Source organism: Sminthopsis crassicaudata, chromosome 5, assembly GCF_048593235.1.
Source record: "Sminthopsis crassicaudata isolate SCR6 chromosome 5, ASM4859323v1, whole genome shotgun sequence".
Lineage (NCBI taxonomy): Eukaryota > Metazoa > Chordata > Mammalia > Dasyuromorphia > Dasyuridae > Sminthopsis > Sminthopsis crassicaudata.
The window spans coordinates 62258122-62402300 of NC_133621.1; the positions used below are offsets into that span (position 1 = coordinate 62258122).

Consider the following 144179-nt stretch of genomic DNA (forward strand, 5'->3'; position numbering starts at 1 on the left):
TCTTTTTTTCCTCCTGAAAGGACTTCTGTTATTGCCAGCATTTTTTCCTTCTATATTGCTTTAAATCATAAATATTGACTGAAGGGAGAATGCAGGGAGACATTAAGTTCCCACCCTATATTGACAGGAATCTCAAAACGTGGAGGTTAGATTTTGTTTCCCTTTCTCCAAACAATTTCTACTACCTTTATAGGATCTTTAGGTTTTCTTTAAAGCAATCGTCTGAGAGCAGCATTAGGATTTAGGGCTGGCTCAGTCTGTTGTTCCATATGCTTCTTTTGGCCTTCTTTATTTGTTAAGTGAAACTAGTCGAAGAAAATGCGATCCATTCTAGCTCTAAAATTTTATGGATCTGACATAAGGATAGATGGGTTTTATTAGTGACATTTGTCTTTGCCTTCATCACATTAACCTTTGAACACCTCCTTATAGACACATATAAACACACATGAAATCCTAAAAGAATAGGCAAAAACAATCAATACAGTGACTTCCTTAGATAAGATTTATGTTTATATATGGATGTGTGTTTATATGCCCAAATATATAAATATATAACATTGTGTATATATGTATCGTGTATATACATATATTTATATATCACATTTTGCCTTTGTGGTTCAATGAGCAATCAATCCATGAGCACCTACCATATATAAAGCACTGTTCAAATGCTTCAGAAACAATTGAGAAAATGACAGTACCTGCCTTGAAGGAAATCGGCACTCTACTTGAAGATACAACATTCTCAAAACAGGTAAGTACAGGACATATGCAAAGTACCTATTGATGAGGGGGAATTAATGACTTAGAGAATCAGAAAAGGGTCTTAAAGGAATTTATATTTGAAGTTTCCAAGAGGGGGAGACAAAGAGAAAGAGCATTGAGCAAAAGCTGGAATCAAAAGATAGATTGTTGTGTCCAGGCAGCAGCAAGTTGGGTAGTCTGGCTGGAACACAGAGTGTGTGAGCAGAAAATAATATATAATCAGACTAGAAAGATACACTAATAAGTAATTATGAGGACCAGGAATCTTGACCCTGAAGAAGAGTTAAGAAAATGTCTTTCCCTCCTCCTTTACAAAGATTAGGGATATGGGTGTATAATATTGCTTATGTCAGAATGGAATATTGTTTTTTTGCAAAACTGTTTTTTTTTTTCACCTTGTCTTCTTTTTTTTTTTAATTCTTCGTCTCGAAGGTGGTTTATTGGGTAGGGGAAAGTAGAAGGATGGATACAAGGGAGATGCAAAAACCAAAGACATTAATATATATTTTTAACCAAAAGGAAAAATGGGCTAGAAGCAAATTCTGAATGGTTTTAAATACAAAAGAAAGAAGTCTGTATTTGATTCTAAAGGTGAAATAAGAACCACTGAGGCTTCTGAAACAGAAATGACATGATCACATCTTTGCTTTAGGGATATCAATTAGGAATATCATTTAAAATCTGTGTAAAAATGGATAAAAAAGACAGAAAAAGGAGAGAGAGAGAGAGAGAGAGAGAGAGAGAGAGAGAGAGAGAGAGAGAGAGAGAGAGAGAGAGAGAGAGAGAGAGAGAGAGAGAGAGAGAGAGAGGGGGGGGGGGGGGGGGGAGGGAGGGAGAGGGGGAGAGGGGGAGAGAGAGAAGGAGGGAGGGAAGGAGAGGGGGAGAGGGGGAGAGAGAGAAGGAGGGAGGGAGGGAGAGGGGGAGAGGGGGAAAGGGGGAGAGAGGGAGAGAGGGGGAGGCAGAGGCAGAAGGAAAGGGAGATTTGAGATAGGGAGACTTAATTAAGAGGGGATTACAGTAATCTCAGCAAGAAGTGAAAAAGGCCTGGACTAGGGCATTCTGGTATAAATAGAGAAAAGCGAATGTGAGGGATGCTGAAGAGGCAGAGTAGAAAGTTTGACTACTGATTGTATAGTCATAGAGGGTTCAGATGTAGAAGTGAATCATATAAAACTTCTAGTTTGAGAATTGTATGTGACTATAAGAATAGTGTTGCCTTTGACAGATAGAGGAAGATCAGGAGATAGGAGTGAAATTAATGAGAATTATAATGAGCTCTTTTTTATGTATACTGAGTTTGAAATACCTAAAGGACATTTCAATACAGATGCCAAGAAAGCAGTTATGGGTTCAGGGCTAGAATTCAGGATTGAGGTATACACTGAAGATGTAGATGTTGGTTTCCCCTGCCATAAAGAGGAAATTTTATTTCATTGTTAGTTCTCTAGATTCACTGCTTCTTTCTGAATGTTATATTAGTATTTACACTCTTTCTGAATGTTATATTAGTATTTACACTCTTTCATTTATCATCGATCATATATAGGTATGCTAGCTTATTTTACATACACATCTTTTAGAGCTGATATCCAATTTGTGGAGGGTGATCTAATTTAGAACTGGAATTCCAGTCTGTGGAGGGTGATTTTGGAAATCAGGAGGAGAAAGATTTCTTAAGAGGTATAAGGTCATGAAACATATTCAGTAATAAATCCCTCCCATTTTCTTTTCATTATGGGATGAAATAAAGACAAGAAGGGTATAATTAAAAGAACCCTAGATTAGCAATGAGAGAATATTACTTCAGAGACTATTTCTGCAACTCTTAACCTGGGATCATTGTACTGAACTTACTGAGTCATTTTTCAAATTCCAGTTATTAAGTATATATGGAATGATTTTACATATATGTGTGTGTATATAATACAAATATTTGTGTGCTATGGTGGCTATCTTTAGGGCAAAAATAAGAAAATAAAAAAGGTATATAATTGTATTATATATTTAAAAGGAATACCAAGTTGTACACAAAAGAGTTGCCATTTCATATGCAATCTTTTTTTTTATGTTCTGGAAATTCTTGTTTAATTTCTTAAATTCAAATTAAAATAATTTTACAAAGAATAAAATTAATAGTCACAGGTATCTGGGTTCCAAACCAAAAGCAAATCCAACTTATTGTTCTCAACCAATTAGAAAATCCCTTGATAGTATGGCAACCTTGTGGTATTCCCTTGGCACCTAGGTGGTATAGTGGATAGACCCTAGAGTTGGAATCAGGAAGAACTGTGTTCAAATCTAGTCTCTGACATTTATTAGCTGTGTGACCCTGGGTAAGTCACTCAAGAATAAAATACAGTAATAATTATAAAAATAACAGCAATCAGCATTTATACACCACTGATTTGCAATGTGCTTTATGTGTGTTATTTCATTTGATCCTCATAACAACTTTGTGAGATAGATGCTATTTCCATTTTACAGATAATAAAAGTGAGGCTGAAAGAGAACAAGTGACTAACTCGGAGTCATCCAACTAGTAACTTTCTAAGGAAGGTTTCCAACTCAAGTTTTCCTGATTCCAAGATGAACATAATTCATTTTGCCATATAGCTGTCACCTAAATGTCCAGCTATTGATTAAGGACCTACTATATGCCAAGGAATAAACTAGAACATGGGAGTACAAAGACCATAAACCAAAAAAAAAAAAGTCCCCCGAGTTAAAAAAAAACAAAAAACAAAATATTATTGTCATTTGTAGATATGAGCTATAAAGAAATATAATTCAAAAAGTATAGGAGCATGAATTAGAGACTCCTAATGTACAGTGCATAGTGCATTGGACTTGGAATCATGAATTTAAATGTGGACTTGGACATTTATTAACTGTCTGATCCTGGGCAAGTCACTTAATCCTGGTTACCTCAGTTTTCTCATACATAAAATGAGTTGGGGAAGGAAATAGGAAACCAATCTATTAATGTTGCTAAGAAAATCCCAAACAGGGTCATCAAGAGTTGGAAATGACTGAAACAATTGAATAACACCAACAATTGTAAAAACTACTCCTTCATTATGAGTAAAGAAGATTGGTATGGATATTCTATAATGAATGAAAATCCTTTCCTACTAAGATCAGAATACTCATGGGATAATAGAGCTCAACCAAGAGGAGATCATAAAGAGGCTCCATAGAAGTCATTTAGTATAACCCCTTCATTTTATTTATGAAAAAACTGAGTCCAACAGAAGTTAAGTGATTTGCCCAAAATTATACAAGCAATAGCAGAGCTCAAAATAGAATTTAGGTCCTGTATTTCCAAATGCCTTATTCTTTTCATTTTACCAAACTGCTTTTGTGATGAATTTACAATATTATAATTCTGTTATATAATTCCATTATATTGTGCTTCTGGGTCCTTCAAATAAATGATCTGCTATATCTGTTTTCCTTTAGAATTAATATCTTGGGAAGAAAAAAAAGAGAAAAAAAGAGAGAAAAAAAATATCTTGGGAAGAGAATTTTCTGTTTTCTTTAGAAGAGAAAGAAAAAAGAATTTCGGTAGCTTCTCAACCTTTCCAGAAATCTCACCTTCTTCACAACAACAATAAATACCAATGAATCACCCACTGTGTCAATGATATACTATTAAGAAATTTGAGCAAGATTTTACTTTTTTTTTTTTTTTTTTTATTACCACAGATAAAGAGGCAGCTGGTTGGCACAGTATATAAAATGCCAGTCCTGGAGTCAGGAAGGCTTCTCTTTCTGAGGTCAAATTTGGCCTTAGGTACTTTTTAGCTGTGTGATCCTAGGCAAGTCATTTAATCCTATTTGACTCAGTTTTCCCATTTGTAAAATGAGCCAGAGAAGGAAGTGGTAAAGCACTTCATTATCTTTTCCAAGAAAATCCCAAATCGGGTCATAAAGAGTTGGACATGACTGAAATAACAGAAAAACCAGCACGACACATGGTAGATGATTTCATGAGTGTAGGTATCTCCTCCACCAGGGCATTTTTCAACTTCTCTGCCCCTTTGGCAATCTGATGAAACTGGTATACTCCTTCAGAATAATGTACAAAATAAAATATTCAAGATGGCAAAGGAAACCAAGTATGTTTAAATACAATTAACAAAATGCTAAATTAAATTAACAGACCTCAGTTTAAGAAAGCTTATAAGTTTTTATAAATGGCCATTGTGAGTTACTATAGTGTTAAGTCCTACCCCCTTAGTGTGGCCCCCATCATGGTGAGGAACTCCATACTTAGCTAAGTGGCCCTGTGAAAAACAATATATAAGCCTTCTCTGGGCACACCTTTAAAAGTCTTTCCAGTCTGGTTGGAACTTTTGTATCTTATTTGTTCTCTGCTGGGATAACCTTGAGTCAGTTCCAAGCATGGTACTAGAGACTGATTTTAGTGAGAGTTCCTAAGTGTTTGAAAGATTTAGTTTATACATTTGGGCTCATTATACGTTCCACCTTTAGATAAGGTAGCCATTTAATAAGCACATTATAAATACTTGATTCCAAGTTTTCTTTAAATAATACATATGTTGAGACTTGTTTCTATAATAATAACAAATGTGCTTGGATTTCCCAAGTCTTGCATTACCCTAAGGACCCAGTCTCAGCCTGTATTTTTTCATGTACTAACAGATTACATCACATAATAAATCTTTGTCTAAACTATCAACCTAGGGAATATAAAACTAACAAAAGAAATTAATCTCTCAACTATTCTTCAGTCACATAGCATAATTATAATTACCAAGCTTGGCTCTAAGAAGAAATGAGAACACTTTCTGTTCCTTTGCAGAATTGGGGATGAGAAAAATGATTATTCTTCATTTATATTAATAACCAATTATTAGTTTAGGATCAAAGTTTTCCCTTTCTTTTTCTCATTCAGGAACAAGTCTCTATAGCCAGTCTCTGAAGGACAATGCTGATGATACTTGAGATCACCTAAATCTTTTTGGTACATGCTTCTTGATCTTGTGTGGGATCCCATCCAATAAGAACTTAAAAATAGAATCCACTCTAGGGAAGTTCTTGCCCTTAGGACATAAGCCCCCATCCTTGGAATTTTCCATTATAATTTGGGGTAGTCTAGTTTATAAAGGAGAAAATCAGCCAGAGTAGTCTGGGTAGAGATGTATTCTTTCCCCCAAATTGCTAGAGGCAGCTGAGTCTCGTGATTGGGTCATATTTTCCATTAGAGGAGCTGAAGACTTTTTGTTTATCTCCTCATTAATATGTCTACCACCTCATTGATTGTTAATCAGTATGATTTGATTTCCATCCTCATGTACACACCCTTTTCCAGAGGCTTTCTAAGCATTGAATAGTCTCCAGAAAATGTCTTTGGCTTACAAGAGAAAGCTACAGACTTCAATCTATTAATTATTTACTAGGCATAATTAATAAATTGATTATTAATTATCCAGAAACTATGTATGTCAGACATTTCCATTCATTACAGATGAACTATAGCTCTGGAATGTTGCATATAATGTCAAATTCAATGAGTTGATCAGTTGACATTTTATTTCCTCTTTTCTTCCATTTTTTTTTTTTTTATAAAGAATAAGCCTTTGTGGAAGGGAGGGGAAAAAAGGGATACCTGAGTAAATGAAAGTGCTCTAGCAATATGAAATATCATTAAAAAGTTAAATATTTTTATAGTACAAAGCTACTTGATACATTTAGTACTGACACATGCACATTCATAGTTCCCTAATAGTTAAGTAAAATGGACCCCTAAAAGTCTTATAGCTAAGTCTTTAATGATTAAAGACACAGAGTCCTGAGTGCCATTTCTTCCTCAAATACACTGGTCACATTTGCTCTCTCATTTCTTTTTCACCATACAGATAGAAATAGATGTTTCTATATAAATATAGGTGTGTGTGTGTGTGTGTGTGTGTGTATGTATGTATGTGTATGTTCTGCCTGTATGACTTCTCTCATTTTTCTATGTATAATCCCATTTAGCCAACTGGCAAGAACCATCATCTAAAGGAGGGAAGCCTATGGTGCTGAAAAATATGTTATGTTGATAGAAATACTCACTGCACATCTCCAAAATGCTTTCCAGCCTTCTGTGGCATTGCCTGGACTGGAAAAGAATGATTTTTAAGTTCCTTAGAATTACTCCTTAATGGTATTTTTTTTTTATACACTTGAAGTGAAATGACCTATTCTAGCAGGGAAAAATCTATTGCACAGGAAGATGACAGTTTTAGTGAATGTTATTTACTGTAGAATATCACTGGCACCTAGACTCCTCTGCTGTGGTCAATGGGAAAGTTCCATCACTAGATATATAAATGAAGCAGATCAGATGAGACATTTCCCACTGAGAGGTATTAAGCCTGCTATAATGGGGAAAAAAGCACCCGACCAAAATCCAGGAGACCAGGGTCTATTCTTGGCACAGTCAATAACTATCTGTGTGAATGTAGGCAAGTCACTTTATTCTTCTTAGACTCAGATTTCTCATCCACTAAATAGAGGCATTGGACTGTGACACTCCATCTTCTGACTCTAAGCATTCTCATTGGCCATCCCCCACACTTGGAATACTCTTTCTTCATCTTCCCATCTTGGCTTCTTTGATTTCCTTCAAGTATCAGTTGAAGTCCTACCTTCCACAAAAAATCTTTTTTAGTCTTTCTCAATCTTCATGCTTTTCTTCCCTTGAAATTACCCTCAAATATTTTGCATATAATTTATTTGTACATAGTTGTTTGTATGTTGTTTCCTCCTTTGAAATACGTACGGGCTCCTTGAGAAAAGAGGCCATCCCTTCTCCTTTTTTTTGTAACACTTTAGCATTATGCACATAGTAGATGTATATGTACATAGTAGGTGCTTAATAAATGCCAGTTGATCTATGATCCTCTAAGATTCAATGACAGGAATTCAATTTGAGAACCGCAGTCCCCCATATACTCAATTTAATAAAACTAGAATTACAAAACAAAGATTCAACTTGACCATTTCTCTCATTAGCTTCTGTAATTGTTTTATTTACTGACATTTCTGAGGTAGGTCAAGGATTCTAAGAATGTCCTTCATGGATGGTTGCATAAATCCATGAATAAAATGTGTAGGTGGGAGCAGAGAGGATAATGGATAAGTTGGTGGTTTCTCATTACTGAAGCCTAATTGATTATTTCAGAACCTGACTCTGCCTTGTATTATTTGATATAATAAGTGATGATGATGAAAAGCAGTATAGAAAAGTAGGCATGGTAGATTGAGAAATGGGTTAAAGGACAGCTCCTGACACTAACTGTCTATGTGACTTTGGCAAAGTCCCCTAAATTCTAAGTACCACAGAATTATAAGTTATACAAGGATGCCCATCTGGGAACTTCTTATACTAGTTAACATTATATTTTAAAAGTACAAGTACTTCACATGTCTTTTTCTTCTGAGCCTTGCAAAAAGCTCAGAAGGTAGATACTATAAGCATTTTTATACTCATTGTATAGATAAGATTTTATAGATAAGATATAATTATAGATTAATTGGTTGATCTCCATGCTCCTCAAAGATTCAATCATTTGCATACACTGAGCAATGTCAGCCCTCTTCATGCTTAATTTCGTAAAAGTACATGGCCATGACTGAAAGATTAGCTACTCACCTATGGTCATTCAACTACAATGTAGTAGAGATATGATTTGAACCCAGGTTTTCCTAAGTGAATAATTGATACTTGCCATTGATTTTTCAGTGGGGGATTTCTCTGTTAGAATCTATCAACATCATCTTGAGATCAAAGTTTCTATTTATTAGTGAAGACTAACAGATGTTTATATAGTCCTTTGAAGTTTGCAAAGTGGTTTGCATGTAATCTCATTTGATCTTTACAACAACCTTTTGAGAATCTATTGTTATTTACATTTTACAGATTAGGAAAGACTTTGAGAGGGAATTATATACCTCATAAGTATCTGAAAAATGATTTGAATTCTAGTCTTCCTGATTCCTAGACCAGTTCAAAAAATATTGGGTGATTGCCCTTGTTTTCCCTCTTTGTGTCCAAATGTTAAAATCTATTACAAGAGTTTCCTTCTGTAGATTGCTTCCATGTTATCCCCTTCATTCAAGCTCAATCAAGCCTATCAAAAATGCCAGCTCCTCTATACTAGCACGAAAAGAACTAAAACTCTTTGGTTTTGGGGTGGTGTGAGTGGTAGATTTGTGGTTGAAACACAACCCACCGGCTTCACAAAAGTCTATCAGGCCCAGACAAATAGTGGGGAGCTCTTTATTCCCTCTAATTCTATGAAGGGAAAATAATGAAGTTCTTCAAGTCATATGAACAATCAATATTAACTTTTTTTAATATAAGATTTACTATAACTTGATGTGTAATAAAATAAAAAACACTATTCAAGTACTATATTTAAGTACTTCTTAATTCAGAAAATAATATTGTGTGTTTCTATTGGATTAGATGGCATATAGGTTTTCGAATCTAAATTTTATAATGAAACCAAAGGAAGAATGCAATTATTAAGTCTTTAATAAGTTAACCATCCATTTCATTACCACAGCTTCTATGTTTATATAATGCTTACAGTGATCTATGCATAGGGTGAAGAATTTTATAACTATTATCATACCCTTACAACTGTTACCCTTTTTCACAGATAAAGAAACTGAGGTAGGAAGAGGTTAAGCCTCTTGCCTATGGTCACCCAGCTACTAAATGTTTGAAACTGGATTTGAACTCAGATCTTCCTGACTCTAGGCTGGCATTCTATTTACTGCATATTCCAGTTGCTTTGATTCTTGTCAAAAATAAGTTTTGTAAATTAAGACAACTCTGATGTACCACTACACACCTCTCAGATTGGCTAAAATGACAAGAAAAGATATTGATAAATGTTGGAGGGAATGGAGGAAAACTGGAAGTTGTGAACTGATCCAACCATTCTGAAGAACAATTTGGAACTATGCCTAAAGGGTTAACAAACTGTTCATATTCTTTGATCCAGCAGTGTTTTTACTGGGGCTGTATCCAAAGAGATCATAAAATAGGAAAAGAGACATACATGTGCAAAAATGCTTGTGGCAGCTCATTTTATAGTGGCAAGAAACTGGAAATTGAGTGGATGGTCATCAGTTGGGGAATGGCTAAATAAATTATGATATATGAATGTTAGGGAATCCTACTGTTCTGTAAGAAATGACCAGAAGGATGATTTCGGAAAGGTGTGGAGAGGCTTGCATGAATTGATACTAAATGAAGTGAGTAGAACCTAGAGAACATTGTACATAGCAACAAAAAAAAAAAATTATATGATGATTAATTCTGATGGACATGTTTCTTTTCACTAAAGCGGTTACTCAGGCTAATTTCACTAGACTTGTGATGGAGAGAACCATGTGCATCCAGAAAGAGGACATTTTTGTTGTTTGCTTGCTTTTTTGTTTTATTTTTCAATGTTTCCCCTTTTTGATCAGATTTTTCTTGTGCCACATGGTATTATAGAAATATGTATAGAAGAATTGTACACATATATATTGGCTTACTTACTTGTCTAAGGAAGGGGAAAAAATTGGAACACATGGATTTGCAAAGGCGAAAGTTGGAAATGAGCTTTGCATATATTTTGAAAATAAAAAGCTATTGTTTAAAAAATAAAGCTTGTTTTGAGTTGGTTATAACCTTTCAACATTGGCATTAATGCTGTACAATTGACATTGTAATCTTAATAGGAAATATTCCTGGTTTTTAACCAATATGTAGCCAATATCCAGAAAAAAAAATCCATTTAGTAGGAAAAATAATTATGATATTGTGGAATATTAAAATATGTCTATGTGACCCTACCATATAATTATTGACTGGATGAATGATTTCTATTCAATTGGTCAGTTTTTTTTGTTTTGTTTTGTTTTGTTTTTTGTTTTGTTTTGTTTTGTTTTTAATTTAAGCAATTAGTTTGACTTTAAAAAAGAAGGTAGTTTGCATGTAGGTTGTGAAGGATTTTAAATGCCATACAGAGGAATTTGCATGTAATCCTAGGACTTGGGTTTATCAAGCTATGGGGGAGTGCTTGATCAGAGCTGTCTTTTAGAAAATAGCTTGTACTGCTGTGTGTGGGATAAATCTGGGATGGGAAAGACTTGAATTGAAGCAAGGGGACAAATTAAGAGTGTTACCATACTTTAGGCAACAGATGAAGGACTGCACCAGGATCATGGTTATTTGAATGGACAGAAGGGGATAGTTGTTGAGTAAGTAGAATCAACAAAATTTGTTAATTGTATGGATGAGAGGAAGGATGCTGAGGAATCAAAGATGTCTCTAAGACTGAGAATGTAGGTGACTCCAAAAATGAAGAAATTAGTTTCAAGAGAGGTAGAATTGCAGGAACAATGAGTTCTATTGTTGACAAGTTAAATTTTAGATCATATCATCTCCCTCTGTATTTCATGAGGACAAAAAGGGGTTTCAATTTTATTTTTATATTTTTGGTGTTTAGCAAAATATACTACTACTAATAATATAATTTTGTTTTGATTTTTGTTGTTTAACAAATGTAATATAATGTGTAATATATAATAATAAAACAACAATAACATACTATATTAATATATATTATATTATATACAGAATATTTTATTATATATAAATAAATAAAAGTACATACAATAAATAAAAGTAACTATATTTAATATCTAATATAATAATAACACAATTAAATAAAATAGTAATAAATAGATGATGGAGGAATTAATTGTCCAATTTCATCTGGATAAAATTTCAATCACTTTCTGTCCAAAACATTTTCATAATATATATTGTTATAATGTTTAAATTCAACATGATTTTCATAAATCTATGAAAATTCATCCTTGCCCAAACACATAGCAAAAAAATAAACAAACAAACAAAATTTGTTTATCATTCAGGCTTATTTTTTTTTTAGTTGTATCCAACTCTTCATGACCTCATTTGGGGTTTTCTTGACATAGACATTGGAATGTTTTGCCATTTCCTTTTCTAACTCATTTTATGGATGAGGAAACTGATGAAAATTAAGTTATTATTTTCCCAAGATCACACATATAGGAGGTGTCTGAGGTCAGATTTGAACTTAGGAAAAGAACTGAGTCTAAGCCTGGCCATCCACTGTACCACTTAGTGAATCACACATTCTTGTATCTCAGTTTAAATTTATAAAATACTTACAGACATTTCCTCCAAAAGTATGAAAGTTCTCTCTTATTTTGGTGACAAAATGATCAACTGTGACCTTGAACAAGAGAGAAGAACTGACTATAACGTACCCATGTTTCAACATTTAAATTGTAAACTATTAGAGATAATTAATAGCCATTCCATAATCTATATGTAGTTTGGCTTGAGATTTGGTTTATTAGTATTCATTTCTTAATCATTTCATTTCAAGTTGAGAGAATGTTAACAGAAATTTTAATTATGATGACAAAGGCAATAGATAAATGAATGGAGTTTACATAACCCAGAGAAACATCAGAAATTTTCTGCACATCTATCATGATGGTCTGAATTCCTGATTTTCTAATTAGATGCCATGAAAATTACATAAATGGCAAGTTGGTCCCAAAGTAAGCCAAGAAGGGGCAGATTCATGAGATGAGGAGTTTGGGAGCTTCAAGTTGGCATGAACTATGTGGTGATTTATGCCCTTCTCTGCAAACAGCTGAAATGCTTCTCAACATAGCAGCTCTCACCAACATTTCCTGAGAAGTGAAAATGCTTATATGTGCATCAACACAATAATCCTCATGTCTAAACCAAAGATGAATATATTGTTTTGCTTACTGAATGTACTTTACATAACCAAATGGGAAGTCTGAAAGGCTGGATTTATAATGTCCATCTCCTCTGTATTATCAACCATATTATTTATAGGAAAAGACAATCACATCATTTTTTCTATTTTTTTTTACATACAAGAAATAAATACTCAAGAATAAAGAAAACCAATTAGATTTCCATTTCTATAGATAGAACATTCTTTTGATTTCCATTATCAGTGCCTCTTTTACAATTTTTGGACTTGATTTAATTTTTAAATTCAAACCTCTGGTTCTTCCCTCTTTGTTCTAGTATCTTTCTGACTTCTCTCACTTCATTAAAATGACATTTTCATTGGTTTTAATTTTTCTTTATCAAACATAATCATTTCTCCTAAGTTTTTGGTGGACTTTCTTGAATCTTTCATTTTAGATACTTTTCTTAGTTGTCATTTTATAACTTTATGCTTTAACTATGGTATAACATGGAGACTATAGCTATAAAAAACAATCATCCCCTAGTCCATATTACTATCAGAAGGAAATATTCTATAAGATTCAATAGGATTATAATCTGTATGAAAGATTTCTCTATGAATAATTCTAAATTTATCTAGAATTGAAGAGTAAAGGATTCCAAAATAAATTTGTTTTGCTTTTCAGCCTGTTCAGTTTTTCTGAGTTTCAGCCTTTTGCTCCTAGTTCTATTATATACATTATGATATCTGATTTGACTTCAAATATATTTTCCTCACCCACTTTCTTCCTCATTTCTGACATTCCCCTTTGCTCTTCTCAAATCACATACTCACTTTTAGGTCTGCTTTTTGCTTCCAACTTGCTCATGTTCTCTTCACGTTTACTCCAGCTCTCTGCTCTTCTGAATGTTGTCAAAGGAAAAAAATCAACTGGTCCTTCGATCAGGTGACTGTAACCAGAGAGAAGAGAGCAGGAGAAAGGAAGGAATAGTTGCCTCTGTTTATGCCATTTCCTATCAGTTATATTGTAATTCTCTAACTCTTAAGGTAACATCACATAAAGAATTCATTTATATGTATATAATTCCTACATATTTTTAAATTCTGAGTTATAATTTTTAATATTATTTTTAATGAAATGAATTAAGAAAGCTTCTCTTGCTAATTAGATGTGTCTGGACACACACGATAGACATAATGAAAGGCAATTATATTAGCCTGGAAAAGTAGAGCGGATAACAATAGCTGCCATTGCCTTAACAATTCAGCCTCAGCTTATTATGAAGTGCTGCAACTAACAGCTCTTGAATCAGTTATCGTGCTCATTTGTGACATGATGGCTTACACACAACAATAGAATTAGTTAAGTGAAGTTGGCATTCGGCTCTGATGGCTAGCATTAAGGACGTCAATTTATTGATTGTATCTACTACTTTTTTCCTCACAACAATCTGCCTATTCTTTGAGGCATTTCATTTGAAAAGGAAATTTATGCTCATTAAAATGTTAATTTTTTTTTTTTTTTTTTGGTCCCAGACCTGTGATTTCAACAATAGAAGGCACTCCCCTTGTGACACTCTCTGCACTGATGCACATTGGCCACTCATCTGTAATTTAAAACTATGGAGAGTAGACTGAACAAAAGAGAGATTAAAAAGGATGTGCTGAGGAATAAGAGAGAATTTGAACACAGGCCTTTGTGACTACATAACTGACCTGCTAAGGACTGTGCCTTCTCAAAATGCGATATCTATTTGGGTGTGCAAAGAAGGGGGCTGAGTGGAACTGTGATTTCATTGGAATAAGGAACTACTGATGATAAACTATCTTTAGTCAGTGCAGATGAGTGCCTGCTTTGCAACTCTTGCTTTTAGGGAGTTCACTGGGGCTATTAGGCAGATGATGAAATAATGACTAATGGAGATAGGTGACACAGTAGAGTCAGGAAGATCTGAGTTCAAACTTAGAAATGTACTAGTTGTGTGACTTCATGCCAGTCACACAATTAACTCAAATTAATCTTATCTGTCTATGTATCCTTATCTGTAAAACTCCTGCAGTATCTTTGCCAAGAAAACCGGAGATGAGTTCATGAAGAGTCATGTATTACTGAAATGGACAAATAAGTTGACCAATGGCACACCGCTAGTTTTTATCACAGGCAAATTTCAAAACCATGTCTTCCTAAAACCAGTTCTTTCTCTGTAATGACATATGACATCTCAGTATATGTTATTCATACTAATAAACTTTTATTACAAATAAAAATCCTGCTAATGATTGTCTAAACTCACATGAACTTTGCAATTTTGAAAGCCAATTTAAATTGTCCAAACTGGAAAACTTCAAATTGCTGTTGCATATACCTGTCCATATTTTTTGTTCAAGAGTTTAATTTTTGCATCAGCAACTTTCTGGATAATCTTACATTTCCCTTTCTTAAGTGATAGAAAAAATGATATCAAAATATCTCCAGGAATATCTAGTTATCAATCACTGACTTAAATCTTTTTCATTTGGTCTCAGATTGGGCTTTGACTCATATTATTCTAAAGCCATCAGACCCTAATTGGCAAACAGCTGGGCCATGAAAAAGGGAATTTTCCTTGACAACTGTTTCAATCTTTCTGTTCTTTTGCAAAGGCAGGCCCACATTTCTGAACTGCAATCCTTCCATTCCTCTACCTTCTAGGAATCCTTAAATTTCTTCAAAGTTCCATTCACATGCCATGAGGAAGCACTTATTCATCCTCCTGGTTGTTAGTATTCTCTCCCTCTTCATAAGATCATATAGATCTGGAGTTAGAAGCCATCTCTCAGGTCATCTCATCCAATGGCCTCATTTTACAAATAAAAGAACTTAGGTTGACTTCTGGGGGTGGAATTAAGATGGTAGAGTAAAGTCAGGAAGTTACTTGAGCTCTCCCAGTTTCCCTCAAAAATCACATGAAACCAACCCTCTGAACAGAGTCTGATAGACTCTCCAGTTCAAGATAGACTGGAAAAACTTCAAGAAAGGTCAGTCCACTGGGGTGAAAAAGGTGTTCAACCAAGATCAGACTCTGGGAAAGGCAATGAGAGGTCTTAATCAAAGCAGATCAGCAACTAAGACCCTCAGTCCTAGCTCAGTAGAGCAGCAAATCAGTGGAACAGCTTCCAGTCCCAGCTCAGAAGGCAAATTCTGGGAAATCAGGCTGTTTCCTGAAAAGAGCTGGCACAGTTATCTCCTACAAATGCACAGAGCCCCTGTGTTCAAAACCAAGACTCAGAGCTGCACAGGAATCTTGGGACAGTGCCTCTTTACCCCAGAAACAGAGCTCAATCATAAAATTAAAAAAAAAAAAAAAAGAAGAGGAAATACCAAAGGAAAAGTAAAGAAAATGATCAAGAAACAGAAAAGAACTTGATCATAGAAAGCTGCTATGATGACAAGGCAGACCAAAACACTAACTCAGATGAGGACTGTATGTCCCCAGAAGAAATCTAAAAGAGTAATATTAATTTATATTAAGCCCAAAGAGGCCTCTTGGTAATGCTCACAAAAGAATTTAAAAGACAAATAAGAGAGGTAGAAGAAAAAATGAGTAAGGAAATGAGAGGTACACAAGAGAAAGTCAACAGCTTAGAAAAGGAAAAAAAAATTGTCTTAAGAAAACAACTCCTTAAAAAGTAAAATTAACCAAATGGAAAAAGAGATAGAAAAGCTAAATGAAGAAAATCATATATTTAAAACTAGAACAGGGCAAATGGAAACTAATGACTTTGTGAGACAGCAAGAATCAGTCAAACAAACTAAAAAGAATGAAAAATGGAAGAAAATATGAAATACCTCATTTGTAAAACAGCTGACCTAGAAAATAGATCCAGAAGAGACAATTTAAAAATTATTAGCCTACCTGAAGGCCATGACCAAAAAAAGAACCTGGATATGTTCTCCAAGAGATTATTAAGGAAAACTCCCCCAATATTCTGGAAACAAGGGAAAATACTTGTAAAAGAATCCATCGTTCTCCTTTGGAAAGAGATCCCACAAGGAAAACCCCAAGGAACATTGTTTTGAAACTCCAGAAACATAATCTCAGGGGGAAAAAAATCAAAAAGCTGCCAGACAAAAACAATTGAAATATCGAGGAGAAACAGTTAGGATAACCCAGCTTCTACAATAAAGGAAAAGAGCCTGGAATACCATATTCCAGATGGCAAAGGACCTAGGGTTACAAGAATCAATTACCCAGCAAAACTCAGCATCATCTTTCAGGGGAGTTGATGAATCTTCAAGGAAGTATAGATTCAATTATTTCTATTGAAAAAAAATAAAAAGAAAATTCAATCTTCAAACACAGTTCTTAAGAGAAGCATAGAAAGGTAAACAGGGGAAAATTAAATATACATATACACACACACACAATTATATAATTTAAAGGTTAAACTATTAATATCCCTAGAAGAGGGAAAGATATCTGTAATTCTTGAGAACTATATTTGTAACTGGGGCAGATAGAGGTGGGGTATTGCATGGACTGAGGATGTGGTTGTGAATTTGGTTCTAAAGAGGAATAACTTAATCATTCAGTTGGATTTAGAAATTTCTCTAACCTTATTAATAAGTTTAAGAGGAAATGTGTATGCACCAAGTGGTAGAGCAGCCAAATTCCTAGAGATTTTAAGCCAATTACATTAAGAAATAGACAGCAAAACTATTCTAATGGGGAACCCCAAATTTCCCCTCTGAGACAAATCTAACCACGAAATAAACAAGAATGAAACTATGGAGATTAACAGAATCCTAGAAAACCTAGATATGATAGACCTCTGGGGAAAATTGAATAGGCACAGAAAGGAATACATTTTTTTTTCAGAATTACATGCCACCAACATAAAAATTGACCATATAGTAGAGCATAAAAACCTCAAAATCAAATGCAAAAAGACAGAAATAATAAATACTTCCTTTACAGGACATAATGCAATAAAAATTATATTCAAAAAAGGGGCAAAGAAAGATAGATTAAAAACCAATTGGAAATTAAGTAATCTAATTCTAAAAATGAATGGGTCAAACAACAAATCACAGGAGCAATTCATAATTTCATCCAAGAGAAGACCAATAATAAGACAACATACCAAAATCTAAGGGATGCAGCCAAAGTAGTTCTTAGAGGAAATTTTATATCTCTAGATAGCTACCTGAACAAAATAGAGAAAGAAGAGATCAATGAATTGTGCATACAATAAAAAAGCTATAAAAAGAACAAATTTAAAACCCCCAATTAAATGCCAAATTAGAAATTCTGAAACTCAAAGGAGAGATTAATAAACTAGAAACTAAGAAAACTATTGAACTAATAAATAAATCTAAGAGTTGATTAAAAAAACCATCAAAATATAAAAACCTCTGATTAATTTTATTAGAAAAAAGAAAGAAAAGAACCAAATCACCAGTATCAAAAATGAAAAGGGTGAACTTACCACCAATGACAAAAAAATTAAAACAATAATTATGAACTATTTTGCCTAATTGTATGGCAATAAGTCTGACAATCTAACCAAAATGGATGAATGTTTACAAAATTATAAATTGCCCAGGTTAAAGAAGAGGAAATAAATTTTTAGAAAAAGAAATTGAACAAGCTTATTAATGAACTCCCTAAGACAAAATCCCCAGGGCCAGATGGATTCACCAATGAATTCTACCAAACATTTAAAAGAATAATTAATTCCAATACTATGTAAAGTATTTGGGAAAATGGGTAAAGGAGTCCTGCAAAATTCTTTTTATGACACAAATATGGTACTGATACCTAAGCCAGAAAGACTCAAAACAAAGAAAGAAAATTACAGACCAATCTCCCTAAGGAACATTGATGTAAAAATTTAAAAAACTATATTAACAAAGAGATTATAGCAAGCTATCATCAGGATAATACATTATGACCAAGTGGGATTTATAGCACCAATGCAGGGCTGGTTCAATGTCAGGAACACTACCACTGTAATTGACCATATCAATAACAAAATCAACAGAAATAATATTATCATCTCAATAGATTCAGAAAAAGCTTTTGACAAAACACAGCACACACTCTTATTTAAAACACTAGAGAGCATAGGGATAAAAGGAACTTTCCTTAAAATAATAAGCAGCAAGCATTATTTGTAATGGAGAGAAACTGGACTTATTCCCATTAAGATCAGGGTGAAAGAAGAATGCCTATTATCACTAGTTATTCAACATTGTACTAGAAAGGTTGGCCTTAGAAATAAGAAAATAAACAGAAATTAAAGGAATTAGAATAGGCAAAGAAGAAATAAAAGTATCACTCTTTGCAGGTGATATGATGGTATACTTATAAAATCCTAGAAAATCATCCAAAAACCTACTGGAAGCAATTCACAGCTTTAGCAAAGATGCAGGATATAAAATAAGCCCACGCAAATGATCAGTGTTTATTTAGATAGATAGATAGATAGATAGATAGATAGATAGATAGATAGATATGTATATACATATATGTGTGTGTGTGTGTATTGCTGACAAAGCCCATCAGCAAGAGATAAAATGATAAATTTCATTTAAAATTATCGTAGACAAAATAAAATACTTGAAGGTCTATCTATTTGCCAAGACAAATCCAATAACAATATGAACATAATTATAAAACAAATAAAATAAGAACTAAACAATTGGAAAAATATCAATTGCTCATGGGTAAGCCTAGCTAATATAATAAAAATTACAGCGCTGGAAAATGAATAGATGTCCAATCAATTGGGGAATGTCTGAACAAGTTGTGGAATGTGAAGGTAATTGATTGAATATTTTTGTTCTATAAAATATGATGAACAAGCTGATTTTAGAAAGATCTGGGAAAATTTACAGAAATTGATGCTGAGTGAAAAAAGCAAACCCAACAATATATTGTACACAATAACAACAAGAATGTGAAATGATCAACTATGAAAGAACTTAGGCCTAGGAAGGTTATGGGATTTTTCCAAGATCACAAAGTCAGCAAGCATCAGAAGTCACATTTGAATCCAGATCTCCTGAATCCAGAGCCAGTCTTGTTTCCAGTATTCTATGGTGGGTTTCATGTTTCCATGATATATCTCCTCAGTAGAATTTAATCTCCTTGAGGGAAAGGATTGTGTGTTTATTTTAATTATACTTTATTAGCAGCAGCAGCACCTAACACAATCCCCTACAAGTGGAAATCACTTAAATGCTTGTCAGATTGTATTTACATGTGAAGTCAAGAAGCATTTTTAGATCCAGATACATTCATAGTTTGTGGTCTTAAAGTCAGCAATATCTATCCTATTTATCTAACTATATTTATACATACTTATACATGTACATCATATATGCTCTTTGAACAGTAGACACCTGTGATCCAATTGTATTAGAATTCATGACATTTTCATTAGTTATCTCCAATCTATAGAATACTCCAGCCACTCATTTGTGGAACCCCGGCAAGCTATCGTCTGTCCAATATCCATTGTGCTTTTTAGCCTTCAATGAGGATGAACATAATGTCTTAAGGTAAGCTACCACTCAGGAGTGAAACAAGGTTGCCCACTATCACCATTACTATTCAATATAGTATTAGAAACGCTAGCCTCGGCAATAAGAGCCCAGAAAGAGATTCAAGGAATTAGAGTAGGAAATGAGGAAATCAAACTATTACTCTTTGCAGATGACATGATGATATACTTAGAGAACCCCAAAGACTCTGCTAAAAAACTCTTAGAAATAATTCAGAATTTTAGCAAAGTTGCAGGATACAAAATAAATCCATATAAATTCTCAGCATTTTTATACATTACCAACACAATCCAACAGCAAGAGATACAAAGAGAAATTCCATTCAAAATAACGGTCGATAGTATAAAATATTTGGGAATATATCTACCAAAGAAAGTCAGGAATTATATGAGCAAAATTACGAAACACTTGCCACAAAAATAAAGTCAGATTTAAATAATTGGAAAGACATTCCGTGCTTTTGAATAGGCCGAGCGAATATAATTAAGATGACAATACTCCCTAAACTAATCTATTTAGTGCTATACCAATCAGACTCCCAAGAAACTATTTTAATGACCTAGAAAAAATAACAACAGAATTCATATGGAACAACAAAAGGTTGAGAATTTCAAGGGAAGCAATGAAAAAAAAATTAAATGAAGGTGGTCTAGCTGTACCTGATCTAGAACTATATTATAAAGCAACAGTCACCAAAACCATTTGGTATTGGCTAAGAAACAGACTAGTTGATCAGTGGCATAGGTTAGGTTCACAGGGCAAGATAGTGAATAAAAATAGCAATCTAGTGTTTGACAAACCCAAAGATCCCAACTTTTGGAATAAGAATTCATTATTTGACAAAAACTGCTGGGAAAACTGGAAATTAGTATGGCAGAAACTAGGCATGGACCCACACTTAACACCACATACCAAGATAAGATCAAAATGGGTCCAAGATTTAGGCATAAAGAACGAAATCATAAATAAATTAGAGGAACATGGGATGGTTTACCTCTTGGACTTGTGGAGGAGGAAGGAGTTTGTGTCCAAGGGAGAATTAGAGACCATTATTGATCACAAAATAGAAAATTTTGATTACACCAAATTAAAAAGTTTCTGCACAAACAAAACTAATGCAAACAAGATTAGAAGGGAAGTAACAAATTGGGAAAACATTTTTACAGTTAAAGGTTCTGATAAAGGCCTCATCTCCAAAATATACAGAGAATTGACTTTAATTTATAAGAAATCAAGCCATTCTCCAATTGATAAATGGTCAAAGGATATGAACAGACAATTTTCAGCTGATGAAATTAAAACTATTTCCACTTATATGAAAGAGTGTTCCAAATCACTATTGATCATAGAAATGCAAATTAAGACAACTCTGAGATATCATTACACACCTGTCAGATTGGCTAAGATGACAGGAACAAATAATGATGAATGTTGGAGGGGCTGTGGGAAAACTGGGACACTGATGCATTGTTGGTGGAGTTGTGAAAGAATCCAATCACTCTGGAGAGCAATCTGGAATTATGCCCAAAAAGTTATCAAATGTGCATACCTTTTGACCCAGCTGTACTACTACTGGGCTTATATCCCAAGGAAATACTAAAGAAGGGAAAGGGACCTGTATGTGCCAAAATGTTTGTGGCGGCCGTTTTTGTAGTGGCCAGAAACTGGAAAATGAATGGATGTCCCTCAATTCGAGAATGATTGGGTAAATTATGGTATATGAATATTATGGAATATTATTGTTCTGTAAGAAATGACCAACAGGAGGAAAACAGAGAGGCTTGGAGAGACTTACATCAACTGATGCTGAGTGAAACGAGCAGAAGTAGGAGATCATTATACACTTCAACAATGATACTGTATGAGGATGTATTCTGATGGAAGTGGATATCTTCAACATAGAGAAGAGCTAATCCAATTCCAATTGATCAATGACGGACAGAATCAGCTACATCCAGAAAAGGAACACTGGGAAATGAGTGTAAACTGTTAGCATTTTTTTTTGTTTCTCTTCCCAGATTATTTTTACCTTCCGAATACAATTCTTCCTTTGCAACAACAACAACAACAACAAAATTCAGTTCTGCACATATATATTGTACCTAGGATATACTATAAGATATTTAATATGTATGGGAATGCCTGCCATCTAGGGGAGGGGATGGAGGGAAGGAGGGGAAAAACTCGGAACAGAAGGGAATACAAGGGATAATGTTGTAAAAAAAATTACCTATGCATATGTACTGTCAAAGAAAATGTTATAATTATAAAAATTAATAAAAAATAACCAAAAAAAAGGTAAGCTACCACACTGAAAGTAAATTTTTTAACTCGAAAAGGCTAAAAGCCAAGACAAAGGTGGAGCAGAGTTGATTCATGCTTGTTTTTTGGTTTGCAGATGATTCTGCATTTAATGTAGCTTCTGAGGCTGAGATGCACCAGAATATGAATCAATTCTCTGCTGCTTATGCTAAGTTCAGCCTGATAATTAATATTAAGAAAACAGATGTTCTCCACCAGCCATCATTGCACCGTCCATTTGTGGAACTATCACTTAAAAGCAAAGGAAGAAATGTTGAATGCTGTGGATAAGTTCATTTACCTTAGCAGTATACTTTCAAGGATATATACACAGATGTTGAGGTTGACACCTGCATTCCCAAAGTTAGCTAAGTGTTTGAGAGTCTCCAAAGAAAAGTGTGAGAAAGAGAAGAGATATTAGACTTCCTACCAAACTGAAGGTATACAGAGCTACTGTGTTGACCTCATTGTTGGGTGCCTGTGAAATCTTGATTATATCCTAGTGCTATTTTAGGAAACTGAATCACTTTCATTTGAATTGTCTTAGGAAGATAAGGAAGATCACCTGACAAGAAAAGGCACTAGAAAGGTACCTCTCTTTAGCTGAATTTCCAAGCATTCAAAATCTGTTGGAGAGAGTCCAACTCTGATGGACTGGTCAAGTTGATCAAATGCCAAATATATTGATCAAAAAGACTTTTTTTACGAAAACTCACATAAGGGAAGCACTCGTACAGATATCAGAAAAAGTAATATAAAGACCCTCTCAAGGTCTCTCTGAAGTATTTTGATTGATTGTAAGACCTAAAAGACACTGACACAGGATTGCTTAGCTTAAATGCCCATATCAAAAAAGGCCCTGTGCTCTGAACAAAGTAGGATTGAAGTACATCAAAAGAAACATGAGATATACAAATTAAGAGGTATCTCCCTTCCAATTGTTCATATGTTCTCCCTGTGCCCAACCTGTGAAGAGCATCTGAGCTCTTATTTATCTTAACAGCTATAGTCGGACACACTGTACCTTGACTCCAACAGTGATGTCATTTTTGTTCTTTTTGAGCAGGAAGGATAACAATTAACCAAAGCCCCACCACCAATGACTTAGATTTTTTTAAAAATCATCTGTCTTGAAAAGAATATATAAATTCATAACCTTGAGTCTCCAAAATGTGGTTTATAATCCAGAACATTATGAACTGAACTGTGGAATATCCTAAGAATTTTCAAAGGGAGAGGTAATTTTGCATCCTTCAATAGTAGACATGCCCAAATGAGAATTTGGAGGGTATAGTTTGCATACTCCAAGATGAATTGGTCTGCTCAGAGATGATCAAAAATGATTAAATAGAGCTACATAAAGTGCTAAGAAGAATTCTAACTAGGGCTAGGTGATGGAGACTTCATCTCTGGTGAATTTAGGATGTACTAACAGTTCTTGTAGTTCAATAGCAGGAAGAAAAATGAGAGCTTAGAACCTATTGGAACAAAGAAGAATGAGCACAGGTTTAGACAAGTTCCTCTCTTGTTCCCTGCTCTTTACTGCCCTGATTTCATGACATTTCATTCAGACATATTTTGGTGATAACTATATCAGGAGTGAAAATGACTTGTTCTAACTCTGAAAAACCTGAAACATAACTAAGCAGCTACATGGAGCAGTGGACAGAATGCTTTATCTAGACTTAGGAAGACCAGAGTTCAGATATAGTCTCAGATATTAACTAGCTATGATCCTGGGCAAGTCCTTTAATCATTTGCCTCATTTTCCTAATTTGTAAAATGTGGGTGATAATAACAGCATCTACCTCCCAAAATTATTGTGAGGAGAAAATGAGATTGAATTTGTAAAGTGTTTTACAAACCTCAAAGCATTATATAAATACTAGCTATTATCTGTTAGTTTTACTATAATAATATTATTACAACAACAGTTGTATGGTCCTTCACATAGTACCTCATTGGATCTTTATAACAACTCTATGGGATGTGTGCATTTGTAGAGGAGGAAATTGATGCTCCCCAGCTTCTAAGGCAGTTTTTGAATCCTGACTCTGAATCCAGCATTCTTTCTATTACACTACACTGTCTCTACAAAAGTGCTAAACTGTGACTAAGATATTTTTGAAAAATTCCCTTCTCTCTCAGAAGGATTTAATGGAAAAGGTTGAAGTCCAGATTCATTGGTAGATGGAACATCTATTAGAAACTAATGACTAGAATTGAATAAATGAGGACAAAGTAAAAAGTCTGCAATTAACAGATCTTGAGAATCAAGGTCCTGGAAATCTTGATGAGCATCAGGGCAGATATAGTGGTCATTGGACCCAGTGATCTCCATCTGCCTTGTAAGTCTGAGGTTGAAGTTCCAGGTGACCATAGCTTGTTGTATTCACACTGGTATGAAGCTATCATTCAACCCCTCAGCAATATGTCTTGAGGCAAATCCATGAAGAACCATGTCCCAGAGCAAAAAGCATAAAATAAGAAAAATGTAAATTGTGTGCATCTAGGCCCTTGACTTTTCCTCTTTCCCCTTTTCTTCTCTAATTGTCTATTGGACATCCCAAATTGCATTCGCCACAGACATCTTAAACTCAACATATCCCAGAATGAACTTATTATCTTTCTTCCTAAATTCCTTAGTACTGACAAGGATATCACCATTATCCCAGTTACCTATCATGCTTAACCTCTCACTCTCTCTCATTTTCAATATCAAATCTGTTTCTTAGACTTGTCAATATTATCTACAAAACATTTATCATATATGGCTTATTCTCTCTTCTAATCATTTATCTCCTTATACTTTGATTGTTGCAATACCCTACTGATTGGTCTTATTGGCACAAATCTCTGCCTACTCCAAACCATTCTCAGCTCAGCTAGCAAAGTGGTTCTTCTAAAGCTCAGGTCTGAACATGTCACTCCCACTCAGTAAAACCTTGTGACTTCCCATCAACTATAGAATACAATATAAAATATTCTGCTTAGCATTAAAATCCTTCATAACCTAGCTTCCTCTACCCCATCTTTCTGGTTTTCTTTATACCACCATATACCATACTCTGCAATACAATGACCACACACTGTTCTCCTTATGTTCCTTGAACTCAATATACTCCATCTTCTAATTGAACATTTGCTATCTTCTGTATCTTGGATGCTCTCTTTTAGCTTCTTTCAAGTCCTAGCTAAAATCCATAACCTTTTTTGATCCCCCCTTAATTCTACTCCTATTGATTTTATTCATCACTCTTAATTTCAATAAGTATCTGCTTCCTGTTATGTTATTTGTACATAGTTCTATGTTACTATTTGATTACTATTAACTTTTAACAGTAATTTTAAAAATTAATTTTAATTGATAGTAAGTTACTATTATTATATTACTACATTAGACTATGAGCTTCTTGAGAACAAGCCCATCTTCTAATTTCCTTTCTATCCTCATGCCTGGCACTTACCAGATGTCCAATAAATGTTTATTAACCGACCCTTTGTTCTTCTCATATGATACACAACATTGAAAGAATAACTTTATTGTGATAATATGCTCATGAAAAATTCCCTTCTATAGTTCATGAATTTTATTAATATTAAGTTGTAAATAGGTCTTAAAAATTATTCATATTCATTACTACTACATGCATCTGGTAAAGAGATACACAGTAGAAATATTCAGAAATATTAGTGAATTGACAGTTTTAATCATAGAAAATTATTAACATTCTAAGCATGCATTCGTAATGGATTGTCTTGTAATTATTGTATTGACCAAGTGTACTTGAGTAATTTGTTTGCCCTTAAATATAAAGGAATGTATTAGGTTTGTGGGAAGGAGGAAATGAAACATTTGGGTCCAGTCTGCATTCTTGTGCAAAGCTAGGCCATTTTTGGTTGAATCTCATATATACAGGATCAAATGTGAAAAATTCTACTAGTCACTTAAAGGAGTTCATGACCAACTCACTTCCATCTTTTCAGTCTTCTTACATCTTCTGCAACTGTCCCACATTTTCTCTTGGATCCTTTGTTATTGGCATCTTTCCTATTCCTCAGTGTTATTTCCCATGTCTGGAATGTCCTCTCTCTGCCAACTGGTTTTCCTGGTTTCCTTTAAATCTCATCTACAATCTCACCTTTTGGGAAGCTTATCCAATCCCTCTTTAATTCTAGATATTGATTATTTCCCATCAATCCTGTATATAGTGTGTTGGTACAGAACTGTTTATATTTTATCTCCTTCTGGAGATCATGAACTCTTCAAGGACAAGGACTGTCTTTTTCCTTTTCTCAATTTCCCCAGTGTTTAGACCAGCACAAGGCACATGGTAGATGTTTAATAAGTCTTATTGACTGAAAGATTGTGGGTTATCATCCTAAGATAAGAACACACAAAACCCTGGGGAATTAGTGTGGTTATATCATAGGCATCTTGACTTTATTTTTGGTTTTTGGTATTGATAAATTACAGTTAAGCAAATTACTCAACATGTCTCCTTCCCTTTAATTTATATTTGAATAACAAGACTACAGAAATGAACATTTGAAGAGGAACCAAAGCCCTAACTTAAACAAATGAAGCTCCCTGTGTAATTTCAGGTAACATCTCATTTTTAGGTCACTACTCAGGTACCTTTAGAAACCATAACACAAACATTAAGTCAGTCCTATTTAAATGATATCCTCAACAGCCACCTAGTATCTTCATTGTTTCTAGGAACCCCTTCAGAAATGCTATATACCCTTCCAGATTACATATAATTTTCCCCTGGTATTAGTGTTATTTCTACATAAGCAGCAGCACATTCTTTCCGAGCATATTCTGTCTCCTCCAAGGTGCACATTTACCCACTTTGGAACAGCAGGCTGTTGACTATTAAAATTACAAGTTATCAGAGCATGCAGAACCTCATTTCAGGTATTGATCTGCATGAGTCTGCTGTCTAGACTGCTGTTTGCATTGAGCCATCCCTTACTTAAGAATTATAAGGTGTTATTTACCAAATGTGACAGGCAGGTCCATATGTGCCTTCATCATATGTATTTTAAGAAAGAAAGAAAAGGTTTTTAGAGTTAAATGGTTCTCACTGTAATCATGGCAGCTTGATTCAAAGATGAACTTTGAGAAATGGTGCTAGGCTCAGAAATTGTCAGGGCTAGTCAATTAATGCTTAATAAATATTTGATATTGTGCTAAGCCAGAGGGCTCCACTGATAGATATAAAAACAAAGGCAAGTCTGTCCTCAAAGTACATGTATTCTATTAAGGTGAAGGGTAGCACATAGGAATATATACACAGGTATGTCTAATACAAAGTAGACTGTGATCCAAGCATAAGAAGATCAATATAGAAAGAAATCTCTATAAAACAGCTTAGCAAGGAAGGAAAATGGAAGGGTTAATAGAAGGAATGGTATGAAAAAAATGCTCAAAATGGATTAGAGAAATTCAAATAAAGACAACTCTGAGATACCACTTCACGCCTCTTAGATTACTTAAAATGACAGGAAGACATAATGGTCATTGTTGGAGGGGATATAGAAAAATGGGATACTACTGCCTTGTTGGTAGAGTTGTGAACTGATCCAACCATTGTGAAGAGCAATTTAGAACTAAGCCAAAAGGGCTATCAAACTGTGCATTCTCTTTGATCAAGATCCCAAAGAGAGCATAAAAAAGGTAAAAGTACCCACATGGGGAAAATGTTCATGGCAGCCCTTTTTGAAGTGGCAAGGAATTAATTGGAAATTGAATTGATGTCCATAAGCTGGGGGATGGCTGAATCAGTTATGGTATATTCATGTAATGGATTATTGTTCTATAAGAAATGGCAAGCAGGCTGATTTCAGAAAAGCCTGGAAAGACTTACATTTATTAAATCTCAGTGAAGTGACTAGAACCAAGTGAACATTGCACATAGCAACAAGAATATGTAATGACCAACTGTGATGGACTTGGCTTTTTTCAACAATGAGTTGATTCATGGTAATTCCAGCAGACTTGTGATGGAAAAAGCCATCCATATCCAAAGAGAAAATTATGGAGACTGAATGTGGATCAAATATAATATTTTCATTTTTTTGGTTGTTGTTCTTTGTTTGCTTTTTTTTTTCTTTCCCATTTTTTCCCTTTTGATTTGATTTTTCTCGTGCAGCATGACAAATATGGATATATATTTAGAAGAATTGCCTATGTTTATCCTATACTGGGTTGATTGTTGTTTATGGGAAAGCGTGCGGGGGTGGGGAGGAGAGGAATAAAATTTTGGAATACAAGATTTTGTAAAGGCAAGTGCTGACAACTATCTTTGTATGTATTTGGAAAAATAAAAAGCTATTTAAAATAAGATGTGATACCTTACTTGAACCCGGAGCAAATAGAGCTATAGGAATAGGGAGAAGAATTGAAGACACAGACTCTATTTTTAATAGCTTTTTATTGACAAAACATATGCATGGGTACTTTTTCAGCATTGACCCTTGCAAAAACTTCTGTTCAAACTTTTTCCCTCCTTCCTCCACCCCCTCCCCTAGATGGCAGGTAGTCCCATACATATTAAATATGTCAAAGTATATATTAAATGCAATATATATACATATTTATACAGTTATCTCTGCACAAGTTATTCTGCACAAGAAAAATCAGCTTTAAAAGAAAGAAAAAAACCTGAGAAGGAAAAAGAAAATGCAAACAAACAATAAAAGAAAGAATGTAAATGTTGTGTTGTGATCCATACTCATTTCCAGTGTTCTTTCTCTGGGCATAGCTGGTTCTGTTCATCACTGATCAATTGGAATTGATTTGGATCTTCTTATTGTTGAAGAGAGCCACGTCTAACAGAATTGATCATCATGTAGTATTGTTGTTAAAGTATATAATCTTCTATTTCTGCTCATTTCACTTAGCATCAGTTCATTTAGGCTGTATTCATCCTGTTGGTCATTTCTTACAGAAAAATAATATTCCATAACATTAATATACCACAATTTACTCAGCCATTCTCCAATTGATGAGCATCCAATCAATTTCCAGTTTCTAGTCACTAAAAAAAAGGGCTGCCACAAACAGTTTTGCACATACAGGTCCCTTTCTCTCCTTTATGATCTCTTTGGGATATAAGCCCAGTAGTAGCACTACTGGATCAAAGGGTATGCACAATTTGATAACTTTTTGAGCACAGTTCCAAATTGTTCTCCAGAATGGTTGGATCCATTCACAATTCCACCAACAATGCACCAGTGTCCCATTTTCCCCACATTCCTTCCAACATTTGTCATTATCTTTTCCTGTCATGTTAGCCAATCTGACAGGTATCTCAAGTGGTATCTCAAGTTGGAAGACACAGCTTCTTTTTTTTTTTTTTTTTTTTTTTTTTAATTTTTTTTATTATATATATATATATATATATATATATATTTTATAATATTATCCCTTGTATTCATTTTTCCAAATTACCCCCCCTCCCTTATTCCCTCCCCCCGACGACAGGCAATACCATACATTTTACATGTGTTACAATATAGTCTAAGTACAATACATGTGTGTGAATATCATTTTCTTGTTGCACAATAAACATTAGAATCCAAAGGTACATGCAACCTGGGCAGACAGATATTAGTGCTAACAATTTACATTCCCCTCCCAGTGTTTCTTCTCTGGGTGTATCTACCTCTGTCCATCATTGATCAACTGGAAGTGAGTTGGATCTTCTTTATGTTGAAGATTTCCACTTCCATCAGAATACATCCTCATACAGCATTGTTGTTGAAGTATACAGTGATCTTCTGGTTCTGCTCATTTCACTCAGCATCAGTTGATTTAAGTCTCTCCAACCCTCTCTGTATTCCTCCTGCTGGTCATTTCTTACTGAGCAATAATATTCCATAACCTTCATATACCACAATTTACCCAACCATTCTCCAACTGATGGACATCCATTCATCTTCCAGTTTCTAGCTACAACAAAAAGAGCTGCCACAAACATTTTGGCACATATATGTCTCTTTCCGCTCTTTAGTATTTCTTTGGGATATAATCCCAGTAGTAGCGCTGCTGGGTCAAAGGGTATGCACAGTTTGATAACTTTTTGGGCATAATTCCAGATTGCTCTCCAGAATGGCTGGATTCTTTCACAACTCCACCAGCAATGTATTAGTGTCCCAATTTCCCCACATCCCCTCCAACATTTGTCATTATTTGTTCCTGTCATCTTAGCCAATCTGACAGGTGTGTAGTGGTATCTCAGAGTGGTCTTAATTTGCATTTCTCTGATCAGTAGTGATTTGGAACACTCTTTCATGTGAGTGGATATAGTTTCAATTTCTTCCTCTGAGAATTGTCTGTTCATATCCTTTGACCATTTATCAATTGGAGAATGGTTTGGTTTCTTATAAATTATGGTCAGTTCTCTATATATTTTGGAAATGAGACCTTTGTCAGAACCTTTGTTTTTAAAAATATTTTCCCAATTTGTTACTTCCCTTCTAATCTTGTTTGCATTAGTATTATTTGTACAGAAACTTTTTAGTTTGATGTAATCAAAATCTTCTATTTTGTGATCAATAATGATCTCTAGTTCTCCTCTGGTCATAAATTCCTTCCTCCTCCACAAGTCTGAGAGGTAGATTATCCTCTGTTCCTCTAATCTATTTATTATCTCCCTCTTTATGTCTAAATCATGGACCCATTTTGATCTTATCTTGGTATATGGTGTTAAGTGTGGATCCATATCTAATTTCTGCCATACTAATTTCCAGTTTTCCCAACAATTTTTTCCGAATAATGAATTTTTATCCCTAATGTTGGAATCTTTGGGTTTGTCAAAGATTAGATTGCTATAGATGTACCCTTTTTTGGGAAGACACAGCTTCTTAAGGGTACTTACAGAACTTTTTTGAAGACTCTGTTGTCTTCCCTTTCTTGAAAGGGACAGGCCCTACCTAATAGCCCCTACTTTTATTCCAACTTTTCAAATTACTTTTATATGTTTATATACATATATGTGTGTATGTATGTATATATAATGTGTGTGCATATGCCTATCTTTCTCCATATATTTATCACTTGTAATGATTATATATTCCTGGCACAAAGTAAGCATTTAATATTTATGATTATGGTTATGGTAGAACAAGGTGCTCCCCCAACCAATGCAGTCAATCAACAAAGATTTATAAGATGCCTACTTTGTGCCAAGTACTGTACTGATGCCAGGGATACAAATACAAAAAATGAAGGGATTCCTATTCATAATGAACATATTCTAATGAGAAATAAAATACATGTAAATATAAAGGTTTTATATATATATATATATATATATATATATATATATATATATATATATATATATATATATATATATATATATATATATATATATATATATATATATATATATATATATATATATATATATATATATGTAAGGGCCCTTTAAATGGGCGGACACAGTGCTACGGGAGATTGAGTGCCCCAGGAAGTAATCTCTGTGGATATTAGGACTGCCCTGTAGGTGAGATCTTGGCCACATTGAGATAGCTTCATAATGGGTGACTCACTGATTGGCTGTGTGTGTGACTTCACAGGCCCTTTATAAGCCCACTGCAGACAGCAGTCGCTCTCTTTAACCTGGCTCCCTAGCCTGGGTGGCTAAGCCGAGATGGATAGCCCAGAGAGGTAAGGAGTTTGGTAGTAAACACGAGGGTCTTCTGACCAGGTGTTCACTAGGGAACCAACAAGTCAGGGCATTATGTGAGTAGGTATTATAAAGGCTTTTAAGATTACACGTGGCTGTTCTTGAGAGTGCTACTGGTTATTAAGCTATAGATTCAAGAGATCTTGGCCAGAGACCTTTGAAGGCCTCAGAGGAGGCGAGCCAGGTAGAGTTGACACTGCAAAGGTCAGTGGTCAAAGGTACTCTGTTGGGCCTAGGGAAGACTAGTAATTGTAACTGCCAAGGAGGGAATGTTACATATATATATATATATATATATATATATATATATATATATATATATATATATATATATATATATATATATATATTCATAAGATACAATGGGAGGAAGGATGTTAGAAGTTGAGGTGCACACAAATAAAGACCAAAAATAGAAAAAACATTAATTGCTCATAGATAGGCCTAGTCAATGTAATCAAAAGGACAACTTGACCTAAGTTATTTATTCAGTGCCAGATATATCAACCAAATAACTGCTTAAAAAAGCTAGAGGAAATTGTAATAAAATACATCTGGAAGAACAAAAGTTCAAGAATATCAAGGGAATCATTGAAAATAAATGTTAAGAAAGGTACCCTAATAGTTCCAGATTTCAAACAATATTACAAATAGTAATCATCAATACAATCTTATATTAGCTAAGAAATAGAATAGTGTATCAGCAGAGTAGATTAGATGCATAATACAGACAGTAAATAATCAAAATAATCTAATGTTTGACAAACCCAAAGACCCAAGTTTTTGGAACAAGCACTCATTATTTGACAAAAACTGCTGTGAAAACTTGGAAGCATTTTGACAGAAATTAGTTATAGATCAATACCTAATAAGGTATACCAAATAAGGTAAAAATGGATATTTGATTTACACATAAAGGTTGATATCATAAGTAAATTAGGGGAGCATGGAAAAATGTACCTATCAGACCTATGGATAAGGGAAGAATTTTTGACCAAACAGGAAATAAAGATTGTGGAAAATAAAACAGATTATTTTGATTACATGCAATTAAAAATATTTTGCACAAACAAAACCCATGCAGCCAAAATTAGAAGAAAAAGAGGTAAGCAGAGAAAAATTTATAAGAAGTTTTTTTTTTTCTGATTAAAGCCTCATTTCTCAATTACATAGGGAATTGAACCAAATTTACAAAATAGTGAGCCATTTTCCAGGTTATAAATAGACAAATGATATGACAAGTGATTTTCAGAAGAAAAAAAATTAAATCTAACAATAGTCACATGGAAAAAAATGCTCTAGATCATAACTTACAAGAGAAATGCAAATCAAAACAACTCTGAGATACCAACTGCCTCATGCCTATCAGCTTGGCTAATGTGAAAGAAAAAAATATGACAAATGCTATAGAGAAGGTGGAAATCATTCTGGATACAATTTAGAATTATGTCCAAAGGCTATAAAACTGTGCATACCCTTTCACTCAGATATACCATTACTAGGTCTGTATCTCAAAGAGTTCAATTAAAAGGGGAAAGGATCTATTTGTACAAAAAATATTAAGGGCAGCTCTTATTTTGTTGTAGCAAAGAATTGAATATTGAAGAGATTCCCATCAACTAGGGAATGAATGGCTAAACAAGTTGCAGAACATTGTTCTGATAGAATACTATTGTGCAATAAGAAGTGACAAACACGATGGTTTCAAAAAAAAAATAAGGAAGACTTATATGAACTTATGCAAAGTGAAATGAACAGAACCAGTACATAGTTATAGTAACAGCAACATTGTAAAGATGATCAATTGTGATTTTTAAAATCTGATTTTAAAAATGAGTGGTCCAAAAGATCTATGATGAAAAATGTTATTCTCCAGAGAAATGATAAATTCTGAATGCAGATTGAAGCATACTTTTTTTTTAAACTTTCTTTATTTTTATTAATTTATTGTTTTGTTTTGTTTTATAAGATGGCTAATATGTGTAATTTTTTAAAAAGAAGTTGCGGTGTGTGTTTTGGGAGAAATTAGGAAGTCAACTCTGGATCCTCAGGGAGGACTGAACTTGGAAGAATTTATAGTATTTAGAATTGGAAAAAAATGCTAGAGTTCATTTAATCTAATTCCTTCATTTTGAAAATGAGGAAATGGAGTCCCAGAAGGGTGAAGAGTCTGGTTTAAAGTCAGGCAGGTAGAAAATGGCATATGTAGATTTTCATTGGGAACCTCTTTTCTCAGTTGTTCAATCAGTTTCAGATCCACCTAATTGTGCCTTGTCTATGAGAACCCCATTGTCAAACAACATTTCCCCCCTTTAATTCTAGTGCTTTCCTTCAATTGATTATATCCAATTTATCCTGTTAATAGCTTTTTTGTATACAGTTGTTTGCATGTTTTCTCTCCAAGAAGATTATGATTTCTTTGAGAGTAGGGACTGTCTGTTGCCTTCTTTTGTATCCCTAGTGCTTAGAACAGTGCTAGCACAAGCAGATTTTTAAATATTTTTAATGACTAACAATAATAACCACCGCTACCACCAATACCACCACAACAATCCAAGTATAATGTATCAAAAGCATTTCTATTATCTACCAATTTGGTAACCCTGGGACAAAAAGAAATGAGGTCTGATGTGACTTCTTAATGAACCCATTAAGAACTCGTGGCTTGTAGTGAGCTCCATTTTTCTTCCTAAGTGCTCACAAACCATCTGTTTAATAATTTATTTTAGAATTTTTCCAGGAATCAGCATCAAACTCACTGACCTGTAGTCTAGAGAATCTTTTTTTCTCCCCATTTAAAAAAAATCAACACATTTGTCCAACTTCAGTCCTTTTCTGTGGCAATTCTCCCACTCTTCGTGATTGTTCAAAGCTCAGTTTACAGTTCAACTACCACATGCCCAAACTTCAAAGGCCTTGGAGATCACATAACCCAATTTCCTGCTTCATTGTACAGGAAAGGAAACTGAAAACTGGAGAGATTATATGCCTTGCCCAAGGTCATATGTCTAGTTAGTGGAAGAGTCAAGAATGGCACTTAGATCTCCTCCATCCTGGACTCTTTCCACTATATCTTCATGTCTTTACTAATGAATCCTTATCCATTCAAGATATCTTCTCCATTCTCATATCTTATTTTAATCTACGGCAACAGTCTACTCATTCTTCAAGGCCCAAAATAAGGGGCATGTTTTGTTGTTCACATGCTTCAGTCATATCTAACTCTTCATGACTCCATTTAGGGTTTTCCTGACAAGATAATGCCATGGTTTGCCATTTCCTTCTGTCTCAATTTACAATTAAGAAAACTGAAGAAAACAGGATTGAGTGACTTAACCAGAGTCACAAAGCTAGTAAGTACCTGAGACCAAATTTGAATTTTAAAAGTCAAGTCTTTTTGATTCCCCATCTAGTGCTCTATCTAGTGTACCATGTAACAACCTTTTAAGTGATTTGTCTTCCTTGAAACCTTTCATGAAAAGCAGTATGATATAATGGAAAGATTACTGGACTTGGAGAGAAGAAAGAAGTTCCTATGTTTATATTCTTTCCCTACCCCTCTATTTATTGCTATGTGACCATGGGAAAACCTCTTAAACATTTTGAGTCTTTTATTTTTCATTGTATAATGAGGACAGTAATATCTGTTAAACCTACCATACAAGGCTATTTTGAAGATCAAATGAGATTACAAATATGTGTGTGTGTGTATAATGTTTAAGCTTTAAAATATATACAGTCATATCTTCAACCTTTTAAATTCTTATAGTGTTTGTTGACTGTAACAATCTTAAGCAGTCTTTTTTTTTCCTTTATATAAGAGTTATCTGTGTATTATCTTATTCTGATTTTAATATTCTGAGCTTCTGGTGGCCAAAATAGGCATTTTAGATATCTTTTGTCTCCTACATGGTCTAGCAGTGCCTTGTTCATAGATACTTTAAATAAATAAATAAAACAAAAACATTTACTGAATGAATATACATCATAGCAAGGGGTAAATGGATTATGCTATTTACAATCCCTGCAAGTTGAAGTAGAAACAATTCTCAAATCTTATTGATAAACAGTATCATCATATCAACAGAGCAATCAGCAAGCATTTATTTATCTATTATGTGCTTAGTACTGTGCTATGCAATGCAGAGTCAAAGACAAAAACAAAAACAAAACAGATCCCATCCCTAAGGAATTTATAATCTACCAGGGAAAAAGATAATCTATCTTTCTTGGATGCAGGTGTAATCTTAATCTCGTTCAATCCAATAAGGGGCTTTTCTTCTTGTTGATTACTCTATCTTTCATCCCAAACTGAAGGTTAAAAAGAGGTGGTCTCTTTTCACATGCATCACCTTTTAGACCCAATTAGTTCATCGCATATTTTGAAGAGAGTACAAATTAAGACCTATAACACTGGACAAGCAAAGGCATTATAAATATGCATGAGATCACTATTTTTATGAGTTTACATGCTATTCACAATAAGGGATATTTTAACTCAATTCTAACTTTTTAAATCATTCCTGAACTTTTTATTCTCTAGATTTCATAGCATATTGGAATGGGAATATGCATGATAAAACTTTTTACCATTTTGGTCTAAAGCATGCAATTTCATTGGTATAAGAAGGTCTAAGTATAAAAATCCCTCGATTATTAAATATAGTTTTAGGAAGTTGACTGGGTCACTGAAACATTAAGTGACTGTCAGATAATATACATCAGAAGCAGAATTTGACCCCAGTACTTCCTGATTCCAAGTCTTAACATCTATCCACTATACTAAACCTCCTGTTTTAAAAGTGTGAACATATTAAATGCTGATTTTTGGTGTTTTTAACCTCTCTCTCCAGCTCTTTTATTCAAAATGTTATGGTAGAGAGGGTAAATTACTTGTGTTATAAAAGGAGTAGAGAATCACAAAAATATGAGTTCTTTGTAGGAAAAGATCCTTCTTTTCTATCTTTAACAAATAGGTCCCCTTGTTTGACATGATTTTTCAGAGGGAAGAGAATTCTAGAAATTATCATATCTCCTCACATTTCTAATTTTTCAACCTCACTTTACCTCACTAGAATTCTGAGAAATTGAGAGGTTAAATTTTTACCCAAGGTCATCCACTGATGCAACTGGGTATCCTGAAGCTGATCCTATGTAATTTCATTTAGATCAAGTTTTCCTTCGTTTAGGAAGGTTCTCTAATACAATCATACAGGGAATGGCAATGAATGATAATTTTCTTTGGCTGCTTCTTCTTGACTGATGAGTTGGATGGAATCATGGTCCACCACTTTAATGAAAAATATGAAATATTTTCTCTATGGAATTGGGCAACTGGAAGGAAATGACATACATCAATGAACAGTTCTCAAATGATCTCAGGAGGATACTTCAATCCTGTAGACATCACGACTCTAGGGCCCGGAAAAGCGGGCAGTTAAATTTGGAAGGAGCAAACCTTGCTTCTGACCAGTCTAATCATTGGCACATTAGAAAGTCAACTAGGAAACCTTTGCATAAAGATGAATAATAGGGGAAGCAACAATTTCCCCTCAGGTAAACTCTTTTAATTGGGAATTCTATGCCAGAAGTTCTAACAATGCCAGTGCTAGCTGACATTGGTATCTAGGGCATTTCTAGCAACTGGCACGATGAATTGCATCCCTCACCTTGCCGTCAGGCTATTCTAATAGGTTTCCAGGGAATTCTGATATTTAGTACTAATGTATGTTTTTACAATTCCAAACAAAATATGGCAAGAATGTTATTGCTCTTGTCACCAGCTTCTGGTGGAGAGAAAAATGAGAAAGCATTAGGCTTCCTTGGAAATGATAAATGAATACCTTGTTGGAACAAATTTCATACTGATTCCTCAGGCTTTAAGTGACACAGTCTTTGAAATGTAGTTTGTTTTTGTTATAAAAATAGTAATTTGAAATATCAGAATGTCCTTTGAAATAGTTTGTAATTATCATATTTAATAGCCACCTTCAGAAACTATTGTCCACCTTTATAATTTTGATTACATTTTTATCATTAAGTATATTAGTAACTCTGGAAAAGATCTGAATGAAAAGGACTTAATGTCTCAGAACTATAAGGCTACTTTAGATAATAACTTAGAATTTTGTTGGTGGTGCTCCCATGATGGTTTTTGTTTGTTTATTTTTGCCATTAAGTCTGAATAGATCTCAGTTTTGTTGTTATTGACTAGAGAAGTCTGTCTTTATTTATTAGTGATATTTATTAGTAATAAAATAGCTCTGAAAATAAGTATAAAAAATCAATGCAACTGACATCTATTAAAATCAACACCACAAATACTCCCACTTTGAATAATTTACTAATAAGGCAAGTAGGAAGTAACTTCAAGCTTTATATATGGCCTAAATGGTGAGGTCTCCATTCTTTCTTGAGACTTCAGAAAAGAATAATAAATTTGAAATGTATTAATCCAACTAATAGGAATGAATATCCTAGAAAATCTCTCCAGTAATGTGTTGTTGAGAATAAAGTAACTTGTTCAATCATGTCCTCAAGATCTCATTTGGGGTTTTCTTGGCAGAGATATTAGAGAGGTCTACCACTTCCTTCTCCAGATCATTTTACAGATGAGAAAACTGAGGCAAACAGAATTAAGTGACTTGCCCAGGGTCACACAATAAATGTCTAAGTTTGAATAGGAAATTAGGAAGATGAGTCAGTCAACCATTTTAGAATTGAAAGACGTTTTAAGAGGCTCCTTCAATAAGACATTTTAAAGAACTTACAGTTATAATTTTCCTTACAATTTACCCTACTAAACCTGTGTACCATTGACATAGGGAAAATACTAATTACTTGAGACTTACTTTATTTAAGAAGGAAATATTCAAAACCCTCCTTCCCTTTAGTTTATTATATATGTACTCTGTTTCTATCTTTCTTTTTACTCTCTTTTCTCTTAGTGTGTGTACATATACACACATACATTTATATGTGTATACATTTATATGTGTATACATATATACATGGGTATACATATACCCATGCATATATGTGTGTTATGTCTGTGTACATGCACATGGCATATTTGTTTATATAAATAGCTTTGTCTTCATTAGAATACAAGTTCCTTGAGGACAAAGACTGTTCTTGCTTCTTTATACTCCTAGGGCTTAGCACAATGCCTGGTACATAATAAACCCATAACAAATTGCTTTTGATTCATTGATATTGATTAAAATGAATCTACCTATTATGTCACATTGAAAACAAAATATAACACAGTATCAATGAGGTCCAATTTTCAAAAAATGAATAGACGTAAAAATTCCTCTTATATTTTTCTTGGATTAATTTGTCAAAACATATATTAATATTACATATAAGTGGGACTAAATAACTTGTGAGTTTCCTTAAAATTGGGATTCTTTTTTCTATCATTCTTTAAGGGAGTGTTTATGTCTGTGAAATTATGGATCATTTAAAATATTAAAGAAGAGAACTCTTGCAATGATTTAAGATTTCTTAGTCATAATGCCGATCTCTTAGAGAAACTTAATGGTGACAACTCAGCTTGTTGTAGAGGAATGGGAAGGAATGAAAGTTATTGTCTGCTGAATCTGTTATTGGCTACTTGATCCATATTGCCATTTTAATGATAGGTACATTTACTATACCCAATGCTCAATAGGAAAAAAAGAAGGGTATACAGTGGCTCATTATTCTGGTGGATAGCCTTTGCAGTTATATTCTCAAGAATGGGAAAAACAGGGATGGCTATGAAAAATTTCTGTATTCAACCCTGCAATGATTCTAAAAATATGATGGGAAATTTTTGGACAAAGGGAAATTAAAATATAGGAAAATAGTACATTCCTGATGAATGATACCAGAGTATTTCAGTACAGGTCAAAAAGAAAAAGAAAAATGTATATCCCAATTGAAGATTAAATAGTCTAGAAAATATGGATCCTACATTTTATGAATGTTAGGAATTTTCCCTGATCTCTGTAAAAGACAAGTTTGGGTTTGATTCCTAGTCTCTATTTCATGCTCCAAAAAACTGTGTTTTATACATGAGACCATGATGCATGAGTCTACAACGTAAATCTTTAGTCTGAAATCAACCAATGCATATACAATAATTTGTCTTCCTTTTAAGGACTTGTGGACTAAGTTCCAATTGTCATTGTAAGTGTATGGGAGTCAAGATTTATGACTCCTTCTAGCTTTAATTATGCTACGTTGATTATCTGCCTAGATTTATTATTAATGACTTAATAACAAAACTTACTTTAAATCCCCCTTGTCAAAAGCCAAACCATCCTTTATGTTAAAAGGTTAAGGCAAGAGACAAAGCTTCATCTTTGTATTTATGTCATAGAAAAAAGAGGCTATGTGAAATAATAAGGATTCCCTACTGTTATATTTGTCATGACACTACATATTGTCCATATCATTAGGTTACCAGACCATTTGTTTAGAGCTGTATATGATATGCAGCCTATGATCAAGAGAGGTCTGACCGTGGCAATAAATATTCCAGTGATCATCCTAGAAACTAAATTGTTCTCTTCCTTAAATTCTTCTAATCATGTTGAATTTGTTTCCTTCTTCAAGGGAGCTTCTATATATATGACAGGCAGTCACTCACCCCTTTAGACAATCTGACGCAGATCTGCAGGAGAAAAACAACTTGGTAAAACAGCTGCTGAAGGAGAAGTGGGTTCCACCTCATTGAAATTCCACTTAGTACTATAAATGATTTTGGGGAGAAACCAGTGAGCTGTGCACAAATGCGTCATCAAGCCCCAGGCAGGGACAGGCCCCACTGACCCCAATATGTCTGCATGAGTAACTCAGCCTCTTCCTCATCAGTTGAGAGAAAATGAACACCTCTGATGAAAGACTCAAACCCCTCTACTTCTAGAAAAAGATTTTCTGTGAACCAACATGTGGAGATGCTACAAAAATATGAACACATGCCAGTTGGTGTTGGTCTCCATGATTTTATTCATCTCACCAAATGATGGATCTGACTCTTTGCGATTATTCATGCAAAGAAAAATATTTGTCTTTGATATTTTCATCAGAAAGATAATTTGGTCATGTAGAACACCAGTATTGGAAAGAATAATTACCCTAAATTGTTTTTAAAACATTTGTCTTCCTAAAAGTAGAGCTATTTTTGTTTTGCTTGCAGAACATTAGCATAATTTCTTATACGTTTTTAATGATTTCATTGGTGTGGGAGCTGCCAATGAGGGAAGTCTTTCTACCAATGTAGGTTCACATGTACTAAAACTAAAGTAACTCTTTTGTTTTGCTTTAATTTTGTGAGCAGTAGGAGGCAGCTAGGTGCACAGTGGATAGAGCACCAGTCCTGAATTCAGGAGGACCAGAGTTCAAATCTGGTCTCAGACACTTAACATTTCCTAGCTGTGTGACCCTGGGCAAGTCGCTTAACCCCAGCCTCAGGGGGAAAAAAATTGTGAGCAGTATAGTACAGTGGAAAGAAAGTGTTATATTTATAGATAGACTCCCAATTTGGAATCCTTCTTCTGTCATTTATTTATTGTGTGACTTTAGATAGTGTATTGAGTACTCTGAGATTAACTTTACTCATCACCTGTAAAAATCAAGAGGCTAGACTAGATGATTTTTAATTTCTCATCTTATCTTGATTTAAATATGTGATCCTGCTGAGAAGTTAGAGGGAAAAAATTGAAGTACTTTGATTGACTGGATTTATTATTTAATTTTATATAATTTCCTTTCTAATTGTGAATCTCACAATTAACAATCATTTTAGCAGTTGATAATTTCTTTTTAGTTGAATATTGTAAACTGGATCATTATTTTTAACAGGAAGGACCATCCTTTACTGGTGATAACACAAACAAATTAGGAAAACAAGGGACAGTTTACCTATCAAATCTTTGGAGAAAGGAGAAATTTATGACCAAAGAAGAACTAAAAAACATTATGAAAGACAAAACAGACCACTTTGTTTACTTTAAATTTAAAAGTTTTTACACAAATAAAACTAACACAAACAAGACTAAAAAGAAAGTACAAACCTGGGAAAAAAATTTTACAGCCAATATTTCTGATCTAGACTTGATTTCTAAAATATATAAAGAACTGTGTCAAATTTATAAGAATACTAGTCATTCTGCAGTTGATAAATGATCAAAAGATATGAATAATTTTCAGGTGATAAAATGAAAGCCAACTACAGTCATATGAAAAAATGCTCTAAATCACTACTGATTAGAGAAATGCAAACTGAAATAATTCTGAGGCACCATCTCACACTTCTCAGATTGACTGAGATTGCGGGAAAAAATGTTGGAGGGAATGTGGGAAAACTGGGACAGTAAAACTTTGCTGGTAGAGTTGTGAAATGATTCAACTATTGTGAAGAGCAATCTGGAACTATGTCCACAGGACTATAAAATTGTGCATGCTCTTTGGCCCTCCAGTGCCATAACTGAGTCTGTATCCCAAGGAATTCTTAAAGGAGGGAAAAGGACCCACATGTGCAAAAATGTTTGTAGCAGCTCTTTTTAGTGTTGGCAAAGAATTGGAAAATGATAGATGCCCATCAATTGTGGAATGGCTGAATAAGTTATGTATGGTATATAAACATAATGGAATAAGCTGATTTTAGAAAGGCTTAGAAAGATTTACATGAACTGATGCTGAATAAAACAAGTAGAACCAGGAATGCATTGTATATAGTAATAACATGATTGTGTGATGATCAAGTGTGAAAGACTTAGTTCTTCTCAGCAGTTCAGTGATCCAAGGCAATCCAATAAACTTTTGATAGAAAATACCATCTGCATCCAGAGAAAGAACTATAGAGAAAATGTGCCATTTTCACTTTTTTTTCCTTTTTCTTCTGCTTATTTTTCTATTATGGTTTTTCTCTCCAAACATAATTCATAAAGAAATGTGTATTTAAAAAATCAATGTATATATATAGCCAGAAAAAAGAAAACAGTAAAAATTAAAATTAAAAAACAAAATATACAATCTTTTCCCCTTTTGGATAGTGTAGATTTTTGTTTCTTTTCCTTAATCTAGAAGACAGTTGGGGACTTCATCAATCAATGAAAAAATTTTTGCATGAATGCACTGTGCAAGGCCATTAATGGAGAAACAAAGATTTCTAACTCATAGCTTCTTCCTGTGAGGATCTTTCAGTTTAGATATAGAGATCATATGTATACATAAGATAACAAAAATGGAAAATAATAACAGATGTTTCAAATCAGTGGCATAGAACAGTGATGTTGAACTTAAATACAAATGAACAAAACTGTTCATAAGGATCCCCAAGTGCTGCATGTTGACTTTAAAAATCACATATTAATATTATGTTCTATTATATTTTTCCACTTTTAAAAATATTTCCTAATTACTTTTTAATCTGGTTCTGATCAGAAGTGTTACAATACTACTTTATATTTGGCATTATTGGCATTTACTGCTAGTACAAATATTCAGAGGAGAAAGAGCTTGACTATGAATTGATAGAGGAAGTAAAAGGGCCCTCCAGATAATTAGGTGGTATATGTACAGCTGTGAAGGAAAGAATGTGGAGATTATGTTTAGATAATGCTTAGAAAACAGTGACCAGACCTGTGTAGCTGACATTCTATATAAACAAGATAGGTGATAAAAAGCTGGAAAGAGAGATGGGAGCTCACTATTATAGCAACTATGAAAGATAGGCTAAAGAAGTTAAACTTAATTCAGTAAGTGAAGGGCTTGGACTAAGTGGTGGTCCTTGAAGTGCCTTCTGTCCCCACATCTACCAAATGATCTTTTGATTTGGTGAACCATATTTCAGAATCATTGGTTTCCTTCATAGTGCTAGTACTATATATGTCAATTTATGCATTTAAAATGTTATTTTGAAAAGGGATCTGCAGGATTCACTAGACTGCATAAAGGATCTAAAAAGCAGAACAAGATTAAGAAACTCTAGATGAGGAGTAAAGATGTCAAGAGTAAAGGCAGGAACACACTGAGATGTCCCACAAACTGCTCCAAATTATTTTAAATAATGTCTCTAAACACATTTAGAGAATCAGAATGCACAAAAAAAAGAGTAGAACAAATTTCCAGCCCAAGACAAGTCCAGTCCAGCACACAGTTCTAGTGCAGGCAGTACCAGCCCAGCCCTGGCCTCAGCTGCAGCCCCCGTCCCAGCATCAGCAAAGCAGGACCTGGCCTCTGGTCTTCTGAATCAGCAGCAATATTGGCGACTTCCAGGTCTCTCAGCCTAGAGACACCAAAGGGGACTTGAAAGGTCACCAGAAAAGGTTTGTTAGTAGAGTGAGAGGGCCTTGGGAAATAAGCATACCAAGAATAAGCATGAGCAATAGTGGCAGGGGCAGTTTCCAGAAGCCTCAACTCAGAGGAGGTCTCTTTATTAGCACTGAGGAAGAATTCTGTGTGCTAAAGCTTCCTCCATCTCCAGGGCAGAAAAGAGTACTTGTGGTCAGATTCCTAAGAAGCATTTCTGAAAACAGCTGCACAGAATGCCTGAAGCTTGGGACAATGCAATCTCTGGAAACAGAGTCCTACTTTAATAAACAGTAAAATCAGAGCTGTGAAAATGAGCAAAAAACAAAAAAAATGTTTCTGACCATTGAAAGTTATTATGGTAACAAGGAGGTTCAAAACATACACTCAGATGATGATGACAAAGTCAAAGCTCCTCCATCCAAAGCTTCAAGAAAAATGAGAATTGGCCTCAAGTCATGGAAGAGCTCAAAATGGACATTGAAAATCAAGTAAGAGATAGAGGAAAAATTAGGGAAAGAATTGAGAGAGGTGCCAAGGAAATACAAAAAGCTAATGAGGAAAAGAGTCCCTTAGAAAGCAAAATTGGCCAACTGTGAAAGGAGGTACAAAAGCTCACTGAGGAAAACGATTTCTTTAAAAATACATTTGAGCTGACAACATAACATTCTCACTCTTTTTGTTGTAGTTCACTTGTATTTAGTTTTCTTATTCATTTTCTTTCCTTTTTGATCTGATTTTTCTTGTGCAACAAGATAATTGTATAAATATGTTCATATATATTGGATTTAACATATATTTAACATGTATTAACATATATTTAATATTTAACATATATTTTAACATATATTGGATTGCTTGACATCTAGGGGAGGGAGTGGGGAGAAGGATGAGGAAAATTTGGAACACAAGGCTATACAAGGGTCAATGTTGAAAAATTATTCATGGGGGACAGCTAGGTGGCGCAATGGATAGAGCACCAGCCTTGAATTCAGGAGGACCTGAGTTCAAATTTGATCTCAGACACTTAAAACTTCCTAGCTGTGTGACCCTGGGCAAGTCATTTAACCCCAGCCTCAGGAAAAAAAAAAGAAAGAAAAGAAAAAGAAAAATTATTCATGCATATGGTTTGAAAATAAAAAGCTTTAAAAAAGTTTCTGATAAAGACCTCATCTCCAAAATATATAGAGAATTGACTCTAATTTATAAGAAATCAAGCCATTCTCCAATTGATAAATGGTCAAAGGATATGAACAGACAATTTTTGGATTAAGAAATTGTTCCAAATCACTATTGATCAGAGAAATGAAAATTAAGACAACTCTGAGATATCACTACACATCTATAAGATTGGCTAAGATGACAGGAAAAGATAATGATGAATGTTGGAGGGGATGTGGGAAAACAGAGACACTGATACATTGTTGGTGGAGTTGTGAAAGAATCCAGCCATTCTGGAGAGCAATTTGGACCTATGCCCAAAAAGTTATCAAACTGTGCATACCCTTTGATCCAGCAGTGTTACTACTGGGCTTATATCCCAAAGAGATTTTAAAGAAGGGAAAGGGACCTGTATGTGCAAAAATGTTTGTGGCAGCTCTTTTTGTAGTGTACTGGAAATTGAAATGGATGTCCACCAATTAAAGAATGGCTGAATAAATTGTGGTATATGAATGTTATGGAATATTACTGTTCTATAAGAAATGACCAGCAGGATGGTTCAGAAAGACCTGGAGAGACTTACATGAACTAGGAGATCATTAGACACTTCAACAGCAATACTGTATGATGATCAGTTCTGATGGACATGGTTCTCTTCAACAATGAGAGGATCCAGATCAGTTCCAATTGAGCTGTAATGAGTAGAACCAGCTACATCCAGAGAAAGTACACTGGGAAATGAGTACAGATCACAACATATCATTTCCATTCTTTCTATTATTGTTTGCTTGCATTTTTTGGTTTTTCTTCTCAGGTTATTTTTACCTTCTTTCTAAATCCAATCTTTCTTGTTCAACAAGATAACTGTATAAATATGCGTATATATGTATTATATATATATATATGTGTATATATATATATATATATATATATATATATATATATATATATATATATATATATATATATATATATATATATATATATATATATATAAAATTTAACATATACTTTAACATATTTAACATGTTTGGGACTACCTGCCATCTGGGGAAAGGGTAGAGGGAAGAAAGGGAAAAGTTGAAACATAAGTTTCTGCAAGGGTCAATGTTGAAAAATTACCCTTACATATGTTTTGCATACAAAAATCTATAATAAAAAAAAATTAAAAAGGTTTAATAAAAAAATTTTGAACAAAAAATAGAATTGAGCAAATGGAAGCTAATGACTTTATGAGAAACAAAGATACAATAAAACAAAACAAAAAAGAAAAAGTAGAAAAATGTGAAATATTTCATTGAAAAAATAACTGACCTAGAAAATAGATCCAGGAGAGATAATTTAAAAATTATTGGTCTACCTGAAAGTCATGATCAAAAAAGAGCCTGCACATCATCTTTTAAGAAATTATCAAGGAAAACTGACATTATAGAAGACAAAATAGAAATAGAAAGAAGTCATTGATCACCTCCAGAACAAGATCCCAAAATAAAAACTCCCAAGAATATTATAGTTAAATTCCAGAACTCCCAGGTCAAGAAGAAAGAGCATCCAGAAAGAAACAGTCCATGTAGAAGAAGCCACAGTCAGGATAACACAAGATTTAGCAGCTTCTACATTTAATATAAACTGGAAGGTTTGGAATATGATATTCTGGAGAGCAATGGATCTAGGATTGCAACCAAGAATCATCTGACCAGCAAAACTGAGTATAATTCTGCAGAGTAAAAAGGTAGTCATTCAATGAAACAGGATTTTCAAGCATTTGTGATGAAAAGACCAAAACTGTATGGAAAATTTGATTTTCAAATAAAGGACTCTTAAGCAGTATAAGGAAAATTATATCATAAAGGATGAAATAAAGTTTATCTGTTTTCATTCCTACATGGGAGGATGATACTTGCAACTCATTAAAACAGTCTCATTATTATGTCAGAATGAGCATATATAGACAGAGGACAAGATTATTCTTTGAATATGAATGAATAATATTTTAAATGATGAAATTAAGGTGTGAAAGAGGAATGTAGTAAGATAAAGGGAAAGGGTGAAGTGGAATGGTGCAAATTATCTGCCATGAAAAAAAGGAGGCAAGAAAAAGCTTTTACAGTGGAGGGGAAGAGGGAAAGGAAAGGGTCAATAAGTGAACCTTACTTTCATAAGAATTGGCTCAAATAGTAAATAACATACATACTCAATGTGGTATAGAAATTAATCTCACACTGCAGGAAAATAAGAGAGGAATGGGATATTGGAAGAGGGAATGGGTAATAAAAGAGAGCGCATATTAGGGGATGAAGTGGTCAGTAGTAAAACACTTTTGAGGATGGTCAGGGTGAAAGGAGAAAGAATAAATTGGGGAAATACAATTAGCAATAGAATTGTAAAAAAAAATTTTGAAGCAAGTTTTTCTGATGGGATATTATTGTTCTTTGGGAAATGATGAGAAAGAGGCTCTCGGGGGAAAAAAAAATCTTAAAAGTCCTCCATGTACAAAGTGAATTATATGGTATACAAAGTGAAATATATGGTATACAAAGTAATAGCAATGTTCTGGGATGACCAGCTGTAAATTACATTATTATTCTCAGTAATACAATCACCCACAACTACTTTGAAGGACTTATGATGAAAATTCCTGCCCATACTCCAAGAAGGAACTGATAAGAGTCTGAATACAGATCAAAGCATTCTCTATTTCTCTCTTCATCTCTTTATTTTAACTTAATTTTTCTTGAGTTTTTATTTTCATCAGAGGGTGAAGAGCTATGTTTTCATTTACAACTTGAATTTTATGGAAATATTTTACATAATTTCACATGTGCCATTTTAATTGTGTGTGGGGATAAGGGAGAGAATCTAAAACCCCAAAATCTTAAAAGCAAATTAAGAAATGTTTTGAATGTAACTGGGTAAAAATATTAAATAAATAAAAATAGAATTGAAAAAAGTGCACAGAATAGAACAAAAGAAAATCTACAAGGAAGCAAAGAGAGGATGGACAGCTCTAAACACATTGTGTATTAGTTATTATATAGTCTTTCTTGAAATTGAAATGTATTGCTTTATATTTTAAATCCTCTCATGTTCTGTTGTGAAGGTGGCAATTTTTTCTTTTCCTATTTTGCATTGAAGTTTAAAATAAAATTTTAAATGTAAAATATTTTTTAAAAAAGAAAACTCCAAATGAAGCCTTAGAAACTTATTAGCTGGATCACTCTGGGTAAATCAGTTACATCTCTTTGTCTCTGTGTCCTCATTTGTAAGATGAACTAGAAAAAGAAATGGAAAATGAGCTAGAAAAGGGAACCACTCTAGTATGCATGCCAAAAACAAAAACAAAAAACAGCCAAATGGGTCACAAACAGGCAAACACAACAGAAAAAGATCTAGAAGAATTTTAAGAGGTAGAAGAATGTGGCATTTGAATACACTGGAGGCAGATTTGGAGGTCATTGGAGCTGACTATGCTTAAGGCATTAGATGCTGAAGTAGCACTGGAAAATGACAGAAAGGATTGTTTCAAGAGAAAATGCAAAGAATCAATGGTATTTAGAAACTGAATTAATATGCCCTACCAGAAAAATAAAGGAGTCTAAATATGACTGGAAGGTCTTAATAACTGCTGTTATTATATAAATAGAGAACTCGAGTCAATTTTGATAGTGACTTAGTGTTCAGACATCTTAAGTTGGAAGTAACTGCAGAAGATCTAGAGGAAATGCCTAGAAAAAATTGATAGTATGAAAACTCAGGGTTAGGAATAAGCTTGGGGCTAGAGGCAAAGGTTTAAGCGTCACCTATACCTGAGTGATGTTCATGATATTTAAATCACCCACTAAATGTTAAGAGTTGTGTCAATTCTGGTAATGCAAAGAAAAACACCCCATTCTATCCTTGTGTTAATATTCTCTTATATGTAAACAAAAAATACAACATATAAAAATGGAAATAGAAAGATATTTCAAGTGTGAGATGTTACTCATACCTGTGAGATCAAGAAGGATTATATATAAAAGGTAGCATTTGATATTACCCTTAAAGAGAGGAATATATTTAAAAATATAGGTGAGAAGATCAACATTCCAACAATGGTTTGTTCAAAGACATGGACACAGGAAACAGAATATAATATATCAAGAACTTGAGCATATCAAAGCATATGACAGTTGAGAGAGCCAATTAGAGGACCTAGTTTATATTCTATCTATTTATATTACCACCTGTGTGACTTGACGCAAATCACTTAACCTCACTGATTCTTAGTTTCCTCATCTATAAAGTGAGGGAGTGGACTAGATAGTCTCCAAAATCTCTTCTTGCTCTAGATTTCATGGTCTTATGATAGATGCATCAACCAGTTTGACTGGGACATACTGTGTAAAGAAGAGTAAAATAAATCTTCATGACAAGATAATCTTTAGCAGCTTCCTTAGAGTACTCTTCTATTTTAAAATTCTTATTACATTATTCAATTAATAAACATTTATTAATTGCTTACTACATGTTGGATGTTGCACCAAGCAATGGGATACAAACAAAAGACAATCCCTGCCCAATGAAAAAGATTGGGAGACATCATGTACTGACAAGCTAAATAAAGATAACCTGATAAGCCTATATCCTTGAGTCAATATTCTATTCTATATGAACAAAAAAATTACAACATAATGGAAAGAAAGCTGTTTCAAGTTTGAAATGACACGCACACCAAGGAGAAGAAAATCTGTCTATATAAAAAATACAGATAAAGGATACTTTCCAGATTAATCCTAATGATTCTTATTAGCTTTAACTTCTGCACATGTGCCAAATGGACAAAAAGGAAAATAGTGAGAATACTCTATGTACCTCCTATGTCAGATGCCCGAAAGGCCAATGCTATAAAAGCTTATCTTTTTCATACCAATGATACTATATGTCTGTGGATCTCAGAAGAATAAAATTTGCAGATAACTCCAAGAGCATTGAAAGTACTATATTTTATTCAGGGAAGAATATTTATTAAGTACTAGGCACTGTGATAAATACAGAAGATTAAAAATATAAATGTAAAAAATTTAAATTAAATTAAAATTATTATTAATTATATTATGTATTATAATTTTAAAAATTAAATTTAAATTAAATAAATTAAAATAACAACAACAACAAAAACAAAACATAAAGTCCCTGTCCTAGAGAAAAGGTGACATTCTCTTCAGGGAGACAGCATGCAAATATGTACATACAAAATATATGCAGTGTAAATGGAAGGCAATCTCAGAGGAAAGGTGCTAGCAGTGGGGTAGTCCTGAAAAGGATACCTGTAAGCTTTTTAACTGCCTTGACAGAAGTCATCTCTCAGGGGGAGAAGGGAGAGTCTTCTAGGTATTGGAAGAAAAAAGAAACTATGGAGTCAGGAGATGGCGTATCCTGTGAGAAGAATAGCAAGAAGGTCAATAAAACTTTATTTTAGAGTGTACAGAAGGAAATAAAGTATAAGAAAACTGGAAAGGCAGAGAAGACTCAGGTTCTGAAAAACTTAAGCGAAGGATTTTAATATTTGATTCTCAAAGTAATAGGGAATCACTGGAATGTATTGATTGGAGGGTGGGGTCAAGATAGATTTGCACAATAGGAAAAATTATTTGCCAAGTGAATAGAGCTTGGTGGGCTGAATTAGGCTGAATTAAGCTACCAATAGTGATTTTTACTATCAGATAAATGTGGGTTTCTGTTTCCTAGAAGACTGTGCCTGAATATAGCCTAATAAATGGGCAAAAGCCCAGTCTTCACGTGTGGCTTGCTGCTGGCCATATTAATGACTAGCCTGAATCGCCTTATATTGTTTGGGCTGCTGTGTACCCAGATCAATTCAGAGTACTTGCCAGGGCAGCCCACACAGACCCACTCTATTCAGCTACAGCTGGCTTATTTCACATGGGCAGGATGGCCCACATTTCCATGTTTTTAATGTACTACTGCTTCATTTGATGTCAAGATGCTTTGATAGAAAATGACTCCCAGGATTCTTTGTGGCCCCTGCCTTTTTTTGTTGTGGACCCTTTTGCAGTGGCTAGTAAAATACAAAAGCAGGGTCAGTGCCACTGAGCACTGACGGGAGGAAATGCAGCAAAACCTCCCTAGAGGTCTGTCTCACACCCATAGGAGATCGGGAGGATCCATGCTTTGGGTTTACTTTACAATCATTTATTAGTCTCAAAAGCAGACAGACAGAAATATCTAAATTAAAAAGCAGAGCCTTCAGAAAACCTGCAAAAGAGACCCAGAATCTGAAAACATAGATGTGCTTTCTAGTTTCTCTCCAGATCCCGCGACCCTCCAATGGACGCTGTCAGAATACCCCCACCCCCTGCCCCCAATAGCACACATGATACAGCAGGTGAAAAACAGGAGACACAATCATGGAAAACAAATCACAAGCATTGGACCCATTTTCATGTAAAATATTTTGGCGTTCATCAGGCTTCCTAATGGCAGGGCATTATTCTCCACAAAATGAAAATGTCGGAAATGCAGTAGCCAAGTACACACATATTGGAGGAAGGCATTTCGTATTCCAGTCACGGATTGAGAGCAGTTTATTCTGGAGTTCATTCTGGGGAGGTAATGACTAGGAAAATGACAAAGAAAACTGTTACTGACCATTAGTGAGCAATCACTCTGTCATATTACTGAGATAATTTAGATAAATGGGAGGTTTTGCTCTCTCCTGGGGAGACGAGCTGCAGATATCTTAGATGGTGGCAGACTATTTAAAGCTTGCTTTTGACAAATATACATACATACATATATATATTCACAATTGTGCATATATGTGTGTATATACATGTATGTGCATAGAAACTGAATTTTTTTTCATACACACATCCATTTTCCTTGATGGACAGAATTAATAGCTCTCATTAAATCTTTTAGGAAAAAAAAATCTATCAATATCCTTCTGGTCAGTGCCCAGAGAGGGCATGCCGAAATGCCCCACTGAAGGATTTTTAGCAAGTGTGGAAAGCAGTGTTGGGAAACATAAGATATTTGATAAATGAATGTCAGGCAGACCATGTTTTTCTTCAATTGACTTCTATTATTTTAGCAGCTGCTAATTATGCAGTGTTGATATTTGGAGGAATAGTAACAGATTTCTCTGTTCCATCTGGGTAATCAGGCCTTTAGAGGCTGTCCTTCTCCCAGGCTTCACTTTGGTAGGGTTCTGGCCTCTGGTTATCTGGGCAGTGATCAGATAGAATCTGAACAAAATGGGAAACATCATGAAGAGGTTTCATGCATATTCCTTTTGTGTTCTTTGATGATTCTTTTTTTGTTCCTGTGGCAGTCTTAAATGCCATTGAAAGCTATCAGATAATTTATAGTATTTTATGACAATGGAAGCCACAGATAATGATTGTTCTTTAAAAGAGTATATCTAAGGACATTAATTGATAGTGACTCATAATGGCGATACATAGGATTTCCCAAACGTTTTAGTTTAGTTTATATTATAAAAAATTGAAATTATACAAATGCATTCTAAAATCTAAATGCTGTCTTCTATAACTTCCCTAGCAGAGAGAAAATTAGCCAGCCTCCCAGCAATTCTGCTCAATAGATTTGATTTTTCCCTGACAAGACATAAAGACCTCAGATCTGTATTTTTAGTGTAGTGTAGGCTACAATTCTAACCAGCCAGATTTATTTGCTGTAACCTGAATTCAAAAGGCTGTTCTCTATACTTTTGTACAGGCTACCTCTAATGCCTGAAAACCAGCTCCTCCTCTCTTCTGTTTCTAATACAGTTGCTCTACAATAGCTCAAGGTAAGTGCCACTTTGATATGGGATATCTTTCCTAATCCCTTTTGTGGTCAGTGCTTTACCTTTTTCCTATATTCATAGAGAGAATGAGACATAGATAGAGACAGAGAGACAGACAGAGAGACAAAGACAGACAGACAAAGACAGAGAGAGAGAGAGAGAGAGAGAGAGAGAGAGAGAGAGCAACAGAGAAAGCCACAGAAATAGAGACAGACAGACAGACAGACAGAGACAGAGCCAGAGAGATGAGACGGAATAGAATCTAAAGTCTGATGACAGAAACTGTTTTTTGTTGTTGTTGCTGTTTTGATTGTCTTTTCATTCTCAGAATCTAGCACAATTTCTTATATACTTGAAATATTTTATAAAAGTTAGTTGAATTGTCCTGGATTGTCACTCTCTTGGCAGATTCAGTGTATGTATATGGCAGCTAGATGTATCTATGTATGGTAGATATTTTGCTAGACACATAATCTACCTCATTGTTATTCCATAACCATCTCTCATAGTATTAATCACATTCCACAATCTTCTGAGTTGTGTTTGAATTTTCCTTTTCTTACTAGATTATTAGCATTCTAAATATCAGTGGATCTCCTAGATCTTGCTCAAAGTAACCTAATCTACTGATCTTTGGAATTAATACCTTGGGGATATTGATTGGTATATTGGTATTCTATGAGTCTTATAGGACACAAATACATGGTCCATTATAGTTATCTGTCCCAAGACAGATACTTTACATATCATTTTACTGCCTTTATCGTTGTCACTTATTCCCCATCTTCCTTCAACCCTACTTTTCACTTCTGAAAAATATTTATTTATGAAAAGCTCTTTGCAAACTTTAAATAGCTATATAAATGCTGGCTATTGTTATTACTCTGGGAAATCAACAAAATGATATTTCTATTGTTTCTGAAAAGGTCTTTTCAACATACCTCTTTCTGGCTCTGTTTATAACTTGGGTGACTTCTCAAAATAAAATGCCCTTGTCTGGATACATCTCTCTTATATGTGATATCTCCATCCCCCTGTTCCATTGGAAACTAACTTACTCAAAGGCAGAGATCATCTTGCTTTCATATTTGTTTTTTTTTTAATTTTTATTGTTTTATTTTTTCTGGTTATGCATGTATACTAACTTTTAAAATACACATTTCTTTATAAATCATGCTGGGAGAGAAAAACCAGAACAAAAGGGAAAACCAAAAGAGAGGGGAAAAAAAGCAAAAAAGAAGTGAACATAGCATGTGTTGATTTATGTTTAATCTCCATAATTCTCTTTCTGGATGCAGATGGTATTTTCTATTCAAAATTTATTGGGATTGCATTGGATCACTGAACCACTGAGAAGAATCAAGTCTTTCATAATTGATCATCAAACAATTTTGCTGTGACTGTGCATAATGTGTTCCTGGTTCTGCTTGTTTTGCTCAGCATGAGGTTGTGCAGACCTTTCCAGGCTTTTCTAAAATCAGCTTGTTCATCAATTTTTATAGAACTAATAATAATCCAGTACTTCCACAAACTACAACTTATTCAGCCATTCCCCAATTGATGGGCATCTCAATGCTTTGCTTTGCTACCACAAAAAGAGCTGCTACAAATACTTTTGCTCATGTGGGTCCTTTTCCCTCCTTTATGATGTCATCAGGATACAGACCCAGTAGTGGCATTGCTAGGAAAAGAGTATACAGAGTTTGGTAGCCCTTTGATTATAATTCCAAAGTGCTCTCCAGAATGGTTGGATCAGCTCACAACTCCACCAACAATACATTTCTGTCCTAGTTTTCCCACATCCGCTCCAATATTTATCATTATTTTTTCCTGTTATTTTAGCTAATCTAAGAAGTGTGAGGTAGTGCCTCAAAATTATTTTAATCTGCCTTTCTTTAATAAATAGGGCATTATAGATGGCTTTAATTTCATCATCTGAAAACTGTTCATATCATTTGACCATTTATGAATTGGGGAATGACTTGTATTCTTATAAATTTGATATAGTTCTTTATATATTTTAGTAATTTGATACAGTTTATATATATTTAGAAATTAATCATGTAATTTAGAAATTTTCTTTATCAGCAACACTGGCTGTAAAAATGTTTCCCCAGTTTTGTAATTCCTTTTTAATCTTTAATCTTTATTCTTTAATCTTATTTCTGTTGGTTTTGTTCCCTTTTTTATGATCTCTTTGGATACAACCCTAGTAGTGGTAGTAGTAGTATTGCTGGACTATAGATAGAGTTTACTCTTTGGGTGTAGTTCCAAGTTATTCTCTGGAATGGTTTGATCAGGCCACAACTCTACCAGCAGTACATTAGTATTCCAATTTTCCAACATTTTCTCCAACATTTATCATTTTACTTTTTTGTTATATTAGCTTTATTAGCTATATTAATGTGAGGTGATACCTCAAAGTTGTTTTAATCTGCATTTCTCTAATCAATAGTGAATCAGAGCATTTTTTTCATATGAATATAGAAAGCTTTAATTTCTTCATCTGAAAAATGACTGTATGATGCTTTGACAATTTAGCACTTGGAGAATGATTTGTATTCTTATAAATTTGACTCATTTCTCTGTATATATTTAAGAAATGAGGTCTTTAAGAGAAACACTTAGTAAAATTGTTTCCAATCTTTCAGCTTTCCTTTGAATCTTTGTTGTGTTGGTTTTGTTTGAACAAAAGCTTTTCATTTTAATATATTCAAGCTTTTTATTTCACATTTCATAGGTTCTATCTCTTTCTTGGTCATAAAATTTTTCCTCCTCATAGATTTGACAGGTAGACTATTCCTTGCTTTTCTAATTTGCCTATGGCATCACTCTTTATGTCTAAATTATACATCCATTTCGACCTTATCTTGGTATACATTGTGAGATGTTGGCCTATACTTAATTTGTATCCTATTGTTTTCCAGTTTTTCCACGAGTTTTGTTAAATGGTGAGTTTTTTATCTTGAAGACTAAGGATTTATCAAACACTAGATTACCGTGGTCATTGACTATCTTGTTTTCTCTACCTATTCTTTTCCAATTATTTGCCACTCCATTTTTAGCCAGTACTAAAGATTATTATGTCTTTATAGAATAGTTTGAGATCTGTATTGTTAGGCCACCTTTCTTTTTACTTATTTTTCACTAATCCCTTTACCTTTTTGACCTTTTGATCCTCTATGAATTAGGTTGTGGTTTTTTTCTAGTTTTATAAAATAATTTTTGGTAGATTGATATGACACTGAATAAGTAAATTAGCTTAGGAATAATTGTCATTTTTATTATATTGTCTTGGCCTACCCATGAATAATCATTATTTTCCAATTATTTAGATCTGACTATTTGTATGAAAAGTGTTTTGTAATTGTGTTCATATAGGTCCTGGGTTTCTTTTGGCAGCTAAACATCCAAGTACTTTATATTGTTCATAGTTTTTTTTTAAAGTGAATTTCTCTTTCTATATCTTCCTGTTGTAGTCTGTTGGTCATATAAAGAAATGCTGATGATTTTTGTGGGGTTTTGATATTCCCAACACTTTGCTCAGTTGTTAATTATTTCAATTTTAGTTGATTCTCTGGGTTTTCATAAGTAAAAAGTTTTGTTTCCTCATTATCTGTTTTAATTTCTTTGATTTATTTTTCTTCTTTTATTGCTATAACTAACATTTCTAGTACTATATTAAATAATAGAGGTGATGATAGGTCTCCTTACTTGACCCTTGATGCTACTGAGAAAGCTTCTGGCTTATCCACATTATATATAATGTTTGCTGATGGTTGTAGATAGATACTAGTCCTTTTAAGGAAAACTTAATTTATTACTATGTTCTCTAGTGTTTTTATTTTTATTTTTTTATTATAGCTTTTTATTTACAAAACATATGCATGGGTAATTTTTCAACATTGACCCTTGCAAAACCTTGGGTACCAATTTATCCCCTCATTCCCCTCACTCCCACCCCTAGATGACAGGTAGTACAATACATGTTAAATATGTTAAAGTATATGTTAAATCCAATATATGTATATATATATATATATATATATATATATATATATATATATATATATATATATATATATTTATTTATACAGTTATCTTGCTACACAAGAAAAATTAGATCTACAAAGAAAGAAAAAAAACCTGAGAAGGAAAACAAAAATACAAGCAAATAATAACAGAAAGAGTGGAAATACTAAATGCACACTCGTTTCCCATAGTTCTCTCTCTGGGTGTAGCTGATTCTCTTCATTATTGAACAATTGGAACTTGTTTGAATCATCTCATTGTTGAAGAACGCTACATCCATCAGAGTTGATCATCGTATAATCTTGTTGTTGCCATGTACAATGATCTCCTGGTTCTGCTCATTTCACTTAGCATCAATTCATGTAATCATCATCCTGGTCATTTCTTACAGAACAATAATATTCCATAACATTCATATACCACAATGTATTCAGCCATTCTCCAATTGATAACCATTCACTCAATTTCCAGTTTCTAGCCACTACAAACAGGACTGCCACAAACATTTTTGCACATGTGGGTCCCTTTCCCTTCTTTAAGATTTCTTTGAGATATAAGTCCAGTAGTAACGCTGCTGTATAAAAGGGTTTGCACAATTTGATAACTTTTTGAGCATAGTTCCAAATTGCTATCCAGAATGGTTGGATGCATTCACAATTCCACCAACAATGTATCAGTGTCCCAGTTTTCCGACATCCTCTCCAACATTCATCATAATATTTTCCTGTCATCTTAGCCAATCTGAGAGGTGTGTAGTGTTATCTCAGAATTGTCTTAATTTACATTTCTCTGATCAATAATGATTTGGAGTGCCTTTTTATATGACTAGAAATAGTTTCAATTTGTTCATCTGAAAATTGTTCATATCCTTTGACCATCTATCAATTAGAGAATGGCTTGATTTCTTATAAATTTGAGTTAATTCTCTCTATATATAAAGGGAAATGAGGTTTTTATCAGAATCTTTGAATCTAAAAATGTTTTCCCAGTTTATTGCTTCCCTTCTAATTTTGTCTGGGTTACTTTTGTTTGTACAAAACATTTTATTATTAACTTAATATAATCAAAATCTTCTATTTTGTGATCATTAATGATATCTAGTTCTTCTTTGATCACAAATTCCTTCTTCCACAGGTCTGAGAGGTAAACTATCCTATGTTCTTCTGATTTATTTATAATCTCATTCTTTGTGTCTAGATCATGAACCCATTTTGACCTTATCTTGGTATCTGGTATTAGATGTGGGTCATTGCCTACTTTCTGCCATACTAGTTTCCAATTTTCCCAGCAGTTGTTAAATCCCAAAAAGCTTATCCTAAAAAGGTGGGTCTTTGGGTTTGTCAAACACTAGATTGCTATAGTTATTGACTATTTTGTCACCTATTCCACTGATCAACTAGTTTATTTCTTAATCAGTACCAAATGGTTTGGATGACTGCTGCAATATAATATAGTTTTAGATCTGATACACCTAGGTCGCCTTCATTTGATATTTTTTTCATTAGTTCTCTTGAAATTATTGACCTTTTGTTCTTTCAGATGAATTTTTTAAAATTTTTTCTAGGTCAATAAAATAATTTCTTGGGAGTTTGATTGGTATAGCACTAAATAAATAGATTAGTTTAAATAGTATTGTCATCTTTATTATATTCGCTCAACCTATCCAAAAGTATTTAATATTTTTTCTAATTGTTTAGATCTGACTTTATTTGTGTGAAAAGTGTTTTGTAGTTTTGTTCATATAGTTCCTAACTTTCCCTTGGAAGATAGATTCCCAAATATTTTATACTATCAGCAGTTATTTTAAATGAAATTTCTTTTTGTATCTCTTGCTGTTGGATTTTGTTAGTGATGTATAAAAGTTGATGATTTATGTGGATTTATTTTGTATCCTGCAACTTTGATAAAGTTGTGGCTTATTTCTAATAGCTTTTTAATAGATTCTCTGGGGTTCTCTAAGTATACTATCATATCATCTGCAAAGAGTGATCATTTGGTTTCCTCATTACCTACTCTCATTCCTTTAATCGCTTTTTCATCTCTTATTGCCAAAGCTAGCATTTCTAATACAATATTGAATAGTAATGGTAATAATAGACAACCTACCTGATCTTATTGGGAATGGTTCCAGTTTATCCTCATTACATATGATCCTCACTGATGGTTTTAAATACATGCTACTGACTATTATAAGGAAAAGTCCATTTATTCCTATAATCTCTATTGTTTTTAATAGGAATGGGTTTTGGATTTTATCAAATGCTTTTTCTGTGTCTATTGAGATGATCTTATGTTTTTTGGTAATTTGGTTATTGATATGTGTCATAAAAGGAATGACAAGGAGGAGACAACATGCCAAATTTTGTGGGATGCAGCCAAAGTGGTAATAAGGGGAAATTTTATGTCTCTAGATGCTTACTTGCATAAAATAGAGAAAGATACGATCAATGAATTGGGCTTGCAACTAAAAAAGCTAGAAAAAGAGCAAATTAAAAAACCCCAATCAAGTATTAAACTTGAAATTCTAAAAATCAAAGGAAAGATTAATAAAATTAAAAGTAAAAAAAAAACTATTGAATTAATAAATAAAACTAAGAGTTGGTTTTACAGGATAAAAAAACCCCAACAAAGTAGATAGATCTTTGATAAATTTGATTAGAAAAAGAAAAGAGGAAAATCAAATTGTTAGTTTTAAAAATGAAAAGGGAGAACTTTCCACTAATGAAGAGGAAATTAGAGCAATAGTTTATCAAGGTAGTTACTTTGCCCAAATTTATGCCAATAAATTTAATAACCTAAGTGAAATGGATGACTACCTACAAAAATATAGGTTGCCCATATTAACAGAGGAGGAAGTAAATTGCTTAAATAGTCCTATTTCAAAAAAAGAAATAGAAAAAGCTATAACTACCTAAGAAAAAATCCCCAGGACCATATGAATTTACATGTCAATTCTCCCAAAACATTTAAAGAACAATTGACCCCAATACTATATAATTAATTGTATCTATGATTTGCTGTTTCACCCATTATTCTTTAGGATGAAATTATTTAGTTTCCAATTACTTTTTGTTCTATTTTTCCCTGGATTTTTATGGAATGTAGTTTTATTGCATCATGATCTGAAAAGAATGCATTTATTATTTCTGCCTTCCTGCAATTGATTTTGAGGTCTTTATGTCCTAATATATGGTCAATTTTTGTATAAGTTCTATGAACTACTGAAAAGAAAGTGTACTCCTTTCTGTCTCCATTCAGTTTTCTCCAAAAATCTATCATACCTAAGTTTTTCTAGTAATCTGTTTACTTCTTTAACTTCTTTCTTATTTATTTTGTGGTTTGGTTTACCTACTTCTGAGAGTACAAGGTTGAGATTTCCCACCATTATAGTCTTGCAAATCTCTTAACTTCTTAAGGAATTTAGATGTTATACCACTTGGTGCATATTATGTATAGCACCGATATTGTTTCCTTACCTATGATATCCTTTAGTAAGTTATAGTTTCCCTCCTTATCTCTTTTAATTAAATCAATTTTTGCTTTTGCTTGATCTGAGATCAGGATGAATACCCCTGTTTTTTTTTTCACCTGAAGCATGATAGATTCTGCTCTAGCCTTTTACCTTTACTCTGTATGTATCACCCTGCTTTAAATGTGTTTCATGTAAACACCATATTGTAGGATTCTTGCTTTTAATCCAGTATGCTATCCACTTATGTGTTATGGGAGAGTTCACCTCATTCACATTTATGGTTAAAACTACTAATTCTGTATTTCTTGCCATTTTATTATCCCCAGGTTATGCTTTTCTCTTTCCTTTCCCCCTTACTCCCTTCCCCAGTATTTAACTTATGGGAACCACTTGCTTCAAGCAGCCTTTCCCTTTTAGAATCCCTCCTCCTTAGAGGCCCTCACATTTTCTTATACCTTTCCCCTACTATTTCTATATTTGCTTCTATGTATCCTACCCCTTCCCTTTTCTCTTTTTCCTTCCACTTTTCAATAAGGTGAGAGAAGTTTCTCTGTAAACCAAATATGTCTAATATTTTTTTCTTTTAGCCAAGTTTGATAAGAGTAAGGTTCACACAATGTTCATCTCCCTCCCATCTTTCCCTCAGATACAACAGGTTTCCTTGCCCTCTTTTTACCTCCACTTTTCCCTTTTACTAGAACAATCCACTTTTCACCTCTAGTTCCTTTTTTATAACAGTAAAATCAAATTATACATGCACTCTCTATGTAAACCCATCACAGAAATACAGTTCTCAAGAGTTCTTTTTATCTTTTTATGCTTCTGTTGAGTCCTATATTGGGAGATAAGATTTTTTTGTTTAGCTCTGGTTTTTTCATCAAAAATAAATGGAATTCAACCTATTTCATTGAATGGCCATCTTCTTCCCTGGAAGAAAATGCTCAGTTTAGTGGGGTAGTTTATTTTTGGCTGCTTTCCAAGTTCCTTTGTCTTTTGAAATAACAGATTCCAGGCCCTTTGATCCTTTAATGTGCAAGCTGCTAGATCATGAGTAATCCTTATTGTGGCTCCTCCATATTTGAATTGTTTTTTTTTTCTGGCTGCTTATAACATATTTTTCCTTGGCCTGATAGTTATGAAATTTAGCCACAATATTCCTTGGAGTTTTAATTTTGGGGTCTGGGCTCTTTTTTTCATCATGATTTTCAGGAATTCAAATAATCCTTAGATTATCTCTCCCAGATCTAATTTTCCAGGTCTGTTTTTTTTTTCCCAAGTATGTATTTAATATTTGTTTCTATGTTGTTGTTTATTTTTCATTTTTTGGTTTTGCTTGACTGATTCTTGATTTCTCATTGAGTCATTCATTTCCATTTGTTCAGTTTGATTTTTAATGAATTATTTTCTTCATTTACTTTTTTTTAAAATTCTTTTTGTATTTGTCCAATTGAGTTTTTAAATGAATTGTTCTGTTCTATGGAATTTTTTTCCATTTCACAAATTTTTTTAAGGAGTTATTTTCTTTTTGCAATTCAGAGATTCTATTCTTTGCTTTTTCCATTTGACATTTTAGGGAGTTGTTTTCTTTTTCCAATCTATCTTTTAATGAGTTATATTCCTTTTCCAAACCTTACAAAGTTTTCCTTTCTTTTCCCCAATTTTCTTCTAGTTCTCTTTTAAGATCCTTTTTAATTTCTTCTAGGAGAGTCTTGTGTGTTGGGGATCATGCTATATCACCCTCTGGGGCTTCCTCTGGAGAAAATCTGCTTTTAGTCTCCTCAGGGTTTGAAAACTGTTTTTCTCTTTTATTATAGAAGCTTTCTATAGTTAGAGCTTGCTATGCCCTTTTACTCATTAAAAAAAAAAATCGGGATCTGCTTTTAGGGCACAGGAGTACTAAGCTTCCTCTATAGACATCCAGAAGGTGGGAGGGCTGTGCTGGAAATGACCTGAGTCACTCCCAGTGCTGGGTGGGTGTGGCCAGTTCTTATGAGGAGGCACTTTGAAGTACATCTTTTACCTTTTGTGTTTTTGTTGGATATTTTATAACTTCTTTGCTGATCTACTAGCTTGCAACCAGGTCAGAGTAGCCAATACTGTGGTAGAGTCCTCCCTGTAGATTCTCCTCCCCATGGAGACCACCCCCTGCCCCTGGTTGGCTCAGTGAGCACTAGCCTCCAAGCTCTGCCTCCCTGCCTGCACCTATCCTCCTCCATTGCCCGCACCCAATCAAAACAGACCTTTTTTGGCAATCTTTGAAATTATCTTCTGTTGGTAATTTGCTGCATTCCCGATATTCGTGGATTCTACCAGGCAAGCACTATTTGAGAGGCTAAATTTTGTAATTAGTGTAAGGATAGAAGGAGAGCTCAGAAAGAAGCCTGTGTCTTCTCTGCCATTTTGGCTCTGTCCCCTCTCTAATGTTTCTAAAAGGAATGTGTGTTTTTTTTGTTTGTTTGTTTTCAAAATTTTTTCTGCATCTACTGAGATAATCATATGATTTACGTTTTCTTGTTGTTATGGTCAATTATGCTAATAGTTCTAATATTGAACCAGATTTGCATTTCTGGTATAGATCTCATCTGATCATAGTGTATTATCTTTGGGATAAACTGCCATCATCTATTTGCTAATGCTTTATTTAAAATTTTTGCAATATTCATTGGGGGGTGAAATTTTCTTTCTTTGGGCTTTTTCTGATTTAGTTAACAGCACCACATTTTTGTCATAAAAGAAGTTTGATGGAACTCCTTCATCTATTTCCCCCCCAAATAATTTATATAATATTGGAATTAATTGTTCTTTAAATGTTTCAGTAGAGTTCATTTGTGAACCCATTTGGCCCTGAAGATTTTTTCTTAGGGAGTTCAATAATATTTTGTTGCATTTCTCTATCTCAGATGAGGTTATTTAGGTATTCTCTTTTCTGATTTGTTCATCTGAATAATTTACATTTTTGGAAATATTTATCAATTTCACTCAGATTATCAGGCCTGTTAGCATATAATTGGGTAAAATACTTATGAATGATTGCTTTAATATACTCTTCATAAGTGGTGATTTTATACTTTTCATTTTTGATTCTGGAAATTTGGTTTTCTTCATTTTTAAATCAAATTAAACAAGAGTTTATCCATTTTATTGTTTTTTAGTTAAAAAAAAAACAGCTCATAGATTTATTTATTAGCTAAATAGTTTTGTTTTGGTGGATTCTTCATGTTGTTTTACTTTCATTCTTATTAATCTCATTTTGGCTTTTCAGGACTTCCAATTTGTTCTTGTTTTCCTGCCCAATATATTAATCTTCTTTCTCTATTTTGTTGATGTAGAAATTTAGAGAAATAAATTTTCCTCAAAGTATTGGTTTAACTACATTCTATAAATTTTGGTATGTTCTCTTATTTTTATCATATTCTTTAATGGAATTGTTGATTTTTCTATTATTTTTCTTTGAAAAATTAATCTTTAGAAATGCATTGTTTAATTTCCAATTAATTTTAATCTACCTTCCCACTAACCTTTGTTGAATGTTATTTTTATCACATTATTATCCAAAAATAATACAATTAATATTTCTGCCTTTCTACATTTTATTTTGAGGTTTTTATGTCCTAATTCATAGTGGATTTTTGTGTGGGTACACCGTGTTTCTGAGAAAAAGCTATATTCCTTTCTGTTCCTATTCAGTTTTTTCCAAAGGTCTATCTATCATCTAACTTTTCTAATTTTTAACTCCTTAGTTTTTTCATTATTTTTTATTTGATTTATCAAGTTCTAAGAGAGGATAGTTGAGGTTCCCCCATTTATATAGTTTTATTATTTCTTCATGTAACTCATTTAATTTCTTTAAGAATTTGGATACAGTACCATGTGGTACATATTTAATATTGATATTGCTTCTTTGTCTATGCTATTTTTTAGCAAAATGTAGTTTCTTTCCTTATATCTTTTTAAAGAGTTTATTTTATTATTAAATTTATTTTTATTATTAAAGCTTTTTTATTTTCAAAGCATATGCATAGATAATTCTCAATATTCAGCCTTCTGTTCCTCTGTTCCAAATGTTTTCTTCCCTTTCCTCCACCCCTTCCCCTACATAGCAAGTAATCCATGTTAAACACGTACAATTCTTCTATACACATTTCCACAATTATCATGCTAAACAAGAAAAATCAGATCATAAAGGGAAAAAATGAGAAAGAAAACAAAATGCAAGCAAACAAAAACAAAAATAGTGAAAATACTATGTCATGAGCCATACTTAGTCTCCACAATCCTCTCTTTGGGTATAGATAGCTTTTTTCATCACAAGTCCATTAGAACTGGCCTGAAACATCTCATTGTTAAGAGCCATGTCCATCAGAATTGATCATCATTTAATCTTGTTGTTGTGTACAATGATCTTTTGGTAGTACTCACTTCACTTAGCATCAGTTCATGTAAGTCTCTCCAAACCTCTCTAAAATCATCCTGCTGGTTATTTCTTATAGAACAATAACATTCCATAATATTCATATACCATATTTTATTTAGCTATTCTCCAGCTGATGGGTATCCACTCAGTTTCTTGGCAGTACAAAAAATGCTGCCACAAATATTTTTGCACATGTGGGTCCCTTTCCTTCCTTTAAGATCTCTTTGGGATATGAGTCTAGAAGAAACATTGCTGGATCAAAGAGTATGCACAAATCGAACAGAGGCATACGATGGATGGTCCTTGGTCAGATGCAGCTCTGGATGAGGAGGAAGACATGGTGATCATTTATAAAAGAGTCCCTAAAACCACAAGCACTTTATTTACCAACATTGCCTATGACCTGTGTGCAAAGAATAAGTACCACGTCCTCCACATTAACACCACCAAAAATAATCCGGTGATGTCCCTGTAAGATCAGGTGCGCTTTGTGAAGAACATAACTTCCTGGAAAGAAATGAAACCAGGGTTTTATCATGGACATGTATCTTACTTGGATTTTGCAAAGTTTGGTGTTAAAAAGAAGCCCATTTACATTAACGTCATAAGAGATCCCATAGAAAGGCTGGTTTCTTACTATTATTTCCTATGATTTGGAGATGATTACAGACCAGGCTTACAGAGAAGAAAACAAGGAGACAAAAAGACTCTTGATGAATGTGTGGCTGAGGGAGGCTTAGACTGTGCTCCAGAAAAACTCTGGCTTCAAATCTCCTTCTTCTGTGGCCACAGCTCAGAATGCTGGAATGTGGGCAGCAGTGGGAGTCACTGAAGAGCTCGAAGACTTTATCATGCTACTGGAGGCAGCCCTGCCCCGTTTTTTCAGAGGGGCCACAGAACTCTATCAGACAGGAAAGAAATCTCATTTTAGGAAAACCATAGAGAAGAAGCTTCCCACCAAACAAACCATTGCACTCTGACATCCGGAAAATGGAGAACGAGTTCTATGAATTTGCATTGGAGCAATTCCAGTTAATCTGAGCCCATGCTGTTCGGGAAAAAGATGGGGACTTGTATATTCTTTCACAGAACTTTTTCTATGAAAAGATTTACCCCAAATCGAACTAAGAACTTTGCAGTGTCAACTCTACCTTACTCCTCTGAGGCCTTCAAAGGTTTCTGGCCATGATCTCTTGAATTTATAGCTTAATAACCGGTAGCACGCTCAAGAACAGCCACATGTAATCTTAAAAGCCTTTATTATACCTACTCACATAATACCCTGACTTGACGCCCTGACTTGTTGGTTCCCGAGTGAACACCTGGTCAGAAGACCCACGTGTTCACTACCAAAATCCTTACCTCTTTCGGCTACCCATCTTGGCTTGGCCACCCAGGCTAGTGTTTTTTTAAGGATGATTATATATGCAAGTCCCTTTCTCTCCTTAAAGAATATGTATAGTTTGATAGTCCTTTGGGCATAGTTCCAAATTGGTCTCCAGAATGATTGAATCAGCACCTTTTCATATGACTAGAAATGCTTTCAATTTATTCATCTGAAAATTGTTGATACCCTTTGACCATTTATCAATTGGGAGAATGGCTTGAATTCTTATAAAGTTGTAATTCTCTATGTATTTTAGAAATGAGGATAAAAAGTTTTATTTTTGCTAAAATCAGGATTTCTACCCCTGCTTTTTTTTTTACTTCAACTGAAGATAATAGATTCAGCTCTATCCCCTTACCTTTACTCTGCATGTATTGCTTTACTTCAAGAATGTTTCTTTTAATCAACATACTGTAGGATTCTGATTTTTTTATCCACTCTGCTGTCCATTTATGTTTTATGAGAGAATTTATCCCATTCACATTCACAGTTATGATTACAAACTATTTCCCTCCATCCTATTTTTCCTCTTTTTTGTCCTCTCTCTACTTTCATCCTTTCCCGCCTCACTAATGTTTTACTTCTATGTACCCCCGATCTGCCCATGCAGTTCAGATGATGCTCATAACCTACCCTCCCATTTTACCCTACACTTTACTAAGACTGCTATGTCTCTTCATGTAAAATAATTTATCCCATTCTACCTCTCCCTTCTTTCTGTCCCTAGTGTACTCCTCCTCTTCATCCCTGAATTATTTTTCATATCATTTCCTCAAAATTAACTTCATAGACATATATTCTGTCTCAGAATACTCCTTCTAGCTATCCTTACGGGTATAATTTTTAAGAATTACAAGTACTATCTTCCTATATAAGGATGGAAACAGTTTACCGCTATTTACTGTCTTATGTTTTCTTTTCCCCTTTTACTTGTTTATGCTTCACTTGAGAATTGATATTGGAGGTAAAATTTTTGTTTTAATTATGATCTTTTTATGAAAGTTTAAAATCCTATTTCATTGAATGATCATTTTCTCCTTAATGTATTATGCTTATATAACCAAGTAGATGATTCTTAGTTGCAGTTCTAACCCCTTTGCTTCCAGAATATCATGGTCTGATCTTTTGATGTTGCAAATTTTAAGTCCTATGTAATCCTAATTATGGCTCCTTAGTATTTGAATTGTTTCTTCCTGATGATTTGCAGCACTTTTTCCTTGACCAAATAGTTCTCAAATTCGGCTAAATTCTGAGGTGATTAGTGGATTTTTTCAATACCTATTTTGCCTTCTGGTTCCAAGATATCAAGGTAGTTTTTCTTGATAATTTCTTGAAAGATGCTGTTCAGGTCCTCCTATTGATTATGACTTTCAAGTGGTCCAGTGATTCTGGCATTATTTATCTACAACTATTTTCCCAGTCAGATGTTTTGTTTTTGTTTTTGTTTTTGTTTTTCCCATGAGGTATTTTACATTTTCATTCTTTTGAATCTGAGTGATTCTTGATGTCTCATAGAGTCAATAGCTTCCATTTGCCCAGTTCTAACTTTTAAATGGTTGCTTTCCTCAATTAGCTTTTATACATTCTTTTTCATTTGGTCAATTGTTTTATTCAGTTTTACTTAGTGTATTCTTGTATTTTTTCCATTGGTTAATCTTATCTTTGGAGAAATTGTTTTCTTTTCCAAGCTATTGACTCTTCGTTCATAATTTGCTTGCATCACTCTCATTTCTTTCCCCAATTTTTCTTCTATCTCTCTTATATGCTTTTTAAGCTCTTTTTCTGAGCTTGTTCACAAGTTCTTTCTGCTCTTGAGACCACTTCCCATTTTTCTCTGGGTGTTTTGCTCATAAGTGTTTTGACATTGTTGTCTTCTTTTGAGTTTGTGTCTTGATTTTCTCTGTCACCATAATAATTGTTTATGGTCTCATTCTTTTTGTTTTGTTTTTGCTCACCTTTTTTGGCCTTTTCCCTTTCTTTTAAATTTTATCTCTGTTCCTGTAGTATAAGTGGCACTGTCTTAGGCTTCCTATCTTGAGTTTACAGGTTCTGGCTGTTTATTCAGTACTATGCTGATGTTGTCTTGAGGCTCATAGACGACCTTCAGGTGGTTTGTGCTGCTGGTGGTCCTTACAAGATTCTGGCAGCTTCCTTGGTGTTGATCTGGAGTTCTGGTGGTGATATCTGGCTTGATTTTAGGGCATCAGGACATTTCTGTGTTTTCTCTCTCAAAAACATCCAAAGAGGTGCCTTTCCATTAGAATCTAAATTACTTGAGAACAAGAATTGTAGACATCCTTGTCTTGATATTTTTAACACCTAGTTCAGGGCTAGATACATGCTAGGCCCTTAAATATAATTATAAATATGAATATGATCTGAAGTTATGGGATATAGTTTAATTATGACTCTATCATTGTTTTATATTTTCATTCAAAATCAAAATCACTAGAAAGAAAAAATGATTCAATTTAAAAGATTAAATTTTGATCAATAGGTTCTGGCTTTATTTTAGTTGTTAGAACCATGAGATTTTTCTGATAGATCTCTTTTTTAAAAGACAAGTTTAACTAAAAACTAAACATTGAATATGTGTAGAAATATGGACTTCTTTCAATGAATTTGTGTGGTGAAACTTGAAGAATATATGAGAACAATTAGAAGCATGGCATGGTGGAAGAAAGACATAGTCTTAAAAACCTACATTAAAGACTCATCTCTTATATATACTAGGAAAGTTATGTAATTTGTTGGTGCTAAAGCCAATAAATTGCAGCAAAGATTCAACCCACATTGGAAGAGTGAATTTCCTCACTTAAGAATCCCTAATATTAATGAAATCATAGATTTGATCCCTTTCCCATATATAACAAGCTTAAGTTATTTGGGCTCTGATAATATGCTAGTTGTCCCTTTTAGTTTAGTGTCATCTACAAATTGAATAAATATACCAATCATGTCTTCATCTGAATCATTTTTTAAAAATATTAAATATCAGGGCAGCTAGGTGATACAGTGGATAGAGCACCAGTCCTGAAGTCAGGAGGACCTGACTTCAAATATGACCTCAGACACTTAACACTTCCTGGCTGTGTGACCCTGGGCAAGTCACTTAACCCCAATTGCCTCAGTAAAACAAACAAACAAATAAATAAATAAATGAAAATATTAAATAGCACAGGTCCAATGTTATATCCTTGGGACACTCTACAGATGCTTTCCTGGGCAATGAGGTAGTACAAAAGATAGAAAACCATCTTAGGAATAAAGAAGACCTGAATTTTAAACGAGTCTTAGATACTGCTATCCTGGGCAAGTTTCTTTACCTCTGTCTGCCTCAGTTTCCTCAAATAAGAGTAATAATAGCAACTACTTCCCAGAGTTGCTGTGAAAATAAAATGAGACAGTAATTGTAAAGTGCTTAGCACAGTGCTGGCATAGTAGATGCTATATAAGTATTAGCTATATTATTATTATTATTTTCCTCTAGTTTGAAATTAAACTATTAATGACCATTTATTAGTCTAAAAATGCAAACATTAATAGATCTCAGTGTACTATCATCTTCCCCACATCCACATCTTTTTCACAAGAATGGTATGAGAGTTTTCCTAAAAGTCTAGGCAAACCATTATAGTGGTTTGATGAAGCTGGCAAAGTACTGTGTCCATCCACTATGGTGGTCAAGTAGAATTTTTATCCAAGATTCAGATTTGAGCCACTTCACAGCTTATTATGATTATTTCTTCTGAGGATACTTAATGGAAATATGTGTACTTCACACAGAGCTGATCTTATCCCAGATTCTTGAGCATAGAAAAGTATGTTTTGGCATGTGATCTTTTTCTGAGAGCTAATGACCTTCTCTTAAGTGGTTCCATTGTGTGATTCATTGATATACCTCAGCCTAGCACTTGATGCCATTTTCTGGCCTTGATATATCTCATGAGCCTACTGTGCAGATAGCAAAAAGGACTAGTGAAATCTTTTATATAAAAGTATGACTTGGCAAAAACGACAATCCTGAACCAATCATTAATTTGAAATTCATAGTAAAAATAAAATATTATAAAGTGACTATGGAATGTACTAAACATAAGAAAGTATTATAAAATTTGTTTATGAAATCCCTCCATTGAGGGCATTCTCTTGCAATTATATTATAATTATGCCCATTAGGGTCTAAAGTTATCATTCAGGCTACAGAATTATAGCACTTCATATTTAAGATCAATTAAACATATATATATATATATATATGTATTTATATTATATATATATATGTATATATATATATATATCAGACACTATTTATCTTGGAGTAGAGGTCTTAAATTAACTAGACGAGGCATGTTAATACAAGAAAGAGAAATCAGAAGATGTAGGAGCAGTGACCATGTTTGAATGTGTTATTATAATATAGCATATAGATAAATATATATGTGACTATGTATATATCATTCTCAAGTAACCATTTTGATACTGCTATCTTTTCTGGATACTTATTAATTATCACTTAAATAATATGGTCTACAATTTTACTGGGATTGAATTCAAGCCTATTTGTCTGTTATTCATGGTTTGTATTTGCTTTTCTTTTTGGAAAATCAAGATAATTTTTACCCTTCCCTGAGCTTGGGGCACCTCTACTATTTTCCGCAGTCATTCAAAGACCATTGATATAGCCTGCTTGACAATTCTACTCATAGGTATTTTTCTCTATTCTCTAGGATACAATCCATCTGTTCTTCATCACTTGAACTCATAAAGAGCAGCTAAGTGTTGTCTATTTCCTTATTTACATTGGGTATCAACTCCCTGTTGTCTATTTTGATTCCACCCTTCCAGTGGAGAGATTCTTTTCCTTGGCAGAAAAAATAGAAGCAAAATTAGAATCTACCCACTATATCTAGATAAGGATGATGAAGATTGGGCAGGGAGAAAATTAGCTTAAAAGTGTACTAGAGAAGGATCAGTTGTAGGAACTCAAGAAGACTTGGTAAAGGACATGTTAGCTATCTTCAGATATATGAAAAAATTATCATATCAAAGAAAAATAAAGATCAATTTGCTTGAATCCAAAGGGTAAAGGTAGAAGCAAGAGGTAGAAATTAGAGAACGAGAAATTTTAGCTTACTATATAGAAAACTTTTCTTATAGAGCTATTGAGAAATAGAATGAATTACCTAATAACAGTGAGCTCCCATCACTTGAAGTCTCCAAGCAGAAAATCCATGACTATTTGTTGCAGACACTATAGAGATTTCTGCTTGAGGATGGGTTGAGATAGATGACCTCTGAGGTGGCATCCAGCTCTGAGATTCTAATGTTATGGTCTAATTAAATTCACCAATAAGAGAAAAAAGCAGGCTTAATTCATTAGTTTCAACGTTTTCTTCCATTGCAACTAATGATAAGTAGCTAAATTGACTGATTAAAGGGTTATCGCCTCTTTCTATGCTCACCTTCTGGTAGTGAAATGATCAAAAGATTAATGGTAGCTCAACTAATCAACATCTGAGAAAAGTAATGAGAAATTCAATGCAATGCATTGTCTGTTCACCCCCAGAAAATGTTCCTGACCCCAATTATGTACTTGCACAGTCTGTTCCTGTCATCTAGTTTTCTTCCAAACCAGGCAGATTTTACTTTATTTCTCCAAACTATCTTTATTGCCCTATTTTAATGGCCATATTCTCTTCTTTTGCTAACTTTGGCTTTCTATCTGTCCATTATTCTGAGAGTATTACAAGTTTGGCTCCAGGGAAATGTTGGCCTTAAGGAAATATGAAAGGAGCAGGGACCACTGTTAGCAGCTCAGTAAGTAGTGAAATTAAAAGAGATCTATAGTAAATTGCCAACAGACATCTCCACTCCTCCCACCCACTAAATACTACTATTCTCACTATTTTCCTATATCACTACTCCCTTTGCCTTCACTTTTCTAAACTCTTTGCCAGTCTGGATTCCCAACTCACCTGAAATTACTCTCTCTAAAGTTGGCAACAGTTTTTTAGTGTTGATCTACTAGAGACTTTTCACGATTCATCATTCTTGACCTATCTATAATATTTGATGCTGTTAAACACCCTTTCCTCCCAAATATTTTTTCTTTATGGATTTGTGTAATAGAATTCTTTCTTGATTCTTCTTTTATTTATTTGTTTGTTTGTTTATTTTTTTAAACTAAATCTCCATTGTTTTTATCATTGCCCAGGGCATGACTTCTATCTATGAATATATTTCAAGGTTCAATCTTGGCCTCTCTTCTCATTTCTTTCAACACTTTCTCAGTAAACTCATTAGTTCTCATGGATTCAATTATCTTCTCCAGGTAATGACAAGATCTGCTTATTAAGATCTGTTTCTCTCCTTAGCAACAGTGTTATTTCATGAATTGCCTATTGAATATTTCAAACTGGATGTTTCATAGGCATCTCAAACTCAACATGTCTAACAATGAAATCTTTCCTCCAAAATCCACCTATAATCTAATGTTCCCTATTACTGTTAAAGGCTCCACATTCTATAGGGTTATGTAGGTTTACAACCTCAGGATCTTCATTGATTCCATACTCTTGTTCATCCCATTGTCAATCAGTTGCCCAGTCTTGTCATATCTATCAACATCTCTCACAAATAACTTCTTTCTACTTACATATTTAATCATCTTATGGTAGTTAATGATCTCAAGGCTGGACTATTATAATAGTTTCCTAAGTGGTGTCCCTGATTTGTCTCTACTCATTCCAGTCCATCCTCCACAAAGCTGCCAAAGTTATTGCCTCAGAGTATATACCTCACCACGTCACTGTCCTACTCAATAAACTCTAATGATTCCCTATTACTTCTAAAATCCAATATAAACTTTTTAAAACTTGGTACCTGTCTACCATTCTAGTCTAACATTTTATACCTATCATAAATGCTACAATTCAACCAAACTGGCCTACTCACTGTTCTCACAAATGATGTTTTGTCTCCTGTGTCTATGACCTTACAGTTTATTATTTCCCATACCTGCAATGTTTTTTCCTGCTTACTTGTGCTTCTTGGAATTCTTGATTTTCTTTCAAAACTCAGCTTAAGCATTATCTTCTATATGAAGTCTTGCCTAATCTCCCATGTTGGCAATGTCTTCCCTCCCCAAACCACATCTTAATTTATCTTGTATATATGTTATATTGACCTAGTGATCTCCCCTATTATAATTTGAACTCCATGAGGGCAGATAATATTTCACTTTTCCTCTGTAACTCCATCATTTAATCTAGTACCTGGCTCACAAAATGCTTATTAAAATGAGGAAGATCTTCACATTTTTAAAAATAATAGAAAATATTCTTATTACATACTCACCTTTACTTCTAATCAGTCAGATTGACATTTATTAGACATTTATTAAGTACTTCTATGTGCCAGGTACTTTGCTACACACTGAGGATTCAAAGAAACACAAAAGAAAATCAGAGACCAGCATGAAGGGATGACCACAAAGCTTTAAAATACTCAAAGATCCTAAACAGTGAAATAAAGCCTGATGGCAAAGCAAATGTTGAATAAACTAACAGAACAGCATTTCTTATTTGTCAGAAATCCAAAGTGGCTACTCAAGAACCTACCAACATGAAGAATCCAATATGAGAATGATTTGCATGCAAAGCCCAAATATTCTTGTGAGTGGTTGAATCAGGAAACATAAAAAGCCTTTGCAACCAACTCCTACATTTTGCAATTGAAGGAACTGAAAACAAGGGTGATTAAGTTGTCCAAAGTCATACAAGTAGTGAGTATATCTATTCACTAGATAGGTGATGATCTGAAAAACAGTCCTTTATTTCATGCTGCATATATAGAGAAAAATGACCTCTCACTGGTTGAAAGAAGATTGAACAAGAAGCTTTGTGCCTGACATAAAATGATACAGAGATTAAATGGAGAGACATTAAGAGAGAGGACTTCCAGGGAGGTGGTGAAGAAATACTGTTGGATAGCTGAACTTCTGAATGAGCCATTTAAATCATTGCAGTGATTTTCATATCAGGACCATAAAAATGGTCCTACATCTGGATCAACCATTTATTTATATATAAGCTTCTTCATTGTTCCAAGTTTCCTTAACACTTTGAATTAAGAACATTTGCTTCACTTTGTGCTTTGAGCTGAGATAAGCAAAATCTCTTCCATCTTGAAATAACTGGCCCTCTTCACCAGTGATATCAGAAACTCTGATTGAACTGGGCCTTCCTGGAGTTTTCCAGCTCCGGTGTCTGACTTTGGGAGGAAGAGGCTCTTATTTAAATGCATCTTTTGTAACATGGGTAATCGAGGAGAAAATTGCCATCGGAGGAAATGACTCTGAGTGCACATATGCTTTTTCTTCCTCCCAATTACCCCAACCCACCCCAACCCCCCAGTTCACACATCTCCAAAGTTACTTTTTAATGAAATAACACTGAACTTTAATGTTACCCTCCATGCACATCTGGGGACAGCTGCTTGAAAAGAAAAAAAATATATATCTAGTAGTAGATAATTTGCAGGGACCTTTTTTTTCCCCATCCAGCTGCATTTTCCTGACTCTCATCCTCTGATTTTCTGGAAGTGCACATCCTAAGCATTGCAAGAAAGGGGGGAGTAGAAGGAACACATTCATCATCGAGCAGAGGAAAGTGGAAATAGAAAAATGATGATGAGCTGGCATTAGTTGTACAATCTCCCCACTCCCTCCCCACGGTTTTAGTTTTGATTAGCTCAGAAAAGCCAAGCTGGCCTTAATGATCTAAACATAGTGATCCTGCATTGTGTTTTCTTTTGGCTTTGGCATATGTGCAAAGTCATGAGTGCCTTCAGCTGTTGGGCTTCAGTATGTAGGGGGCCTAAAGTGGGAAGCAAATCAGCTGGGGGCTATCAATTTAGATTGTCAAATGAACCTAAAATTTCAAAATTAATATATGTAAGGGATAAGGGAGCATTTTCAGTCACGATGTAATTTGGGCTTAGTTAGCTCTTCAGCTGTAACATCCAAGTGCCCCTTCCAAAGACTTGAGGAAAATCATGAAATATAAAGTATATTTTTGATGGCTTTCCACGGTTTTTCAGTATTTACTTTGTCCTTTCCAATCACTCCATGTTTCTCACATAAACATACATTCATACATACTCTTACAGGAATCATACATATATCCCGGTTGCCCAAGCCCATTTTTCTACAGGGCTCTGATAATTATTAAAATGTTTGCTGGTAATGAATTAAGATATTTACTACTCTCTAAGTTATTTGCATTTTAACATAGGAGACTTTGAAAAGAGAAAGATTTAAGTATTCAAAATACTAATTTGAAATGCTGTAATTTCAAGTAAGTCCTTCAGTCAACAAGCCTTTAGATTGTTAAATGTTGGAGATACAAAGAAAGGCAAAAACTGAAAGCTTAGGGATGAGACAAGCATGCAGGAAACAGCTCTTCCAAGTTCCCCTCAAATTGCAAATACTAACAGACAACTAATCTGTTTATTCCTAAAGCCAACCCTAATAACAATATTGCTTTTCTTAGAGAGGAAGCCTGAGAGCCTGTGGATGGAATTCCAGAAAGATCTCGATTTTAATCCTGCTAAAGATACTTACTATGTGATCCTGAGCAAGAAGTTCTCTGAGCTTCAGTTTCTACAACTATAAAAATGAATTAATAATACAGGGGTTGTTGTGAATCTAAAATTAAATATGATTGTAAAGCACTTTGATATAAATATACACTATATATGTAATATTCAAAAATATATATTTCAATATAATTGATTTCCTTTGTAATCCTATTTTAATTTATTCATTTACAATTATTATTCTGAGTTCATAGGCTTTACCAAACTACCAAAAAGATTGATAATTTATAAAAAGGTTAAATACTCAAAGAAATTGATCTATGAGATTATATGTTACAAAGAAAGTACTAACATGCTTTAATAAAGAAGAGTTTCATTCTTGAATAAAATAACAATGTGGGAGTTGGGAAAGATGAAGGAGGTTTCCCCAAACTGATGTCCTGGAATAACCATAACATCACAAACACACACACACACACACACACACACACACACACACACACACACACACACCCTTCCCTTTTAGAGAGCCATCAATGATCACCTCTCTTAGAAAGTTTCCCTTTCATGGCCTGTGTTTCCTTTCACTTTAGAGGATAAAACATGACTCCTTTCATTCACTGATACCATTTTGCTCCTCTTTAAAGGATCTTTCTTCAGGGAGAATTGCTCAGGACACAGACAGCTGTGTGAGCCCAAGTCAGATTTGTCCCCGGGTGGACTCAATCCTGGCCTCTTACAATAGATCTTTGATTAGTACCTTGAGCAACAAGAAGAGATTGGTTGAGTCAGCTATGCCCTCTAAATATGGGCCAGGTCATGCAGACTCTTGACAAGCAGAACCTCCATTGACTTCAAAACAAAGGATGTCAGCTGGAAAGCTGTGTGGGGAAAGTGCTTTGCATTCTGTAACAGAATCTTAGGGAATGGCACACTAGCTGACAGAGGGAATAGAGCAGTGGGTCTGGAGTAAGGAAGGCCTATGTTCACATCTTGGCTTCAAGCTGTATGACTCTTAATCGTTTAACCACTTTCTGCCTCAGTTTCCCCACCTGTAAAATGAGGATTAAAATAATCTCTACTGACTTTGTGAAGGTAAAAGGAGGTAGGTATCTGTAAAGCATTTTGCAAATGTTTTAACACTGTAAGTGCTTGACATATTATGTCACAATTTTGCATAAACTATGCACTAGAGAAGCATCACTCACACAAGGGGATAACATGGAAGGAGAATGGTCTTTAGAATTCCAGCTTTCTTCAGGACTCCACTTTCTTCTACCAGATACTTTCCCCAGTCTATCCTCACTCCCATCTGGCAGTGCCTTCCCTCTGAGATTAACTTCCATCATCCACTCTGTATATAGCATATATATATGTGTATATATATATATATATATATATATATATATATATATATATATATATATATATATATATATATATATATATATATATATATAAAATGGTTGTTTAACTCGTATGTAGTCTACCTATAAGGGAGGCATCTACATAGGATTTGCTCCTAGCAGAACTGATACATGTGTGGCCTAACACATGATTGAGGGCAAACTTTCTCCATTGGCTACTTTGCTAGAATTGGATGTATTTTTAAATATACCTGACTGAGTCATAGGCACTCTCTCTTTCCAGTGTCCAGTATAAAGTATACTGACCCTCCAGTATAAAGGTGAGGGACTCACAGTAGGGTTGCTGTGAATTAAGCTGGGGAGAGAATGGTCACTTTCTCCTTAAACCTTGTGACCCCAGATGTCCTACATTTCAAATAATCAATATTTATTAAGTTCTTGCTATATGGTCCTTAACATCAAGGAGCTTACTTTCTAACAGAAGATAATTCATTCTATGAATAGGTAATAGGAAATGTTATCACTACATCTGGTAAAGAGAAACCCAAAGAGTGGGTCAATAGCACTAATCCAATCATAAGGTGATAAGAATAGAGACATTGAAAAGAATATGATTTATTGGATATGATTTAAGCAATTAGTAAAAGAATGATTCAAAGATGGTTCCTGACTCACATGCTGTCAAGACTGATAGGCTGGCTTTGATGATGGAGCTGGCAGAAGCTAATTGTCCAATTCATGATAAACCTATGACTCCAGCCTCAATAATTGAGGTGACCACAGAAAAGAAAGAATGTATAACATTATCAAGTGCATCTCCTGTTTCTCAGGGGCTCTTAGCACAGTTCTAGTTATAGTGCATAAAAAAATTTTTTTTTGAATGGAATAATGGAAGACAAGGTATCAAATCACTAAGCCCTTGACTTACATTGTACATTTTCCTGAATCATGTTTAACTCTCCATGACATTGGAATAATAATTGTTTTCCTCATTCAATAAACAGAATAGATATACATCAGTGATATGTAGTCAGTGAACAGATTTGCTTGTCACATCTGAGCCAAGCTATATGCAATGCTACCTGTCCCTAAGTGATATGTGCTCCCAGTTTCTTGTTGTCTGAAAGTTTAAAAAAAATGCTGACATTGAAATAGTGAATATCTGTTGCCTCCTCTGGAGTTTGTAATATTTGTCAGATCTTCCTGACTGAAATTTTCTTACTGAAAGAACATTAAAATAATTTGTCACTTTAACACACACACAAATCAATAATCTTTGATTATTATATACTCCCTTTTTCATAAGGAAGAGATTCTCTTCCAAAGTAAATTTGTCTCCTGCAACCTCCATCCAACTAGTAATACTCTATAAATAAAAGAATCTGCTTTAGGATTTGGTTAGAATCTCTACTCCATTCTACCAATTCCTCTCTTCCTCTCTCTTCCTCTCTCTTCCTCTCTCTTCCTCTCTCTCTCTTCCTCTCTCTCTCTCTCTCTCTCTCTCTCTCTCTCTCTCTCTCTCTCTCTCTCTCTCTCTCTCTCTCTCTCTCTCTCTCTCTCTCTACCTCTCTACTTCTCTTCTCTCTGTTCCCTCCTCCCTTCTCTGTCCTCCCAAAAACCAGTCCACTAATTCAAGTGCCCTTCCTTTTCTACCACCAATCTCCTTCATTCCTTTCCCTATCAAATATATGTACATGCATCTGTGTATGTGTGCATTTGGTTATGTTTTTGGAAGTAATATCATTATAATTTACACTTGTTACTTGGGTTTACTACTGAATGTAGTTTCACTATTGCCACATATTAGAAAGGAATTTCCTTGTGTCTAGGGCTGTTTCACTTTTGTCTGTATTTGCAATATTTAGCACATTGTCTCAGCTCAAATAAGCACTTAATAAACATAAAAAATAAAAATATAATTTCTATTTGAAACAGTTTTCTCTAAATGAAAATGATTGAAATATCATAAAGATACTATGTGATATAGTGGCAAGATAGCTACACTTGAAGTCAAGAGACATGGGTTCAAATGTGGGCCCTGACATTTCTGAAAGTGCTGTCACTCTGGGTAGGTAGTTTGGCCTTTTAGATTCTGAGTCCTCTATCTGCAAAAGGAAAATAACATTTTCACTATACCCTTCGATGGGGTTTTTGTACAGAAAATACTTTGTAAACACTGTAGCACTACATATAAAGATGCAATGTTATTATTACTGTTATTACTGTTTTAGTATAGTATTTAGTATTACTATATCCATACTTTGTCATCTATTGCAGAAATTTCTGAGCCATCTGTGGATTGTTATGACCATCAAGGGTCTGTCATGGTGGGAAGTGAAGTTTCAGGCACCCTGTTCCTTTAATCAGGTTACTCCTCTCAAGGGAAAAGAAATAGAATACAGAAAAGACCCAAGTTCTAATCCTGCCTCAGCTATTTACTAGTTATATATGTATCATGGGAAGCTTATTTTATGTTCCATCCTAGGTTTCCTTATCAGTTAAATGAGGAGAATGATACCTGAAATAACTTTTTAAAATAGGGATATTAAGAGGAAAAATGAGATGATTTCTTTAAGCTCGTTTGTAAATCTCTAAGTAAATGTCAGCAGTGATGGACAGTGGAACTGATGAATAGATATTTTGCTACCTGGGAAAAGGATACATCTATTTAAAATAGGCAAGTAGCTTGATAGAAAGATAGAGAGACATACAAACAAGCACAAACACACACATATATGTATACACGTATACATGAACATATGTAGATGCACACACATGTATGTGTATGTGCATATATGTACATGTATGTACATGCATATACGTTCACATAAATTATAGAGAGTATATATTTCCTTTTCATAAGTTGGGAACAAAAAGGAATTTTTGAGCAAAATGCCAAATATACTCTTGTGGGTTTCATTGTATTTCATAATCAATGACAAATGATTTTTATATTATCCATAGCTTATATGCTGTATTGTAAATTATCCTTGCTTTTTGTCCCTTTTTCCTTATAGATAATACAGTGCTCACTGTATATAAAATTAAGGCTTTAAAGTGTCACACATGCTGCCTTCATCTTTAATAGCCTGCTGGCCAGTGAATAATTAAATTCCCTTCTTTTCCTCTCTGCTTGTCAGCCCCAGAATACCTCAGAGGAAATTCCTAACCATTGAACTTATACTTGAGGAGACCTTGGTTCACACTTAGCTAAATTAAATTATTAAAATGGAAAATCATTTCATTAAAACTATTTTCCCAAAACTTAATTTCTCACTACATAGACCTGCTGAACTGGAGAAAAAGACTGTTCTCAAAAAACAATAGCCAGTGATTTCATTGGCAGTTATTGTAGCTTATAAAATCAAACACAATAATTACCTAACAAGTATATAGCACGTTAAAGTGTGCAAAATCACAAGAATAATGATGATAATAATAGTAACTGGCATTTATGGAGTGCTTTGATGTTTGTAAAGTTCTTTGTAAATATTCTCTCATTTGATCCTTGCAATAATTCTGGGAGGTAAGTGTTATTTTTATCCCCATTGCACTGATGAGGAGCCCAAGGCTGAGAGGCTAAGTGATTTATCTCAGGTGAAATTATCTGAGTTAGGATTTGAACACAAATGTCCCTAACTCCAAATCTAGCATTTTATTCATGATGTCAATTTGCTGTTTGATATTCTCCATGCCATTAACTACCTCTATCTACAGATCAGATGCACAGAGAACATGGGTTAAAGGTCTTTCTCAAGCTTATTTGGAAATTTGTGTGCCAACTGGTAGGGATTTCCACTCTAAAAAGTGACTCAAAGAGCATATTTTAAATTAATCAAATCTGCTTCTTAGAGATAAGCTAAATTCATTTTTTTAAATAGAGAATGTGAAATGCAAACCTATGCAATCATGATTATATTTAGCTTCAAGAAATGTTCATATATAATCCAAAAAGTAGATTCCAAAGGTGACTAAAGCCTGAATTTAAGTTTCCCACTGATTTAAATTATCTTGGGGCACATGGTGACACTAATCTGCATAGATGAGTGATACATTCCAAATGCTTTAGTGTGTTTTATAGTACTTTCTGAATATGGCAGATATTAAAGAAAGTGATTAAGTCAAATTAACATTCATTAAGCATCCACTATTTACTTATGAAATAGCACAGGGGTATATTCTATGTGTTGGGGAGTTAAGGGATGTGAGTTGCTGTTCCAGATATAAAATAGAATATTGTAGTATAGGCAAAAAACTGTAGCTCTAGAGCCAGAATATCTGAGTTCAAAACCTGTCTCTGATTGGATTGAGCACCCTTCATACCTAAGTAAACTTGGACAAGCAACTTCCTCTCATAAAGTTCAGATTCCATATTTGTAAAATGAGGAGGTTAGAATTAGATCCCTTCCATCTCTAAATCAATAATCCTATGTTGTTGGCTTCTGTTTTGTTTGCTTCAGTGAAGCAATTGGGTTAGGTGACTTGTCCAGAGTCACTTGCTGGTAAGTGTCTGAGCTGGACTTGAATTCAGGCTCACCTGACTCCTGGTGCTCTCTCCACTGTGCTATCCAGCTACCTCTACTATGATCTTTCTAAAAGCTGTTGCACAAAAGCAATTCAGAAACAGCACAAAAATAGGAAAGAATGATCCATATTTGAGATTTCAAAGTTCACAGTTTCAAATCATGTATTTGTCCCTAGTATTTACCTAGCCCCTTCTGGTATAGCTGCTACAGATCTCTGAAGTACTCAGCTAAGGTCAGTTAAGGCCTCCTTGTTTAAATGGAGGTTAACAGTCTTCCTTTTATCAATCAATCAGCATTTCTTCATCAGCGTTTTCTACAAGCTTATTCCTATGTAAAGTGCTAGGGAAATAAAGAACAAGAAAAAACAATCAATCTTCAAGAAGCTTACATCTGAATAAACAGGAACACAGATTTATATAGAACAGAAAAGAAAATAGAATAGAAAGAAATTTCAGAAAAGAGGTTCTAACAACACCTGGTGGGACTAAACAAAGGATCTGGCAAAAGGTGGCAATTGTACTGAATCTTGAAGGAATCCAGTGACTCTCCAGAGGGAGAAATAAAGAGGGAGAACATTGCTGGCATGAAGAATCAGCCAGAGGAAGGCACCAAGGCAGTAGACAACATATCAAATGGGAGGAGCAGAGTGGAAGTCACTGAATAAATCAGAAAGTGAATGAAGGAGGTACAAGATTGTAAAGGGAGGAAGGGACTTGGTTTTGAAGAGCCTAGAATTCTAATCAAAGGACTTGCTATTTGATCCTGGAGGTTAGGGATACAAATGAACAACCAGAAAGTTGTAAAATTATAAAGAGAGGATTTTCCTATTAGAAGCTCTCTCCTTATTGTATTGTTCAGTCATTTTTCAGTGGCATCTGACTCTCCATGACCCTATTTGGAGTTTTCTTGGCAAAGACACTAGAATGATTTGCCATTTTCTTCTCCAGCTCACTTTATAGTTGAGGAAACTGAGGTAAACAAGGCCAAATGACTTTTGAGGCATAATGGTAGTAAATGCCCAAGGCCATATTTGAACTCATAAAGATAAGTCTCCTGACTGCAGACCAGATACTCTATCTACTTCTATCCACTGGAAGAGGAAATGGCAAACTATTCCAGTATGATTTTTCACAAGATCATTCCAAAATTATTTAATGTTATTTGTTATAGTATTTGAAAATGGTAAAAACTCTAGTGCTATTAAGGAAACATGAACAAAAGTCTCTCAGTTTTACTGCACAACATTTACTGGTTTTAAAAAGGTGTAATCAGAAAATAGACCTCAGGGGAAAAATTATTAAGCTAGATGTGGGAAGAATATGGCTTTGGATATCCACTGCACAACCCTACTCTATTAGGAGAATTTAAAAGGCCTTTTAAATTCTGCTAGGCAGAAATAAGAGCTGTTTAAAGCATTTTGTGGAAGTAATAAATCCTGCTTTGTACATAAATCTTTATTAGACATACAGTATAGTATTAGTGGATTCCTCCATTCTTTAGGTTCTTTAACTCATATCCCCACAAATTGGTAGGACGTATTCATTTCTGTAGGATGCAAGGTATGATATAATCAAAATAAAAACAAGATAGATATAGGTTCTTTTTTTTTTTTAGGTTCTAATACTGTCTAACTGTATTACATTAGACAAATTAATTCAACTTTCCAAATTTCAATTAACTAATCTAAAATGAGAATATTGGATTAGATGACTTCTAATACCTCTATTAATTCTAAAATACAATCCTTTGTAATGAAGCTCTAAATTTATCAGTTCAATACAAGAGTAAGAGAAGAAAGCACCTAATCCCTATCAAATACATGAGAGCTCAGATGGAAAGATCTTAACAATTAGTTCCAGGTGCTCTTTGCCTGTGGCAATTTGATCACATTCATATCAACTGGGTGATGATATCAAGAGATAGTAAGTACCACTACCAAGACTTTAGAATGTTGCTACATTCCATTTTTCAGTCTGTATAGAAAAAGAACTTGATAAAATTGCACAGGTGGAAAGGGAAAGTTAATCCTTGTCATTTGTTGAATGAATAACTGGCTAAATAGTCAGCTATAAACAGGGGGGGAAATGTATTCTGAAATAAGAGAGAGGACATTGGTCCTTTCTAGTGACTTTCAAACTAATGATAGTCAAAAGCATTGAAAAAGTTTTTAGAATGATAACCATGCTGTCTACATTTTTATGATGAGTAATTAGGGATTTGTCCTCATAAAACATAATCTATTGGTTAAAATACCATTACATTGGCAAACTGTAAGATTCTTCCTCTTGATGTAATAGAGATAATTATTTAGGAGAGAGCAGCTGTAATGGTCCCTAAGAAGTTGAAGTGATTCTTTAACCTCTGAGACACAAGACCATCAAAATGATAACAGAGTTGACATGGCATTTTAACATTTACAACACACTTTACATATTGATCTCAATTGATCCTTAAAACAATTCTGTGAAAAAGGTGTTAATTATTATCCCAATTTTATATGAGGGCAAGAGAGGCTAAGTGAATTGCTTAGGATCACCTAGCTAGTGTATGTCTAGAGTAAAATTTAAATTCAGGCCATCTAATGTTTCATCTAGCTGTTCCTGGGGAGGAAATATGATTTAAGCCCACCAAATAATTTTAAATTCATATTGATCTTTAATGTGCAGGAGTGCAAGAAACTGGGTACATGAAGAAGAAAGTAAGGGTCTCTCTATGTATAGCTAGAGAAGCACAATATTTAATTTTTTTTTCTTTGAGTTGTATTCATTTTAGAGGGAGTTTCTATTACTAGGTCAGAATGTCCTTTCTCATTCCCCATCTTCACCTCCCCACTCCTGTCCCAATCAAGCCATAACTGCTTTTAAATGTAGTTGGTACAAGACTTTAGGTAAAAATTGTAAGAACTGTCAGCCTGGAAGTCTGGGACATTATAAGCAGAATGTTTCTTCTAGATTTCATTTTCTTTAAGGTTACTATGGTTTCCAAGCTGTGCTTCCTCTTCAGCACTGCTGGATGGGTTCAGTTAATCAATGGCAAACCGCAGTGTAATCATTTTCTCTTCAGAAAGCAGAGTTGGAAGGGGAAAAGAGGGAAGAGAACAAGGCTGGGAGTCCGTTACAGACTGTCAAGACAACCAGTTGTTTTGTGGTGAGGGGTGGAAAGATTTGTTCCTGTTCCCAACAGAAAGTGGAAAGAAAGGAGGGGGAGATTACAATCACTTCTATGCCCAGAAGAAAAGAGTGACAAGAAGGCAGGCCTTTTAGAAAGACTCAGAAGGCGTAATCCTTAAAATAAACCAAAGTCATCAATCCTTTTTTATATGCTTGAGAGGTAGAATGTGGAAAAAGACATGCCAAGCCTTTGCCCTCAAGAGACTTCAAAGTTATCCAGATTCTCCCCAGCAAGGAGATTAGTGCTCCCTCTTTAAGAATATCCTCAAACTTAAACAACCTACCAGAGCACATAAAATTCTCAAAACCACTCAGTGACCTCAAATTCCACCTCAGGCATTGGTACACTGAGGGATTCTTTCTCTTTTATACAAAGAAAAAAATCATGACCTTGGAGAGCTCCTAGAAAGCAAAAATGTAAGACATTACAATCCAAAGTAGAGAAATATCACTTTAATTAAAATGTTCAATGTGTAGCTTTGGATATACTTTATACAATAAAAAAGACTTGGCAATGTGTTCCAACTATATATTGATGTTTGGGTTAAGCAAGACTTCATTTCAAAGAAATTTTGATTGTGTTTAGGCTTACAAACAGTGACTTCTCATTCCTCAGGAAGCTTATATTTATATTATTTCACCCAATATCTATAACCTGAAGCCAATGCCAGCTCCAATTAAAGCAATTCCTATTTGTGTGCCACTATGGGTAACAGAAACCTCAGCATCTGTGCATATGTGAAGGACCAAAGCAAGTCTAAGATGACTTATATATGTTAAATATATAAGAAACCTGGAGTCCAGGCATTAGAAAATAGAGAATATTTTGGAATTTGGCAGTGAAGATACTTTAAGTGGAGCAATATAGACATTAACCAAAAGTTATAGAAAGAATTTCCATAGGTGGAGTTGTTATGGAGGTGGGGCCAAAAAGCTGCTTGAGTTTTTCCATTTTCCCTCAAAAAACACATGAAACCAGCCTCTGAATAGAATCTGATGAAATGAAACCATTCTCTAGCTCAAGATAGATTAGAAGAATTTCAAAAAAGATCAGTCTGACAGGGGTGAAAGGAGTATTCAGTCCAGCTCAGATGGTATTTGGGAAAGGCAGTAAGAGGAGCTTAATCACAGCAGATCTTCAACTAAAACCCTTGGTCCTGGGTCCGTAGCAGAGCAGAGCATTGGGGCAACCTCCAATCTTAGTACAGAAGGCAAATTGCCAGCCTGGAAAAACTGGCTATTTTCTGGAGAGATCAGGTAGTGCTACCCACTGCTGTAAGCATGACACCAAATACAAGGCACCTCTATATGCAAAGACAAAGCTCAGAGCTGGATGGGAAGCTTGGGACAGAACCTCTTGTTGACCCAAAAGCAGAGGTCAACCATAAAAGTCACAAAAGAGATGGGGAAGAGAAGGAAAGAAAATGAGCAAGAAACAGCCAAGAACCTTAACCATAAAAAGCTTCTATGGTGACAGGGGAGACCAAAACACCAATTCAGATGAGGACAAAATGACCACATTGTGAATCTCACAGAGTCATATGAATTGGTCTCAAGCCAAAAGAACTTTCTTGGAAGCTTTCATAAAAGATTTTAAAAGGCAAATAAGAGAGATAGAAAAAAATGAGAAAACAAAGGAAAGGTATGCAAAATAGAGTCAACAGCTTAGAAAAGGAAGAAAAAATTGACTGAAGATAATAATTCCTTTAAAAATACAATTGGCCAAATGTAAAAAAAAAAAAAAAAACAGTGATAATATCCAAATCTTAAAAAATACAATAGGTCATAAGTTAAAAAAAAATCCACTGAAGAAAACACCACCTTTAAAAATAGAATGAATCAAATAGAATAAGAAACACAAAAACTAACTGAAGAAAATCACACATTAAAAACAAGAATGAGGAAAATGGAAGCAAATGACTCTATAAGACATCAAGAATCAGTCAAACAAACTAAAAACAATGAAAAAAAAAGGAAGAAAATGTAAAATATCTCATTGGAAAAATAGCTGACTTGAAAAATAGATCCAGGAGAAACAATTTAAAAATTATCAATCTACCTGAAGGCCATGACCAAAAAAAAAAAAAAAAAAAAAGTTCTTGGATAGCATTCTTCAAGAGATCATCAAGGAAACCTGCCCTGACATACTAGAACTACAGGGGGAAATTGTTGTGAAAGAATCCATCAATCACCACCTCTAAAAAGAGATCCCACAAGGAAAACCCCAAGGAACATTGTGGCAAAACTCAAGAACTATAATCTCAAGGTATTACGAGCTACCAGACAAAAATAATTCAAGTATTAAGGAGAAATAGTCAGAAATTCTCAGGATCTGGCAGCTTCTACAATAAAGGATCGGATGGCCTGGAATACCAGATTCCAAAAGGCAAAGGACCTGTCCAATAATTAATCCAGCAAGACTGAGCATCATTTTTCAGGGGAAGAATGGATCTTCAATGAAGTAAGAGACTCAGTCATTTCTATTGAAAAAAACCAGAATTGAACAGAAAATTTTATCTTCAAACACAGGACTCAAGAGAAGCATAGAAAGGCATATATGTGAGTGCACGTGTGTGCGTGTGTGTGTGTGTATGTGTGTGTATACATAAAACAGTTCAATCTTTAAATACTATATATATATATATATATATATATATATATATATATATATATATATATATATTAAAGGTTAAATTGTTTACATCCACATATATAATACATATATATATATAATACATATATATATATATATATATATATATTAAAGGTTAAATTGTTTACATCCCTAGATGGGGAAAATTATCTGTAGATTCTTTAAGAACTGTTTCTGTTTATTGGGGCAGTTTAGAGGGGTGCATACTTGGATGGAGGATATGGATATGAATGAACTCTGATGTGCTATCAGAGAAAAAGAGATTAAGGGGTAGTAAAAGGATTTTTCTGGGAGCAGATAAAAGGGAGGTAAAATGAGACAAATTAGATCACAAGAGGCACAAAACCTCTGTTTAAATAGAAGAAAAGAAAGGAGGGGGATGAGCAATGTCTGAAGCTTAATCTCATCAGTTTTGGCTCTAAGAGGGAATAACCTAATCACTTAGCTGGATATAGAAATTTATCTTACCTGATGAGGAAGTATGAAGAGAAACAGGGAAGAAAAGGGAAGGCTGGATAGAAAGGAGGGAGAAAGGGATAAGAGAAGGGAGCAGGGGTGATAGAAGGGAGGGAATGTAGAGCATTACTAAAGAGAGACAGGGTGGAAAAAGGTGGAAGGAAAAAAAAGAAATTGGGGAGTGAAGTCTGCAGGCATCAGTTAGCAAAAGACTTGACTGATGTTTACATCCCTCAGCTGCAGTTTTATTCCCCCAAATAAGAAAGCCAAGTGGTTTCCCAAGTTCAGATATAAGCATGAAAGGTCAAATCCCAGAACTAAATCATCTTTTGGGATTCAGGGAGAAGATTACATAAAGCAAAAATTCAATAAGGGAAATTCAGTTTAGAAATCAGAAAGAATCATGAAGTTGGTGGAACTGTAAGATCTAGTAGAGAAGTGAAAGAGGCCTACAAAAGCACTTAATTCTGGTAGTGTATTTTGGAGATATAATCACATTTGATAACTCACTGTTCCTTCTGGTTCTTTATTAAGAATAAATTTTATTGATACACTTTACATAACCTAAATTTTCCACTCTATCCTCCTCCTTGCCATAGAGTTAACCCACATAAAAAGTGACTTTTAAAAAAAGACAGAAAAAGGAGAAAAAATTCGGCATAACGGAGCAACACATCAAATAAAAATTTGTCATTATATTCTATGTCCCTTCTATTTCTTCAGAAGGTGATATCCTGCTAGGATTGAATGATTATGTAAGTTCGACTGCAGAGATTTCTGTACTTGCAGAGATTGCCTTCAAGCTTTAGCTTTCCATACTAGTTAATTCTACCATTATTATAATCAATTCTCTTCTTACTAGTAAATTTCCATATGTCAATAATAGAATATTCCTTCTCCTTCTAGCAATCGCTCCTCATTTAAAAAGAAATGCTTATAAAAGTCTTCATTCCTATGCTACAAAAGTTTCCTGGGGGAGTTGAGATCCCTAAATTAAGATTCCTTTTGAATTTTGAGGTGACTACTATCCTTTCCTTTTCATTCATGTTCTTCTAATTCTTCATAAGAATCAGAAAGGTTTGATGAGGCCATTCTTCGTTCTCAGGCTTAAATATATTCAGAGTTCTTTTTTAAAAGACAGCAATTTCTGATTTGCATACTATTTGGCTATTTTAAATTTTCTTGTCTTCCTTCCTGGATTTGTTTTATTTATTTCACACAGAAGGATGAAATCATTCTTGGGAAACTTGCCTCTAATCCTTGCAAACCTGCATCACATAGGGGAATGATGGAGGAATCAGTGTTTATGTAGTACCTGCTATATGCTAGGAAATGTGCAAAGCACTTTTGATAACATTACCTCATATAATTCTCACAAAACACCTGTGGAGTAGGTGCTATTATTATCCTCTTTTTATAATTTAGGAAACTGAGGTAATCTGAGGGTTTAAATGGATTGCCCAGTGTCATACAGCTAATGTTACACTTCTCCTCTACAACCAATCTTTTATGGGCCTTGTGAGACCATTTAGAGCATCTTGATGAATGAAGTTAGATGGCACAGTAGATAGAATGCCAGATCTATAGTCAGGAAAATTGAGCTTTCTCATCTCAGGCATTTACTAGCTGTGTGACCCTAGTAAGTCACTTAATTTTGCTTCAATTTTCTCATGGAAATAAACAAGCTGGAGAAGGAAAATTTCAAACCATTCCAGTATCTCTGCACCCCCCCCAAAAAAAAAACCAAACAAACCAGTAAATAGCATCATGAACAGTAGAATACAATTTAAAAAAGAATTGATTAACAGAAATGAATGCTTATAAGAATTGAGATCAGCCCACTGAAAGACATCCATATCAGTATGGATCATATTCTCACTACTTGTTTACACATACTTTAACAGTTAAGAACTGAACCTGAAATTGAGAAAGATCTAAGTTCAAATACTCCTGAGGATATTTACTGTTTCACAATAACTTCAGGCTGGGGCAGCTAGGTGGTGCAGTGGATAGAGCACCAGCCTTGAAGTCAGGAGGACCTGAGATCAAATCTGATCTCAGACACTTAACACTGCCTAGCTGTGTGAACCTGGGCAAGTCACTTAACCCCAGCCTCAAAAAAAAAAAAAAAAAAAAAAATAACTTCAGGTTTCATCCTCTATATAATAGAAATAATAATAGCACCTAATTCATAGAGTTAAATAAATAGAATGCTTTACAAATCTTAAAATGTTTTAGAAATATTTTGGAGTGGGGCAGCTAGGTTGCTCAGTGGATAGAGCACCAGCCCTGAAGTCAGGAGGACCTGAGTTCAAATATGATCCCAGACATTTAACACTTCCTAGCTGGGCAAGTCACTTAACCCCAATTGCCTCAGCAAAAATTTTAAAAAAGAAATATTTTGGTGGTTATTATGACATGTTTAATAAATTAAATAATTAATAAAATTTTATTAAGCACATATTATGTTCTAAGCACTGTGCTCTCCCTTTATTCTTATTCTATATAATGGCAATGGGGGTAGAGGGAAGTATCAAAGTCTAGAATTCAATAGTCTGCATTATCCGTTTTGGAAAAAAATGTGACAGGTAACATGAAGTTTGACTTTTCCATTTTTAGCACCTCTTAAAATATTTTAAGCAGCAATTTAATAAAGGTTTATTCTTTAAAAATCAGTCATCCACAGCACTGATAATGATCATACAAACATTAAAAATGGGGAAAAGCTCCTGTGCTTAGGAGTTTATAAAGGGTCTTAAAAGGTGGGGTGTGATTCAGTCAAGAAAAATAACTTGCCAAAATGCTCTAGGAAAATGGAGGAGTGAGAGAACACTTTTTAGCTAGGGACTCCCTAAAGGAGATTGCACTTATAGCAAGTCTTAAAGGAAGAAAAGGATTTTGAAAGACTAAGATGACCTGTGGCTAGCATAAACCAGGTCTAAAGAGAATCTGAAAACTAAGGGATTCAAAAATCATAGAGTCATTACTTGTTTACACATACTTTAACAGTTAAGAACTGAACCTGAAATTGAGAAAGATCTAAGTTCAAATACTCCCAAGGATATTTACTGTTTCACAATAACTTCGGGTTTCATCCTCTATATAATAGAAATAATAATAATAATAGCACCTAATTCATAGAGGAGGGAATATATTTTTAGTAGAACAATAAAAACCTTTAGTGAAATGTTTTCATCACAACTGCAGAGTACTGAGGGCTGCAGAAACCTGTTAATAAAGGATTTTGCTAATACTTAAAATCTTTTCAACTTGGTTGCATTTCCTAAGCAAGAAACTTATTGTCAGGTAAGAATATAAGTAGATAATTTCAAGTCCCTGAATTGTTATCTTTGGGAATCTAGAGAGAAGGTTTTGAAAGGCAAAATCCAATAAGAGAAATCTATGATAGGAAATCAAAAACAATAATGAAGCCCATGAGAATGAAGGGCTAAGGATATTTATAAGGGAGGTCTTCAGAGGTACTAGAATCTGAAAGTGTATTTCTCTGCTCTGAAATTTAATTTGAAAAGTCCAAGACATCCCTGCCTCTTTTAGCTCTTAAAAGAATTCCAAAATGTACAAATGTACATAAGTGGGATACAGTACATCAAATTAAGGTAATCAGTGCTCTTTTGAGGTTGACAGGGAGTGTCTTAAGAAGTCATTGAAAGAAAGTTGGAATGGCAGGAAGAAAAAGATCGTGGAAGGCTAAAGAGTATATATTAAATATCTTAGAGGCAATAGACAGCCACTGAAGATATTTGAGAAGGGAAGAGGTAAATCCAGACTTGAACATGAGAAATATTATTTGGCTGTATGAAGAATAAATTGGAGAGCTGACACATTGGAAGCTAGGTCAAGTTATAGGACATTGCAATAATCTCAGAAAAATATTACAAGGACTTAAAAAGTAAGATGGTAGCTTAAAAGAGCAGTACGGATAAAAATTGTTACAATTGTTGTTCAGTTATTTTTCAGTCGTGTTCAACTTTTCATGATAACATTTGGAATTTCCTTGGCAAAGATACTGAATGGGTTTGTTATTTCTTCTTCAACTCATTTCATTGATGAGGAACTGATCACATAGGGTTAAATGACTTGCCCAGGGTCACACAGCTACTAAGTGTCTCATTAGAGTGGCCAGACTAGAAACCAAATTACAAGGGATTGAGAAGTAAGTTGGAGATGAATAAGTACAGAAATGCCTATTCTTTCTAAGGATTTCACAACAAAAAAATAGCATGTATGTGCATATGCATAGATCACATATATGCATGCTTGTATATACATATACACACATATATCTTCTCTATGTGTATATATATAGAAAGGAGAAGAGATGGAGAAACAGATATGTGTACATATAAATATATGTGTGTATGTATACATATATATTATATTTGGATGGTATATTAAAATGTAGGAAGACTTTTTTGAGATAGGAAAGATAAGCAGGATGATTAGGCAATAGAAAGAAAGAGATTGATAATGAAAGACAAAGAATGAGTAAAACACAGAGAATTAAAATATACATAATAAGTTTCCAGTATACAAGTAGAAACTTGGCTTTAATAAGAAAAAAGTTTACTTCATTCCCTCAGAGGTCCACTCAGAGATAAGGCAATTGAAGGGGGAAAAGAATATTGGACTGGGGATAAAGTTATGGGACTTGAGAAAAGTTTGTAGGCAATCATTCTGGGCAATGCAATAAGAAGTTAGTCAAAAATGAATAAAAGGATCATCATGATATAATAAAGGCCCCTTTGAGGTTGGATAATACATTTATTATTTGTTATTATTCCAATCCACATGATTTCCAAACTTGTTCTAGCAGTGTTCAAATGCACAAGTGTAGGGCAGATGTTGGAACTGACCTAAGCTTAAGGATTATCAGAGTGTGAATGGCATAAGGACAAAGGGAAAGAGATTCAATGATACAGAACAACCAGTTCTATATCATTAATTAGCCAGTTGACTATAAATCAAGATGCTAAAAGGAGGAAATGAGGCCAGAAAAGGAGAGAGAGAGAATAAGAAAGCAGAAAAGGATTGAGACATGCAATGTGAAGATGAAGTACAGATTTAGTAGCAATGAAATAATGGAAGGTGTGGAAGGATGAGAGATTGTAATCAGAGAGTGGAATTCATAATTTAAGATCTTGGAGTTGAAAAGTTTTACATTATAGTTGTATTTAAGATATGATCGAATGGATGAATGGTCTTGGTAATTGAGAAGACTGATGGAGATCAATTTATAGAAGCTGAAGGTTATCTTTAGAGAGACTAATAAACCACCCACATATTTGAATTGGTGAGTATATATGACAGATGAGATTGTATCCTATTTTTCAAAGAATAGCTTCTCTATCAGCCATTGTGATAAGTGCTTGTAAAATAATGAAAAGCCAAAATAGTTCTTGTCCACAAGGAGCTTATGTTATAATGGGGAGATTATATTTTTGTGTAAGATACATACCAGATATATATATATATATATATATATACATATATATATATTATATATACATAGAATAGATTTTAATAACTGAGTTCCAGATATAGGTTACACATTTGTAATCCTGCAAAACATATTTCCTTATTACTCATGTTGTAAAAGAAAACATAGACCAAAATAAAAAAACAAGAAAAATAAAGTGAAAAAGCATGTTTTGATCTATATTTGGGCTCCATCAATTCTTTCTCTGGGGATAGATAGCGTTTTTCATGATAAGTCTTTAGAGTTGTCTTAGATCATTGTATTATTTAGAATAGCTTAAGTCATTCACAATTGATCATCTTGAAATGTTGCTGTTACTGTGTACAATATTCTCCTACTTATACTCATTTCACTTTGCATCAGTTCATGTAAATCTCTTCAGGTCTTTCTGAGTTCATCTAGCTCATCGTTTTGTATATCACAGTAATATTATATCACAATCATATAATACAAATTGTTCAGCCATTCCCCAATTTTTGGGTATCCCCTTGATTTCCAATTCTTTGCCACCAGAAAAGAGCTGCTGTACATATATCAGCATGGTTCCGAATTGCTCTATAAAATGTTTGAATCAGTTCATAACTCTATAAATGGTACATTATGATTTCAATTTTCCCACCTCCCATCCAATATTCAATATACTTTTTTTTTCTATCAGCCAATCTGATAGAGGTGAAGTAGTAATTTAGTTTTAATTTGCGTTTCTCCAATTAATGGTGACTTAAAGCATTTTTTTCATATGGCTATAGATATCTTTGATTATTTCATCTGAAAACTCCTTTTTTTAATCATTTGTCAATTGGAAAATGTCTCTTATTTTTATAAATTTGATTCATTTCTCTATGTATTTGGGAGATGAGACCTTTATCAAAGAATTTTTTTTCAAATTTTTTCACAATTAATTCCCCCATATTATATCTCCCCTGTTTATTCTATTCTCATTCTCCTTTAACCCTGTTTCTCTTCAAAAGTTTTTAGCTTCTGACTTTGTCTCTCCTTTCCTTTTATGACTCACCCTACTTCTCTTATTAACTTCTCCTACTTTTCTGTAAGAGCCAATTCCCTCTTTCAGCCAATTCTGATAAGAATGAAGTTCAAACATTTCCTACCACTTTCCTCATCTACCCTTTCACTGTCTTTGGAGGAATTCGGGGAAGAGCCAGTCCCTGCCTTTTCTACACTCACTTAGGTGAGCCTCCATCTGTAATTCTGAAACTAATGTTAATGCAAACACTAGAAATAAACCTTTCAAGCATTATGTGCCAATAGTATCATGGAATACTGCAAATTTTATCTGCTGTTTTGTCTTCACAATCACTAAGAAAAACAGCAAAGTTGCATCATGAGTTTAGTCAGTCTCACCACTATCTCTTAGTCCTAAGAACACTTGAAAATCTAAGTCACAGACTACCCATTCCATCCTAAATGGAATGAGCAAGGTTCCTCTGTGTGTGTGTGTGTGTGTGTGTGTGTGTGTGTGTGTGTGTATTTGTGTTATGCTTGGGTTTTTTGTTGAAATAAAAAAAAAAAACCACTGCCTACCAAATTGGTCACTCTTGTTCAGAGAAATACAGAGATACCACAGATGGAATATACCGGGATCCTATTCTCTTTTTCAAGGATTCCTTCACAGAAGCCAAATTTTAATCATGGTTTCTATTAGAGCAGGTAGAGATCATATATCTGACCAAGTAATTATAGCATTTCTTTCTTTCTTTCTTTCTTTCTTTTTTTTTTTTTTTTTTTTTTTTTTTTTTAGCAAAAATACCAAAGTTCTGAGAAAATTAGCATGAAATCAGACTAGAAATTGATCTCATAAAGATCCCTGAGGGCTCTTGGATTTAGGTTGGGAAAAGAAATAAGCTCATTATCCCAAGATAAGAGCTTTTGCTACCAATTTCATGGCCCAATCACAGACACAGAATGAGAATAAGGCCTCTGATTTTCTGGTGCTGAACTCTCTTTAGTGAGATACTGTAATGTAAGAGCAAGTCCATGCTGGCCATCAGAAATTGAGCATGACTGTTTGCTGTTATAGTATTGAAAAAGTTGCTCTAAGTAGTGTCCCTTTCTATGAAAAGCAAGCACACACACACACACACAAACAGGAACAGGAGAGTACACAGAATCTATGTTAAAGATTTCTGCAATTGTCAGTTTGGACCACCAACAGAACAATGTCGTGAATTATTGTATTGCAATGAAGCGGTGTCTCTCAATGACTTTGACAAACCCCTGGACCGGCTCCGTTTAAGCAACTTCATGAACTTCAGTCAATCTAATGTCTCAGAATCCCTAAGGGATTGAGCCAAGAAGACTCAGTAGTAAGAAAGTTATAACTCGATTATCAGAAACAGCTGGCCAAGTAAGGATACTAGAAAAGGTATACCTCTAAAGGACTTTCCAATTCAATGAAATCTTTGCATTTCTCATCTTATTTTCTCCCAATTTTATGGATTTTGGAGCAGTTCTCTCAAATGGGGTTCCTTGCCTAAATACACTTATAGTACATTATTTTCCAGTCATTTTACCCATTCCATGGAGGTCCATCAGGACCAAATCTTATCTATTTTGCCCGTTTCATGTGGTGACTGTAATTGAGCTATTCCAGAGTTATCTGTGGGGGAGCAAATGCCTTAGGCTTTTTGGCATAAACCTAGCCTTTAATGTGCAGTTTCTTCTTCACAAGAGCCAGCAGAGATGGGACCATTTCTAGCTCCTTCTGAATAACATTGGAAAATTTCTCTCAGAATTAGTTAACCAGGATTATTTCCTTTCACTAGAAATCTCAGTTCTAGACTGCTAAAATGGACACTAAGTATGTCCTCTGAACAAAATATCAAATGCATAAGTTTATAGTTTCAAGTTACAATAAATCTCTGAATTCTAGTCACAGCTCAAGCCATGCCCTGAAGGGGCATGTGATCTTTCTACTGTATAATTGAATGATGAAAACAAATCCCACAGACTGAACTAGATTGAATTTTTAAATGTTGGTTTAATTCAATGTGTGTGTTGTGTGTTGTGTCTGTATGTGTGTGTGTGACAGAGAAAAAGAGAGAGAGAGATTCTTCACATTTTTTAAATGGTTTATTTGCAGATAGACATCATGTGTGAAAAGAGTTTGGTTTGTCCTATTCAAATGTGGAGAAACATTAAATGACAAGCATATATATATATATATATATAAGCATATATATATATATACACACACACATATATATATACATATATATAAGCATATATATATATACACACACACATATATATATACACAAAGATACAAATATAATTCTTAGCAAATTTTATAAATTCTCACAAGAACACATGATGATTTTAAAGAATCAATAGAATGGAGTAATAATAAATGGAGTGTTGGACTTGGAGATCCAGATTAAAATCTCACTTCAGGCATTTAATATAGTTTTGTGACCCTGGGAAAATCGATTAACTTTTTTTTCCCCTAGTTTCCTCATATGTAAAAAAGAGTTGCATTTAATCGAAGCTACCTTAGTTCTAATTCTATAATCCTGTGAATATTTAAGAAATTCCTAAATTATCTGTAACTCTCAATATCCTATTTATCTTTATTTTATATTCAGATTAATTATTTATGATAAACTTTATAGATTTAAATATATCAGAATATTACCTTTTAAGTAATAGAAGAAAATTCAAGATGAAATATTAGTTTGTACTGATTAACAATCTTTTTCAGCTGAGTCATTGACCATCTGGAGAATAAGTATAGTTAGATTATGCAGCTAGGTGTGGAGTCTTTAGCATTTTGCTTTTCAAAACAGTTGATATTCAGTGCATTTTGTTTCTAATTATACTATAGGAAAGTGGCTTAACCTTACTGCTAAGTATTTTCTATGGGATTACTACACAACACAAATTAATAACCCAAGAGAACAGCTTATGATTTGTCCATATCCTTCACCCCCAAGTTCATGGAGCAGTCATTAAAATGGACATTTTTAAATAGGTGAACACAGGCCAAGTAGATTTTGTAAAACCAAGGGAAAAACAGTAATAGGAATCAAGATTTTTTAAGGTATATATCATGAGTTAGGAATTAAATCTTTGATTACATTCAACTGTTCTACTTAATCATGATAATGATAGTGGCCATTTTATCAGACTTTAAGGTTTATACAATACTTTGTATGTATTATTTTTCTTGAACCTCACAACAATCTTATGAAAAAAAAGAAATACAAATATTGCTCACCATCCCATTCCCAACATTTTACAAAGAAGAAGCTATGTCTAGGAAAGATTGAACAACTCACTCCTGGTCATGCAGCTAATGTCAGAAGTAGGATTTGAACTCAGACCTTTTTTACTCCAAATAACTACCTTGTCCATTTTTGTGCTATGCTGCCAGTGATCTTCAATGTTACTTAAAACAGTCAATAAATGTATTGAGGATTTTATAATTTAACAAGAAGATGCTCCCTCTATTAACTAATTAGCATAGCAATACTTTAGGAATTGCTTCCTTTTTACCATTAATAGGAAAGCTTCCATTCACTTTCCCTTCTTGTTTGACGAGTAACAATTCTCTGATTGTTTTATTCAAATTACACTATCATTGGCATTAAACTTAACAACCAATATAATTTTTAAATAAGTAAATGTTCCATAAACAAGAGAAATGGGTAAAGAAGTGCCTTACAAATTAAAAATCTAACCTATTATAATTTTTTTTTATAATTTCAGTTTTTTCCAGTAAAATTCCCAAGATTTGTTGGAGTATTTTCATGTTTCAGTGAATCTTCATGTGGTCCCTCCAGTGATGCAAAACTTGACTCATCCTTACTATTCTTTTCTAGATGCTTCTGCTTACCATCACCACCTTAATTCTCCCCACCTCCTCTTCTCCTTCTCTCTCTCCTCCCCCATTTGAACTCAGGTCCTCCTGACTCCATGATTGGTAGTCTACCTGATATGCTATATAGCTGCCTCAAAACATTATTGCAGAACCTTAATTCTCTATCCTGTCAGACATTGGATTTTTTGGAAAATACATGTTCACTAAAATGTCATTTTTATAAAGGACTTCCTATGTCAAGGCTTCTCAGTGAATGCTCTGTCTTCCTTTTTTGACTCTGAATTTGTTTAAAAAAAAAAACAATGCAAGTCTCCATCATTCTTCTATTAAGTAGGAATTCTCATACCTATATTTCATGTGTTAAAGGCTTCTTTCAGGATAGAAAATTAATCTGTTAAAACTATAAGCTGGATTCCAATTTCTGGAGGGGAAAATCACAACTCTTTAACAGAAGACATCTAGCTTTTATAATTCACTGCTATCAGGTTCATGGCTGACACAGCTCACATTTATATAGCTGTTTGAGGTTTACATAGTGCTTTCCTCACATCAAGGAAATAGCGTAGATATGATTACCCCCATTTTTCAGATGAGGAATATGAAGCCAAGAGAGGTAAAATTATTTTGTTCAGAGACATATAGCTATTATTAAAGCCAATTTAAACTAATTTTTCAAATTAAAGCCAATATTCAAACAAATATCATCTAACTCCAAATCTAGTACTCTTTCTACAACCACATTTTGCTTTTCTCTTGAAGACTTCAGTGCTCATTAGCATGTATTTATTAAGCACCTTTATATCCAAAGCACTCTACAAAATGCCCTGCCCCCAAGAAGTTTACCTTGTATTGGTCATATGAAAGAAGGACTAAAGGGAGGAAAGAAGTAAACCACATACACAGATATGTAAATAACAGTAAATTTGACAAAGGAAAGAGTTTTAATAATCAGGAGGATCAAGAGAGACTTTGTGGACAAACTGATTTCTGAACTGAGCCTTGAAGGAAAATAAGGATTATGAGAAATATCAATTTTAAAAATGAGTAAATTCTAGCTTAGAGAGAGAGATTTTATAAAGCCAGGGAAGTATCAAGTGAAAAACTGAATTTAATGAAGAAATGACAGTGCTTTAAGGTATAATTTGATGCAAATGAAATAAGAATGGAAAAGTAGACTGGAGCCAGATTATACAGAGTTTAAAATTAGTGCTAAGATCTTTGCATTTTATCTTAGAGACAATAGGGAAGCATTAAAGATTTTTGGTATGATAAGGACCAGGAGAATAATCATATGACTAAAGGCAAGAGAATACATACAAAAAATATTATGGAGGTAGAATTGGCAAGACTTTCCAAGTAATTAATATGAGAAGAAAAGGAAATGAAAGAGTCAAGAGTGACTCTAGGATTTTGGATGTAAATGTAAGGAAGAATGATATATGATGTAAGTCTCTTCAGGCCTTTCTGAAATCATCCTGCTGATTGGTTCTTTATAGAACAATAATATTCCATAACATTCATATACCATAACTTACTCAGTCATTCCCCAACTGATGGGCAACCACTCAGTTTCCAGTTTCTTGCCACCATAAAAAGGGCTGCTACAAACATTTTTGCACATGTGGATTCTTTTCACTTTTTTGTGATCTCTATAGAATACAAGCAATGAACTCTGTTTTAACTGCTCCTTTTTTGTTTGTTTTAAGAATATCAATCCCCCTTAATCTTTGATAATATCTTTTTGACTGACTTTTTAAAATCTGAATTTTTTTTTTTTTTTTTTTTTTTTTTTTTATTTTATTTTATAATTATAACATTTTTTGACAGTACATATGCATGGGTAATTTTTTACAACATTATCCCTTGCACTTACTTCTATTCAGATTTTTTCCCTTCCTCCCCCAACCCCCTCCCCCTGATGGCAAGCAGTCTTATATATGTTAAATATATTACAGTATAATTTAGATACAATATATGTGTGTAGAACCGAATTTTTTGTTGCACAGGAAGAATTGGATTCAGAAGGTAAAAATAACAGTTTACATTCATTTCCCAGTCCTTTTCTGTATGTAGCTGGTTCTGTCCATCATTAATCAATTGGAATTGGATTAGCTCTTCTCTATGTTGAAGAAATCCACTTCCATCAGCATACATCCTCGTACAGTATCATTGTTGAAGTGTATAATGATCTTCTGGTTCTGCTCGTTTCACTCAGCATCAGTTGATGTAAGTCTCTCCAAGCCTCTCTGTATTTCTCCTGTTGGTCATTTCTTATAGAACAGTAATATTCCATAACATTCATATACCATAGTTTACCCAACCATTCTCCAATTGATGGACATCCATTCATCTTCCAGCTTCTAGCCACTATGAAAAGGGCTGCCACAAACATTTTGGCACATACAGGACCCTTTCCCTTCTCTAGTAGTTCCTTGGGGTATAAGCCCAGTAGTAGTATGGCTGGGTCAAAGGGTATGCACATTTTGATAACTTTTTGGGCATAATTCCAGATTGCTCTCCAGAATGGTTGGATTCTTTCACAACTCCACCAACAATGCATCAGTGTCCCAGTTTTCCCACAGCCCCTCCAACATTCATCGTTGTTTGTTCCTGTCATTTTAGCCAATCTGACAGGTGTGTAATGATACCTCAGAGTTGTCTTAATTTGCATTTCTCTGATCAATAGTGATTTGGAACACTCTTTCATATGAGTGGAAATAGTTTTAATTTCATCATCTGAAAATTGTCTGTTCATATCCTTTGACCATTTATCAATTGGAGAATGGCTTGATTTCTTATAAATTAAAGTCAATTCTCTGTATATTTTGGAGATGAGGCCTTTATCAGAACCTTTAACTGTAAAAATTTTTTCCCAATTTGTTACTTCCCTTCTAATCTTGTTTGCATTAGTTTTGTTTGTGCAGAAACTTTTTAATTTGGTGTAATCAAAATGTTCTATTTTGTGATCAATAATGGTCTCTAGTTCTCCCTTGGACACAAACTCCTTCCTCCTCCACAAGTCTGAGAGGTAAACCATCCCATGTTCCTCCAATTTATTTATGATTTCGTTCTTTATGCCTAAATCTTGGACCCATTTTGATCTAATCTTAGTATGTGGTGTTAAATGTGGGTCCATGCCTAGTTTCTGCCATACTAATTTCCAGTTTTCCCAGCAGTTTTTGTCAAATAATGAATTCTTATCCCAAAATTGGGGATCTTTGGGTTTGTCAAAGATTAGATTGCTATTTTTATTCACTATCTTGTCCTGTGAACCTAACCTATGCCACTGATCAACTAGTCTATTTCTTAGCCAATACCAAATGGTTTTGGTGACTGTTGCTTTATAATATAGCTTTAAATCAGGTACACTTAGACCACCTTCCTCTGACTTTTTTTTCATTAGTTCCCTTGCAATTCTCGACCTTTTATTCTTCCATATGAATTTTGTTGTTATTTTTTCTAGGTCATTAAAATAGTTTCTTGGGAGTCTGATTGGTATAGCACTAAATAAATAGATTAGTTTGGGGAGTATTGTCATCTTTATTATATTCGCTCGGCCTATCCAAGAACATTGAATGTCTTTCCAATTATTTAAATCTGACTTTATTTTTGTGGCAAGTGTTTTGTAATTTTGCTCATATAATTCCTGACTCTCCTTTGGTAGATATATTCCCAAATATTTGATACTATCGACTGTTATTTTGAATGGAATTTCTCTTTGTATCTCTTGCTGTTGGATTGTGTTGGTAATGTATAAAAATCCTGAGGATTTATGTGGATTTATTTTGTATCCTGCGACTTTGCTAAAATTCTGAATTATTTCTAATAGCTTTTTAGCAGAGTCTTTGGGGTTCTCTAAGTATACCATCATGTCATCTGCGAAAAGTGACAATTTGATAAAATCTGAATTCTTAACCTGAGGACCACAGATGTATTAATTTTTAATCTTTTTATAACTCTCTTTCAGTATAGTTTCCTTTATAATCCTATGTATTTTATTTTATATATTTAAAAATAATATTTTGAAAAAGAATTCATGTTTTACCATGCTGACAAAGGGATCGATAACACAAAAACCCGTAATATAGATGATCGCTATGTTCTTTTCCAGTTCTACAATGACATTTAATTTAAAAAAATACAAACATTAACAAACATCTTAAAATAATAGCAAAAAGATTATAGCAAGTTATCCCCAGGATAATACATCATGACCAAACAGGATTTATACCAAGAATGCAAAGCTGGTTCAATATTAGGAAAACTATTAACATAATTGACTATCAATAGCCAAGCTAACAAAAATCATATGATTATCTCAATAGATGCAGAAAAATCATTTGATAAAATCTAACACTCATATCTATTGAAAACACTAGATTATAGAAATAAATGGAGTTTTTCTTAATCTGATCAGTAGCATCTATTAAAACCATCAGCAAACATTATATGTAATGGGGATAAACTAGAACCATTTCCAATAAGATCAGGAGTGAAACAAGGTTGCCCACTATCACCATTACTATTCAATATTGAATTGTAATTCAATAATTCATAGTAATTTTAGCTTTGGCAATAAGAGAAGAAAAAGAGATGAAAGTAATTAGAGTAAGTAATGAGGAAACAAATTATCACTCTTTATAGATGATATGATGGTATACTTAGAGAATCAACTAAAACTACGAGAAACAATTCAGAATATTAACAAAGTTGCAGGATACTAAATAAATCCACATAAACCATGAGCTTTTTTATATATTCAGCAAAGTCCAGCAGCAATAGATACAAAGAGAAATTCCATTTAAAATAAATGTAGATAATATAAAATACTTGAGAATCTACCTGTCAAGGCAAAGTCAGGAATTATATGAACACAATTACAAAATACTTTCCACACAAATAAAATCAGATCCAATCTCTTGGGAAAATATCAAGTGCTCATGAGTAGGTTGAGTTAATATAATAAAAATGACAATACTACATAAATTAATCCACTTATTTAGTGCCATATCAATCAAACTATCAAGAAATTATTGTACAAAGCTAGAAAAAGTTCATGTGAAAGAACAAAAGATCAGGAATTTCAAGGGAATCAATGAAAAAAAAGCCAATGATGGTGGCCTACCTGTGTGAGATCTAAAACTATATTATGAAGTAGAAGTCATCAAAACCATTTGGTACTGGCTAAGAAAAAGAGTAGTTTATTAGTGGAATAGGTTAAGACCATAGAACAAAATAGTCAATAATTATAGCAATCTACTGTGAAAAACCCAAAGACCCCAGCTTTTGGGATAAGAACTCACTATTTGACAAATTGAAACCATTTCTAGTCATATGAAAAGGTGCTCTAAATCACTATTAATCAGAGAAATGCAAATTAAGACAACTCAGAGATAACACTACACACCTGTCAGATTAGCTAACATGACAGAAAAAGATAGTGATGAATGTTGGAGAGGATGTGGAAAAACTGGGACACTAATACATTGTTTGTGAGGTTGTGAATTGATTCAACAATTCTGAGCCGTTTGGAACTATGCTCAAAAAATTATCAAACTGTGCATACCCTTTGATCCAGCAGTGTTATTTCTGGGCTTATATCCCAAAGAGATCTTAAAGAAGGGAAAGGGACCCACATGTACAAAAATGTTTGTGGCAACCAAAATGGCAAGAAACTGATCTGGATGCCCATCATTTGGAGAATGGCTGAATAAATTATGCTATAATAATGTTATGGGTTATTGTTCTATAAGAAATGATCAGCAGGATGATTTCAGAGAAGCCTGGAGAGACTTGCATGAACTGTTGCTATGTGAAGTGAGCAGAAGGAGATCATTATACATGACAACAAGATTACATGATGATCAATTGTGATGGACATGGCTCTTTGCAATAACAAGGTGATTCAGGCCAGTTCTAATGGTCTTGTGATAGAAAGGGCTATCTGCACCCAAAGAGAGGGCTGTGGGGACTGAGTGTGGATCACAACATAATATTTTCATTCTTTTTATTATTTTTTGTTTGCATGTTGATTTCTTTCTCATTCTTTTCCTTTTTGATCATATTTTACTTGTGTACATGATCAATATGGGAATATATATGAATTGCACATGTTTAACATATATTGGATTACTCACATCTAGAAGAGAGGCAGTGGGAAGGGAGGGAAAAATTTGGAAAAACAAGGTTTTTCAAGGGTGAATGTTGAAATTTATCTAAGTATATGTTTTTTTGTGTTTTTTTTTTATATTTATTCATTTTTCCAAATTATCCCCTCCTTCCCTCTACTCCCTCCCCCCAATGGCAGGTAATCCCATACATTTTACATGTGTTACAATATAACCTAGATACAATATATGTGTGTAAATACCATTTTCTTGTTGCACATTAATTATTAGCTTCCGAAGGTATAAGTAACCTGGGTACATAGACAGTAGTGCTAACAATTTATATTCGCTTCCCAGTGTTCCTTCTCTGGGTATAGTTATTTCTGTCCATCATTGCTCAACTGGAAGTGAGTTGGATCTTCTTTATGTTGAAGATTTCCACTAAGTATATGTTTTGAAAATAAATGCTTTAATAGCAAAATAAAATCAAATACAAGCATTAAGCACTTAGAATTGCCTTGGTTAAAAGTTCAAGTTAGAAATCTTAAGGCATGAAATTTTTACCCTTGAAGTAAAGGGTTAAGATAAAAAAGAAATAAGAAAGTAATGAACCTACATCTATAGATTTCCAGGAAAGTGGATTTAAAGCCAAAATAAGAAGCTTAAGTAAATAAGAAAGCAATTTAGACAGATCAGGATTCTCAGTTTGCAAAGAAAATGGGGCTGGAGGAATACAATTTTCTTGTAAATTAGTAATATTATGTTACCAAAGTTGACCTATAAAATAGTTTATTATTTAGCATTTTGAACCCTGCAAATCACCATTGCCTATGCAATGTCTCCACTAATCTGGTTAAACTACCCTTTTCCTTCATTTTACCTTTATTATTTACTCAGTTATTTTACTTATTGAACTCTCTGTGGTATAGTTGTCATATTTGCTTACATCCAATTAATGGCCATTCTTTTGTTAATAATATATCATTGACAGGAGCACATCCTAGTGATCACTTAGCAAATTAAAAATCTTTATATTCTCCTAGAAAATTTATGTCAGGTCCCATTAAAGGTAGACTTTTTATATATTTTGTTTAATGCTTTATGTATTCTTAGTTATAGAACAAAATACTTCTCAATATACTTTTTGTAGTTTGTATATAACAAAGTCTTTGACTCCTCTGAGCATTCTAGCCTTCAGGAAGGAAGCTCCAAATTAGCGTATAGCCAAAGATAGAATATCTAATAAAGTATGAGTATGAACAGTCATGTAAGCAGCTAGAGATAATCCTTCATTCCAAGCAGAGCAGAGACAACTTATATGGGTAAAAAAGAAGCTTCTCACAAATTAACAATATTTCTAGGAAAGGGAGAAGTAATAATTAGTTAGTTGTCCCAGACAATTGAAAATACAAATGGGAAAATTTGAAAATGGGTAAAGAAGGAGGTAGTCAAGGGAAGATTATAGAAATTAAACGGGGTGAGGATAAAGGTGTAAGACAGAAGTAACATTTGTCCTGGTCAAAGAATCTGTAAGTCTAGACTTAAGGAGAAGGAAAGTAAATCAATTCAAAGAGTAAGTCATCCATTTAAAACTGTATATAAAGCAATTTCAGTGTTAAGAGTTTGTTTTTTTACCTTTGTACTCATCAAAGAGAGCTTGGTAATTAGAGTATCAAAATAATTTTACAATTCAATCCCTTAAGATGAGCTCTAAGGGCAGTGAAACTAGTAAAAGAAGGCAACAGCATATGTGGCCTGTGTGGGTATGTATTGCATTATATACATATATATGTATGCATACATATATGTAGATGTACATCTATATACAAATAATCTGTTTTAAAATTTCATGTACGTAAGAAAAATTGTATAGACATACATTCTTTTCATTTTCTATCAAATAATAATTGTGGGTGATTTGTTTACTTTAGAAAATAGATTACAATCATTTGTCTCTCCCCCCATATTTTATTAAACTGTTTCCATTGTGGGAATTCCTTCCTGCTTAATTTTCTTTCCTTTATTTGTTTAAAATTTTGTCCATCTCATCCAAATCCACCACCAATCCTAATGAGGACTGCTATTTGAATTATATGATAAGTGCAAATGACTCAAAGATTAAATTTCACTATGTCAATAAGCAGGATGAAACTTTCTAAGAAGAAATGAAAAAAAAAGGAATAACGCTACCAGCAGTAGCTACATCCAACACAGAGTACATTGCACTGGTCTAGTTGATCAAGCTAAATCTTCCCCAAATAATGGGCCCACACATATCCAGGCAGCTTGTTTCCACATCTACTCAATGCTACTTGACACCCCTACGAATATACAGTTTCAATTTATTAATGGACTTACAAGGGTCACTTCTGTCCTTTTTTGAAATCTAAAGGTACATGTGATATGCTTGTCTAACACTAGCTTATGGCACACAAACAGTTGAGGATCAAATTTTGGGATATTATTAACCATGATGAAAATGTGCCAGTCTATGTCACTAGCTCAAAGTATAGCTACTGGATATTTTATTCTCCCCTTAACATTCTGCCATTGGCTTATTTGAGTATATCTGATTTTTCATAAGAAATGTTGACCCAACCAGCAAATATAGCTTTCCCAAATACAGCTGTTATGTATCTGTCCTCACACTTTAAAAACATAGTGAATTTTAATGGATAATAAGCAGGCCTTATGACTCAAATTATTAGGTTTATGTGGGAAAGGTTTATGTGAATGAAGATAATTTAGCTGATAGCATATGGAAAAAATTCTAAAATGTAGAATCTTTATAGTGTAAAAGGTATAAAAACACTTAAATCAACTCTTTAATATAATCTTTTAACTCTCAGTAGTGAAGATATTTTTTTCATATATTATTTCTATATTTCACTAGTGGGTATAGAAATTCAGAGGTTTTAACTGAAATGATTACTTCCCTCACCTCCACTACCACCTTTTAAAAAAATTCCAATGGTTTCCTAAAGCCTCCAGGAACAAATACATATTGCCATATTGTTTTTTTTTTTTTTTAAATCGCATCCCTTCACAATTCTACTAACAACATAATAAAATTGTTTCTCATATATATACATATATATATATATGTTAACTGGGAGGAAGAAAGGTGAAGCTTGTCAGATTTGGCCTGGCTAATGAGTGGAAGATATGAAATTTTAATCTGTTTTTTTATTTTAATTCTTGTGTTCTTTCTATTAAATTAGTCTACTGATAATTTATTTTCAGTACCATGTATCTGAACTACTCTTAAATCAAGGAAACAATGAGCACCTTAGCTTAATCTATGAAAATTTTGGCTTGGAAAAATGTGTAAATTCTTCCAATTACATCTTTCCATGATTATATATTTAAAATTTTAAAATTATTTCAAATGACTGAAAAAGTAGAAAAATACATTAATTAGTCTATAAATTCGCTAACAGACTTACCAATTCTTTAGGGACAATCAAGATAGTAAACCTATTAAAATTACCTTTTTAATATTTTCCACAGATTACTTTGTCTTTGTATTATCTTTAAGTAATTGGAATTGTTAGAGATAAGTGTTTCATACCTCTTCAAACATACAGGTAAATAAAACTCTCAAATTATGGCCACTTGTTGCAATGGATTCCTGGTCTTATGTTTCTAGATTCTTAGCCCCTCTTTCTTTTTCCTTTTCTTTTTTTTTTTTTTTTAAGTATGTTTTTCTTTTGTTGAAGCAATTGGGGTTTTTGTCCAGGATCACAGAAGTAGGAAGTGTTTAATGTCTGAAGTCATATTTGAACTCCAGTCCTTCTAACTCCAGAGTTGGTGCACTATCCATTGCACCACCTAGCTGCCTCTAGTTCTGCTTCCTAATGTCATGTTTGAAGAAGGGAAAGGGGGGAAAATAGCAAAATGTAATTCTTGAAATTGTGGATAAAAAGATATATGATTAAGGCAATCATAGAAACAGAATTTTCTAATGGAAAGAAATTTTAAGAATCAGAGAATTAGAGAATCTCAGAGTTAGAAAGACCTCAGCAGTCATTGAATGCAATGCATATCTAAACAAAAACTCCCTCTTATCTCCAATAACTGTTGAGTCAGAATCTTACCTGAAGACTTCCAATCATGGAGAACTCACCATTCCTGAGCAGACCATTCTAGTGCAAACCATCATCTCCTCCACTTGATAATTGGGGAAATTAAACATCAGAGAAATAAAGTGATTTGTCTGAAAGTCCATCCATTGATTAGGTGCCAGAGGCAGGATTCTAAATCAAGTCTTCTGACTCCTAGCCCAAGGAGCTCGTTGCTATATTACTGCATTGGGACTAATCTTGCATTCTACTTGGTTCACACCTTTGATTTCTATGGTCTATTCCATGTGACTTCTTTCTCTACCTCCCCAAACTCAGAAACTGCATATTCCTAAGTTGGTATCTTGCCCCCCTAAATTTTCACCCTACTGCCAACTTTGTCCCCTTAGAATTTCCTGTTTCCTGCTGATGAAACTTTTCTCTCTGCCTTATTCCCATTCCCACAGTCCAGATGTGATAGCAATATTGTTTACTGTACACAGATGTTCACTGTCTCTCCTGGTACTACAAAAACACCGTAGAGACCAAGGCAACCTTGAAAGAAGAAGCTTTTATTTAGTTAAAAGAGCTGGAGGAACCCCTTTGAAAAATTAGGGCACTCTGAATGTCATTCATGTTGAAACAGCATTCAGAATAGCTGACAAATAGCACAAAATCAAAATGATGTTGCGGTGATTTTTGACAATTTCCTTTTTTAAAAAGTGTATCATTGAATGTGTGTAGTACTGAGTGGGAGGTGATTTAAAAAATAATAAATTAACCCTATTTGCTTCAATTTGATCAAATGCAAAAAAAAAAGTGAAGAAGGAAGATTTGCAGGGAGAATAAAGGGGGGGAAAAGAGGAAAAGAATAGAGGAGGAGGAGGAGGAAGAAAAAAGAAGGCAAGGAAGAAGAGAATAAGGATGAAGAAGAGAAAGGAGAAATAAAGGAGGAAAAGGAAACAGGAAGATGATATGATTTTCCCTGACAATCTCACAGGACTGATGAGAAAAGCAAAGGAAAAATGAATGAAAATGCTTTATGGATTTCAAAGCACTGTAGAACTATATCTTCATGTGGAAGTCTAAACCAGTATAGCACAACTAGCAACTCCTGGTTCTTGTTGACCCTTTGATTCTTATTGTTTCAGTCATGACTAACTCTTCTATGACACCATCTGTGGGTTTCTTGGCAATTACACTGAAGTCATGTCTAACTTTTCATGACACCATTTTGGCTTTTCTTGGCAAATACACTGAAGTGGTTTGCTATTTCCTTCTCCAGCTCATTTTACAGATGAGAAAACTGAGGCAAACAAGGTTAAACTTGCCCAAGATTGCACAAGTAATATGTGTTTGTGGTCAAATTTGAACTCAGATCCTCTTAATTTCAGAGTTGGCGCTTTATCCACTGAATCACTTAGTTGCCCCCAAACTTTTGCTTTGACTCAACACTTATTTCTACTACCGCTGAAGTATCTAGTATCTATTCTGTTCTTTCCACTTATATGATCATCACTTTTGATCAGGTTTTTATGATCTTTCACTTTTCAAATTTAGTTTCTTCTTTCTTTAATTCATCCAGCTGCTGAAATAATATTTCTCCACTTCATTGGTTTCCTATTACCTATAAGATCAAATACGAATGTGAATTCTTCTGTTTAAACCCCTTTAAATTCAGCTTCAGGTTATGCTTCTGGACTAATATTACATTACTTCCTTCATACGTCTTACAATTTCAAATAAGCGAGATTATTACACGAATTTTCAAACTCAGGTCCTCCTAACTTTAGGGCTGGTGTTCTATCCATTGCACCACCTAGCTGCCCCTAGAAGCTATTTTATAATAAAAGGACGGACTTGAGTCTTCAATTAGCAGAAGGACTTCCCATTTTGAAGAACTTGTGAATATTTGAAACACTGACAAAATGCCAGTCAATGGTAACCTTCTTTTTACAAAGTCTGAGTGTCTGCTGTTGGGTGACTTTGTGTTAACTTGATGACTTTCAGTATTCTTCTTTAAGATCTTTAAATTAATAGCATAGCATATTAATAGCATAGTTGCAATAGCTTGCAGACATATAGGGCAATAGTTAGATCCTTGTAGTTATTTGTAATTATATACTTTCTCAAGTAAGCAAGTCTAATTACTCAAGTAATCCTATCAAGGAAAGCCATTAAAATATTAAAAATTTAATATTTATTCAGGATGTTGTGTGGAGCCAATGGAAACCAACCATGTTTTCAAAACTCTTAAATGATTGTTAAGAAACTTCACATTTTCAGATGAAGGGATTCAACTGGCAAGCTAGGGCTATATCAAAAAAAGAAATAGGATAGGTACAACATCTTTATCTAATTTCTTTCCTTCAGACTTCTTAAGAATCTTCAGAATTGGACAGCTCTAGCTTTAACAAAGAGAACTGTTATGTATTCCAAAAGGAAGCTAAGCAATGTTTCCTTCTTTGTTTTATCCTCATTTTTCACCATTTGTTTTGTTTCCCAACAATTCTAGGAATCAGGCCCAATTTAAGTCTCTCTGTCTGCCATCTATATTAAAACAGACACCCAAAAGCTGTGTAGGACTTGGAGTAAACATTTGGGAGACCAGATTTCAGAAAATATGATTGTGCATAGCAAAAAAAAAACAATTAAAACCCCCAAAATCTGTCTCACCTAAAACATACCAAATGTTTGCTAAGTGAAAGCTCTCTAGTGGATATGGATGTCCTTCTTTTACTAAATGTGGCTAATAGCAATACACAAAGACCCTTATGGATTGTGGGGCAGTAGACACCATTATCCCATTTTCTGTGTAACAAATTACACTAATTTGCATGCCATTAATGGTGAGGTGAGGACAAAGAAAGGAACAATAATTGAAATAAGACCCCAGCAATTAAAACACTTGGGGTTAGCAGCTGCTCATAAATAGCTATCCTAGGACATTTACATATATGTAGCCCTTGAAAAAAATGGAAAATTGGCTTTTAGTCAGTAAGTCCCATCCTAAGGGGAGCCTAAAATGGCTGCACCTTTTCCTAAAGCTAGACTAAGGACAAAGCCTCTGATATTATGCTGGGGAAAAGTCCAGAAGTTTCTAATTCCCCAATCATATATTTATCTGAATCTTTATTACTCTACAAACCTCCTAGAAGCACCAAAGCTTCTAAGGGTTCAGAAATTGTTTTGTCATTTAAAGCCTTTCACAACCCAGATCCAAAATATAATGTCAACATTATTATATAATACATAATACAATTATATAATATTAATAACACTATATTATTATAATAATACTATATACAGAGTATATATATATGTATTATACAGAGCCTAATAGGATATTTATATTTATTATATAATGTGTATTTAGTATATAATATAAATATATGTGTTATATATTAAGCATAGGTTCCCTATAAGGCTCTCTCTATATGGCATGTATTTAGTACATATTATTATGTGTGTTACATAATAAACATAGAGTGCTATAAGACTGTTATTCTCTCTCTGTGTCTGTCTCTGTCCCTGTCCCTTTCTCACTCTTGCACTCTCTGTATACATACATACATATTTATATACACATTGGTATATGTTAAATACTAAACAAAGGTATTCCATGAAGTTCTGCATTAGATCCTTTGGGAGCTTTATATTAGCTAACTTGGTGATCTCATCAGTTGTCATGGTTTCAGCTATCATTTTCATGCAGATAATACTCAGATGTATATATCCAGGCTTACTCTCCCTGAGCTCCAGTTCCATATCTCCAAATACTTGTTGAACATAATAAAATGGGCATCCCTGAAGCATCTCAAACTCTACAAAACAGAACTCGTTAGCTTCTCCTCCCAACTCTTCCCTCTTTACAGTTTTTCTAGTACTATCAAGGGCACCAATATCTTCCTATTCATCCATTTCATAACCTTGATGTTATTTATGACTCTTCACTCAGACTCACACCACACATCCAATGTGTTGTAGCCCTATCTTTTCAGTCTTCATGGTATCTCTCCTATTTAAGTCCATTTACTATCCAGATGCCCATCACCTCACTCCTACACTATTGCAATTTTCCTTTGGTTGAATTCCTTTTCTCAGGTCTCTCTCAATTACAATCTAACATTCACTCTGCTACCAAAGTAATTTTTCTAAAACATATCTAGCCATGTGATAGTACTCCCTCTCTCCACTCAAACTCCAAAGGCTTCTTATTACTGCAAGGACCATACTGTTCTAATTACTATAGTTCACCTGCAATATTCCATGTTCTAAATCCATGCCCTTTCAAAGACTGTCTCCCATGGCTGGAATGCTTTCCCTCCTTATTGCTAACTTCTATCTTATCTGGCTACCTTCAAGACAATTTATTCACAGTCTCTTCCTTACTCCCTCCCATAGCTATTCCTCTAAGATCACTTTATACCCAGTAGTAGTAGCACTCCTGATCAAAAGGTATACACAGTTTGATAGGCAAATTACTCTCCAAAATGGTTGCATATTTCACAACTCCACCAACCATGTAGCGGTGTCCCAATTTTCCTACATCCCCTCCAACATTTATCATTATCTTTTCCTGTCATCTTAGTTAATCTAAGTAGTGTGAGGTGGTGTTTCAGAATAGTTGTAATTTGCATTTTTCTAATCAATAGTGATTTAGAGAATTTTTTCATATGATTGTAGACTTTAATTTCTTCATCTGAAGTTATATCTTTTCATATCTTTTGACTAACAATTGGGGAATGACTTGTATTCTTATCAATTTAACACTGTTCTTTATTTTAGAAATGAAGCCCCTTTGATTCTTTAATGATAATCCTTCTTTCTAATATTAGAATTCTTTCTATGGATTTATCTGTTTGTGCTTTAAGATTTTTTTTTATTATATATATATATATATATATATATTTTATAATATTATCCCTTGTATTCATTTTTCCAATTTACCCCCCCTCCCTCTATTCCCTCCCCCCGACGACAGGCAATACCATACATTTTACATGTGTTACAATATAGTCTAGGTACAATACATGTGTGCGAATATCACTTTCTTGTTGCACAATAAACATTAGATTCCGAAGGTACATGCAACCTGGGCAGACAGATATTAGTGCTAACAATTTTCATTCCCCTCCCAGTGTTTCTTCTCTGGGTGCAGCTACCTCTGTCCATCATTGATCAACTGGAAGTGAGTTGGATCTTCTTTATGTTGAAGATTTCCACTTCCATCAGAATACATCCTCATACAGCATTGTTGTTGAAGTGTACAGTGATCTTCTGGTTCTGCTCATTTCACTCAGCATCAGTTGATTTAAGTCTCTCCAGGCCTCTCTATATTCCTCCTGCTGGTCATTTCTTACCGAGCAATAATATTCCATAACCTTCATATACCACAATTTACCCAACCATTCTCCAACTGATGGACATCCATTCATCCTCCAGTTTCTAGCTACAACAAAAAGAGCTGCCACAAACATTTTGGCACATATATGTCTCTTTCCGCTCTTTAGTATTTCTTTGGGATATAATCCCAGTAGTAGCGCTGCTGGGTCAAAGGGTATGCACAGTTTGATAACTTTTTGGGCATAATTCCAGATTGCTCTCCAGAATGGCTGGATTCTTTCACAACTCCACCAGCAATGTATTAGTGTCCCAGTTTCCCCACATCCCCTCCAACATTTGTCATTATTTGTTCCTGTCATCTTAGCCAATCTGACAGGTGTGTAGTGGTATCTCAGAGTGGTCTTAATTTGCATTTCTCTGATCAGTAGTGATTTGGAACACTCTTTCATGTGAGTGGATATAGTTTCAATTTCTTCCTCTGAGAATTGTCTGTTCATATCCTTTGACCATTTATCAATTGGAGAATGGTTCGGTTTCTTATAAATTTGGGTCAGTTCTCTATATATTTTGGAAATGAGACCTTTGTCAGAACCTTTGTTTTTAAAAATATTTTCCCAATTTGTTATTTCCCTTCTAATCTTGTTTGCATTAGTATTATTTGTACAGAAACTTTTTAGTTTGATGTAATCAAAATCTTCTATTTTGTGATCAATAATGATCTCTAGTTCTCCTCTGGTCATAAATTCCTTCCTCCTCCACAAGTCTGAGAGGTAGATTATCCTCTCTTCCTCTAATCTATTTATTATCTCCCTCTTTATGCCTAAATCATGGACCCATTTTGATCTTATCTTGGTATATGGTGTTAAGTGTGGATCCATATCTAATTTCTGCCATACTAATTTCCAGTTTTCCCAACAGTTTTTTCCGAATAATGAATTTTTATCCCTAATGTTGGAATCTTTGGGTTTGTCAAAGATTAGATTGCTATAGATGTACCCTTTTTTGTCCTTTGTATCTAATCTGTTCCACTGATCTACCGGTCTATTTTGTAGCCAATACCAAATGGTTTTGGTGACTGCTGCTATATAATATAGCTTTAGATCAGGTACACTTAGACCACCTTCCTCTGAGTTTTTTTTCATTAGTTCCCTTGCAATTCTTGACCTTTTATTCTTCCATATGAATTTTGTTGTTATTTTTTCTAGGTCATTAAAATAGTTTCTTGGGAGTCTGATTGGTATAGCACTAAATAAATAGATTAGTTTGGGGAGTATTGTCATCTTTATTATATTCGCTCGGCCTATCCAAGAGCACTGAATATCTTTCCAATTATTTAAATCTGATTTTATTTTTGTGGCAAGTGTTTTGTAATTTTTCTCATATAATTCCTGACTTTTCTTTGGTAGATGGATTCCCAAATATTTTATACTCTCAACATTTGTTTGGAATGGAATTTCTCTTTGTATCTCTTGCTGTTGCATTTTGTTAGTGATATATAAAAATGCCGAGGATTTATGTGGATTTATTTTGTATCCTGCCACTTTGCTGAAATTTTGAATTATTTCTAGTAGCTTTTTAGCAGAGTCTTTGGGGTTCTCTAAGTATACCATCATGTCATCTGCAAAAAGTGATAGTTTGATTTCCTCATTTCCTACTCTAATTCCTTGAATCTCTTTCTCGGCTCTTATTGCCGAGGCTAGCGTTTCTAGTACTATATTGAATAGTAATGGTGATAGTGGGCAACCTTGTTTCACTCCTGATCTTACAGGGAAAGGTTGCAGTTTATTTCTATTGCATATTATGCTTACTGACGGTCTTAAATATATACTCCTGATTATTCTAAGGAATAATCCATTTATTCCTATACTCTCAAGAGTTTTTAGTAGGAATGGATGTTGGATTTTGTCAAATGCTTTTTCTGCATCTATTGAGATGATCATATGGTTCTTATTAATTTGATTATTAATATGGTCAATTATATTAATAGTTTTCCTAATATTAAACCAGCCCTGCATTCCTGGAATAAATCCTACTTGATCATAGTGTATTATCTTGGAGATGATTTTCTGAAGTCTTTTTGCTAATATCTTATTTAAGATTTTAGCATCAATATTCATTAAGGAGATTGGTCTATAATTTTCTTTCTCAGTTTTCGATCTACCAGGTTTAGGTATCAGTACCATGTCTGTGTCATAAAAGGAGTTTGGTAGGACTCCTTCATCCCCTATTTTTTCAAATAATTTATATAACATTGGGGCTAATTGTTCTTTAAATGTTTGGTAGAATTCGCATGTGAATCCATCTGGCCCTGGGGATTTTTTCCTGGGGAGTTGATTAATAGCTTGTTCTATTTCTTTTTCTGAAATGGGACTATTTAAGCAATTTATCTCCTCCTCTGTTAATCTAGGGAGCCTATATTTTTGGAGAAAGTCATCCATTTCACTTAAGTTATCAAATTTATTGGCATAAAGTTGGGCAAAGTAACTCCTTATTATTTCTCTAATTTCCTCTTCATTGGTGGAAAGATCCCCCTTTTCATTTGTAAGACTATCAATTTGATTTTCCTCTTTCTTTTTTTTGATCAAATTTACCAAAGGTTTATCTATTTTATTGGCTTTTTCATAAAACCAACTCTTGGTTTTATTTATTAATTCAATAGTTTTTTTACTTTCAAATTTATTGATTTCTCCTTTTAATTTTTGTATTTCGAGTTTAATTTTTGGTTGGGGGTTTATAATTTGGTCTTTTTCTAGCCTTTTAAGTTGTAAGCCCAATTCGTTAATCTTCTCTTTCTCAATTTTCTTCAAATAAGCCTCTAAAGATATAAAATTTCCCCTTATTACTGCTTTAGCTGCATCCCAAAGATTTTGATATGATGTCTCATCATTATCATTATCTTGGGTGAAATTGTTAATTGTTTCTATAATTTGCTCTTTCACCCAGTCATTCTTTAAGATGAGATTATTCAGTTTCCAATTACTTTTTGGTCTATTTACCCCTAACTTTTTACTGAATGTAGCTTTTATTGCATTGTGATCTGAGAAGAAGGCATTTATTATTTCTGCCTTCCTACATTTAATTTTGAGATCTTTATGTCCTAATATATGGTCAATTTTTGTATAGGATCCATGAACTGCTGAGAAGAAAGTATATTCCTTCCTATTGCCATTCAGTTTTCTCCAAAGGTCTATCATACCTAGTTTTTCTAATGTTCTATTTACTTTTTTAATTTCTTTCTTGTTTGTTTTGTGGTTTGATTTGTCTAAATCTGAGAGTGCAAGGTTGAGATCTCCCACTATTATAGTTTTACTGTCTATTTCTTCTTGCAGTTCTCTTAACTTTTCCTTTAGAAAGTTAGATGCTATACCACTTGGTGCATATATGTTTAGTATTGATATGGCTTCATTATTTATGCTACCTTTCAGCAGGATATAGTTTCCTTCCTTATCTTTTTTAACGAGATCTACTTCTGCTTTTGCTTGATCTGAGATAAGGATAGCTACCCCTGCTTTTTTGGCTTTACCTGAAGCATAATAAGCTCTGTTCCAACCTTTTACCTTTACTCTGTATGTATCTCCCTGCTTTAAGTGTGTTTCCTGTAGACAACATATTGTAGGGTTCTGCTTTTTTATCCAATCTGCTATCCGTCTCCGTTTGATGGGATCGTTCATCCCATTTACATTTACAGTTAAAATTACTAATTCTGTATTTCCTGCCATCGTATTATCCCCAGATTATACTTTTTTCCCTTGACCCCCCTGATCCCCCTCCCCGATATTTAATTTACAGACCCCCCTTGTGATGCGCAACCCTCCCTCTTTTTTTTTTTTTTTTTTTTAGGATCCCTCCCCCCTCCCTCCAAGTCCCTTCACTTATTCTCCTTTTCCTTTCCCCTTTTCCTCTCCCCCCTTTTAATGAGGTGAGAGAAAATTCTCTGAAAAACAAATATGTTAATTATTTACTCTTTGAGCCTCTTCTGATGAGAGTAAGATTCACACAATGATTCTCCCCCTCACTAAGTTCCCTCAGATATGGTGTATTTTCTATGTCTCTTCCTGGGATGTAGTTTCCCTCTTTTTATCACTCCTTCCCCTTTTTCTGAACCGACCTCCTTCCCTTTACCACACCCCCCTTTTTTTCTTTTATATCAGTAAAATCAAATTATCCTTGAGTATTTTTTATATACCCACAACAAAGTTACAGTTCTCAAGGGTTCTGTGTACCTTTTTCTGTTTCTCTTCAGTCTTGTGGATGTAGATCAAATTTTTTGTTTAAGTCTGGTTTTTTTCTTAGAAACATATAGAATTCCTCTGTTTCATTGAATGACCATCTTCTTCCATGGAAAAAGATGCTAAACTTAGCTGGGTAGTTCATTCTTGGTTGCAGTCCTTGATCTTTTGCCTTTCGGAATATGAGGTTCCAGGCCCTTCTATCTTTTAATGTGGAGGCAGCCAGATCTTGGGTGACCCTTATTGTGGCACCTTGGTATTTAAATTGTTTTTTTCTAGCTGCTTGCAGGATTTTCTCCTTTGTGTGGTAATTCTGCAGCTTAGCCACAATATTCCGTGGTGTTCTTTTTTTAGGGTCTATTTCAGAAGGAGTTCGATGAATTCTTTCCACATCTACTTTCCCTTCTGTTTCTATTATCTCTGGACAGTTCTCTTTGATAATTTCCTGTAAAATAGAATCTAGGCTCTTTTTTTGGTCATAGTTTTCTGGAAGTCCAATAATCCGCAGATTATCTCTCCTAGATCTATTTTCCAGGTCTATAGATTTTCCCAGTAAGTATTTGACGTTGTTCTCCAGCTTCTCATTTTTTTTGTTTTGTTTGACTGATTCTTGGGTTCTCTGTGAATCATTCATTTCTATTTGTTCCATCCTGACTTTTAAGGAGTTATTTTCTTCTTTCACAGTTTTTAGTTCTTTTTGTAAATGCCCAATTTCGTTTTTAAATGAATTATTTTGCTCTATTGAGTTTTTTTCCATTTCCCTAATTTTTTTTTTTTGAGAATTATTTTCTTTTTCCAATTCAGAAATTCTATTTTCTTGAGACTTTTTTATCTTTTCCAATTCAGAAATCCTACTTTCCTGTGTTTTTTTAACCTTTTCTAATTCACTAATTTTGTTTCCCTGCATCTCCTGTGAATTCTTTATTTTTTCCAACTCCAATTTCAGGACATTATTATTCTCTATCATAACTTCCCTTTCTTTTCCCCATTTTTCTTCGATCTCCCTCAATTTCTTAAGAGCTTCTTCTAGGAGAGAGTTATGTGATGGGGGGCAGGAATCGTTCCCCTTTAGGTTGTTATCTGATTCTCTGCTGTCAACTTCCTCGGGGTTGGACACCCGCTCTTTCTCTGTATAGAAGGAATCTATGGTTTTTCTAGCTTTTTTGTTCATACTTAAAAAAAATCTTTTGGGGTCTGTCTCTGGGGTAGGAAATTATTTACTTCTTTACCAGCTTCCTCCCAAACGGGATGGATGCAGCGGCTCCTGAGCCTGAGCTAAGAGAGAGCTCTGGGAGAGAGTTCCCCACCCCCTCCCTGGGAGTGCCTCAGAGGTGATTAGCACTGCTGTGCTTTGAGGGCGTAGAATAGTGAAGACTGCAGGAAGCCCAGGCTATGTGTCCGGGTGGGGAGTGGGTGTCTGCAGCAGGTGACGTAAGAAGCCCCTGCGCTCAAACTGGAAGTGTCTGCCAGAAACCGCGGTCCCTAGTTCAAAGGTTCCGCTTCTCTGGGACTTCCTGGAGCTGAGTTCCACTCCCTCCAGCTAAGCTAGGCAGTGTGTGTTGCCTTGGGCCGTATCCACCCACTTGTCAGTCTCTTAACTATTCTCAGGCGGTAGCTGAGGCCACACCCCGATCTGTGCCTGAGTCACCCCCAGGGTCCAGGGAAAATTTAATCTGAGTTTTAAAATATTTTGGCTTTCTCTTCTGAACTGCTAAATAATTAGCAGAGAAGAGCTAACAGCCTGTGCCAGATTCCTTTACCTCAGTGGCTTCTCTGATCCCAGAGCCCTTCCCAGCGCAATGGGCGCAGTGTGCTCCTACCCCACCGTCTGTGCTGGTCTTTCTTATTCCTCCCCTGAGAACTGACCTTTCCTGTTGAAACTCCAGATTCTCTTCAGCTGGTAAGTCGTGCTTCCAGTCCTTGTGGTATCTATCAGTCCTGAGCTAATTCTGAGACTTAATTTATCTAATTGGTTGTGAGGGAGTGAGGACGTTCACTGAGTCGTGTGTTTCCTCTCCGCCATCTTGGCTCCGCCTCTTGTGCTTTAAGATTTTAATTGAATTTTCTTACCCTTAAATATTTGGTAATTTCATTATTTTTCTCTTTTATTTTTCTTTTATTCACTTTCTTATATCTCTCCTTTTAATTGTTATATCCATGATCTGGATTATAAAACTCTCAGTTTGTTTCCATGTTAAAGAACATACTTTTCACCAGTTTCAGCCCATTTCAGTTATTTTGTCTCCTTACCCTTGAAAACCAATGTAGCTACTCAAATTAGTCCTTTGTTCCAACTCCTTCCTTAATTCTCATTCTTTGCTTCTCTCATTCTTGGGCAAAGTCAGTATCTTCTGCTTATTGTAATGGGGTGGATGATATACAAAGGACAGAGATTTTCAGCAAAGTCTCTGCAGCAGAACTGAAATCTCTGAGAGGATCTTGGACACAATAAGTCCATGAGTCACTTTGTATAGTCTCATGGAGCATGGAGGCTGCTGGGAGAGATGTGCTAAGTGAGTGCCTTGAAGATTAGAATTCTCCAATATTAATTTACAAGTATTAATATATTCATTTATCATTAATTCATAATCTTGTCAGATTTATCAATTTCTTGTCTTGTGAATTCAAACATAATCATTCTATCTCTGGTGCAAAATTCCTCTTTAGTTTTTTGTTGGGATTTGTTGAAAGTTTGTGGGGAACAGAGTTAATGCCTAATGTATCATCTAATTTGGTTCCATTTTGAAGTTCTTGATGTTGACTTGTAGTTCCCACATTTTACAATGATAGAAAAAGGGAAGTGACTAGGATGGTTGTGGAGTTTAAAAGGATGAACTAAAAGAACTAGGGCTGTTTAGCTCAGAGAAAGGAGACTTATTGTAGACATAACAGCCCTCATGTGAAAGAGAGGTTGACATTGTTTTGCTTGACAAGGGAAGGCACAGCTGGGAGCATTAGGTGGAAACTGAAAGAAGAAGATTTTGATTTAATATATAGAAAAACATCTTAACAATTAGAAATGTGCAAAAATGAAATGTATTGTCTCTGAAGATAGTGGATTTCTTTTCATTAGATGTCATTTAAGCCTCAAACATCAGGTGACCACTTGCTGGTGATAGTGTAGAAAGTGTTCTAATTAAGATGCAGACTGAACTAAATGACTTTAAGATTCCTTACAGTTTTAATATTCTTTGATTCTTTGGTTTAATGTATCACTGAGACTTTCTAAAGACACTAATAATACCCAATCTGGGAAAAAACTTAAATCCTAGAATATCATTCATTGTTTACATTCTTCCTCTGATATATATGGAAATCTTTGGCTTTTAGACACTTGGCAGAAGGGAGGAAGGTATTTGAAGAATGAAAAAAAAATCAAAGATAGTGAGCAAGGATGGACAGCTCAGAAATATGCAGAGCAGAGCTAATTTTTTAATGATAAATATCAACATTATGCATATATGTGTAAATCATATTGCATATAGACACTATAGATTTTATTTTATGGATTTTCAATAGCAATCTTGGACTTTTGTCATCTTATCTCCACCTGGGCCTTAGGTCATAATTAGATGTAGACCTAGTTCAGAAGTGAGTCAGAGCTGAGTATAGAATGATAGTGAATCTTTGTATAATTATCATTGAGTTTCAAAACTGGATCATAGGTTTAGAGCTAAAAAGGACTTTGTAAATAACATAGTCCATTTCCTCATTTTGTAAATGAATGAACTAAAGTCCAGAGAATTAAATGATTTGCTCATGATCACATAAGCAGTAAATAGTAGAGCCAGTTTTGAAATCATCTCCTCTAGGGCAGCTAGGTGGTACAGTGGATAGAGCACCAGCCCTGAAGTCAGGAGAACTCCTCTAATATCCAATCTATGGCTCTTTCCAATATTTTAAATGCATTTTTGATTATCCATAGTGTAACATCGTTCTTGTGCCATTTTTCTTCAGTTATAGCAGATGATTGAGAATTGGCCATGTTAAATTTAGATTTGGAACTGAAAGTCACAGGATAAACAATTTCTAAAGAAAAGCACAAAAATTTCATTTTACAAGGGGCAAGTTTTTTATAAATTGAAAAAAAAAGTGAATTCCTACTTTAAAATGTAAATTGTTAGGTAAAAATTTAAGTGTTTTTAGTTTAAAATATTAAATATTTCCAAGACTGATAATGGATATAAACATATGTCTCAAAATATGGAGAAAATTCTTCACAGATGTCAGCAACTATGGACTCTACTTCTGACTTCCCACTTCTGGTCCAGGCTTTCCTGCAGATCATAATGACTTATAATAGTGCTTCATAACCAAAAAGATTTCTATCCTAAAAATATATCATTGAAATAGACTTGGCCCATTAGGCCCATATTGTTATAATAAATCAATCTCAAATTTATCTAAGCTATAAAAATGTAATACTTTATAATCTCCTAGTGTTTATTATTTCTCAAAGTACTACCCATAACTTATGTAAGTTACTATTCTCTCATTTTATCATCATGACATTGGCAGGACAGATATTATGGGCTTCTATTACCAAAAGAAGAAACTGAGTCACAAAGAATTTCCTTTACTTTCCCCAAAAAGACACCATCTTTAAATGAAGATCAAAATGCTGAGTTCAAACCCAAACACCTTAATTAATTCCCAGCTCATTGCTTTTTTCTAGACATAAATTCCAAAAGCATTATCTTACAGTGTTGGATCCAGCAGTTGGCATGGGAACAAAATACTATTGGCCTTGTATTCATTTCAGTTGAGGCAGTTGGTGATTTGAGGCTGATTTATTCTTGCTTCATTTTTACTGAGAGAAGTCTGCCCATGGGGCTGGTTTTTTTTTTTTTTTTTTTTTGGATACAAACCCTTCTTTTGCCATCATGATAATCATGCTCTTATTCTCCCTCATATTTTACAATCATCCCAGACATCTATGAAAAAGAAGCTTTGGAGTCATTACTCTAAGCTTTCAGATATGTCTTGTCTTTGTTTTTTATCAGTGATTAATGATTCACATGGGTTTGCCTTTGACTCCTTTTATTTCCCTGTTCGTCATATTTTATGAAGCCCATAGCCTTGCGTATTAAAGACTTATCAAAGTCAGCATTATTCTCCATTCATCTCTTGGATGTCTATAAATCTGCTCCATCTTTCTGGCAGCTTTTTGTTTACCTCTCACTATGTCTGATGGGCTGCTTCTTCTAAGTGCCAATTTTGTCCTTTACCTTTAGGTTTTAGTGGTCGAACCCTGAACAACTATTGCCTTTCTACAGTGTGCTCGGTATCCAACATTGCACATCATTCATTGGGTTTAGGAAAAGATAAAAATATCATTTGGAGAACCAGGTTTGTACACCCTTATTCCACACAGATCTAGGTTGCCATTTAGTAATGTCTCCTATTCATTGGAGCTGCATTCAGAAATAAGGAAAATCATTGTACTTGAGAGCTAATAGCAATTCCCTCACTTGCAACTAGCAACAGAAAGGTCATGGAATCATAGGGCTAGTATTCGAAGAAATTGTATAGTTCAACTCCATTTTACGGATGAGATAAACGAGTCTTAGAAAGATCATATGGCTTGTCCAAATTCACATGAGTAGTAAGTTGTTGAGAAAGAATTTGAATTCAAGCCCTGAGATTCCAAATTCTTACCACCTCACTTCATGTCTGGAAATCTAAGTTCAAATCAGTTCAACATTTGCTAACTATGGGGCTTTGTTCAAATATTATTAAGCTTCTTATCCTCAATGTATATATCAATAAAATGGGGATAATACTTCTACTATATTATTATCACTAATTATCTCATTGAACAACTATTTAAAATGATTTATAAACTTTAGAGTGATATATATATACACATTATATATATAAATGAACTCTAATTGTATTTGTTAGCTACTATTCTCTGAAAAGAAAAATGAACAAACATTTAATAAGCATAGTACCCCAAAGTCCTTTAATATCAGGAATTGGTTATTCTCTAATATTGCTTAAAGTTTTTGGATGAAGGATATAGAATACAAAAGTCTGGAAGATTCTTTTTTTATTATACTTTATTTTTTATTAATTTTATAATTATATTTTTTTGACTGTACATATGCATCTGGAAAGACTCTTGTAAGTGCATTTAGTGACTCTTCCACTAAAATCCAAGATATATGAAGATACTTCCAGATTTTTGAGGGGGTTTCCACTTCACCTCCACCTCTTGACATAACTAATTCCCTTCAAGATTCAGATCAATAGCCTTATATATGAAGACTTTCCTGACCCCCCTCAGCTATTAATTCACTCACTACAAAAATATCTTGTAATCATTTTATCTATGTTCTATGTATTTTATATATATGTACATGTGGTCTTTCCTTTTGGAATATAAATTTGTTGAGGGCAGGAACATATTACTTTTGTATATGTCTTTCCATTGCTTAGCACATTGATGGGCACAGAGCAGGTGCTTAAGAAATGCTGGTTGACTGGTTGATTGATAAAACACCACCAGCATTAGCTAGTCTGGAAAGCCTTCAACACCTGGCCCAGATATGAAATGAGAAGAGCATAAACAATTTTAGAGAGTGTCATCATCAAAATGGTCACAAAATGATGGGTTTTTCTAATCACAGCAACAGCAGAAAACTGTGAAGTTGGAAAGGGAATATAATTTTCAGGATGTGGAGAATACTCACACAGATGAAATCATATATGTGTTCGTATGAGAATTAAATGAAGTCATCAAAATAAGTTTTATCAATTATTTTAATAAATGTATACCTGAAAATTAGAGAGGGAAGAAATATTTTTTTCAAAGACAGAGACACAGAGTGAATATTTTACTGAACTGAATCCTTTGAAATACAATAAGAGCAAAATGATGGGTGTTGATGCAATTTAAATTTCTCTCTAGCTGGCAATGAACAAATTATTTAGGAATAAATTTGAGAAAAAGCTATAGATCCTAAAGCAATAGGATATTCTTCATATTTTCAGCTGAGTACAGGTGAAACCAGGTTCAGTCCTGAGGGAGCCTATCCTCTAAAAAGGGAGAAGGGTATAAGATCTTTGTTCTCCAAGTCTTTGACTTATTTATTGCCTCTCTAGCACTCTGGGGGCAAGTTTGATTGTAGTTTAGGTTATGATTCATACTTAAAATTTCCCTGGAAATATAGAATAAAAAAAGTCTTTTTTAAATCTGAATCAGGTATAGATAGGAAAGGTAATTTATTCCCACACCCAAAAGAAATGCTAAACAAAAAAACTCCAAGTACATATTAACAAAACAATTTAAAAGAAGACACTCTAAAACATATAATAATCATTAAAATTTATTGAGAGACTTAAACTCAAACTGTATTAGAACATAAAGTGGTTTACAGGACTGATAACTAGTAATTCAGATCTACATTGCCCAAACAACTTCTGCTACATGTTAGCAAATAAACCAGTCAAATTAAGGCCAGGTTTTTGTCGCTGGTCATTCTCTGAAAGAGTACTAGACAGGATGTGAAATAAACCATACAAATTATTAGCATTTCTATATGTTATTAACAAAGCCCAGCAGCAAGAGATAGAAAGAGAAACACCATTTAAAATAACCGTAGACAAAATAAAATAGTTGGGTGTCTACCTGCCAAGACAAACTCAGGAATTATATGAACACATTAATAAACACTTTACAGATAAATAAAGTCAAATCTAAACAACTGGAAAATTATCAATTGCTCATGGATAGACCAAGCTAATATAATAAAAATGAAAATTCTACCTATGTTAGAATACTTGTTCAGTGCCCTACCAATCAAATTGTCAAAAATTATTTTATATAGATAGAAAAATAGCAATAACATTCATCTAAAAGAACAAAAGGTCAAGAATATCAAGGATTAATAGGGGAAAATGCAAAGAATGGTGACTTAGCAGTATCAGACCTAAAGCTATTATAAAGAAGCAGTTATCAAAACCATAATATACTGGCTAAGAAATAGGGTGATGGATCAGTGGAATAGATTAGATGCACATGATATAATAATAAAGGCCTTTGGTAATCTAATATTTGATAAACCCCCACAATCCAGTTTATGGGAGAAGAACTTACTATTTCACAAAAATTGTTGGGAAAATTAGAAAATAATACATCAAAAACTCAGCATAGACCTACATCTCACATTTAATACCAAAATAAAGTCAAAATAAGTATATGATTTAGGCATCAAGGATGATACTATAAGGAAATTAGGAGAATAAGGGATTGTTTACCTATCAGATCTTTGGAGAAGGGTGGAATTTGTGGCCAAAGAAGAATATGAGAACATTATGGAGTGCAAAATGGACAGTTTTGATTACATGAAACTAAAATATTTTCATAAAATTAAGACACACGATCAAGATAAGAAGAAAAGCAAATATCTGAGGGAAAAATTTTTATAGTCAATATTTCTGACAAAGGCCTCATTTCTAAAATATATAAAGAACTGAGTCAAATTTATAAGATCGGTCATTCCCCAACTGATGAATGTTCAAAGGATATGAATAGAAACTTTTCAGATAAATAAATTAAAACCATCTATAGTCATATGAAAAAATGCTCTAAATCACTATTGATTGGAGAAATATAAAATAAAACAAATTTGAGATACCATCTCATACCTCTCAGGTTGACAGAAAAATATAATGATCAATGTTGGAGGGAATGTGGGAAAACTGGCATACTAATGCATTGTTGGTGGAGTTGTGAAATGATCCAACCATTCTGGAGAGCAATTTGGAACTATCCCCAAAGGGCTATCAAACTGTGCATACCCTTTGATCTAGCAGTGTCTCTACTGAGTCTTTATCAAAAGAGGAGAAAAGACCCACATGTACAAAAATGTTTGTAGCAACTCTTTTTGTAGAATGTCCATCACTTGGGGAATGGCTAAATAAGTTATGCTACATAAAAGTAATTAAAAAATTATTGTTCTATAAAAATTATGAACAAGTTGATTTTATAAAGGCGTGGAAAGATTTACATGAACTGTTGCTCAGTGAAACAAATAGAGACAGGAAAACATTGTATATGGCAACAAGAAGATTGTGCAATAAACCACTATGATAGATTTGGTTCTTCTCAGAGGTTCAGGGATCCAAGGCAATCCCAACCAACTTTGGATGAACAAAGAGATTTACATTCGGAAAGATAGAGAGAATTATGGAGACTTAATATAAATCAACACATGCTGTTTTTGTTTAACCTTTTTCTTCTGTTTTTTTTTTTTTTGCTCTTCTATTTTCCCTTTTGTTTTAACAACATGATTCATAAGTAAATATGTAAAAGGAAAGAATGTGCATGTATAATCAAACAATAATTTTACATGTAACTGGGGGAAATAAAAGACATGTTTTTAAATACTACTAGAGAAATTGTCACACTTCTCCCCTTTGGGGCAGTTAATTGGTGCAGTAGACAGAGTACCAGATCCAAAGTCAAGAAGACTGCTTTTTCTAAGTTCAAACCTGCCTCAGACATTTACTAGCAGTGTGAGACTATGTAAGTCATTTAACAATGTCTCACTTTTCTCGTCTGGAGAAAGAAATGGCCAACATTCCAGTATCTTTAACAAGAAAACCACAATTGAGTCATGAAAAATCAGACAGAACTGAAATTTTTTAATATCAACAATCTTGCCTGTTATCATCAAGTTCCTACCAGATGAGACTCACAAACTCTCTTCCAAGACTGAATACGTCTATCTCAAGACAGATACTCATTTATTTAACATCAGAAAATAGAAAAAGCAACTTTAGATCTTTTCTCAACTTTTCTAACTGAGTTTCACTGCACTGTCTCTCACATGATAGTACCTATGATACTGAGGGCCAGTTCTTCTCCACTTTATTGGAAATCAGGAAGAAAACGAAAGTATAAAGTGAGACAGCACCCCACATTATTTTCATTGTCACAGGATTTTGAAGAGGATGAGGGAAACTTTTGGGGTTTGACACATCATTCCAAAAAGCAAAATCTTCTTGGAACCACATGATTAAAATGTTTAAATCAAAGCAGGAAAGATAACTCTAAGCATGATTCTTCAGAATGCCTCCTGGGCCAATTCAACATTTCCCTATAGGATAGAAAACACAGAAATTTGCCTACACCTTAATGCTATTTGCCCTGGATATTGGTGCAGAAAGGTGATAGCCCTGGGTGGGGAATAGAGGAAAGGAAATAGCACTAGCTTTTTAATCATATAATTAAAGAAAATAATGTGAATGACATGAGTATCCAGACTACTTTCCCAACTTTGGTGCCATGAGAAATATGATTCTGAGGGACCCAAAAGAAACTACTAGTGATCTAAAATATAAGAACCCATGGCAACATACCTCTTGTGCCCTCCTTGAAGTAACTCATTTTAGCATCATTGGTTCTTATAATGTGCCTGAAGAATAAACTTAGAGTCCCTTAAGCCCCGGGGACTTACCATATCGGAGCCATGGCTCTCCTTTCAAACAAGCCTTATTACAAAGCTTCATTTATAAGGCACACTCTGTTGCCAGAGAAAGGAAAATGAGATCTATTGAAATATGTTTTAGGGCATTTCAAAATGTACCCACTTATTTTAGAACATTTGTCCTTGGAACAGAAAATCGAATTTGTCTTTGCAGGAACTCGTTCTCTTTTCCTTCTGATGAAGTATAATCATTCTGCCTCCCCTTGTGCCAAGCATCTATTCTAGAGCATGCCAGAATGACAGTTGGAAAATGACTGTTGTTTCCTATCCTGGAAAAAAATGCCCTACTTCCATGCATGCATGCATGTTCTCTCTCACACACATGCTATTCAGTCTGCATGTTGTAACAGGTATCAGCTTATCAGGTAGAAGCTATTTGGCTTCTCTGAATAGGTAGCTATTGGATGGAATGCCCAAATTTAGAAAATCCACCCCATATGTTTGCATGGACTATTTATGCCCAAAATGTGGTAGAGCGTTATGAACGCATATCATTCTGAACCATACTCAGGCACAACATAATATTATATCATTTTGGTCATCTTCAAGAATGGAGGACAACAGCCATTATAATCAAGGAACAAAATTATCTCATCCTTTGCCATACCTTCTTGACAGATTTGTTTTGAAGATAATGAATGGAAAATGTTTGTATAAATATTATTTATATAAATGTTCTTTATCAAAGGTCCTGAAACTTGTTGTAAGGAAGAGAGATTTTCATTTTCATTAGTCAGCTCAGTGGGAGAGTGAAGAATGTGTTGGAATGTGTCATGAAGAAATGAGTTCAAATCCTATATCAAAAACTTATTAGCTGTGTGCCTCTGGACAAGTCACTTAAAACTCTCTCAACCTCAGTTTATAGTGAAATTGTGGCATCTACCTTAATGATGTTGTGATGAAAAACAAATGAGACAATGCACATAAAGTGGTTTGCAGCCCTAGAGTTCTATATAAAAATTAGCTCTTCTTTTATTTTCTCCAGAGATTGAGTTTGGGGGCAACCATTTCCATGTCTTTTCCTTCTGGGAGTTGGAGGGAAGAGGAGAGGCCAAAGAAAGAATGTTATATCATTATGTGCTTTGTGTTAACTTGTTTTTCTAGTGGTGAATCCAAATTTATATCAACTACTTTCCTGGAAAGTGGAATAGAAGTTATAATGTCATCATTTGAGATCAGGAAAATGGTGGAACTCTAAGAGAGGAGTGTCCTAGTCTGAAATATTGAAATGTCCAGGGGAATAAATGAGATAATACTAGAAACTCCTTGCACTCTATTTAATCCCCAGCCTCAGTCCCTAAGATACAAGGGAGAACTCTTTGGGAAGCTAGAGAAGAAAAGAATTTTCACTTTTAGATACACATATGATAAGATCAGAGTCTTCATATTCCATAGGGACAGAAATTCTAAGGCAAGTGATAGCTGATTTCAAGCCTGCCATTTCAAAGTTTAATTTTTGAAGAGGGATAAGAAGAGGGTGTCTGCCCCAGCTTTGTACTCCTTTACTCTCCATAAAATAATAAGAATAATTCTAGACTACATGAAATTGATAAGACAATGGTTATCTAGTTCAGCATAATTGATTTAATCTTTCAGCAAATGATGGTTCCCTAGTGATATAATTATTGGCTTATACTCAGTACGATGAAGGGATTTAATTGTAATAGAGCATTTAAGAGGTCAGAGTCAGGATAGAGACCTTCCTGGGGGCCTGTCATCCTTCACTGTCCCACTAAGACCAAGACCCATCTGAAGGTCTCTCAGAAAGCTAGCCCAGCCCCAGGCAAAGGAGACAGACTTTGAAGGAGATAATAAAGACTTTGGACTTTATTCCTGATTATTCTCGTGGTGATTATTCTGCTGAGATCAAGGCCCAGTTCAGAGAAGCTCCAGAAAGCTAGCCCAGACATTACAAATATTCTATGATTCTAATGGTGATTTTCTGCTACCTGCAATAGGTACTATAAGTACTCGCTGAGGAAATGTCATTAATTTCCCTAAATCAGAATAAGCACAAACATCACTATTACCAAACTTTTCTCAGTTCATTTAACTTTTTAATAAATTATATTACAAATTCAACTAAGATCATTATGAAGGAACTGCCACATAATTTGCTGGCAAAATCACCATCCTTTCTAATACTTTTCCATCTCCCTTGACTCCACCCACTCCCCCCAAAAAAATCAGGATGATATTTAAGTATTAAGAGGATTCAGGAGTATTTTTAGAGGATCTTGGACTTGCCAATAAGGTAAGTGAAATGAATTAAAAATAGGATATTAAAATATCTCCCTGACTTTATAAGAATGAAGATTGCTAAATAGAAACATAGAGCTTCCAATGTGTATAATCCCCACTACCACTGCTGCTTAAACCAAAAAGATTCTGTTTATATACATGATGCCAAAATAAGACGGTTAAAAAGTTCTAAAGGCACTTATTTGCATTCTGAATCTCCTGTCCCCCTTGTATAGATTCTGTTCAATGTACAAATGCATTCTATGATGGATATAGACACATCCAATCCTTTCCATACTTAGTGGGAAATATTTTAGGGTCATAGACTGTCGAACACTTCTTAAAAAGAAGGAAATAGAAAGAATACCCTGAGTTAAAGAGAAAATTATTTCAGGAGCCTGTAGTATCAAATACATAATGCTGAGGTAAAAATCATCATCATAAAGTCTGATTTGTGTCAAATGTTATCATGCAGACCATTATTGCATGTTGCTCCAGCACAGGCAGAAGCTTGGGTGTATTTTCCCCATACAAATGACTGAAACTACTCCTTTCCTGTCCCTACAATTCCTCTGCTTTGTCTTCCTTGTCATGTTAATACCACTACATGGATGCACTATGGATGTCCGAATGACATAGGGCCACTTGCAGCTAATAAGGGGGCTCACATATGAGTAATACTATTTAGTGGCTCTCTTAGATGAAATCTTCCAAAAAAATTTGCTTTTGGATGTTGGGACTTGCTGGGAAAAACACAAATCATAATCAAGCCAAGAAATGACTCACTGATAGCTGACCATCTCCTGCCTAACTAACTGGCACGTCCTCTAAGAATATTGGGTTTTTCAAAAGACTTTTTTATCTGTGTATGTGATTTTTAGTCTTCATACATTAAAAAAAATGGAGAAGCACCTTTCTCAAAAGGGGGATAGAACAGGGTTTTGCTGGTAAACAAAGGGCCTAGCATACTTCTCATTTTAACTTACATTATTAACATTTTCTCTATCACTTTTTAAAGTCTGAAGATAATCAGCAAAATTATAAATCAAGCTTTGATTTATGCAATTGGCCAATTCTGAGATGCAATGCTCACAATTAATTTGACAATTGGTTTTCCCTAGCTGGTATTAGCTTGCTCTAGATCTACCCCTTGGGTAGAGAGACTTTCCTATTTACCCAAATACAGTATGGGGAAGACTTTCCTCTACTCACTCATAAATTGTGAGTCATCAAGTTGCTTAATCTATATATTAATCATACATACACAAACATAAATATTCCTAAAAAAAAAGCACCCCATCAGAGCTTTGGATAAGTGTTCATTTTTATGGTGTTATATAAGGATTACCTACATACCCAAATATGTCTCCTTTTGTAGCCTGCCACAAAGAGATAAAAACTGATTATTTATCTAATTAGGAATATATTTATTTTGTGCGCATACCATATGCAAGATTCTATGAGAGACATGAAAATAATAAAAGAACTTTCCCTCTGTGGACTTAAAATTTAGCAAGGGGAATTAAGCAGGCATGTAAATAATTAGAGTCAGTATGGTATTGTAGATGGAGAACTGACCTGGAATCCAGGAAAACTTGAGTGCAAGTTGGACTTTTAATACCTATCCTGTGTGATCTGGGGCAAATAATTTAACCTCTCTCTAAGTCTCTAAACTACAGAAATCCTCACTGGTTCAAGGAGTTTCCTATTCTCAACATCATCTTCCAGTCCTTATTATTGGCATTCCATTCAAATAATGAAAATACAAAATTGTATTTGATCAATGTTTTGAGAGAAATAAAAATGAATTGCCAAGATACAGAGTAGTATGGGTGGGAAGTAGCAGGTTCAATACATTCAGTTTGCTTTAACTCAACACTTATTTTAAATTTTTGAATATTACTTTTTATAAAGTTTTTTTTTTATTTTCAAAACATACCCATAGATAGTTTTCAACATTCATCTTTGCAAAATCTTGTGTTCCAATTTTTTCTCCCTCCTTTCACCCACTCCCTCTCCTAGACGGCAAGTTATCCAATATATATTAAATATATAATTCTTCTATAAATATTTCCACAATTATCATGCTGCACAAGAAAAATCAGATCAAAAAGGGAAACAAAATGAGAAAGAAAACAATGCAAATAAACAACAACAACAAAATGAAAATTCTATGTTGTGATCCACACAGTCTCCACAATCCTCTCTCTGGGTGCAGATGGCTCTCTCCATCACAACATCATTGGAACTGGCATCAATCATCTCATTGTTGGAAAGAGCTACGTCCATCAGAGATGATCATCATATAATCTTGCTGTTGCCATGTATAATGATCTCCTGGTCCTGCTCATTTTATTTAACATCAGCTCATGTAAGTCTCTCCAGGTCTCTCTGAAATCATCCTGCTGGTCATTTCTTATAGAAAAATAATATTCCATAACATTCATATACCACAATTTATTCAGCCATTCTCCAACTGATGGGCATCCACTGAGTGTCTAGTTCCTTAGCATTACAAAAAGGGCTGCCACAAACATTTTTTGCATATGTGGTTCTTTTTCAATTCTTTATGATTTATTTGAGATATAGGCTCAGTAGTAACACTGCTGGATCAAAGAGTATAAACAGTTTTATAGCTCTTTGGGCATAGTTCCAAACTGTTCTCCAGAATGGTTGGATCCATTCACAGTTCCACCCACAATGCATCAGTGTCCCAGTTTTTCCACATCCCCTCCAACATTCATCATTATCTTTTCCTGTCAGCTTAGCCAATATGAGAAGTGTGCCAACTCACCGTTTATTAAGGGACTCTTGTGCAAAACACCAGAGTTCTTTAACTATGGTGAAGGAGAGAGAAATGAAATTTGGATAAGGTATGGTTCACTTACTTACCGAAAGTAAAATATCTAAGGTTGGGTGTAGCTATATCAGTTTTTTCTGAATCCAAATTCAGTATTCTATTATACCATAAGATAAAGGTAAAATTGGAATGAATTTTTTGGTAGAAAATTTGTTGGGCATGGGAAGTACAGTGCATCTCAAAAGTCTTAGTACAGTTTTAAGCTCTGAAAGCTTAAATATAACCCTGCATACATTTGCACTATAAAATGAGATATGATAAGTGTAACATAGAGGTCCAGATAATTATTCTATTTTAGATTTGGGTACAAAATAAATTATGACTGGCTGAGGGGTAGGTTGAGTAAAGTCTACACAGAGAAAGAAGATAATCTCTGAATTGAGATTTTTAAAAGTGGTTAGGAATTTAATAAGTAATGAGAGACATTTGGCTACTGCATAGAGTATGTGAAAGAACTGAGATGAACTTAAATTTGTGGAGGAGGAAGGCCAGCAATACTTCTGATCAACAGGAGAATATAGTGTGTCTGAAGAGTCATGCTTACAATAATCTAAAATGCTAGCTGTCACTTACTATTTTAAGTATTTGAGTTAATTCTTAATTAATCACAGGGAGTTCCAAAAGCCTTAGGATTGTTTTTAAGCTTTCAGAGCTTAAAACTGTACTTCAGTTCTTCAAAGCCCAACAAATTTTCTACCAAAATTTCCTTCGAATTTTACCTTGGCCGTATGGCATAATAGATAGAGCACTGAATTTGTATTCAGGAAAGCCGACATAACTACACCCAACCTTAGACAGTTATTTTCCATAATATATACTTACATATTATTATTATTATTATTGCCATAATCTCTCTCTCTCCCCTTCTCTCTCCTTCCCTCACCTTCCCTCCTCCTATTTTACCCCCTCTTCCTTCTTCCCTCCCTCTGTATATACTCTCTCTCTCTCTCTCTCTCTCTCTCTCTCTCTCTCTCTCTCTCTCTCTCTATATATATATATATATATATATATATATATATATATATATATATATGTATATATATATATATACATATATATATATATATATACATGTACACACAGATATATATATGCATGCATATATGAGATATATATACCTATTTGTATACATAATATAACTTTATGTGTGTGAATCTGATTCATTTCTCCTCCTCTCCCCACCCTACTAAAGAAATATAATTCTAAATATATAATATTGAACAGAAACAGCATTTTCCACTTCTAAACCTCTGTGGACCAGGGTAATCCAAAGAATCAGTAGCCTGGTAAAATCTGATAGTAGTTTTGGGATTGCCAGTTTCACTAATACTAAATTTCTTTCCCAATTAATACTGACTTAAAAGAACAAACTGAGAAGCAAATTCCCTCCAAATAAAAATAGCTCCATTCACTTAAATATGTTCTTTTCATTATAGAAAACTGATTTCTACCCTCAAAAAAACCCCTACATGACTAACATTCCTTGCTACTCTGACTAATGTGACCTCTTGCACCTCACCAAATGGCATCTAATTCAAAATAGACAAATGCCTTGGCTGTACTTCTGTCTTCAGCATGATATTGAATCTCAGAAAGTCAAGGCCAGAACTGACTGTTTTAACAAACCACAAAGCATTAGAAAATGGGAGTTTCTGTAGAAAAAGTAGGTGGAAATGTTAACAAAAACCTCAGCCTGTTTGGTAATCTTGTCAAGCACTGGATGGTTCTGATTTTAATATGGATAAATTGTCCTATCTCCTAAGATATATGAAACTTTGGGAATAAGAAAATAGATAAAGGAATGTCATATCAATGAAAAATAAGAAATGAGAAGTATGAGAAGACAGTGATAAAATATGAAGGAAAAATGATACAAAAGTAGGAGTGATAAAACCACAGGAAAAGAGAAGGGAGAGAATTCTTGAAATTGTAAATGAATCAAAAGTCATCAGCAAACATTTATTCAGTACTTATTCCATGCCAGACCTTGCACTAAATTTTGGGGCTGCAAGTAGAAACAATGAAATGAACCATATTCACATGAAATGTGAAAGCCAAAAATAACTGTGCACAGTTTACATTAATATATATAAGTATACATAGAACAATTATAAACAAATGCAAACTGCTAAATGCAAAGTTATAATGGAGTTATAACACAGGCAGTGAAGGAATAAGGAAAAACTTCATTTGGAAGCTTGAGTTGAGTTTTAAAACAAAGTGATGGACTTTATGAGGTGGAGATGAGGTGGGGGGATATTTAATTTGCATATATAATATTTAAGTGCACCAGAACCACTGAGGTTACCAAGAGGATCTAGGATAGAATCTTGGAGACTCCCCATATTTAGAAGGCATGGTATGGGTGATGAGCTCATAAGAAGACTGACAAGGATCTATCAGATGGAAGAAGATCCAGGAGAAAGTATGGTCAATTGTCTGAGAAACTTGGAGAGGAGAAAGTATCCAGGATGAAGGAATGCTCAATAGTGTCAAATGCATCAGATTAATTGAGATGCATAAAACCTGAGGGAAAAAAAAAACAAACATCAGATTTGGTAATTAAGAAACTGGGGGGGGGAACACAGCCAGTTGGTGAAATGGATAGAGCATCAGCCCTGAAGTCAGGAGGATCTGAGCTCAAATCTGGTTTCAGACACTTAACACTTCCTAGCTGTGTGACCCTGGGCAAGTCATTTAACCCCAATTGCTTCAGCAAAACAAAACAAAACAAACAAAAAACAAATTAAAAAAGAAAGAAAGAAAGAAAGAAAGAAAGAAAGAAAGAAAGAAAGAAAGAAAGAAAGAAAGAAAGAAAGAAAGAAAGAAAGAAAGAAAGAAAGAGAAAGAAAGAAAGAAAGAAAGAAAGAAAGAAAGAAAGAGAGAGAGAAAGAAAGAGAGAGAGAAAGAGAGAGAGAAAGAGAGAGAGAAAGAGAGAGAGAAAGAGAGGAGAAAGAGAGAGAGAGAGAGAGAAAGAGAGAGAGAGAAAGAGAGAGAGAAAGAGAGAGAGAAAGAGAGAGAGAAAGAAAGAAAGAAAGAAAGAGAGAAAGAAAGAAAGAAAGAAAGAAAGAAAGAAAGAAAGAAAGAAAGAAAGAAAGAAAGAAAGAAAGAAAGAAAGAAAGAAAGAAAGAAAGAAAGAAAGAACCAGTCACTTTGGAGAGAATAGTTTCTATTGAGCAATCAGGTCAGAAATCAGATTTCTAAAAATGAAAGGAAGAGAGACATAATAAGCAAATGTAGACAGGTTTTTCTAGGATTTTGGCTGAGAAAAGGGATGTGGGGAAAGGTCTGAAGAGATGATAGGACTTAACAAATTGTTTTAAACATAGGGAAGATGTGGACATAGATGAAGGAGGTAGGGAAGGAACAAGTAGGTAAAGGTGTGTGGGATGATTGAAGATGTAATCTGCTAATGGAGACTAAAGGGTGAGATCAAGTGCACATATAGAAAGGAAGGCTTTGGCAAGGAGAAGGGCAACATCTTTGTCAAGGGACTAGCAAAAAGGAGATAAGAGTGAAAGGTGAAGTCAAGGTATTTTAAGATTAAGAAAATGTGAGAAGATGAATCTCATGTAAATGTGCCTCAATTTTCTCAATAAAGTCCTTATCTCAGGGCTAGGGTATAGTGTTGGGATGGTACAGATTTACGGAAGACTTGAGGAAATAAGAGAAAGTTTGTATTACCTAAAACAGGAGTGAAATAGAAAATCAATCAAGAAAGAATTAAAGGGCTTCCTTGATGCAGAGAGGACCCAGCTGATAATTTGTAACGTCTCCAAAAAGCCAGATTGTGAGACTTCCTCCAGTTTTATTCAGTAGCACAAGAACAGGAGTAGATGAGACAGAGAGTGAAAGTGAACCATGGTTGAGGTCTGGCAAGAGATGAGCAAAAATAAGACCTGAGGCAAAAGATTCAAGAGTAGAGAATTTGAATGTGAAGATAAAATGGCTAACTTTGAGGTTGAGATTGCAGAGGAAAGAAAATGAAGTCAGAGCAGGAGTCAGGGTCATAATAATTAAAAGGTAGAGGGATGAGAAGTCTTTATGAGGTTTAGGAAGAAGAAGACATAGGAACAGATGTAATGTTAAAAGGCTTTGGGAAAATAGAAAAACATCGAGGTTTCTAATGAGAGAAATGGCATACTGTGGGTAATGTTAAGATTTATGTGTAACTTAGGTGACATGAAGGTGTAGGTCATGGGCTTAAAGGGGGCAGAGGATTTGGGAGGATAGGGAGTGAAACATATCTATGTGTCTTAGTAGTAGATGAAATGAGGTTTATATATTACTGTATTGCTAATTTGCCAAGCAATTTGTAAGATATAAATGTTTATGAGTATAATTTTTCATCTAATAGAATGAAATAAGACATGATGATGCTCATTACCCTAACTTCATAACTTTTCTTGGTGATAATTAATTTCTAATGGATGCAATAAATTTAAACTTGGTAATTATTTCATTAATTTTAAGTGAAATATAATAGTGGTCTGAAGGTAGGCCAACAAAACTTCAGTTGATAACATACTAATTTTAATAAACTTAATTCAAAAAATATTTAAACCTTCCTTTAAAGTCTCATTATTGCATGGAATGACTGGGTTCTCTAAAATTTTATTATAAGAGTGGAACCCTGATATTGTGAACCTACCAAACTGGAGAAGCTTTTGATGCATGCTCTAGACTGCACATCTGCCATATAAGGACCAGCCTTGCTAAGTCCAGAAAGGCTCCTATTCAAAGGAGAGGATGTTTTGCCATAGCAACTCTTCTAGATTTTCTACTAACTTCTAAGAGAGCTTTTAGGCAACATACTAATTAAGGGGTTGGACTTGAAGTTAAAAAGACCTGAATGTAAATTTTGCCTCAGATACTTATTACTATATGAGCCTCAATTTGCTCATCTATGAAATGGGGACAAGAATAGCACCTACTTCACTCAGGCTTGTTATATTAGAATAGAAAAGGTTGATAAAGTACTTTGCAAACTTTAAAGTACTATATAAATGCTAATTGTTATTTTTGTTATAGTCATTATTAAGAAGAGATGCCCACATCAATGAAATCACAAGTCATTGAAGTTTTGAAGCATAAAATCTCTATAATGACACATGCCATGTGAAAAAGAAGTCTTTCAATTTGACATGGATTCAAAATAATCTGTCCTGCTATAAAACAAATATTTAATAGACATAGCAGGCCATAGTCTCCTACACACTGATCATTTCCTTATGGAAATGATTACTTATGGTTCTTGAATGGGGGTGGTGGACAGAATGCCAGATTGGTTTTAAGAGTCTGAAAGATCTGAATTTGCTTTTGTCGGGTACTCTCCAATGGGTTCACAAATCTGTAAGTCAAACAACTTGAAAGACTAATTGCAAAGAAAATAGTAAATTTATTCTAACTTATTTTATGGGATCAATGCTAGAAGTGACTCTCCAAACAAAGAATGCATAAATCCCTTTCAAAGATGACCTAGTCAGTCATTGTTTTGGGAAACTTAATAGACAAAGACCTTTAAGGAAATGTTTGATAATCATAAACTAGATGGATTTGAGAGGGAAACTTAGACTCAGGAAGTATAACTGTTATAATAAAAAAATGAGATGATTTCATCAAGGATAGTGGAAGTATGAAAGGAAAGAAAGGCATATTGGAGGAGAAAATGATATGACTTGGTGACTGAGTAGATATGGCTTTGAGGTACAAAGAAAAGGAAAATCAAAAGTGACTCAAAGTTTTGAAGCTGGAATTCCATGGTTAACAATGACAGAGAATATAAGTGGGGCCAAAGAGGTAATGGAAGAAATAATACATTCAGCTTTGTAAATGCAAGGACAATTATTTAGTAAGAATTCAAAAATGCTGAAATCAAGCTTGGGAGACAGCACAGAATTAAAGTGAGCAATGTTCACATTATAAATATGAAGGTGAGAGGTAAACTGATTGTCTTTTGTCGTGCCCTCATGAAGATAAAGTATTCTTGTTCCTTTGTATAATCATCTTTCATAGAAGAATCATGAGGAGTAAGAAAGCATTATAGGATTGAGGCCCTGAGGTCAGTTTTATTTTGTTGTGTTTTTAAGATACAGCCATCATTGTAAAGGGTTTGGAGTAGAATAAGTTACTAATGTGAAAAAAATAGCAAGAAATGTTTTCCCATGGGGAAAAAATGCTACCCCTTAGCAAGAAAATTAAAAGCACCATTGAATTTGCAGTATTTTCTCTGTATTCCAAACACAGTTCCATTAGCTAGAGCTTCATCTTAAGTTTGTGCTTCCTTTTTCCAGCATTGTACTATGCTTCTTAATATTCATCTTACGACCCTTCACCATTTCTAATATCTTCCCTCTCGTCGCAACCCAATTGTGAGATTCTAGATTAGCCAGCTGTACAACTGTGAGACATGGTGTCTATCATCCCCGAGAACATAAAATATAAATTTCTTGGCTAATTTGAGAAAATGGAAAAAAACTGTTTTAATTCTTCAAAAACATGGATATGGTATGATCTCTAGATAGGTAAAGAACCATAATGAGGAGATTATAAACCCACCCTCTTCCCTAGTAAAACTATTCCAGTTCCTTTTGGTTTTAATTATAAATATCCCAGTAATGAGCTGAAGAACTAACCATTGAACCATCTTCCACTAAGGACCTGTGGACTTACCTTAATCAGATTCATGTTTTGGGGAGCCTGGCCCCATTGAGGATAAGTTTCTTCTCAATATTTCTGGTTCATTGTGCCACTACCTCTGAGTTTCTATTCAGTGGAAATCTCACAAAAAACTCCTAAATGCACACTGACAAATACTGAAAATTGTTCACAGGCAACAAACGATTCACCATATCCTCCAGCTAGCCTAGCTTGTGTGAGTCATTCTCCTGTCAGTGATCATCTTCTCTGATAAAGCTAAAAAATAAAATAAAATAGAATCCCATTTTCCAAGATTGTTGCTGTTACCTGTTCTCAGAAAAAGAAATTAAAGCAAGTCCTTCAATACCCCCCAGGGTCCTGTCTCAGTATCCTTTTTATAATTTCGTGTTATTGTTGCCATCACCGTTGTCTGGGGAAAGGAGAGGAATCCCAAGAGAGAGAACTGTCAAAGTCCCAAACAGTGTGTTCAGAAGAGAATAAGAATAAAAGTTAATCACCTTTAAAAATCAACTGACTCTGCTCAGTGATCAGGGCTTGCTGGTTCAGCCCTCATTATTATGTGAGATGGGGTGGAGTATGAAGTCCAACCAGAAGCCTTTAGGTACATCCCCATTATTGAGAACCCAATATATATTTCTTTCTTTTCTTTTTCTTCCTTCCTTCCTTCCTTCCTTCCTTCCTTCCTTCCTTCCTTCCTTCCTTCCTTCCTTCCTTCCTTCCTTCCTTCCTTCCTTCCTTCCTTCCTTCCTTCCTTCCTTGCTTCCTTCTTTCCTTCCTTCTTTCCTTCCTTCCTTCCTCTCTTTCTTTTTGCTGAGACAATTGGGGTTAAGTGACTTGCCCAGGATCACACAGCTAGTTAAGTGTCTGAGGTCAGATTTGAACTCAGGTCCTCCTGACTTCAGGGCTGGTGCTCTATTCACTGTGCCACCTAGCTGCCCCCCAATATATATTTCTCATTCACAAATGGCTAGGGCATGTGCCATAGTATGGTCATAGCTCATTTCCATACATATTCAGAACGTCTTCTAATCAAATTCCCCACTTAGTCCCATTTCTATCTCTTTAATCATTACTGTGATTTTTTTCTGTTCCCTGAAGAGAGAGAATTGTATCTAACATAATGCTGATTTTTCTATTCTTCATTCAGTATTATTTACTGTGAGGTGTGAGTAAAGATTGATGGTGACTATAGAAATTTGACACTATAAAAATATATTTTTTTTCAAAATATGTACTAAATCTATTTCCTACTTTCCTTTCTCTTTTTGGTGACTCATTTTGGCTGATCTCTAATTGAAAGCTTTGAAATTAGGTCTCCCTCCTCCAAGATCTAAGAGACTCAAGACATAGGCATGAATTGGTCTTAAATAGTAATAATTAAGATAACAGGCATGTCAGTTAAGAAATGTGTGTGGGTGGAAACAGGCAGACATTTTGTAGTTTGCTTCTCACCTCAGGTCTTAGGCAGTCCTAAGAACAGAACATATTCCAGCTGAGCTCCAAATATACTATAATTCTAGTCAACTACGGAAATGGGGTTTTCATTTGGGGACTTTAGTTAAAACTACTTACCTGTCCAGTTATTGATATAAATGGCAATTAGGTGGCTCAGTAGCATAGAGTGCTGGGTTTGGAATCAGGAAAACTTGGGTTTTTTAAACTATGTGATTCTTGATAATCATGTAAAAATCGTGTAACTTCTGTTTGCCTTAATCAACTAGAGAAGGAAAGGGCAAACCGATCCAGTGTCTTTGCCAAGAAAACCTCATAATGGACTCACAAAGCGTTGGATATGATTGAATGATAGAAACAACCTGGCCTGAACTTTTCTTTTCCAACTTATTATCCATTACTCATGTGTCGCTTTTTGATTTAGTCTCTGCTGGATCTTCACTCGTGGCCCTTCATCACCCTGGACTTTGCCATTCCACTTGCCATCTTCCTTATGCTCGGGATGCCTTACCACCTCACCTCCACATAGGAGGATCTCTAAGTTCACTTCAAGACTCAGATCAAATATCATTTCTAAATGAAGCCTTTTCTTATCCCCCAGATTGTTAGTACCCCCTCCCTCAATTACCTTATATTTATTTTGTTTATACTTGTGTATTGTATGCTATATAGAATGTAAGTTCCTTGAAAGAACATGCTGCTTCATTTTTTTTGTATCATCAAACATTGTAGGTATTTAACAAATGCTTATTTGTATATTAATCTGTTATCTAAACTCCTAAAACTTATCTGCATTTTGACCTACCAGGAAGAGGACAAAAAACTTGATATTGTATTCAATAAGAAAATTACTCTAATGATCTTACTTCAAAATGAAATTAAACCTTTCTTCTATATATAAACAAATACCTTTTGATAATTACTAAACTGGTAGGTAAAGAGAATATTGTAGACTTAGATTACACGGATTTTAGCAAAGCTTTTGATAAAGTTTTTCATATATCTTGGAGGAATGTAAACAAGAAGAGAAGAATACAATTTAATGGGTTCAGATTGGTTGAAAGGCCAAACACAAAGAGGAATCATTAATGAATCAATGTCAATCTAGAATATCTCCAGTGACAACCTTTCCTCCCCAGAGGTTTTGCTTAACCCAATGCTCTTTAACATTTTTATCAGAATTGAATAAAGGCAAACATGGCATTCTCAACAAACGTAAAGAGAACACCAAGCTGAGAGGGATAGTGGTGCATTGGCTGGCAATCAGATCCAAGAAGCTCTTTATATTAGGCTCCCTGCCTCCCTCCTTCCCTTTCTCCTTCCTCACTTCCTCTTTCCTTCCTTCCTCCCTTTTTCTCTCCCTTCCTCCTTCCTTCCTTCCCTTCATCTGTTCCTCCCTCTTTTCCTTCCATTCTTTCTACTCAGAAGAGGTCTGAGTCTTAGAGGACTTGCTCAAGAAAGACCATTATATCTTCTCATTGTTCCTGGAAAATGGGAGGAAATAAAAACCCTGGTTCCTAGGAGCCACCTACTTCATTCAGTAGCAAAAGCTGCTGTAATGGTTTCCTCAGATTCTACCCTACTACCAGCATACCTTTCAATAAGATATTTGATTATAACTCACAGCTAGTGACTGCCTTCTGAGATTATCTTGTACTTAAATTGAAACATGAATATGTGTATATATATATATATATATATATATGTGTGTGTATGTGTGTGTGTGCGTGTGTGTGTACATATATAATTATTTGCATATTATATCTCCCATAAAAATATAGTTTCCTTGAACGCAGAGACTTTGTACCTTTCTTTGTGTCCCCAATGTTTAGCACAACTTCTGGAACCTAGTAACTTGGTCCTAAACTGATCAAAAATCAGTTCCTTCCCCCAAAATACCCTTTCCATAGTCCTGCTGGTAGAGC

At 34.2% G+C, this 144179-nt stretch overlaps 1 pseudogene; it reads left to right on the forward strand.

Moving 5' to 3' along the window:
- Window positions 1–694: 694 nt before the first annotated feature.
- LOC141543854 (heparan sulfate 2-O-sulfotransferase 1-like) lies at window positions 695–66437 on the forward strand (annotated as a pseudogene).
- Window positions 66438–144179: the final 77742 nt, after the last annotated feature.